The sequence below is a fragment of the Medicago truncatula genome, chromosome 7 (assembly GCF_003473485.1).
Source record: "Medicago truncatula cultivar Jemalong A17 chromosome 7, MtrunA17r5.0-ANR, whole genome shotgun sequence".
Lineage (NCBI taxonomy): Eukaryota > Viridiplantae > Streptophyta > Magnoliopsida > Fabales > Fabaceae > Medicago > Medicago truncatula.
The window spans coordinates 3,816,835-3,961,013 of record NC_053048.1 but is presented as its reverse complement, the minus strand read 5'-3'; the positions used below and the strand labels follow the sequence as shown (position 1 = coordinate 3,961,013).

The 144,179-nt window shown below is 32.9% G+C and overlaps 12 protein-coding genes, 1 long non-coding RNA gene and 5 other non-coding genes across 21 annotated transcripts; 9 read left to right on the top strand and 9 right to left on the bottom strand.

The window, feature by feature from the left end:
• Positions 1-4,806: 4,806 nt before the first annotated feature.
• LOC11420468 (uncharacterized) lies at positions 4,807-9,222 on the bottom strand. Its single transcript, XM_003621366.4, has 8 exons — positions 8,305-9,222; positions 6,591-6,627; positions 6,397-6,495; positions 6,155-6,274; positions 5,891-5,989; positions 5,463-5,522; positions 5,274-5,368; positions 4,807-5,163 (listed from the first exon to the last, which is right to left on the bottom strand). The coding sequence occupies exons 1-8, from the start codon at positions 9,045-9,047 to the stop codon at positions 5,046-5,048; spliced, it is 1,371 nt and encodes a 456-aa protein (XP_003621414.1). The 5' UTR covers positions 9,048-9,222; the 3' UTR covers positions 4,807-5,045.
• Positions 9,223-52,536: 43,314 nt separating this feature from the next.
• LOC11415271 (UDP-glucose 6-dehydrogenase 1) lies at positions 52,537-55,602 on the top strand. Its single transcript, XM_003621355.4, has 2 exons — positions 52,537-52,693; positions 53,881-55,602. Exon 2 carries the CDS (start codon positions 53,899-53,901, stop codon positions 55,339-55,341), a length of 1,443 nt encoding a protein of 480 aa, XP_003621403.1. The 5' UTR covers positions 52,537-52,693; positions 53,881-53,898; the 3' UTR covers positions 55,342-55,602.
• A 1,866-nt stretch (positions 55,603-57,468) lies between these two features.
• On the top strand, positions 57,469-66,062 carry LOC11424145 (BAG family molecular chaperone regulator 8, chloroplastic). Of its 2 annotated transcripts, XM_039827779.1 has the most exons (3): positions 57,469-58,144; positions 58,903-59,481; positions 65,731-66,062. In XM_039827779.1, exons 1-3 carry the CDS (start codon positions 57,563-57,565, stop codon positions 65,788-65,790), a joined length of 1,221 nt encoding a protein of 406 aa, XP_039683713.1. In that variant the 5' UTR covers positions 57,469-57,562; the 3' UTR covers positions 65,791-66,062. The 2 variants fall into 2 exon arrangements, with proteins under 2 accessions (XP_039683713.1, XP_003621402.1); XM_003621354.4 differs by lacking the exon at positions 65,731-66,062 and having other exon boundaries at positions 57,470-58,144; positions 58,903-59,999.
• On the bottom strand, positions 61,460-61,576 carry LOC112416899 (U5 spliceosomal RNA). The gene has a single exon (XR_003007410.1). It is a non-coding gene; the product is annotated as a U5 spliceosomal RNA (small nuclear RNA).
• A 3,512-nt stretch (positions 66,063-69,574) lies between the features above and the next one.
• LOC112416900 (U5 spliceosomal RNA) lies at positions 69,575-69,691 on the bottom strand. The gene has a single exon (XR_003007411.1). It is a non-coding gene; the product is annotated as a U5 spliceosomal RNA (small nuclear RNA).
• A 2,332-nt stretch (positions 69,692-72,023) lies between these two features.
• LOC112416898 (U5 spliceosomal RNA) lies at positions 72,024-72,140 on the bottom strand. Its single transcript, XR_003007409.1, has one exon. It is a non-coding gene; the product is annotated as a U5 spliceosomal RNA (small nuclear RNA).
• Positions 72,141-73,995: 1,855 nt separating this feature from the next.
• On the bottom strand, positions 73,996-74,108 carry LOC112416903 (U5 spliceosomal RNA). Its single transcript, XR_003007414.1, has one exon. It is a non-coding gene; the product is annotated as a U5 spliceosomal RNA (small nuclear RNA).
• Positions 74,109-75,632: 1,524 nt separating this feature from the next.
• LOC11409172 (pentatricopeptide repeat-containing protein At1g12300, mitochondrial) lies at positions 75,633-77,327 on the bottom strand. Its single transcript, XM_003621349.3, has one exon. The coding sequence runs from the start codon at positions 77,325-77,327 to the stop codon at positions 75,675-75,677; it is 1,653 nt and encodes a 550-aa protein (XP_003621397.3). The 3' UTR covers positions 75,633-75,674.
• Positions 77,328-77,839: 512 nt separating this feature from the next.
• On the bottom strand, positions 77,840-77,960 carry LOC112416902 (U5 spliceosomal RNA). The gene has a single exon (XR_003007413.1). It is a non-coding gene; the product is annotated as a U5 spliceosomal RNA (small nuclear RNA).
• Positions 77,961-81,325: 3,365 nt separating this feature from the next.
• LOC11425092 (LYR motif-containing protein 4) lies at positions 81,326-83,791 on the bottom strand. 2 transcript variants are annotated; one of them, XM_039828116.1, is made up of 2 exons: positions 83,371-83,791; positions 81,326-81,656 (listed from the first exon to the last, which is right to left on the bottom strand). In XM_039828116.1, exon 1 carries the CDS (start codon positions 83,655-83,657, stop codon positions 83,376-83,378), a length of 282 nt encoding a protein of 93 aa, XP_039684050.1. In that variant the 5' UTR covers positions 83,658-83,791; the 3' UTR covers positions 81,326-81,656; positions 83,371-83,375. The 2 variants fall into 2 exon arrangements, with proteins under 2 accessions (XP_039684050.1, XP_039684049.1); XM_039828115.1 differs by having other exon boundaries at positions 81,326-81,645; positions 83,371-83,790.
• A 3,246-nt stretch (positions 83,792-87,037) lies between these two features.
• LOC11415270 (cytochrome P450 83B1) lies at positions 87,038-89,452 on the top strand. Its single transcript, XM_003621346.4, has 2 exons — positions 87,038-87,998; positions 88,620-89,452. Exons 1-2 carry the CDS (start codon positions 87,099-87,101, stop codon positions 89,223-89,225), a joined length of 1,506 nt encoding a protein of 501 aa, XP_003621394.2. The 5' UTR covers positions 87,038-87,098; the 3' UTR covers positions 89,226-89,452.
• A 7,913-nt stretch (positions 89,453-97,365) lies between these two features.
• Positions 97,366-99,807, top strand: LOC11407011 (cytochrome P450 71A1). The gene is made up of 2 exons (XM_003621309.4): positions 97,366-98,388; positions 98,995-99,807. Exons 1-2 carry the CDS (start codon positions 97,486-97,488, stop codon positions 99,592-99,594), a joined length of 1,503 nt encoding a protein of 500 aa, XP_003621357.1. The 5' UTR covers positions 97,366-97,485; the 3' UTR covers positions 99,595-99,807.
• A 93-nt stretch (positions 99,808-99,900) lies between these two features.
• On the bottom strand, positions 99,901-100,467 carry LOC11408539 (kiwellin-1). Its single transcript, XM_003621310.1, has one exon. It carries the CDS (start codon positions 100,465-100,467, stop codon positions 99,901-99,903), a length of 567 nt encoding a protein of 188 aa, XP_003621358.1.
• A 675-nt stretch (positions 100,468-101,142) lies between these two features.
• Positions 101,143-101,906, top strand: LOC11407012 (kiwellin-1). The gene has a single exon (XM_003621311.4). The coding sequence runs from the start codon at positions 101,208-101,210 to the stop codon at positions 101,772-101,774; it is 567 nt and encodes a 188-aa protein (XP_003621359.2). The 5' UTR covers positions 101,143-101,207; the 3' UTR covers positions 101,775-101,906.
• A 3,541-nt stretch (positions 101,907-105,447) lies between these two features.
• Positions 105,448-113,478, top strand: LOC11421016 (probable galacturonosyltransferase 14). The gene is made up of 6 exons (XM_024770136.2): positions 105,448-106,095; positions 107,767-107,822; positions 107,915-108,070; positions 109,932-110,522; positions 111,510-111,812; positions 112,520-113,478. Exons 1-6 carry the CDS (start codon positions 105,870-105,872, stop codon positions 112,802-112,804), a joined length of 1,617 nt encoding a protein of 538 aa, XP_024625904.1. The 5' UTR covers positions 105,448-105,869; the 3' UTR covers positions 112,805-113,478.
• Positions 113,479-119,193: 5,715 nt separating this feature from the next.
• Positions 119,194-122,053, top strand: LOC11409161 (uncharacterized). The gene is made up of 9 exons (XR_003006635.2): positions 119,194-119,346; positions 119,433-119,469; positions 119,631-119,722; positions 119,868-119,945; positions 120,223-120,480; positions 120,565-120,659; positions 120,746-120,852; positions 121,148-121,321; positions 121,720-122,053. It is a non-coding gene; the product is annotated as an uncharacterized lncRNA (long non-coding RNA).
• Positions 122,054-124,042: 1,989 nt separating this feature from the next.
• Positions 124,043-128,520, top strand: LOC11409162 (serine/threonine-protein kinase RIO1). Of its 2 annotated transcripts, XM_024770348.2 has the most exons (12): positions 124,043-124,258; positions 124,347-124,475; positions 124,551-124,643; positions 124,742-124,821; positions 124,932-125,045; positions 125,141-125,214; positions 125,526-125,602; positions 126,354-126,437; positions 126,519-126,611; positions 126,723-126,833; positions 126,957-127,013; positions 127,893-128,520. In XM_024770348.2, exons 1-12 carry the CDS (start codon positions 124,091-124,093, stop codon positions 128,322-128,324), a joined length of 1,512 nt encoding a protein of 503 aa, XP_024626116.2. In that variant the 5' UTR covers positions 124,043-124,090; the 3' UTR covers positions 128,325-128,520. The 2 variants fall into 2 exon arrangements, with proteins under 2 accessions (XP_024626116.2, XP_039683309.1); XM_039827375.1 differs by having other exon boundaries at positions 124,347-124,643.
• A 532-nt stretch (positions 128,521-129,052) lies between these two features.
• LOC120576913 (uncharacterized) lies at positions 129,053-133,493 on the top strand. The gene is made up of 2 exons (XM_039827581.1): positions 129,053-131,900; positions 132,133-133,493. Exons 1-2 carry the CDS (start codon positions 129,053-129,055, stop codon positions 133,491-133,493), a joined length of 4,209 nt encoding a protein of 1,402 aa, XP_039683515.1.
• The last annotated feature ends 10,686 nt before the right edge of the window (positions 133,494-144,179 follow it).

The following is a 144,179-nucleotide window of genomic DNA, read 5'->3' as shown; positions in this document are numbered from 1 at the left end:
TGATCCAGAGCCATGTCTACTGCTACGTCTTCTCCTACTCCCTTTGATGTGCAACGCGTAACTGCTGCAGCATCCAAAACCTTCAAACAACTAGTTTCTGTCAAGCTTGATGATACAAACTACCTTTAATGGAAGCAACAAGTCGAAGGTGTTCTCGCGGAACGAAGATGGTGAAATTTGTGATTTCACCTGAGATTCCACCGGTTTATCTCACAGATGCAGCACGCGAAGCTGGAACGAAGAATCCTGCTTACACCGAATGGGAAGAACAAGATTCATTGCTCTGCACCTGGATTCTTTCAACGATTTTGCCTTCGCTACTTTCGCGATTCGTTCTCCTTCGCCACTCGTGGCAGGTTTGGGATGAGATCCACAGTTACTGCTTCACACAGATGAAGACGCGTTCGCGTCAACTTCGATCTGAACTTAGATCCATTACGAAAGGTTCACGCACTGTCGTTGAATTCATTGCTCGAATTCACGCAATTTCAGAGTCTCTTGCTTCAATTGGAGATCCAGTCTCTCACAGGGACCTAATTGAAGTTGTTCTTGAAGCACTTCCAGAAGAGTTTGACCCTATTGTTGCTAGTGTGAATGCGAAATCTGAGGTTGTTTCTTTAGATGAACTTGAATCTCAGCTTCTCACACAAGAATCTAGAAATGAGAAGTTCAAGAAAGCTGCTATCATTGAACCTGTTTCAGTTAATCTCACTGAAACTGCAAATTCAGAATCCCAATCTCATGGTCCTAATTCTCAAAACCACAATTATACTGATGGCACCAAAAACAATCAGTTTCCTAACTCTAACCCTAATTTTGGAGGAAGAAATGGTCAATTCAGAGGACGTGGTGGCCGTTTTGGTGGTAGATTCAAAGGACGTGGAGGCCGTTTTGGTGGAAGATCCAATGTTCAATGCCAAATATTTTCAAAAACGATCATGATGCAAGCTATTGTCACTACCGTTTCTCTGCCCCACGGTATGATTACTACAGTCCCTATGGCTCACTAGGAGGCTATGGTGCACCTCCAAATGTATGGATGCAGAACATGTCACGTCCTCAGCATTCTGGACAATTTCGTAGGCCTCCCACACAGGCTGGGAATCAGAGAGGTCAAGCTCCCCAGACCTTCTTAACTGGCTCAGATCCACACAATTCATTCAACAATGTCTGGTACCCTGACTCAGGTGCTACTCATCATGTCACCCCTGATGTATCCAACCTCATGGATTCCACGTCTCTTTCAGGTTCTGATCAAGTCCATGTTGGAAATGGACAAGGTTTGACTATTACCTCCGTTGGTTCCTTACAATTTACTTCTCCTTTACATCCTCAAACTACTCTAAAATTGAATAATCTCCTTCTTGTTCCCTCTATAACCAAAAATCTTGTTAGTGTGAGTCAGTTTGCTAAAGATAACAATGTTTACTTTGAGTTTCATCCTAATCATTGTTTTGTCAAATCTCGGGATTCTTCTAAGGTGTTTTTAAGAGGTATTCTAGGACACGATGGTCTCTATCAGTTTGAGCACACCAAATCATTCAAGACCACTGCTCCTGTCTCTCAAAATTCTAGTGTCAACACTGTTTGCAATAAAGTTCCAACACAAACTGATAATTCTGCCTCTTTTCATTTAGGTCTCTCAACTGGTTTCAATTTCAATAATTTTCAATGTAATAATGTTGAACATTTACCTAGTAGTTCAACATCTAATTCTACTCAGTCTTTTCCTTCCATGTATGGTATCTGGTATAACAGACTTGGACATCCTCATCATGAAGTGCTCTAAAGTATTATCAAACTTTGTAATATACAATTACCAATTAAAAGCTTGTCAGATTTTTGTACTGCTTGTTGTCATGGTAAGGCTCATAGACTGCCATCTTTTGCATCTCAAATGACATATACTAAACCTCTTGAATTAATTTTCTGTGATCTTTGAGGACCTGCACCAGTTGAATCCTCATGTGGATATACCTATTTTCTTACTTATGTAGATGCTTATTCTAGATACACATGGATATATCCTCTGAAACTCAAATCTCATACACTTTCTACATTTCAGAATTTTAAAACTATGATTGAATTGCAGTTAAATCACAAAATTACTTCTGTCCAAATTGATGGAGGTGGTGAGTTTTTACCTTTCACAAAATATCTCAATAGCCTTATTGTTGAAAGGAAACATAGACATATTGTTGAAACTGGTCTCACTCTTTTATCTCATGCACAAATGCCATTTTTAACTGCAACTTACCTTATCAACAGGTTACCTACACCGGTTTTAGCAAATAAATCACCCTTTTTCTTACTTCACCTTCAATTTCCATACTATAAATTCCTTAAAAGCTTTGGATGTGCATGTTTTCCCTTTTTGAGACCCTATAACTCTCATAAGTTTGATTTTCATTCAAAAGAGTGTGTTTTCTTGGGATATTCCAACAGTCACAAATGATATAAATGTTTAGATGCTTCAGGTAGAACTTTTATATCCAAAGATGTTGTGTTTAATGAGGTAAAATTCCCTTATCTTGACTTATTTCCATATCAGAAAGTGTGTTCTGTTTTACCAGTGTTTTACCAGATGGTCCCACTTTATCCACTTTTCTTCTCACTCCTGTCTCAACAACCTTTACTGTAAACTCACATACTCCCCAAAATTCTCATTCTGAGTCTGTTCCTCACATTGTTAACTCACCTACTCCCCAAACTTCTCATTCTGAGTCTGTTCCTACTACTCCCATATCAAACACCCCTCATACTCCATCTATTAGTTCTCATCACTCCGAGTCCTCACACAAAAATAATGTTGTTCTAAATCCCACACCCATCACCATTCTATCTCCCTCTGCATCTCAAAATTCCTCACCTGAGTCATCTGCTAGTGTTACTAGCTCTCAGTCTACAAATTCTGAGTCTCTGTTCCTCACAGAATTCATCCTCAAAACCGTCACACAATGAGAACCAGAGGTAAACATGGAATTGTGCAGCCTAGAATTAACCCTACACTCCTTTTGACTCATGTTGCGCCCACTACTTACAAAACTGCTCTTCAGGATCCTAAGTGGCATTTAGCAATGCAAGAAGAATATAATGCTTTTTTACTTCATAATCAGACATGGTCCCTAGTATCTCTTCCGGCAAACAGACTGGCCATTGGATGTAAATGGGTATTTAGGGTAAAAGAAAATCCAGATGGCACTGTAAACAAGTACAAGGCACGTTTAGTGGCTAAGGGTTTTCATCAACAAGCAGGTTTTGAGTACAATGAGACTTTTTCCCCTGTAGTCAAACCTGTTACAGTGACGACAGTTCTGACACTTGCAGTTACTTATAACTGGACTCTTCAACAGTTGGATGTGAACAATGCATTCCTAAATGAAGTGCTAACTGAGGAAGTCTACATGGTGCAACCTTCTGGTTTTGAATCTTCTGACAAGAACCTTGTATGCAAACTACACAAGGCTCTCTCTATGGGTTAAAACATGCTCCCAGAGCATGGTTTGAGAAATTGAAATCATCTTTACTGCATTTTTATATTGGTTTATGTTGATGATATTATCATCACTGGAAACTCAAAACTGGCTATTCAGAATCTAGTTCATCAGCTCAATTCTGAGTTCTCCCTTAAAGATTTGGGTATACTAGATTATTTTCTCGGCATAGAGGTGCATCACTCACCATCTGACTCTTTACTTCTCTCTCAAACCAAATATATCAAGGACCTTCTTCAGAAAGCTAACATGATTAATGCTAATAGCATGCCCTCACCAATGGCATCTAGTACAAAATTGTCTAAATTTGGTTCAAGTACAGTCTCAGATCCTACATTTTTCAAGTCAATTGTTGGTGCATTGCAGTATGCAACCATAACAAGACCTGAAATATCCTACTCTGTGAACAAAGTTTGCCAGTTCTTATCAAATCCCCTCGAAGATCACTAGAAGGCAGTCGTCAAGAGGATACTTAGATATCTGCAGGGTACTTTACACCATGGGTTAATGCTTACACCTGCCAGCTCTACTGAACCTATTGCAATCACCGGCTTTTGTGATGCTGACTGGGCTTCAGATCCTGATGACAGAAGAAGCACATCAGGAGCCTGCATATTTCTGGGCCCCAATCTAGTTTCCTGGTGGGCAAGGAAACAGACCCGTGTAGCTAGATCTAGTGCAGAGGCTGAATAAAGAAGCCTTGCACAAGCTTCTGCTGAGATTATTTGGATCCAGTCTCTTCTCAATGAATTGCAAATTAAGAGTAAAATTCCTCATGTCTATTGTGATAATCTCAGTGCAGTTTCTCTTGCTCACAACCCAGTCCTGCACTCAAGAACCAAGCACATGAAATTGGATATTTTCTGTGAGATAAAAGGTTATAAGGAAGGAACTGAATGTTTCGCATGTGCCTGCTCAAGACCAGTGGGCAGATGTCTTGACTAAGCCTTTGTCCACTACCAGATTCCTTTATCTTAGAGACAAACTGAGGGTTTGTGACACCCTCCGTTTGAAGGGGGACTGTTAGAATAATTAATCAAGTACTTAGTGGAGATATTGAAAAGTTGTGACTATTTAGTTTTAACTCCACTAGTCATTGTATTGATTAATCTTCCTTATTAATTAGGGGTTAACTAGGAGACTCCTACCTATATAAATGTACACTCTCACCACATAATATGATATAATAAACATATTTTCAGTTCTAATAGGTACCACCTTCTATAATTGAATCAAAAGAGATAAGACTATTATGTTTACAGATTAAAAGTTTTCAATTGTTTTGTAATACAAATATTAGAAGCAATACATGTCCTTTTAAATGGATACATATAAACAATTTAACTCCAGCAGTAACACAACATTTTATTGATAAGTCAAATGAATTGAGGATTCTCGGCGGGCCGATATTTTTAAACACTGTACACAAAAAGACCAAAGCCTGTGCAACTAAATTGGTTGCTATGTAGACAAATTCAACACTATTCAGAGAAGGGAATGAAAAGAACATTATTGACTACAGAATTAACAACAAAATGTATCTGGGGAAGCTTAGTTGAGGCAGGAAGAGTATTGGTTCATATCACTATATAATGATGAGCTACTGCTGCTGCACTTGACCTTCTTATGAAACTTGGGGGTTTTGGGTAGTGTAGGACACTTCATTGACCTTATTCATACAAAAATAATAATAATGTAAGAGACTTATTCTGAATAGAAGTCTAACAAGGCTCACAGATAAATGTAACTTTAAATCATTAATCATAGATCAATCCTCACCTTCTTGGGATAAAGGGTCTGTCGAAATATGGCATAGGTTGTGCTTTTGGAACAAGTTCCTTCCGCAATCTTTTGATTTCTTCTTCTTCTGCCAACTTTAGTAGATAAAAGAATTCATTAGCATTTAATGAAAGGAAACCTAGAAACATGGCGAATTAGTGAAGAGATGTTTGAATAGTAGGAGTATACCTTCTGCTGTCTCTCCTTTTCCAATTTATATTGCTCTATGAAGAGTAATTTTTCTGCAATCTGCACAATTCAACATTCATTAATTCTTGTTTCTATTTCCTACAGCTCACATATTTCATAAGTGATAAATGAAGAGAGCTCCATTATTCATGAGTCTATGAAGCCAGTACCTAAAATTATATATATAGTAGGAACTTAAAAATGCAAATGGCAGTGCCAAATCAAGAAAAAACAAAGACATACAAAAAGTATTGAAAAAGTACAACAGGGAGGAGAATTCAGTAGTCTATAATTTCAGTAGCTGAAATTATATCCATATTCCATAGGTCCTTAAAATGCAAATAGTTGTGCCAAATCAAGAAAAAACAAAGGCAATATGAAGTGTTGAAAAAAGTACAAGGAGGAGAAAATGAAGATAAAATAGGCACCTGTTCATCAAACCCAGCGCGATCCAATGCTCGCACATCAGTATGAAGCTTCAAGTCAACAGGTATCGTAATTTCTTTGACCGGAGGTTTTGCCAAACACTGTAACAATAGCACCAAAAGAATGTCAAATACCTTGTATCAATAGAGTAATATAGGAACATATAGATGCCACTTAATTATAGTGAACTTGTGTGTTTTGGACCACAACATAGTCATATAACCCTCAAACACAGTACTTTTCATTACATAGCAAAACGGCCTTACCTCAGGTTCATCTGTTGTCCAAGGAAGACCTTGTGCAACAGGAATCCTTTGTTTCTCTTCTTCCGTCTTCATCTGTTGTACCTTTTGTTCAAATACCTCCTCTTTAACCTTGCCTCTTTGCTACATTAATATTCCATAAAAAATGTCATAATCCAAACGAAGTCTTTGGCTAAACAACAACAATAATAATAATAACGTATAAAAATTTAAAATGATAAGTCAATCAATCGTGATGAAATTACATCAGTTCTAAGCTTGAAGGGTTCTGGCCGGGTGACTTTTGGCTGCTTCTTTCTCAACCTTCTCCTTCCCCCAAGAGTGGTGGTTGTTGATTCTAAGCTCTGCAATTCATTCAATTAAAACTTCAATACTCTCGGTTGATTATTAAGTATATCATTAATTACTCTCCATTGTTGTTGAAGAATAAGTGACTCACATTTCTCCTGCTACTTCTGCCCCCTTTAGATGTCAAGCTGCGATTTGAAGAAAGATAACAAAGATCAACAACATAACACTGAAATAGAACTTACTCACTAGTCATGACAATTGATAGACATAACTTATAACATTCATAGGTTAAATTAAAAAGTTAGCTTATTTGTGCTCAAATGCAATCAAATGACCCTTGAAAAATGTTGATTTTCTGTTAAAACTAATCAAAAAGTATTCAATTGCAACTGAATAGCCCTTGAAAAGAGTTGATTTGTCAAAACTTATCAAAATTCAATATGTATTCAATTACAATCAAAATAGCCCTCATCAAAACTAAACACTTGATTAAGAAAAAGTCAGACTGCAACTTGTACGAGGATAGTAACAAACATCAACAACACAACACTGAAAAGAGCACTCACTTATTCATGACAATTGATCGACATAACATAGAACATTCATATATTAAATAAAAAGTTAGCTTATCTGTATTCAATTGCAATCAAAATAGCCCTGATCAAAACTAGATGCTTGATTAAGAAAAGGTCAAACTGCAACTTGTACGAAGATAATAACAAACATCAAACGCAACACTGAAATTAGCACTCACTTATTCATGACAATTGATCGACATAACTTAGAACATTCATATATTAAATTAAAAAGTTAGCTTATCTGTATTCAATTGCAATCAAAATAGCCCTAATCAAAACTAAATGCTTTATTAAGAAAAGGTAAAACTGCAACTTGTACAAAGATAATAACAAACATCAACAACGCAACACCGAAATTAGCACTCACTTACTACTCATAACAATTGACAGACACAACTTTATAACATTCATATATTAAATTGAAAAGTAAGTTTATTTATATTCAAATTCAATCAAATGGCCCTTGAAAAAGTTGATTTTCTGTCAAAACTAAATTTCTATTCAATTGCAACCAAATAGACCTTTAAAAAAAGTTTCTTTTCAGTCAAAACTAAACAAAACTATATTTGTATTCAACTGCAACCAAAAATAGCCCTTGAAAAAAAGTTGATTTTCCATCAAAACTAATTCAAATTGAATTGGTATTCAATTGCAATCAAAACAGTCCTTATCAAAACTAAGCACTTGATTAAGTAGAAGTCAAACTGCAACTTGTACAAATATAATACATCACAAACATCAACAGCACCACACTGAAAATAGCACTCACTCGCCATTTATGACAATTTTTTTTTTTTTTTTGAGGAAACCATTTATGACAATTGATACACATAACTTATAACATACGTACACATAACTTATAACTAAATTTGTATCCAATTTCAATCAAATAGCTCTTGAAAAAAAGTTGATTTTCTGTCAAAACTAAGCAAAAAACATAACTGGTATTCAAATGCAATCATAACAGTCCTTGAAAATAGTTGATTTTCTCTCAAATCCAATCAGATCAATACCAAATACTTGGATCATTAAACACAATATGAAACCTTCTACGGTTGCTATCCCTATAAGAGAGACTGAGTCATGTGGATCCTAGCACTCATTCAATATTCATGACAATTAATAGACATCACTTACAATATTCATATATTTCATATAATAAAGTAAAAGTTAGCTTAATCAGTATTTATTTATATTGCAATCGAAATAGCCCTTTGAAAACAAAATGTTTTTTTTCACAAAACTAATCAAAACCAGAACACTAGAGATTAACCGGAATCAAACCTTCCACGAGATCCATCCCAAGAAGAAGAAACAGAAGCACGCGGATCCAACCCAAGATTCTGAGACGTCAAAATCAAATCCGAAGCACAAAACGACGAACCAGAAACATCATCATTCTCTCTAACTTCCTTCTCCTCTTTTCCATCTTCATCCTCATTCTTAGGTTCAAACAAAAGCTTCTCAAAAGCCTTAACCAAATTCTGAACCTTCCCTGACCCAATTTGTGTTACACTCTCTCTCACCTCTTCCCTCAATCTCTCTCTACTTCTCTTCACAATCAAACCCAAACCCACATCACCCTCTTTTTGTTTTTCAACAACTACATTATCAATTTCAGGAATTTCTTCTTCATGCTCTTCTTCTTCTTCATCTTCATCAACCCTATTCTTAAAAAACTCTTCTTGACTCTTTCTCAGATTCCGATAAGCTACACAAACACATTTCCTATTCTTCTCTTTACAATTACAATTCAAAACACCCGAATCACCATCATCACCCCCTTCCTTCACATCTTCCTTCTGTTTCTTCTTCCCCACAACGACGAATTTCCTTCGCCGGATTTTGGTTTGAGGAGAATTAGGGTTAGGGTTCGGATTAGGGTTTTTAGGTTTCTGTGATTTTTTGGCGGAACAAGAAGGAGGAGGAGTATTAGGGTTTACATTCTCAGTGTGTTTGGGTGTTTGTTGAATTCTGGATGATCTGCAAGCACGCGGTGTGGTTGTTCCGGCGATGATGGAAGACATGTTCGCCGGAGAAAACGGTGGCTATTGAATTGGCGGCGATGATGATTGATGAAAGATGAAAAAGAAAGGGATTTGAGAAATTTTTGAGAAAAGAGATAAAATTTCAGAGTGTTATAGTTGAATTGAAGGATACTCGTTTTTTTTTGTAACGGCTAGTTTCACTGGGACATGATTTTTATTTATTTTTGATTAAACATGATTTGGAGCTTATATTATAATATAATCATGTTTCCATATTTTGACCGTTGGATTCTGATTTTCGGCTCTCTATGGGGTATTAGCTTTTTTTGGTTTGAAGGTACACTTGTCCACAAGAATCTAAGATATTTAAACAATTATTTTATGATAATATTCTCTCTAATATTTAATATTATATTTTTATTTTTATTTATTGTTTTAGTTTTTGTGTCAAGATCTACATTTATTTATATATTTTAGTTGTCTCATAAGTTTTCATATAAAATGGTCATTTAAATAACATTCTTTTTTTTTTTAATATTATCTTTAACATTATTTTTATAAAAACAATACATGTCTTGCACAAAATGGTGGGATCTATGTAATTTTCATTCAATAATAGAGTTGGTGTTAGAATGAGTATTTGAAAAAAAAAAAGGTTATATATAATTTTAGTCACTATAAATATACTTAATTTACGTTTTAGTCCCTCTAAAGAATTTCTTCAACTTTTTATCCTGATAAAATTTTCAATCACTACTTTTGATCTCTATTTTTAAGTCAACTCATGAATTTTTTAATGAAATAGTGCAAAAATGTATAGAATATTGTAAAAATCTCTAAAAAAACATTAAAATTGTTTAGCAAAACATTAATTAAATATGAATTTTATATTTTTGGTGGTTAAAAATTTATATTTAATTCATTGTTAAAAAGTTCTAATTTTCTTTTGTGAGAGATTCTTATAATATTATAAATTTTTCTTGCAAAATTTTATTAAAATATATGATTTCTAAATAAGAATTTACTTTGAAAGAGGGACAAGAAGTGAATATTGAAAACTTTTGAAGGACTAAAAGTCAAAGAAAAATTTAATGGAACAAAAACAAAAAATTTGTATATTTATAGGAATCAAAAACATATTTAGCCTTTAAAAAAGAATGTTTTTAGTACTACTTGCAGGATAGAGTCATTGAACCTATGAACTATTACAAAGGTTTATTTGTAGATTCTTTAACTTCAACAAAATCACTGGCGGAGGAGCTAGAACAAAAATCTTACATGGGACATAAAGTTTTCGTTGTAATAAGCATTAAACACAAAGTTATCATTAAAAAATAAAACACAAAATGATAAAATTTTAAATAAATAATTCACAATGTGATTTTAGTAACTTAATATCATCAATAATAGGCTTAAAACTAATACTATTGAACCAAATGATATACTGAAAATTATTTGAGCATCTTATCAATAATCACAGATATAACTGGAATTATGAGAACCTGGTTCTTAAAAGATTGGTAGAAGGGAAACTAATCAATATAGGTAGAAGGGGGAAGTTGGAGGTTGTTTTGATAATTAGTAAGAGTTAGGAGAAAATCATTACCGATGTATATTGCTTCTAATACTGGTATTTTATCAACCTGAAGCCACATACGGTTTCTAATACTTGTATTTTATATACAAGAATAGAGAAAATGAACTTTAAGTTCAACCAATGGTTAGAATGAGTTCGTCTGCCGCAACTGCGAACTCAATGGAGTCAGTTATAGTGATCCTGCTACTGTGAAAACACATGCTCGACGTGCTCAATTGGCTGAAATTTTTGAATTAGATCGTAGCAGTCTAAGGGGTTGGTTACTTTTGGACATGCTTCGTTTGCTCTGCTCTTCTTTTTTGGGCAGCTCTCTGGCCGACGAGGGGCTTGCTATGGCAACCTTTTCTCCCCAGTGTATGTGAAAAAGAGTGACAACCCTTTTTTTTTCGGTCATAGGTTGGTGTCCAAAGAATGAGAGTCGGTTTCCTTAACTTAAGTCTGAGTCACAGGTAGCGCATCTCTATAGATCCCAAGGAATTCGCCTCTTCTGTTCAACCATCGAGAATCAGCAGTAATATATAGATAGGTTCTACCTATCCTAAACTAGTGCAAAGCACCACCCCACCTAATCACCTATCCCCTTCTAAATGTCGCATGAAATTACTCCTACATTACAGATCAATATGAAATGAAGATAACCAATATGGACAATATTGGTGAATCTCAATTCAGTTTTCTAGTAATATCTAAGCAATATTTTAATGATATGTTACTTATGAGGATTCTTGAGAAACATCGAATTGGAAAGGGAATAATCATCCAAGTATGGACAATAGTGTCTGAGTAAGAGGATGCACAATAATTTTGATTTAAGCTTTATGCCAAAAATAAAGTTAAAGCAGATATCAGAACTTTTAAAACAAGTCAACCGTTTAGTTCCAAAGTTAGAAAGAAAAAATGTAGTAGTAAATGAAAAAGTTGAATGAAGGAACTTAGGAAGATATTGAAGTCCAGATACGGATTTCAACTTATACAAGAAGGTATTAGTAAAAAACTAATAGTCAAAATATATAAGTCCATTTCAATATTTCTACAAGTCCAAGATAGACTAAGCACAGTAAAGTTATACCACGATCACATTAGAATATTTTCAATGCAAGATAACATACTCAATTACGATCTAGTGAAATCTTTTTGATGATCGACAAGGGAGGAAGCCAGAACAAGTTTAAATACTCAGGATCATCCGACATAAGCAGAAATGACTCATTAGCAGAACAAGTTTATTATTATCATCATTTCATGACATAGTAAAACTTCTTGTAATCATTTTCTTACACTGTGTTTGGAATAACCTTATCATATGTAACAATGCCCTAACAAGCAACAACAGACTAGTTATCATGGTGCACAATTTGTTTGTCATCTCTCTACAACTTGATCATATACACATTTTTGCAGAAAAGAGATTGAAACAGATTAAGTGGAGCTTGCTTTCCCTGTAACTTGATCTGCTAACCCTTGGAACGTGTAATGAAGCATTTTAAAATGATTAGAATTAGATCCATTTGCGTAGGACAGAACTCCTTATGAGAAAAAGCCTTAAACCTCAATGAGAAACTTAGACGAGTGTGTTATAGTCGATGGAGGCTTGTTTTTGTAACTTAGACTATGTACTACTACAAAGGTCCATTTCTTGATTTATTATTTTAATTTGAATTTGAAAAAGAATGTCACATTATTTGAGAATTGAGAATAAGAATTTTTTTTTGAAGAAGCAAAATATATTGATAGGTTCAACAGAAACCATACATATTACATGAGAGTAGCTACAAAAACTTTCAACAGAAACCAATCAAAATCTCCAATTTCAGCAAGCTGGCCGCAAACAACATGTACAACAGCTTCTGCTCGAAATAACATGGTTTCCACCGAATTACACCAGAAAAATCACCCTAATTGAGAATAAGACTAGTTTATAAACATTCAGACTCATGTTTCTGAAAATGACCTTAATGTTCCGACCTTAAACTTTTTGGTATACATGAAAATAGAATAATCTAATCTAAATAACATTCCAATAAACAGAAGTTGAGACATTATTAAAAGTTACATAAACTGTTGCTACAATTAATAATGATAAGAGGACCAAGAATGACTGAGTGAGAGGAGAAGAACAATGGAAGCAGTGGTTGAAATAGCTACTTCATAGATGGGAGTCCCACATCGAAGGTTGATGAACCATCACAACACATGATGCATTATATAAAGAGCAACGAGCTTGTTGTAGAGCATATATGCAATCTTTTTTCTCCTTTGAAAAAAGAGATTGGATTGGATTTTTGGTTAAATAATTTTAATTAACTTTTTCTTTGAATTTTATTTCTCTTCTTATTTTGGGTAAATTTTTGTTATTATAACCCAAAATTTAAATGAGAAACTAAAGTCTTGGAAAAAATTAACCAAAATCTAGTTAAAATTTGTTATATAAAAAATTGGTTGGCTATTATGATTATGATTACCATTCTTGTTGTCATAATCCCGATCCCAATCGTGAAAACACAATAATTTGTGATTTCACTCACCTCTACCGATCCAAATTTGTGAATAGAATTATGAGTTGAGTAAAATCACATGATTTTAAGGATTATGGTTATGAGTCGTATAGTTTAAGATTTTGAATATTTTTTGTTTAAGATTAGTGACTTGTTGTTCTACATTTGTAAGATTTAAAAATCTTGGTTCTTCCATCTTCTTCTTGTTCTTCCTCCATTTTCGATGGAGATGTGTAAAGAACATGTGCATATGATTACATTGGTTCATGAGGCAGTGATTAAGGACAAATCGCTGAATGCAGGGTAGAGGTCTTAAAATATGACATCTTATATTTTTGTTAGCAAAAAAAAAAGTTCATGGCTTACGCAAATAGCCATTCAGTTGTTGACACATGCACTATGAATTGACAAGGAACCAAAAGATGGTGGTTTTACTCTCAGATGTTTCTATAACTCAAATCATATCCAAGCACTGCAGAGGTGAAATCTGCTAAAAGTGCGGCAGTTGTGAGAAAAGTTGGTGCCAAACCTATTTATGTTAGTTATCACTCTATCATTGGTAGACTATACAAAGGTGCTTGAGAAAATAGGATATTGAGTGTATGGTTGAGATGTAATAATTGATGGTGCTGAAAGTCTATATGTTTCTTGTCTCAATCCTTCGAACCACTAGGATCAATGCTCTTGTTTGCGGATATCATGGGAAGATATGGGTAGAAGAAATGCTGAAGGTGTGCAACTAAGGGGGAAATGGAGGAAGAAAGACATGAAGAAGATGGAAGAGCCAATGTTTTTAAATTGTGAATTTTTTGTCTTCTCATTTTTTGGTTTTGGTCCCTCTACGAATTTTGTTTTTTGTTGTGGTCCCTCTAACTTTGTGACTCATCATTTAGAAAGACACATCAACATCGTGTGCCATGTCACACGCCACCACATCACCCTCTGTTTGCCACATACACATTTTTGTAGGCAAAAACCAAAACTAAAACGTTTATAACTTACAAGGTCTGTTTTAAAAATAAATAAAAAAAGATAAAGGGACGAAAACCAAAAACAAGCGAACTTACATGGACGATTTACCTATTTAAGCCTTTATATAATATATGTTTCGTATTATTTTTGTTTTGGTAGGATTCTTCGATCATGGTTGCGATATTATGTTTTACGATCTTGCTATCCACTTTTGATCCTACAAAATTAATTGAGTAGAATCATTCGATCTTGGTTGTGATCTTATGTTTTACAATCTTGCTATCCTCTTTCAATCTGATGCAATATTTCGATTTTGACTACCTTGATTAGCATATTTATGGTTATGATTTAACTATTATGTTTCTCAAGCTTCGGTGTTTGTGAATTACTTAACATCTAAGGATTTTGTTTCGTCTTATTATATGTAATGATGCCTATATAAAGGCATGTAGCAGACATTAGAAATTGGGTAAGGGTGCGTTTATTTTAGCTTAAAAAAGATTTTGGGCTAAAAAAATACATGGATACTTTTTTAAGAGATTTTGCAACTAGAACTTATAGAAATTTTGAAGTGGACTTATATATTGACTATGAGTTTTTTAACAAATAACTTGTAAAAGTTAAATTCAAACTAGGACATTCTACTTATAAGTAAGGGATTTGCAAGTGCAACATGAGATTTAATGCAAGGACTTCATTCTGCTATCTGTTATAAACATGATTTTTGGCATAAAGCTTATAACAAAATTACCGTTTACTTAAATTATCTCCTTCAATCCAATTGTTATTGGCTCAAGTTTAATATGATTCGACTATTGTAGAATACTCTTAGAAGTTAAAGTTCTGAGAAATACTTATCTATGACTTGATCTGTTTCTTTGTTTATTGTTTAATCAAATTAGGTTTTATGCTTCATTCTTTATCTGTATCTACTTGGATTGGAAGCTATGACTTATTACTCAATTCTTAGTTTTAGTGATATAATATCATTTTATCATTGAATTCTGGCAATAATATCCTTTTCGTTACTTGGTAATGAAAAACATGGTTGTCTTTCCTTTTTTTTTTCTTCATTATATCATCATTTGAAAGGGATCCAATGCTTCATGCCTTTTGTTCATTACATCTGTTTCATGCCTATCTTATTGTTATCATCATTTCATGTCTTAGTTACAAGCTACTTCAAATAAATTCCATATCTAGATGCCTTAGCAAAAATGGTCCACTGACTAACTAACTGCTCACAACCGAAAAAATATAGACAACATAACAGACAATAACATAAATGAGAATTCATAAAAACAAAATTGACTGAGTGAGTGGAGAAGAAGAATGGAAGCAGTGGTTGAAAGAGGTATCATATATAAGAATAGTTTATAAACATTCACACCAGTAACTACTACTCCAAAATATTATCTATAATTCAATTAAAATAAGAATAACCTTTTTGGTATGCATAAAAATAGAATAATCTAAATATCCCAATAAACAGAATTTGAGACATTATTAAAAGTTACATAAACTGTTGCCACAATTAATCATGATATGAGGACCAAGAGTGACTGAGTGAGACGAGAAGAACAATGGAAGCAATGGTTGAAAGAGTCTATGTCCCACATCGAAGGTTCAATGAAGCTCCACGGCAAATGGTGCATATAAAAAGAGCTACGAGCTTGTTAATAAACATTGTAGAGTATATGTCCTAACTTTGATCTTCATTGGGAAAAATGGGATGGAATTTTTGGTATTCAACAATTTAATCGAAATAGTTTTTTCTTTGAATTTTGGATTCTTTTATAGATTTGATTTAAATTTTATAATTTTGATCTAAATCTTACAAGAATTCAATATTTAGGAAAAAATTAACTAAAATATATTAAAAATTAAACCAAAGTTAAGGTAAAAATTACTGTTTGAAGTAATAAAGAAAGGTAAATGTTGAATTTTGAATAATGTCTAAAATCATTAAAAATAAATAATTGTGTTTGAAAATTCTATCAATTTAATAATTTTTCATAGTATTTTTAGATTTCATCAACATCAATTCTAACATAGAAAATTATGTTTTAAAATTAAATAATAATTATGTTTTGAAGTTGCGGCAGCAGCAACTCTACTGTCAAATATTCAGATCAGTACCCTTTTGCAAGTGCTGTTGATGAGGAGGGGTTTACTACCGTTGCGTCCAAGAGCAACCGGAAAAAGGATAAAGACTATAAACCCGTTCCAAGGGTCTGTTACCAACTTCGTCTCAATGAAGATTTCATGGTAAACTGTGGCAGCTATTTTTGCACATATCTTGATCGACATCTTTAGGTTGATCTAATCATGTTTACACTGTTCAAACACGGTTTGGTGGGAATTTATGTCTGATTTTGTTGGGGGATTTTTTTAGGGATCGTTATAGGTTACCTATCTTTCGTTTTCCGTATTTTTCACTTTTTTCTATATATATTTTATATGGGTGAGTGGCAAAGAATTTGAGTTCCCTCGGGGTGTCGACCTAGTCAGGATATCCATCGGCTTTTTGATGTCTTCCTCACTCTTGATTCAGTCAAAAAAAAATTATGTTTTGAAATTAAATAATTATGTTTGTTAACTTGCACCCACCCACTTTGCTAACTTAGACTGTTATAAACACATTTATATTTTGGAACAAACAATTATAAACATTAAATAAATCAAAATAAACACAAATGTATATAAATGCATTTCACTAATTCTTTTGGTTCATAAATAAAGTTGGTGTAAATTAGTAAAGTAAATGTAAATTAAGAAATATTATACTCAAATTTACATATTTGTCCCCTTTTATTTTATGATTTTTATATGTGAGAATGATAAGAATAATTATCGATCATTACATTAAAAATCAAGAGTTGTGATTTTAACACCAAATAAACTCACTAACACACCACAAGACACATTACCTCGCCTTCCTCTCTTCTTCAACGATAGCAAAGACAATATGTCCATTTCTTGATTGATTATTTTAACTTGAATTTGAAAAAGAATCTCACATTATTTGTGAGAATTGAGAATAAGAATTATTTTTGAAGAAGCAAAATATATTGATAGGTTCTACCCTAAGCACAGAAAGTGCAAAAAATAGATACAAAAATAATACAAAAGTACACAAGTCACATACAATTTTGTCTCCTTGTGTGCCAAACATGTAGCAAAGTAGCATACTCCTCCTTAAAATAACAAGATCAGTCCAAGCACCAACCACCCCACCTAATAATTCTTGTTAAAATGCAGCATAAACACACATTGCAGAGGCAACAACATGTACAACAGCTTCTGCTCGAAATAACATGGTTTGCGCCGAACAAAATGAAATCTTATACCGGATTAGACCAGTACCGATTACCCTAATTGAGAATAAGAATAGTTTACACACATTCTCACTCATATTTCTAAAAGTAACATCAATGCTTCGACCTCAAATTTGATACACCTTTTCAACGAGATATTGTTCGCTTGGCTTGAAATTGGAGCATGACTAGATGATTCTTAATTTCATCAAATTCGACTACATATAGGTTGAGTTTGAAAAAGAAAAAGGAAGATATATACCCCAGAGTTTTTTAAAAAAGAACAATCACATATATAGGTTGAGTGATTATTTTTCTCAGTGATTATGGGTAATACTAGTGATTAACTACTGATTAAAATCAAGCCTAGTTGATCACAACTCTAAATAACCATACTCAGAAATGAATCTATAATTCAATTAAAATAAGAATAACCTTATTGGTATACATAAAAATAGAATAGTTTAATCTAAATAAATATTCCAATAAACATAATTTGAGACATTAAAAAGTTACATAAACTGTTTCTGATACATTGACGGAAGCAGTGGTTGAAAGAGCTATTTGATAGTAGTCCCACATCGACAGTTCAATGAAGCATCACAACACATGCTGCGTATAAAAAGAGCGCGTTTTAACGTGAGATGTCTTCCAAACTGGGGATCACCTAGGGTTAAAAGATGACTCTGATATGAGAACTTCGTGAGGAAACAGTGGTTGAAAGAGGTATTTCGTATGAGTCCCACATCGAAGGTTCAATAAAGAACCACAACACGTGCTGCATATAAAGAGAGCTACCAGCTTTTTGAAGGGCATGTATTCAATCTTTGTACTCCATTGAAAAAATGGGATGGGATAGGATTTTTAGTATTCAATATTTTATTTAACATTTTTTTCTTTGAATTCTGGATTTGTTTTTTGGGTTTTGGATATTTTATTAAGATAATCCTGTACTCAAAATACGTGTCTAAAATTCAAGAAAAAATTAAACAGAATCTAATAAAATTTAGGGTTAATATATGTTTCACGAATTTTGGTTAAAAAAAAAACCCATATGTTTGATCCCAATCCACATGTGAAGTGTGAACAATGACAGTTGTGTTTCATAGTCCGTAGCTAGGTATGGATAAGGAGACATATCATAAATATGGTGAGCTACAGTAATTAGAGCTGTCAAAACGGGCTGGCCCTATTGGGCTTTCAGCTTTAGTGGGCCGGGCCAAAAAGCCCGGTTGATAAAATGGGTTTGAAATATACTACCCGAGCCTGGCCCTACACGGGCCGCGGGCTAAACGAGCCGGCTCGTATTAAAAATTATATATATTTTTTAGGCTTAATACATGTTTTGGTCCCTCAACTTATTTTTGAATTTCATTTTGGTCCCTTAACTTTAAACCGTCTCAATTGGGTCCCACAACTTAAAAAAACTAACCGAAGGGACCACTTAGGTAAACGGAGGTAAAGTTATGGGACCAAATTGAGATGGTTTAAAGTTAAGGGATCAAAATGAAATTCAAAAATAAGTTGAGGGACCAAAGCATGTATTAAGCCTAATAAAGATAATTTTAATATCTATACCTATAATTTTAATCGAAATCAAAATAATTTCAATTAAAAACAAAATTTAACATTAACAACAACAACAACAACAACAATAATGAAATTAACATATACAAAAGAAATATATTCCAAAATCTATATAACAAGAATCTAAATTTAATTATTGAGTAGAATAATTATTGATCAGACTTTCCTACCTATTAATCGAACTTCAAATTACCACTACTTCTTTCTCTCAAAATCGGATGATATATTATACTATAACACTTTTTTTCTAATGAGTCAAATGTAAAAAAATAAAATTATTGGAAGGTATATAAACTTATTTTTGAATTTCATTTTGGTCCCTTAACTTTAAACCGTCTCAATTCGGTCCCATAACTTTACATCCGTTTACCTAAGTGGTCCCTTCTGTTAGTTTTTTTAACATAAGGGACCACTTAGGTAAATTGAGGTAAAGTTATGGGACCAAATTGAGACAGTTTAAAGTTAAGGGACCAAAATGAAATTCAAAAATAAGTTAAGGGACCAAAACATGTATTAAGCCTATTTTTTATTTTAAAAAAGTACTATAAAACACTGCTATAATTTTTTTTATAAATAATATTTTTAATATGTTTAAATCATGTCTAGCACAAAAGTAAATTGTAAACATCTTCGTACAAACGTCGTAAACTAAAACGACGAGGAAAATGATTTTAAATAAATTAGATATGTTATGGTTATAGATATTTATATATTCGATCTTTAAAACTATAAATAACGAAATGAATAAATATAATTTTATATTACATTTATATTTGTGTTAATTCATTGAATTTTCACTTTTGTTTTTTACTTTGATAATCAACTAAGTAAATAATTATTTGAAAAATATATATAATTTATAGATTTTTTTTTTGTTGTGCGGGCTAACGGGCTACCCGCGGCCCATTCGGGCTAGCCCTAACGGGTACCGGGCTTTTAAGGACCGGGTTAAAAAGCCCTATTAAAATTCGGGCTCAATATTTTAGGCCCAAACCCTATATTTATTCGGGCTATACGGACCGGCCCATACGGAAGGTTGTTTTTTTTTTTAATGTTTTAAGTTATTAAAATTAAGTCTTTAATAAAAAAATTCATATGGAATAAAACTAATAGAAAAGAATTAAAAAAGATCCAACTCAGTATGCCACACACACTTTTACCTCATCAATGTGCCATGTAAGCACAATTACACAGTCAGACAAATTCAGGGGTGAAAACTAAAGAATATTAAAATGGCGAGGGGGAACCTCAAACTTTTTTTCACATGAGGGTAAACCAAAATTCGCCTAAATGGAAGGGGGGTAAACACCTAGTTTTTATAAGCCTTAAATAGGTAAATTGTCCCTGTAGGTTCGCGTGTTGTTGTTTTTGTCCCGGTATCTTTTTTTTTCTTCTTCTAAATCAAACATTGTAAGTCATCTCTATTTAGGTTTTGGTCTCTGTCATCACCATCTGTTACAAAAACGTGTATGTGGCAAACAAAGGATGATGTGACAAATATATAAGGTTGATTTGGCAAAGTGAATGATGAGTCACATAGTGAGAGGGACCAAAACCAAAAAGACAAAATTTGTAGAGGGACCAACCCAAAAAACAAAATTTGTAGAGGGACCAAAATCGAAAAATTAGAAGACAAAATATTTAAATTTAAAAATTTTGGTACTTCGATCTTCTTCTTGTGTTCTTCTTCCATTTTCAATTGAATGTGTAAAGAAAAGGTGCATATGATTACATTGGTTCTAGAGGCAATGACTAAGGATAAATCGCTGAATGCAAGATAGTGGGCTTAAAATACGACATCTTATATTTTTGTTAACAAAAAAGGAAGTTCACGGCTTAACGATTTTGTATTGAACTATCATAGTTATCTTATTCTAATTAATGAATTATGTAAGAGTGGAGAAACGTAAATAACCATTCAGTTGTTGACACATGCACTACAAATTGACAAGGAATCAAAAGATGGTGGTTTTACTCTCAGATGCTTCCATAACTCAGTCATATCCAAGCACTGCAGAGGTGAAATCTGCTAAAAATGTAGCAGCTATGACGATAAAAGGTTGTCTCAAACCTCATTCTACTAGTTATTACTCTATTATTGGTAGAGTATATAAAGGTGTTTGAGAAAAAAGGATATTGAGTGTGTGGTTGATATGTAACAATTGAAGTTGCTAAAAGTCTTTATGTTTCCCGACTTAATCCTCCTAGCTACTAGGATCAACACTCTTATTTGCAGACACCATAGAAATTGTAAAGTTTTATGATCTATCTGTGAATTTTTAGCAGAAATGGACGATATGGGTAGAATAAATAGTGAAGGTGTGCAGCTAATATGATCTATCTCGTTTTTTAGTTTTGGTCTCCCTACGAACTTTGTTTTTTAGTTTTGGTCCCTCTAACTTTGTGACTCAACATCTAAAACGACACATCAGTGTCGTGTGCCACGTCTAGGGGTGGCAAAACAGGTCTAACGGGCGGGCCCGTTTGGCCCGCTATTTTTGGCGGGTTGAGTCAAAGTTTTGAACTCGCTTTCTATAATTGACTCGGCTCGAGTCGTCTCGTTAAAATACGGGGCGGGGCGGGCCGGACCGCTTAACTTGTTGGAAACGGGACGGGCACCGAGCGTGGCGGGGCAGCCCGTTTAACTTGTGTTTCAATTTGTTATTTTGAGTCTTATTTTATGTTTTTGGATTTATTTTTGTTGTTGGATATATTTTGAGACTTATTTTATGCTTTTGAATTTATCTTGGCTGTTGAGTTTATTTATTTTGAGACTTATTTTATAATTTGGTTGTTGGATTTATTTTATTATTTGTTTTATGTTGCGCATTTGCCTTATTTTGCTATTAGTTATGATGTTGAATTCAACAATTTGATAATTATCTGGTTTTTCACAAATTTACTTGCTACCTATTCTTTTATATTTCATTACGATAAAAGCAACATAGTTTTTTTTTTTTTGTAACAATTAAGTTGTAAAAAAATTTAAAAAAATGAAAAGTTTTTGTTTGGCGGGCCGGCCCGCCAACTCGCAAGCCCGCCACTAAACGGGGCGGGGTGACATTTTGGACTCGGTCATAAAATTTAACTCGGCTCGTCTCGTCTCATTTTTAGCGGGCTTAGACAGACGGACCTAAATGGGACGGGACGGCCCGTTTTGCCATCCCTAGCCATGTCACACGCCGCCACATCACCCTTTGTTTGCCACATTAACATTTTTGTAGGTAGGGACCAAAACTAAAACGTTTATAACTTATAGGGCTTGTTTTAAAAAAAAAATTGAAGGACAAAAGGGGAAAACACGCGAACTCATAGGGACTGTTTACCTATTTAAGCTTTATATAATATATGTTTCGTACTATTTTTGTTTTGGTAGAATTCTTCGATCATGTTTGCGATGTTATGTTTTACGATCTTGCTATCCACTTTTAATTCTACAAAATTAATTGAGTAGAATCCTATAATTTTGGTTGTGATCTTATGTTTTACGATCTTGCTATCCTCTTTCGATCTAATTCAATATCTCTATTCTGACTACCTTGATTAGCCTATTTATAGTTATGATTTGGCTATTAAGTTTCTAAAGCTTTGGTGTTTGTGAATTACTTAACATCTAAGATTTTGTTTCACCTTATTATATGTAATGATGCCTATATAAAGGCACATATCAATCAGACATTAAAAATTGGGTAAATGGTGGGTTTTTTTTTTTTTTTGAGGGAGGGTAAATGGTGGGTTTGTTTTAACTTAAAAAACATTTTGGATTAAAAAAATACAGGGATACTTTTTTCAGCGATTTTAACTAAAATCTAAAGTTATTCTTGTTTGTTTATTACCAAAAAAATCATTGTGTAAAAAAAAAAGATTTTTTAACTAGTTTATTTGTTATACTCTTGTTTAAGAAAAAAAAAAATAGATTTTAAAAAATGTTAATCCTAATAGCATTTCATTCAAGAGTCAAAGATGATTATTTAAGAATCCTTAACAAACACTTCCAAAATGATAATGGTTATTTAAAAATCCTAAACAAATTACACTTCCAAAATTATAATAGTTGCACCAAAAATCAATTAAAGTGAATGAATGATAGTGTGAACAACAAATTCTCTCAGCTAGTAGTGTCATGTATGAAATTTGTAGTATTAAAATGTCCCACTGATGTCATATTTTATTGATTCCATCCGCAAAAAGATAAAATTCTTTGATTCCTTGCTTTTGGTGAATATTGAATAGAATAAGTTGTTTAGTCTTTTTGGTCCAAAGTAAAGAAGTTCTTTTTGTTTCTTGTTACCAGGCTTAAATTAAATACAAGGAAAATAAGAGAATTGGCAGCATACAACAGCAGCATTCATAGCAGAAGCAGACTGGTCTAAACTCCCAAAGGAACTTCTGAATTTGTTCTTTAAACTTAATGAGAAGAAGAAGAAGTGATCAAGTTGTAGAGTTTAGGGGATAGAGTTTTGTTCTTCGGTATCATATGTTCATTTTCTGCTATTGCTTCGGATTTGTCTGCTGCCAAAGGGAATTGTGTGATCTTTTGGATAATATTTTCGAACCATGTAGCGAAACTGCTCCTGTCGACAGTGTTTTGTACTTGGATGAAGGTAGGATTTCGCTTATGTCTAATGATCCTGAATATTCCAACTTGTTCTGGCCACCTTGCATTGTGTCGAAAGCTGAAATCGTCATTGAGTATGTTATCATGCATTGATTAAAAGATTTTAATGTGATCGTGGTATAGCTTTATTGTGCTTACCCTATGTTGTTACATTGGATCGTATTTAATTTGCAACTAGAACTTATAGATATTTTGAAATGGACTTATATATTAACTATGAGTTTTTTAACTAGTAAGTTGAAATCCGTATGTGGATATCTTCATAAGTTCCTTCATTTGACTTGTTGATTTATAACTACAATTTTTTCTTTCTTTCTAACTTTGGAATTAAAGAGTTGACTCATTTTAAAAGTTAAACTCAAACTTGGACATTCTAATTATAAGTAAGGGATTTGCAAGTGCACGCTATAGTATAATATAATCCTGTTTCCATCTTTTGACTGTTGGATTCTGATTTTCGTTTCTCTATAGGGTAATGGCTGAACCATGGAAACTATGTACTATTTACAAAGGTCCATTTCTTGATTGATCATTTTAAGTTGAGTTCTTAATATCCAATAAACAGATTTGAGACATTATTAAAAGTTACATAAACTGTTGCTACAATTAATCATGATATGAGGAGAAGAAGGATGGAAGCAGTGGTTGAAAGAGTTATTTCATATATAGAAGTCCCACATCGAAGGTTCAATGAAGCATCACAACACATGTTGCATATAAAATGAGCTGCGAGCTTTGGTGTATACTATCATTTATCCAAACTTTGGTCTCCATTGACAAAAATGGAAGGGGTGGTATTATTGGTATACAATAGTTTTATTTGACTTATTTTTCTTTCAATTTGGGGATTGCTTGTTTAATTTTGACTAAATTTTATTAATTTAGTCTTACTTGAGCTGTGATTCTGAAATTTAGGAAAACATAAGATAAAATTAGTAAATTTTATGTTTGGAAATTCTTTCAATTTATTTCTTGAAATTTTAAAATGATTTTTATAATAATTTTTTAATAGTGTTTTTAGGTCTGTCATATAGTTTATACTAACACACCACAAGACTTTCCATACACTCTTGTACACCCCATGCATTGGGAAGAGAGAAGAGGAGAGAAAAGAGAAAGTGTGCTTGTGCGGGATCCACATGACTACGTGTCAGATTTTTGTGTGGGTGTTAAAAGGTGTATTGTCACCTAAGGGTGTGTATATATCATTATTCATTTTTTAATAGTGTTTTTGTGGTTGAAAACTATTTTAGAATTTTTTTACTCGAATCAATAAATAAATAAATAAATAAATAGAAGACAAGTGAGTTATGGTGATTTAAACACCAAATAAACACACTAACACACCACAAGACACGCACTCTCTCGTCTTCCTCTTTTCTCCGACGATAGCAAAGGCAATCTATCACACACCGGTTGAACCCGCCTCCCATTCATGGGTTTTGTGGTTAAAAACTACTTTAGAATTTTTCACTGGAATCAATGAATAAAGAGAAGACAAGTGAGTTATTCTTCAAGATAAGAAAATATGTAGAGGATGTTATTGTGATTTAACATAAGCGGATGGATGTTGGTAGGTTGAAGAAGATGAATGAGTGAATTGTTTAATGAGAGAGAAGCATGTGGATGAAGGTCTGTTTCTTACCTATCTTAAGGTCATATTTTATTTCTAGTACTGTTGTTTATCAAAAACACACCTCATCATGATCTTCCCGAATCGATACGTGTTGTAATTATAAAGGAAGAAGCAGTGTATGGTTCAGGAATGAGCGGAAATCACAGTGTGTATGTGTTATAAGAAACCAATCACTTACTGCCAAATCAGTTCGTGATGCGTTATTGATCAATATTCTTCGTAGAAATATCATTATCCTTTAATTTCGGCCCTCGCGTCTTATATTGTTCTCTAATAAGAGGTCAAACCTATAAATCCTAAAGTAGCTGCAAGCCAGTAGATATATTGGAACTGTTCACATCTTTGGCCAAGAGGAGAGGCCAAGAACCCCTCACCTAATAACCTATCCACTTCTAAAGGTTACATGAAATTATTCCCACATTACAGAGCAATAATTCTTGTTAGCATAAACACACATTGCAGAGAAAACATGTACATCACCTCCTGCTCAAAATAATATGGTTTGCGTCGAACAAAATGAAATCCCATACCGAATTACACCAGAACCGATCACCCTAATTGAGAATAAGAATGGTTTATAAACATTCACACCAGTAACTACTACTTCAAGATATACTCTATAATTCAATTAAAATAAGAATAACCTTTTTGGTATGCGTAAAAATAGCATAATCTAAATAATATTCCAATAAACATAATTTAAGACATTATTAAAAGTTACATAAACTGTTGCTACAATTAATCAATGATATGAGGACGAAGTGTGACCGAGTGAGAGGAGAAGAAGAATGGAAGGAGTGGTTGAAAGAGGTATTTCATATATATGAATCCCACATCAAAGGTTCAATGAAGCATCACAACACATGGTGCATATAAAATGAGACGGGTGGTATTATTGGTATACAATAGTTTTATTTAACGTATGAGAAATGTTAACGAGTGTTTCCGGGGCACTCTTTAAGTATTTTAATTAGTAAGTTTTTTTATGAAAAATTGTGTATTGAGTGCATTGGAAATTGTAATAGTTGATTTTTTAAAAGAATAATTGCTAAATTTGGTATGTTTAGCCTTATAAATGATCCGAAATTGTAAGTAACTGCTCTGATACTTCTCGGTTTTGCTGGTAAAACCTACAGAAAATGAATGAAAAATATGCTATGAATAACGTAAGATGACCTGTCATTACAGCCTCTAGACGTGAATTTTCTTCTCCAAACATAAGTCATGCTTTTCCTGTGATGTTTGGATAGAATGAAGCGTGAGTCTGCAAATCGTACTTTAAGTGTCAAAACGCGAGTCTGATCCAAGCCACAATTTCAAGCTTTTGCGGCAAAGCAAACGAACGTACAAGCTTCAACTTTTCAATGACATGTATATTTAGCAAACTAACCATAAGTTCTTCTCCAATTTTTACTCATAAACATATTTCTTCATTGCTGCACATCATCACTTCTCTGCTGTACTTTTTTTTAAGAAACATCTTTGCTATATATTCTTTTCCTTCTTATGAGTTTCTTCTTTCACTTGCATTTAAAGCTTCAAGTAGCGGCAACGGAAAACTCGAAGATTTCTATTTAGGCTCTCTCCAACGCTCCGGATTTTGATCCAAGACATTACGCCTAACTCATTTTCTTTTTTCGAAAAACACTACTATGTTTTTTTTATCATCAATCATAAATTCTTAGCAAAACATATACAAAATTCTTAGCATAATTTAATTAAAATTCTTTAACTAAATATCCTTCAAAATTACTTCTATAATTACAATTCAATCAAAACCCAATTTCGTCCCCGTAAGCGCGCTTCAAGCAAAAAAAACACCAAATTGGTTCATACTCAAAGCACAAGAAAAAATTCCAAAAAAATAGATGGTATCAAAACTTCTCAATCAAAAAGAAATAAGAAAAATACATTCAAGTCATACGTTTTAAGAAAAGTTCAGACACATTTCCTTTGCAATATAATAGTTTAATCAATTATGAAATCACAGATAAATAACAAACTCAATGCAATTATATGTAAGATGCATGCTCTTATAACTATATGATCAAGATATAATCAGTTCGTCACTAAAGCACCACATAGAAATAATTATATATCTCACATAATCATGAACATGAACATGATCAAAAACAATCTTTTCAATAAAACTCACACTTTCATCTCTTTTCCCTTTCCTTAATTAATAAAAAAAGTAACATGTCTTTATCAGCATCACAAAAACATATAAAACATAATAAATTTGTTATCCTCTTGTTTTAAAAAAAAAAAAAAAATTAAAAAAAATGTTAATCCTAATAGCATTTCATTCAAGAGTCAAAGATGATTATTTAAGAATCCTTAACAGACACTTCCAAAATGATAATGATTATTTAAATATCCCAAACAAATTACACTTCCAAAATGATAATGATTTTGTGTTCGTATTCACCCTGGAGATGCAGAAACTGTAGGAAATGTTGTTGTAAATGTTGGACAGGTATGACTCTTAATTTTTAAGGATCTTTTTGGCAATCAGTATATTAATTGAAGGACTGATATGATTGATTATGTTATGATTTTAGGGAATGATTTGATTGAATTTGCAATTTCAGAGTGTTGCACCAAGGAGGTATGGCCTTAGAGGACCGATTCCTTTAGCTGATAGGCCTAAGCAGACACCAATGAGGGATTCTGCACCAGCTTATCCAACTCCTGCTGACATGATTATGGTTCCATATCCAACCTATGGTCCACCCGGTTCGACTCAACCTACTAAATTCATGGAGTTTATACCAATTCCCGAATTTCCAAAGAAGTGATGCTTCCTGGAGTTTAATAGATGTTTTGGATTTGTAATATTTAAGCTTATTTGAAGTATGCCCCGTAGTTGGGTTTCTTTTTGCTTAACTTGCCGTTTAAGACTTATGACTTGTTAATGCCCCATAGTTAGGTTGCTTTTGCCTATGTAATTTCTCAGACTTATGACTTATGACCTATGACTTTTGCCTATGTAATATTTCAGTTTCAATTTGTGTGTTCTGGCGTTTTTACTTAATTTTGTACCCATATGCTTCAAGGATCAATTTGATATCTGATTAAACAATTCAGAAACTTATTTGATGGTTTTTAATATAACGTAGGGATCTATTTGATAGATAGTGAAATAATTCAGAGACTAATATGATGGAAATATTATTACAGAAAGGTTACATTTCTGAATCATCTTCAACCTCTTTTCATCACCACTAAACTTGGAGCTTGAAGATGAAGCTTGACTTTCATAACAATTTTTTCCCATATTCCCACCCCATTTCATTTCAGATTCAATTTCAATAGTTTTGCTTCAAGAAATTTTGTGGATTTTGGCTTTCAGATTCAATACGAAAAAATTAGGGTTTCAAGTTTTTTGAATTGGGGAAGAACTGGACCACTTATTATTGGAGGAAATTTAGGTGATTTTAGAATGTAGATTGCAAATTGTGTAATTAGGGTTCCAATTTTATACAATTGGGGAAGACAGAGCCATTGGGGAAGAAAAGAGCCGTTTCGGAAGAAACCAAAAAAAATTCTGCAAATCAATCAATTTAGTCCTTCGAAATGTTTGTTATTATCAGCCAAATTAGTCCCTGCCTACGTGGCGCCTGACATGTGAGAGGTTAACGATCACGTCAGCCCCGTTAACGCTCCGTTTGAATAGAAGGACTAACTTGATTGACATTTAACAAATTCAAGGATTAAATTGATATTTCGCATAATTGAGGAACGAAGTTGGCCGAACTGTAAAAATTCAAGGACGAAGTTGATGATTCACTTTTATATATATATATATGAGTGGGGATATTTTAACTCCAAGAGTAAGTTTGGTTACTTACTCCAAATCTTAGCCTTTGGTTTTATTATCAATTGATGGCTTGGATTGAATAATAATAAGTGATATGGTAGACTTTAATTTTCTTCTATATTAGAGTTAACACTCATCCCCTCAAAATGGTAAAACAATTAATTACTTTTACTTGATTTTTTTTTTGGATAAACTTGATTGTTTTTTCTATTCTCCTCCCTTTGCTTTTTTATACGCGTTAGGGAAACTTTTTTGTAAAGATCTTGAACCAGGAAAGTTGAGGATTGTGCATCTAATACTCTCACTTACATCTTTACATAAAAAATAAAAATAAAAAAACATTTAGTCACAGGAATACGACGAAGATAAAAAAAAAAAAAAAAAAAAAACTCAAACCAAAACATGTGTAAGAATTGAATACTTAATTATTTCAAAGTTTAATTTAAAATGATCATGGAAAAATTACAATGATTGCTTTCTACCATGCCTTGTTTTAAAAAAAAAAAAAAAATAGTTATCTTTTCTGTTCACGGTACCCCTTGTCCTGTTTGTTGATAAGCCTTTACCAAAAAATTTTCTTATGTGTATGAAAAAAAACAAAGAGAGAAGAATAAAAAAAACAACCAATTAAAAAACTCATTAATTGTTTTACCATTTTGAAGTGATGAATATTAACTTCAATAGAGAAGAAAATTAAAGTCTATTATATCACTTATTATTATTCAATCCAAGCCATCAATTGATAATAGAACTAAAGGTTAAGATTTGGAGTAAGTAACCAAACTTACTCATAGAGAGACAGGATCCGTTGACACCTGATGTCAACAGATTCGTTGACACCAAATCCTGTTCGTCCTTTTTTACATCTTAATGGTTCATATTTATTTGCTTTAATTGTTCACGTGCACACTCTTTAGGAGATAAATGAAATCATGCTCTCTTCTTCTTCTTGAAATTACTCACGCCTGTGTATTTTTCTTTCTTTCAGAAATTGTTTGATCATAACTTTTCTTATTTCGATTTCATAGCCGTTAAAGAATACAATCAAATTTGTAATTACCTTTCTTATTGTTTTCATCTTAAAATATTCATATGATCCAATTTGTGATATGATAGGTATATGTATGCTTGTTTTTATTGATTTGTCCAGAAAAAGGGAACAGATTGTAAGTTGTAATTATGTTTCTCACAATTAAAACTTTACCAAACTTCACTTTATAGTTAACCTGATTATCAATTTTTATTGTTATTATCAATTTTCACTATCGATTAACACCTGATATAAAATTGATTTTATATCAGAAATTCATATGAAGTTGCTTATATTTATTCAATCATGAATTCATGACCAATACATTAAACTAATCGAAGAAAACTCATCAACACTCAAGTATTAAAATAATTTTTTCTTCCAAGACAATGTTTTACCAACTAATATTTCCAATTAGTAAAAAAAAATTAATATTTTCAATTAATTCTAAACGATAATATCTTGAAGTATCTTATTATTTAGTTATGGAGTATTTTAACTTTGGACAAGAGAAGAAGAGGATCATGATACGATCTTGTTTCCAGTTTGGGTTTTGTAATCATTAAAAACAATAATAGTGTGTGATTGAAAGAAAGGATACACAATAAATAAAAACGTGTCACTATAATTAACCTTTGATCAAATAAAATAAATGGATAAGATTTGGTGTCAACGAATCCGTTGATATCTGGTGTCAACGGATCCTGTCTCATATATATATATATAAGAATAGAGAAAATGATTGCCTCTGATTAAAGGGAGAAGCTTACGCTTTCATGCTTACGCTTTTTTAATCCAAGACATTAAAGACATACTCTCGTCAACAAACTTCTCCATCCATCATTGTCTTCGAGAAGGGAATCAATGTGCTGATTTCATGGCAAAGCTTGGTGCAAATTCGAACACAGAGTTTACAAGACATACATCTCCTCCTCATGAACTTCTTCCTTTGATAAGGCTCGACGCCATGGGAACTGCGTTCCCTCGAGCTTAGGCCTGTTTTTTTTTTCCTTCTGTTTTTCTGTTTTTGTTTCCTATTTTTAGCTCTGTAACCGAAAAAAAAGGGAGAAGCTGAGCTGAGCTTTTAAGCTCAGCACATAATTTCATATGCTTAAGGACAGAGTTACATCATTCATCAATCATCACTGATAAGTTATGCTTTTCTAATTAAACTGAACCTTCATGAGGTATATTTTTTTGGGTTAATAGTGTTTTGCATTCTTGTAATATATGCTATTTCCAGTTTTCGCCCCTATAAAATTTTCGGTTTGATTTGCACCCTCGTAAAATTTTATTTTTCCGGAAAACACCCCTAATGGGCCATTTTCAGAATTTTTGGTTTTTGAATGGCCTATTAAGGGTGTTTTTCGAAAAAAATATTGGCTTAATTGCACTTTTCCCCCCTATCTTTTGCCAATTGTGCGATTTTGCACCCCCTCTTTTTTTTGAGCGATTTTGCACCCCATCTTTTTGCCCCCTTTCTGATTTTGCACCCCATCTTTGTGTTCAATTGCACTTTTGTCCCTTATTTTTTTGCTAATTGTGCGATTTTACACCCTCACTTATATTTTTTGAGCGATTTTGCACCCCATCTTTTGCCCTTTTTCCCCTCTTTTAATGATGATTTTGAACAAAACACAGTTGGCAAAAGATAGGGTGCAAAATCGCTCAAAAAAAAAAGAGGGGGTGCAAAATCGCACAATTAACAAAAGATAGGGGGGGAAAAGTGCAATTAAGCCAAAAATATTTTACGAGGGTGCAAATCAAACCGAAAATTTTATAAGGGCGAAAACCAAAAAATAACATATATTACAGGAGTGAAAAATACTATTAACCATATTATTTTATATAAAATGACTTTATGCATCATTGTCTCTTCATTCATTCAGTAAAAAATATCAAGCCATGGAATTTGTTTGGAGTAGCTTATAACTAAGATATGAAATGCTGATAATAGTAGATAGGTAACAAACAACTGTGATAATATAACAATAAACCATATATACTAACATAGTAAGAACAATTTTAAAAAAGAAAAGCACATGATCCCTTTCAAATGATGATTCAGTGAAAAAAGAGTGAGAAATCATGTAAATAAAAAGAGAAGAAGATATTATAGCATGCACTGAGAATTCATGTAAATAAAAAGAGTGAGAATCAATAACCAATTAGAAATTAGAACTACTTTCAATACATCAAACATGCGCAGTACTTGAAGAAAATACTAAATCTTCTGGGAAATGTATAAAACACATTTGGCAATTTCACTGCATTATTGTCAGGATATAATGATAATAGATTAAATTTGCATACAGCCATGTTTTGCGCACGAATCCAATGTTGCTTCTTATGTCCACGATAGACTAAGCACGGTAAAGTTATACCACGAAAACATTAGAATCTTTTCAATGCAAGATAACAAACTCAATTATGAATTCAGTTTTTGACGATTGAATCAGGAGGTGGCCAAAACAAGTTTAAATACTCATGATCATCCGACATAGTGAAATCCGGACATGCCCTATTTTGCATTTGGATGAAGGTCGTATTTCTCCAAACAGCGAAGTGGAATTTGAAGGAATTGGATGAAGGGGGATAGCAAGATCGTAAAACAAAGTTGTTTTTCCTTTTTTTTCTTTTTTTCTTTTTCATTGTATCATCATTTGAAAGGGATCTTGTGCTTTTGTTTTCTAAATTGTTCTTACTATGTTAGTATTATATATGGTTTATGCCTTTTGTTCATTACATCTGTTTCATGTCTATCTTATTATTATCATCGTTTCATGTCTTAGTTAGAAGTTACTTCAAACAAATTCCATATCTTGATGCCTTGGCAGAAATGACGATATCTAGAGCTTGGTCCCTCCCTCACAAAACCACTCGGCAACTAGCAAGTAACCACTTTCTTTTTTCTTTTCTCCCTAACATAACTGTCATATTTTTTTTCTAGTACTGCTATTTATCAAGAACACACCTCATAACGATCTTCCCGAATCGATACGTGTGGTAATTATAAAGGAAGAAGTTGTGTATAGTTCATGAATGAGCGGAAATCACAGTGTGTATGTGTTAAAAGAACCAATCACTTACTGCCACATCAGTTCGCGATGCGTTCGTGATCTATATTCTTCGATGCAAATATCATTATCCTTTATTTTCGGCCCTCTCCTCTTATATTGTTCTCTAATAAGAGGTCCAACATATAAATCCTAAACTAGCTGCAAGCCAGTGGATATTTTGGAACTGTTCAAATCTTGGCCAAGAGGAGAGGCCACATGAAATTACTCCTACATTACTGAGCAATAATTCTTGTTAAAATGCAGAATAAACACACATTGCAGAGACAACAACATGTACAACACAACATCTCCTGCTCGAAATAACATGGTTTGCGCCGAATAAACTAAAATCTCATACCGAATTACACCAGAACCGATCACCCTAATTGAGAATAGGAACAGTTTATAAACATTTTGGTATGCATAAAAATAGAATAATCTAAATAATATTCCAATAAACAGAATTTGAGAGACATTATTAAAAGTTACATAAACTGTTGCTACAATTAATCATGATATGAGGACCAAGTGTAACCGAGTGAGAGGAGAAGAAGAATGCAGTGGTTGAAAGAGGTGTTCCATATATAGAAGTCCCACATCGAAGGTTCAATGAAGCATTACAACACATGGTGCATATAAAACGAGCTACGAGCTTGTTGTAAGTCATATATTTATGTTCTCCATTGAAAAATAAAAATGGTATACGATAGATTTACTTTATGTAACTCTCTTCCCCTTAAATTTTGTACTTGCATTTTTGAATTGTATTAAATTAAATTTTATTAATTTAATTCAATTCATAAGTTGTTAGTTCTAAATATTAGGAAAAAATAATCAAGATTTAGTAAAATTTTGTTAAAAGTAAAAGAAAAAAAGTGTTGTATTATTTTAATATTTATTCCAAAAGAGTTGTCTAGACAACTGAAATTCATAAAGTAAATCAGGTATTGGGCAGAGAAAATAAAAACATAAAGTAAAGTATTGGCATAAAAGTTGTCAAATTGTTTAAATATTATTTAAAAAAAAAAAAAGACAATTTGAGTGTAAAATAGTATCTAAAATCTAATATCCTTAAAAAAAGAGTACATAAAATCTACTAAAAAAATAATTATGCTAGGAAATTGTTTCAATTTATTTCTTAAAATTTTAAAATAATTTCAAAAATTTTAAAAATCAATTAAAGTGCATGAACTATAGTGTGAAAAACATATTCTCACTGCTAGTAGTGTCATGTGTGAATTTTGTAGTGTTAAAATGTCTCACTGATATCATGTTTTATGTTGATTCCATCCGCAAAAAGATAAAATTCTTTGATTCCTTGCTTTTGGTGAATATTGAATAGAATAAGTTGTTTAGTATTTTTGGTGCAAAGTAAAGAAGTTCTTTACTTGTGGAGAAGCACTTTATTCTAATAGTAAAGTTCTTTTTGTTTCTTGTTACCAGGCTTAAATTAAAAACAAGGAAAAGAAGAGAATTGGCAGCACACAGCAGCATTCATGGCAGAAGCAGACCGGTCTCAACTCCATGGACTTCACCACGGGAGAATAATGAACCCAACAATCGTGGCTACTATGACTATGGGTACATGTACCCTAAAAAGGTCGTTGCTATCACGTGCCATGGAAAAAAAACTTCATTCTCAGCAAGTTGTCCACCTCAGATTCGTCGTTACTTTTGAAAAATGGTGATGAGAATTGGAAGGCGTTCTCTGTCATGTCAGCGAAATGGGAAGACATGTGCCTTTTCAAAGGCTGGCTTTATGTTGTTAACAAAATTGGACAGACATTTATGATTGGACCGGACTCGAGTGTCCAGTTAGTGGCCAAAGCTTTGGTTGATGGTGGCAGGGGCATAAAGTTCTTAGGGGAGAGCGAGGGTGATTTGTTGTTAGAGGACGCTTCTGAGTGTTTATATCATGGTTCCTTGCTCGTACTCCTCAAAGGTTGACATATGGGGTAATGGCTGAACTATGGAAACTATGTACTATTACAATTTACAAATTAAAGATCCATTTCTTGATTGATTATTTTAAGTTGCGTTCGTAGAAGAATGGAAGCAGTGGTTGAAAGAGGTATTTCATATTAGCCCCACATCGAAGGTTCAATGAAGCATCACAGCTCATGGTGCATATAAAAACAGTCGAGAGCTTATTGTATGACATATAATAGTCTGGTTTAACTTTTTTTTTTTTTTTAAATTATAGAGTAGCTATTTCGATTAGGATTAATTAATTAATTAATTAATATAATTTTAATCGAGTATGCAACTTTAAAGTTTGAGAAAAAGTAGTAAAGTTTTGTTAAAAGTAAGAAAAATAGTTGTGTTATTTGAATGTTTTATTTAAATGACAACTTTTAAGATAATTAAATTCTATAAAGAAAATAAGTTATTGACACAAAAATTAAAACAATAGAGAGAGAAAATAAAAATATAATGTGAGTATGAGAATTTCAATGTTAAATATCTAAACGGAAATGTTAACTAGTGCCCCGATGCACTTTTTAAGGTCTTAAATAGTAACTTTTTATGAAAAGTTATGTATTCAATGCATGGAAATTGAACTATTTGAAATTTTCAAGAATATTTTCCTAATTTATTATGCTTAAAGAGTGTGCCGGGGGCACTCGTTAACAAAACCCATATTTAAAATCTAAAATCCTTCAAAAAAAGAAATATCTAAAATCTACTAAAAAAATAATTATGTTCGGAAATTGTTTCAATTTATTTCTTAACTGTTGGGTGGGGGAATTGCCTTTGAGATTAAAAAATTTCCGCCTTTTTGAGTTGGATGTCAGTAAGGAGTGTTCGGTGGAGGATATGTGGAGGTTGGGGTGGACGGAAGGGGGAATGGCGTGGGTGTGAAGACGCCGACTGTTAGCTTGGGATGAGGAAAGTGTTTGGGAGTGTTCTATTTTATTGCATAATGTTGTTCTGTAGGATAATGTTAATGACACTTGGAGATGGCTGTTGGATCCTGTTAATGGTTATTCATGGTTACTCAGTGCGGGAAACACACATATTTATTACTCATTTAGGCAATAATGTTGATAGGTTGCTCGTGGACGATGTATGGTATCAACAGATTCCTTTAAAAGTGTCTCTATTGGCTTGGCGTCTTTTACGCAATAGATTGCCGACGAAAGATAATTTGTTGAGGAGGAGGATTCTAAATTCAGATGATAACATGTGTGCGACAGCTGAATGTGGAATTACTGAATCAGTGCAACATTTATTTCTTCAATGTGACGCATCCAGAGAGCTTTGGTATAATGTCCTTAATTGGTTAGGTATTTCGTTCGTTATGCAATTTCATTTGCGCCATCAATTCATGCAATTTACTAAGATGACAGGATGGCCAAGATCTTCCTATTTATTCTTTAGGACAATTTGGTTTGCTATAGTTTGGATTTTATAGAAGGAAATGAATTACCGTATTTTCCAAAATATGGTGTCTACTTCTGATGTTCTTATTAAAACGATTAAGCTGAATACGTTCCTTTGGCTCAAATCGAAGCAAGCTTCCTTTTGTTACAATTTTACTGATTGGTGGAAACATCCGACTCTTTGTATGGGTGTTCATGTGTAATTTTATCTGTTTTTGTTGCTGCTGTTTTTTAGTGGCAGTTTGACTCTGTAAATACTTTCTGGTGGTTCTCCCTTTGTACACTTTGTGCAGGTTGAAGCACTGTGGTTTAATTGAAATCTCATTTTGATTTATTAAAAAAAAAATTATTTCTTAAAATTTATAATTAATTTCGGTAATAAGTTTTTATAGTTTTTTCTAGATTTTTTTTGTCACATGATCTAAGTTCTTCTCTCTATATGTTATAACCACCTAAGTCTATTTTTCACGAAGGTTTCAATGAAGCATCACAACACATGGTGCATAAAAAAAGAGTTGCGAGCTTGTTGTAAGGTATATATCCAAATTTTGTTGGAAGGTTTCATTGAACAAAGTGGTGTTATTATGATGATAGTTTTTTATTTAACTCTTTTTTTCTCTTTTAAATTTTGATTTTGTTTTTCCGATTTTGATTAATTTTATTAATTAATATAATCTTAATAGGAACAACCAACATCAAAGTTTAGGAAAAAATAACCAAATTCAAGTAAAATTTTGTGTTTAAAGTAAAAAAAAAAAAAACACAGTTTGAGTTTTAAATTGTATCTAAAATCTACCATCGTTGTATTGAAAATCTACTAAAAGAATAATGAGAATATTAACCATTGCTCTTGGATAAGGGGATAAAAATAAAAATACAACATTGGAAAATGGTGAAAAGTGATAAATTTAACTTTTTAAAAGTTAAAATGTTGTTGAAACCAATGCAACATGTCACGGTTGACTTCTTTAACCATTGGCCAAAGGGCAATGGTTAGCAAGACCCAAAAAATAATTATGGTCGTAAATTCTTTCAATTTATTTCTTTAAAAATTAAATAATTTAGTTTTTTTGTTAAATTGTGTCATAGGTCCCCTTTAAGTTATTTAATTGCAAGAAATTAGTCCTTTATAATTTTTCTATATCACTTTTTTTTTTATAGGTCAAGAGATAGGTGAGGCATCAAGGTGAGTCTCAAGGACAAATACCCCTATCATATGCCGCCTACTCATAAGTTAATTAATTGTAACAAGTTGATATTTAAGTAATGAGATCTCTTAAGTAATTTTCGTACCAATTAGATCCTTTAAGCTATTTAATTGTAACTTTTAGACCCTAGATAACTTAAATTTTTAAGATTTGAAATCCCAAAAATTGTTACGGTTAAATAACTTAAAGACCTAACTATTTTGGTTTATAAATAAAATTGGTGTAAATTAGCAAAGTTGGTGTAAATTAAGAAACATTATACACAAATTTACGTATTTGTCCTTTAGTCGTTGATCTAAGTTAGCAACCTCATATATTTACTCCCTCTGTTTTAAGAAGAGTGTTACTTTGGCAAAAAAAAATTGTTTTAAAATGAATGTCACTTTACATTTTCAATACAACTTTAATTTTGTTCTTCCAACTTTACCATTAATAAATACACTAACTTTTCTCTCACAGAATTTTAAATGCAACTTTAAATTTGTCTTTTTCTTATAAAGTAAGAGCAGTTTAGTAAAAGTTTTATGTCTAATGATTATTTCATTCCATTTTTTAATCTGTGTTTCATTTCTTAAACGACACTTATTGTAAAACGGAGGGAGTATATCATTTTCTTTTTGAGGGAGGAGGGAGTATATCATATAATTATTTCATCATCCTATCAAATAATCAGAGAAATAACTGAGATTCTGAGAACCTGGTTCTTAAAAGATTGGTAGAAGGGAAACTAATCAATAAGCAGGATGGGGAAGTTAGAGGTTGTTTAGATAATTAGTCAAATTTGGGAGAAAATCAATATTGGTATACATCACTCTGACATTGGTTCTAATACTGGTATTTTATACTCCCCCCATCTAATATTAAGTGACATAGTTGATTCTATCACACATATCAATGCATATGTTTTATCTTTAATTATCTATTAGAAAAAATTATGAAAATTTCATATTTTGAAAGTATTTATCGAAACGAATCCAACATCTTATATGATATTATTTATATTTGTATATTAGTATAAAAATAAGGTCAAAATATGTCAAGTCAATAATGCACAATTGCAGATTGTCAACTATGTCATCTACTGTAGGACGAGGGGAGTATACAAGAATAGAGAAAATGAAGTTGAAGTTCAACCAATGGTGATACATATTGCTTCAGATTAAAGGGAGAAGCTGAGCTGAGACATAATTTCATATGCTTAAGGAAAGAGTTACATCACACTCATCAATCAGCACTGATCCCAATAGCAAAATGTATATGCAAGAAATCACATACTGGTTATATGGCTATTACCTCACGTCCATTCCTTTTCTTGCCCATGTGTATATGGACAGCTTTCTGTTAGGAACTAAATGAGAAGATCCAAATCTTAGTAAATCATGCCAAAGGGAATTGTGTGATCTTTTGGATAATATCTTCGAACCATGTTAGGAAACTGCACCTTTGCCACATGTTTTGCACTTGGATGAAGGTCGGATTTCGCTTATGTCTGATGATGCTGAATATTTCAGCTTATTCTGGCCACCTCCTGTCGAAAGCTGAATTCGTCACTGAGTATGTTATCATGCATTGAAATTAAAAGATTTTAATGTGATCGTGATATAGCTTATGTTGTTACTTTGGATATTTTCAAAAGTTGAAATCCGTGTGTGGACTTCAATATCTTCAAAAGTTCCTTCATTTGACTTGTTGATTTATAACTTCATTCTGCTATCTGTTATAACATGATTCTTGGCATAAAGCTATAACAAAATTACTGTTTACTTAAATTATCTCCTTCAATCCAATTGTTGGCTCAAGTTTAATATGATTTGACTAGTGCAGAACACTTTTAGAAGTTAAAGTTCTGAGAAACACTTATCTATGACTTGATCTGTTTCTTTGTTTATTGTTTAATCAAATTAGATATTATGCTTCATCCTTTATCTGTATCTACTTGGATTGGAAGCTTTCTTTATCTGTATCTATGACTTATTACTCAATTCTCAGTTTTAGTGACATAAATGAGAATTCATAAAAACATAATTGACCATAACTGTCATATTTTCATTTCTAGTACTGCTATTTATCAAGAACATGCCTCATCACGATCTTCCCGAATCGATACACCGTACACGTTGTAATTATTAAGAAGAAGTAGTGTATAGTTCAGGAATGAGCGGAAATCACAGCGTGTATGTGTTATAAGAAACCAATCACTTGCTGCCAAATCAATTCGTGATGCGTTTTTTATGAATACTCTTCGTACAAATATCATTATCCTTTGATTTCGGCCCTCGCCTCTTATATTGTTCTCTAATAAGAGGTGAAACCTATAAATCCTAAAATAGCTGCAAGCCAGTAGATACATTGGAACTGTTCAAATCTTGGCCAAGAAGAGAGACCAAGAACTCCTCCCATTTTCTATATATAGAAGTAGAATGGAAGAAGTGGTTGAAAGAGGTATTTCATATATAGAAGTCCCACATCGAAGGTTCAGTGAAGCATTACAGCACATGGTGCATATAAAATGAGCTACGAGCAATTCTAAGGGCATACATCCAATCTTTGTTTACCATTGAAAAAATTGAAAAAATGGGATGGGATTTTTAGTATATAATAATTTTATTTAACTTTTATTTTTAAACGTTGGATCCCTTTTTTAAGTTTTGGATATTTTATTATGATAATCCTAACAGGAAAGTTGTCCAAAGTTTAAGAAAAAAATTAACTAAAATCTATTAAAATTTAATGTTCAATGTAAAAAATAATGCATGTTCAAAAATTATTTTTTGAATAATTATTTTTAGAACTTCATTTGTACCAAAATTAAAGGGGTTTGCTAGAACACACATTAGTTTTTATGTAGCAGGCTACACCGTGTATCCCAAAATTAAAATTATTTTTTTGTTTTTTCAGAACTTTATGTGCACCAATACTTAGATGTAATTATGTTTTGAAATTAAATGATTATGTTTGTTAACTTGCATCCACCCACTTTTATAACTTAGGTTAATATAAACACATTTATTATAAACACATTTATATTTTGGAATAAACAATTATAAATATGTAACAAGTCAACATAAACATAAATGTATACAAATATGTTTCATTCTTTTGGTTAATAAATAAAGGTGGTGCAACTTAACAAAGTGGATGTAAATTAAGAAATATTATTCTCACCATTCTATTTAATTAGCTGTATCTCTTGTTTTGTTAATTAGTAAGAGTTAGGAGAAAATCATTACCGATGTATATCACTTTGATATCACTTGTAATACTAGTATTTTATCAACCTGAAGCTACATATAGGTTCTTATACTGGTATTTTATATACAAGAATAGAGAAAATCAACCTAAAGTTCAACCCATACTGATATTGCTTGTAATAATTAGGTATTAGGAATATCAGGATGAAGTTTTGATGGCAATCCTCTCAACAGCAGCGATCTAAATCAGAGAGGAGAAACTGTGATTTGAAATACACGACATAGTTACCGGCAGTTGATTTGTTTCTTCCTCAACCGATACTTTTATGCCTCAATTTCTCTTCAGATGGAGAGAAGAGAATGTTTGTCGTGTGAAATCCAAGCAGAGATGCAAGGCCAAAATGCACCACGCCGTGTTGAACAACTTTGGACGAGAGATCAATGTGAGTGGTGAAGTCACTGATTCACATACGCAATGAGGTTCATAGAGATTATAATCTCACCGACATTCTAGTGGGTCAAATTTCATTTGCTCTATGTGCTAGTTCATAATCCAAAAGACACTAGTGTTTATGCATTGATCTTTCACACTCTTGGGAACCGTTATTGGGAACATCAAAAATTTAAAATCAATAACGGTTGAGGATTGTAGAAATTTTTAATTGATTAATTATTTATTATTAGTACTATTGTAATCAATTAGTCTTTCTTTTGACAAAGTGACATGCACGTTTCTATTTCTCTTTTTGATCAAGTAGCCACTACGTTAGAATTCAACTTTTTTTTAAAGTGAATACTCGACTCTATATAATAATGAATGTCATGCTCACGGGGAAAATTCATGTATTTTTGGTTGCAATTCACTTGGTCAATTGTATGCGCCGCTATTTACTTGCTATGTAACCGTTGAAAGCTTTGAATATCAGAACTTTGGTGTCAATTTCCATTAAACCCTTGTTTCAGCCCCTCTATCTCCAAGTTTACTCTGATTCAAGATCTATATTTATAGTAAAAACATAACTCATAAATTTGGAACGAATATCACACTGAAGATACGTTTTTTTTTTCTCTCCTTCAGTGAAAGAATATTTGCATCAAAAATATAATATTCCCTTTCAAAATATATTTGCATCAAATCGTTCTTCATACGGTACAAAAATATATTTTCAGCACAAAATATATTTGAAACAAATCTTTTATATTTTTAGCAACAATATTCTCCATCTATCAAATTTTGAGTCATACTACAACAACTTTGTTTGAGATGTACTTTTTGATATATTCAGACGGGCGGGAATATCAATGAAGAAGGAGGCACCTGTGAACTTCCTGACTGACCCAATAGATAGAAAATCAACACTCAGGCTTGTAGATGTTATGGTGTAGGGATGGGTAGGTGGAAAACATGCTTGTGTAGACTTGACTGGGGTTTCACCACTTGTGGGATTAGGTGTCGGTCCTTTTACCGTAGGACAGGCCAGCCCTAAAAGCTGCGTCAAGCAAAGTGGTCAAACATCAGAAAGCGTGTTCTTACTATCAATATGCTTTTATACCATTTGCTTTTGACACTTTTGACACTTATGTTGGATTAATGATCCAACAAAAAGTGTTTTTTTTATCCTTCTAGAAAAAACCTAAATAATTGCACCAAAAATCAATTCAAGTGAACGAAATATAGCATGAAAAACAAATTTTCTCCCCGTCATATGTAAATTTTGTAGTGTTAAAATGTGCCACTGATCATGTTTTATGTTCATTCCATCCGTGAAAAGATAAAATCCTTTAATTTGTTGCTTGTGGTGAATAATGAATAATAGAATAAGTTATTGAATAGTGCTAACAACACTCTCTTATCAACACTATTTACAAATGAGTTATAATTAAAATGGTGGGTCATGCATTGATTTCATCCGATAAGAAAATGAGTGTTGAATAAACAACCTAACAATGGTTGATACTATGGCTACATGTACCCTAAAAAGGTCGTTGTTGTCACATGCCATGGAAAAAACAACCTCATTCTCAGCAAGTTGTCCACCTCAGATTCGTCATTACTTTTGAAAAGTGGTCATGACTCATGAGAATTGGAAGGTGTTCTCTGACATGTCAGCAAAATGGGAAGATATGTGCCTTCAATATCTTCATAAGTTCCTTCATTTGACTTGTTGATTTATAACTACATTTCTTCCTTTCTTTCTTTCTTTCTTTCTAACTTTGGAACTAAAGGGCTGACTCATCTTAAAAGTTAAACTCAAACTTGGACATTCTACTTATTAATAAGGGAAAGGGACTATATAGGTGTTTGAGGTTATTTATTCACTCTGCTATCTGTTGTAGCATACATGCTTTTTGGCATAAAGCTTATATCAAAATTATTGTCATCATTTCATGTCTTAGTTAGAAGCTTACTTCAAATAAATTCCATATCAAGATGCCTTCCACTGACTATATGGTTTCCTCACCTCTATGTTTTGTCTAATTAACTGCACACAACAGAAAAAAATATAGACAACATAACTGACAATAACTGTCATTTTATTTCTAGTACTACTATTTATCAAGAACACATCTCACCATGATCTTCCCGAATCGATTCGTGTTGTAATTATAAAGGAAGAAGCAGTGTATAGTTCTGGAATGAGCGGAAATGACAGCACGTAAGTGTTATAACTTATAACCACATCAGTTTGTGATGCGTTCGTGATCTATATTCTTCGCTACAAATATCATTAACCTTTAACCAAGAGGAGAGGCCAAGAACTCCTCCCATTTTCCATGTCTCGCTTAAAGGGAGCCATTTCGACAACACAAGTGAAACTACCTAGTTTGTGTCTAACTCTCGAGTCCTCGATGTTAAAAGCCTTAAACCTCTATGAGAAACTTCAGTGTGTTATATATAGTTGAAGGAGGCTTGTTTTTCTAACTTAGACTATGTACTATTACAAAGGTCCATTTCTTGATTGATTATTTTAAGTTGTTAGGAAAAGAGTGTCACATTATTTGAGAATTGAGAATAAGAACTTTTTTAGAAGAAGCAAAAGATATTGATAGGTTCTACCCAAGCACAAGAAGTGAAAAAAATAGATCAAAAACTAATAAACAAATCACATACAATGCTATTTGCCAAACATGCATGTAGCAAAATAGCAAAAGACTCTTCCTAAAAATAACAAGATCAGTCCAAGCACCAACCACCCCACCTAATAATTCTTGTTAAAATGCAGCATAAACACACATTCCAGAGATAACAACGTGTACATCAGCATCTGCTCCAAATAACGGGTCGGTATAGTGATTCTTTTTAATAGTTAAGTAGTAATTAAAATGAAGCCTAGTTGATTACAGATCTAAATAACTATGTTCTGAAACGAATCAGGTTTAGTACTGAGTAACAGTAATACTAGTACTACTCCAAGAAGAAGAATGGAAGTAGTGGTTGAAAGAGGTATTTCATATATAGAAGTCCCACATCGAAGGTTGAATAAAGCATCACAACACATGGTGCATATAAAAAGAGCTACGAGCATAGTAGAAAGGGGTATGTTACAAAACTTAACTCTCCATGGAAGAGAAGAAATGATGAGATTTTTTGATTTGTATAGCTATTTTCTCTTGTCAATATTTGTTCTTCTTTTCGGTTATAGCTCAAATTTTATTATTTTAAGCCAAAACTGAAATGATGAATGAATATTCAGGAAAAAAGTTAACCAAAATCAAATAAAAAGTAAAAATTGTGTTTAAAGAATAGAGTTTTGGCTTAGATTTTAAACGTCATTAATTCTAAATAAAATCATCAGCCAAATTCATATTTTGTTAAATATTAATAAAATTTGTGATTAAAGAATAAAATTCATATTTTTTTTAAAAATTCTAATATTTTTTGGTAGAGATTCTTATAAAAATATGAACTCAACGTATGAATTTATATTAAAAGAGGGACCAAAAGTGAAGATGGAAAATTTTTTAGAGACTAAAAGTTGAAGAAATTTGTTAGAGGGACCTAAAATGAAAAATTGACCTATTTATATGAACCAAAAACATCTTTAACCCTAAATTTTATTAGGAGAATGTTAATGAGGGTCTATAAAGAATTAGTTAAAGTGTTAAAACTTGTATTTTTAAAACACCGTTTGTGTTAAAAGATTTCTTAACCAAGACACCGGTTAACAACACCCATTTTATTAAAATTTAAAATTATTTTTAATTTAAAATTTCTTAGAAAACTTGTATTTTTATTTTTAAAATTTTAAATTTCTTAAAATTTAAAACTATTTTTTAACCATAACTTTCTAGTTTTTTAGGTCTTTTTTTGCCACATAGTCAACGGTTCTAGTTCTTCTCTCAACATATCCTAACCACAAGTCTATTTTTCACCATTTGTTCTATTATCGATGCTACCTCAAATCTCTCTCTAATATATTCATATAGTTATGATATAATCCTAGCTCAAAGTTAATTGTCTATATGTGTGTGTGTGTGTGTATATATATATATATATATATATATATATATATAGATCATATCAAATAAGAATAGTTTTTAAATGTGAGAATGATAAGAAAAATTATCAGCCATTAGATTAAAAATCAAGAGCAGCTATTTAAACACCAAATAAATACACTAACAAACCACAATACACACTCTCCCGCCTTCCTCTTTTCTTCAACGATAGCAAAGACAATATGTTATCCACCGCCCACCAAGTTTATGCAATGTCTCTCACTCTCGGTCGACTCTCTCTCTCTGCCCTACGCCGTCATTGTCCCTCCCTCCCTCCCTCAAATTGTTAATTTGCACTCACTTTACTAGCTTAGACCAACTTTGTACAAATTTATGTTTTGAAACACACAATTATAAACATGAAACAAGTCAAACATAAATGCATACACATATATTTCGTTCGTTAAAACAAAAAATTGGTATATTTATAGAGTAAAGAAAAAATAATTGATAAAATGGGTGAAAAATATACATTTTTTAGACAAAATATATATACATGATATATAAAAAAGCACCCTACACTATATAATGGGACAGAGTAATTGTATATATTTTGTACATAAGCTCATTTTTTTGTTTGCACCAATAAACGAATATAAAATGAAAAAATATAGAGATTCGTCATTTATTGTCAAGTTATAGAGAACGAAATGAAAAAAAATAAAATAACTTTTCCTTTAAAAAAAAAAAGAAATATAATAATTTTTGTTTAATGTTTGTTTTTTGTTTTCTTTTTGGTTGCACTTGGATTTGCACATGTGAGACCTGTCATGATTTGCACATCATGACCATGCATCATTCAAGTTTTTTTTTTTTCCTTCTTTTCATTTGAAGTTATAGTTATTGAAATTGTTAAATGTTTCTTTTTGTGGCTTAAAATGCACTCAATATTTAGTATTCATTTTCTAACATCTCAAGCAAAGTTCATTCGTAGTTTTGAAGTTTACACATCTGCTTTCATTAGAAAGGTAGCTTAATCATGGTGCTTTGGTCAATACATAAAGGCATATGAAATCATGCTTCATTAATTACTGTCAATTAGTATATTGGAGTAGAATTCACTTACTTTTTGCTAGAAAAAAAAAAGAAAAAAAAAAAGAATTCACTTACTTTAAATTAGTATGCAATTGTCCTTGTGAGTTTAGCTCAGTTGATATGGACAATACATAATATATGCAAGATATGGGGTTCAAACCTCGGACACCACCAAAAATTAGTATGCAACTTACATAATATTACCAACAAAATAAAAGAAAAACTAACAACAACAATGTCTTGTCTTGTTTTTATCGTCGGCTTGTGTGGTGTAGTTTGAATTTTCCATTTTGTTAAGGTGTTTTTGTTCCGTTATGATTGACAAATTAAATTCAATTTGTGTTACAGATTTAATCAATGATGATTTGATTATTAACACTTTAGATTTAAAGACACGTATATACTTTGATTTGATCACTTTAATTTTATCAATTTTGTAGATATTTTGACGTTTTATGATTTTTTTTTCTTTATCATAGGCATTCTATGATCTTAACTTGGATGATGTGAGAGCTTGTGATCATTATTCAAAACAGTAAACTTCTCTTTAGGAATAATTATGAAAATTTCGGTGTAGAGTTTGTGCAGTAAATAAAGTTGTTTATAGTTTACCTAAGACGGCCACGTTAGCGGCTAGTTTCTGATATCGGTAGAAATATCAGATTGTATTAAACATATTTTGATTAATGAAATGATATAAGTCTTTTGCCTTAAAAAAAACTTGGATAGTAAGAATTTGTTCACAGATTATTCCTTTTCAGTTTTACTAACATTGAATTTGTGTTAGCTTTCTGTTTTGGTCTTCATTTTTTTTATTGGTGGTGGTCGGGGTTTGAACTCCAGACCTTGCATATATTATGCATTGTTCATACCGACTGAGCTAAGATCACGATGACGCTTTGCTCCTCATTTCTAACATTGAAAACAATCCTTGAATTATTTAAATTTTAGACATTTTTCTTATCATTGAATTTTTTTATTTAATTTTACTCATGCGTCTCGTTGAATAATGAGTTGAAAAGTCATGATGTTCTTTAAATATGTTCAAACTTTAGTGGTGATTATTTTCTTAAGTTTGTAAATGGGAGCCAAAAACCGTAAAACAACATAAATAAAGGGACACAAATTATATTAAATAGATTTAAGTTTTTTTTTTCCTAAAGCAAAAGATAATGACAAAATTCAATGATTAAAAACTAGAAAAAGAAATAGCAGATACAAGAATTAGACAATAGCTAGGAGCAATAAAATTATATTTAAGCAAACATTTTTCAACCTATTTACATTCCTTTTTCTAAAAAAATAAGAGTTAAATATGTTTTTAGTCCCTATAAATATACCAACTTTTCGTTTTAGTCCCTCTAAAATTTTCCTTTAACTTTTAGTCCTTATAAAATTTTCAATCACTACTTTTGGTCCCTATTTTTAAGTTAATTTTTGTATTTTTAAATGAAATTGTGCAGAAATGTTAAGAATATTGTAAAAAAAATTCTCAAAAAAAACTAGAATTTTTTAGCAAAACACAAATTAAATATGAATTTTTAACCTTCAAAAATATAAAAATTCATATTAAATTCATGTTTTGTTAAAAAATTCTAAATTTTTTTGGGAGAGATTCTTATAATAATTAGAATTTTTCTGGAAAATTTCATTAAAAAATATTAATTCTATATATGAGTTTACTTTAAAAGAGGGACCAAAAGTAAAGATGAAAAAATTTTAAGGGACTAAAAATTAAAGGAAAATTTTAGAGGGACTAAAACGAAAAGTTTGTATATTTATAGGGACTAAAAAGATATTTAACCCAAAAAATAATCATATTCATTATGTTAAATTAGACACCACAGAAAAAGAGCAAAAAGTGTGGTAGATCTTTTGATTTTGAAGCATGATTGGAAGTGAAAAGTACATATGACTACGATTTTTAATTCCCCCTCTTCCCACATCCCCGTCCAGTTCATGTGTGCCTAAAGTTTTAATGGTCCATTTATAATTAATCCAAATCTTTACTTGAAGTTGAAGCACACATTTTACATCAAATAATGCATATTGTTATTAGTACATTCCCTTAGCATAAAGTACAAATAATATAGAATATGGCCAGCACGAGAAATTTCTTAATTTACAGCTCATAGTAATTAATCATATTCTTTATTAGTATATAGTAGTAATATTAAAATAAATAATATGAACATCTAGGAAGGTGGTAGTGATGAGAATGTGGTGCTTCAAGTTGAAGTTTATAGTTTGACGCACCGGCAAAACGTGTGGAAGCTGTGAACTTAATTTTTTGACATGTGCCAGTTGCATATTAGAACAAAGAAAACTATGAAATCAAGAATTCGTTGATATTACATAAATTAACCAAAGTTTCCAATTTTGCCCATGTCACACTTTACGTACAAAATAAAATTGTGGAAGACTTTTTTATGACAAAATGTTTGGAATTGGCCTAACCGACATTTTTATATGGAAAATATTTGATGTAGAGTAGAGTATATCCACTTTGATAGAGAAACACATAAGAGAGAATGATGTCATATATGTAATAGATTGATGAAGTGATAGAAAAAGATGAGATGTAGTTATAAAATGAGGTGTTGAATAATGTATATTAATTTTTTTTTTATTTTTTATGTAGGATGCAGGAGAATATATATCCTTAAATAAATATAATGATTCGTTTTATATAATTGATATTGAATTTAGTAGATTAGTCCTCCACAATATTAAATCGATGTGTGAACTCTGATTGAAAGATGTATTTACATTAGAGAAATGAAAATCGTATTCGTACAACTATTTTAAAACAATTTTTTAGACAACTATTCTTTATATTTGCATCGTGTTCTTACTCTCCCCTGCTCTATATTGTTTTTTTGTCAAAAGAAGAAGAACGTTGACAAAAAAATTATCCCAAATTGATAATACAAATATCATTACTTCACTTCAGGTGGAAGAAATATGAGAGACAAAAAATACTTCTTATACAATTCTAAGATGTGATCATACTAGAACTAATACACCGTATCCAATCAAAACTTCGCAGTTAACTATTTCCATTGCGTGCTTGGACAACAGTAGTACTAGGATGAGTGACCTCCTGGAAGTCCTGGTATTGCACCTCTTAAAAATCCTCCTTAAAAAAAATAATTCAATAAAATTATTTTGGCTAACCATTATGTAATAACCATTGTTATTATATCTTGTAAAAAAAAAAAAACTATTGTTATTTTTGAAAGAAGGTAAAATGGAATTATATTAACAAAAACAACTTTATTTTTCCAGCATAAGAATTGCCGGAGAGAAGCAATGAAAAGGTAACGGTTACATCAAATAATGAGATAAATCATCAGAAAGAAAACCAAAAAATTGGTGTTACAAAACACCTTCCAAACATAAAAGAGGACTGAACCATCTCATGTGGTAGTTAAAAACAAAATTGATTTGTTTCGCCTTCAATCACCAATGATATTGAATCTTAATTTTATAAAATGAAATGATATTTAAGGGATCCTTGAAGAAGGAAATAAGATAAACTAAAATAGAGGACAATTAAGACTAGAGAAGAATCGACCGACCTCCCATCAAAATGTTTCTACTCTTCCATCCAAACAATCTACTCCAAATACGTTCCAGCAACATATACCAAAACTAAATCTTTCTAGGATCCCCTCCTATGGGCAAACCCCAAATACAACAAAGGAAGGTGCTTATGTTTACATACAATTCATAACCAACGATGCTTCATGCAACCACGATTCAACAACATTAACACCAAACAACATGTTTTTTTTTTTTTTTTTTTTTTTTTTTTGTAAAAATAGACTTTCAGGCCAAAAATCACCTCAAACAAAAGTAAAACAGCTTCAGGGACCTGATGTTGGCCTAACTTATATTCCTTACTAATAAAGTATCATATGTAAACTATAAATGGAATACAAACACCTCATTCTGCGTCCCTATGGACCTGGAAATGAATTATTCTAAAATCAAAAGAACATTAAGTGATATATTTTTTAGTCAAATGAGTTAAACTCAAATATTGAAATATCAATGTTAAATTCAATTGTAAACATTTATTTTTATATAAAAAAAACTATTGTAAGAAAGTTTACATTTTCAACCGTACTTGAATAAATAATTCTACCCAAAAAAAACTATACTTGAATATTTAATTTTAAATACTATGAGAAATAAAAAAATTTATATATAAGCTTTCTAAAATCACCTAAAAAAACAGAGTTTTCTAAAATAACGCATATATACTTAGATAAACTTGTATTTAAAATAATTTACCAACATCTGTTGAAATTTTCTATTTAGATAAAATAAAGTTGAAATATTTTACGGACATCTGTTGAAATTTTTTATTTAGGTAAAATAAAGTTGCATATATAGAGCCATTTCAATGATACACTGAACAAAACAAACCACTCATTAGTTGCCACCCTTACTTTTAATTAATCATATTAGGAGCTAACGTTTTCTATAATTAAGGGGAAACAATGTGAGATAGATGAATGAGTGTCATTTAAGCATGTGTCTAAAAGAATGTAAGAGTAGATCACAAAAAAAAGGAATGTAAGAGTAGGTTCTTCAAAAAATAATTATATTAAAATAATACTCCATCCGTTCCGTAATAACTGAGTCATTTGTAAAAAAATATTGTCCTAAAAAAATTGACCCATTTCACTTTTCAATACAACAATAATTACTTTTTTCCAAATATAATTCTAATTAATATTACTTTCATCACTCTCAATTCAATATATTCTACTTTACATTTATGATAAGAAATAATGCACTAATACTTGATAAGACACTCAAAATTATTTTTCTCTTTTTTTCACTTATACACTATTTCTTAATATGTGTGAAAATAAAAAAAAAAGGCTATGATAAAATGGGACTGAGGGAGTACAATTTTAAGTCTTAAGCATGTTTAAAGAAAAAGTACTTTACTTTTTGACTAGAAAACGTATTTTTTATTGAAAAAGTCAATTATGATTGTGTATATTTAACATAATTTATTTATTTCGGGGTACATAAATATTTTATGGTCTTTTTTTTTTACCAATTATTTTTTAAGGGAAAATGGATTAAATAGAAACAAAGAAATACATAGAGTCAGGAATAAGACCTGACATAATAAGTCTACACAAAAGTGTAGGTTGATCAAAACAGGTAATACATAGTGATAACTGACAGAATAACCAGACCTAATAAATTCTAACACACAAGAACTCATCACGAACACAATCCAATGAAGTCGTGTAAGAGTAAGAAATCAGGTTGGAAGAAAAATGAAGAGTGACCTCTTGCGACCATTAACTAGGGTTCAAAAGTTGGTAAATGAACTGACTTCTAACACGAAATCTAATTCACATACCATCAACTTCCCGCCAACAACAAGAAACAAAGAGCTTTCATGTGTGAATGCCTGAAATCAAACATATAGAATGAACTAGATATGCCAACATTGATGGCGTAAAACCACTAGTGTTGAATTATAATCTATAACAACGACGTGAGAATCACATTTAAGATAGACCCAATAGATTAGAGAACCCATACTGGTTTTCCAACCTAGGTAAGGTATCTATTCCACCGTCTACCTAAATGTCCTACTTCTAGCTAGGAGGATATCTGATAGCCAAGGGTGAAGAACGCAAAACAAACTCAAAATTTATCAATTATAGAAACAAGTGTTTATAGAAAACTCTGAATAAAGTTCATGTAAGCTTAAATCGATTGGTAGGAACATTGTATTTTTATATGCAGAGGGTGATGTTTGAATCAGATTTCATTCTTATTCATGATAGTTTAAATATTAATTTTTAGAAATTTCTTCTAGTTTTTTTTTTGGTGGTGAATTAGTTTTGTATTTATTAACCATAATAACAATATTTTTTGTAAGAAATCATTTTGTCAAAAAAATGGAGAATTGTTTTTATGAAAACTATTTCAAATATCTTCCAATTTAAAACAGTTTTTTTTTTTTTATTTCTAGATTTTCATAATTTTTTCTATTTAGAAAAAATAGAAAATAAATATCTTTGGACAATTACAACAAACGAGTACATTTTGGTAATAACAACTTTCGTAGCTAAATTTTCGTTGCGTATATATAACCATTCTCACGTTCTTCTCTTCTTCCAAATCACACAAAACCTTTCTCTCTTCATTCTCTTCTCCCTCAAGTCAAAAGCGTTTCATCACTCATCTCTCAAGGTGATTTTTTCACACTACAATTCCATTTTTCTTCAGTTTTTTTCTTTATGTCAGATTCATTTTTGTGTCAATTATAGTTGAATCATGCATTTTGTATTGCAAGTTTGCAAAATTTAACTTGATTTCAGTGTTTACATGTGTTTTTACTTGATGGGTCGTTTTTGTTTTTGTTATATATGAATTTTGATTGATGGGTTTCGTTTAAAATGAGATGGATCTGTTGCAATTTTCAGTTTTGTGTGTTGTTTTGTTGATTGAATTTGAGCTTGATTTGATGTTTTTGTTGGATTTTGTTGATGGGTTTTGGTTAAGAACTTGATCTGAATTGAATTTGTAATGGATCTAATGCAATAGTTACATTTTTGCATTGAAAATTTGAAATCACATGCATTTAGTTCATTGCTCTTCACTTGGTGATAGATCTGATTTTGTGAGATTGGTTTGAATGGTCAACTTATAGTCATACTGATTTTTTTTTATCAAATCATATACGTATGCATGTGTTCGTGTTAGATCTGTATTTTTGGAATCTGTTTAATGGTTTCGTGTGCCATACATGTTAGTTTCATGGTATAGATCTTCGATTGATTCATGATCTGGTTTCATATATATTTTTTCATGCAAAAGAATTCAACAAGGTGTTGATTCTGATTCTGAATGAGAGAATGGGATATGCACCATTAGTGTAAACTAGATTTACATCGATGTCCAATTGGAATCAAATTGAGTTTACGTGTCAACATCATGAATTCTCATTGGATGTCCGTGTAAAACTATTCTGCACTAACGGTGCATATTAATTAATCTCGTTGTGGATACATGATATTTTATTTTTTAAAAAATGTAGTTTAGGTGGCCAAGAAAGTCAAACTTTTAAGATTTTCAAATTACGGTTGACAATAGCCGATGTTTGTTATGATGTATCAAAATGATTTTGATCTACAATTTGAACTCATTGAGATTGAATTGCACCTTCATTATGTAAATTTTTTGGTCTATTCTGGATGTATTATTTCTCTAAGATGATAATAGATTAGTAGTTGGAAATTGTGATCATGGCTATATTATGTAGTGTTTGTGCTAATTGATTGAATACATGTTAGTTGTCATTAAGGATGTCATTGTCAAAGGGGCTTCTTTTTTATGCTTTTGTTCTTACTGATCTGTTTGAATCTTGATTTGGATAGGTTAATTAGAAAAGCAAAATGGTGAAGATTTGCTGCATTGGTGCCGGATATGTCGGTGGTCCAACAATGGCAGTCATTGCACTTAAGTGTCCATCCATTGAAGTGGCTGTTGTTGACATATCTAAACCCCGCATTGCAGCCTGGAACAGTGACACCCTTCCAATCTATGAACCTGGCCTTGACGATGTTGTAAAGCAATGCCGTGGCAAGAACCTCTTCTTCAGCACAGATGTTGAAAAGCATGTCTTTGAGGCCGACATAGTGTTTGTCTCTGTGAACACCCCGACTAAAACTCAGGGTCTCGGTGCCGGCAAAGCAGCAGATTTGACGTATTGGGAGAGCGCAGCTCGTATGATTGCCGATGTCTCAAAGTCTGACAAAATCGTTGTCGAGAAATCAACTGTCCCTGTCAAAACTGCTGAGGCAATTGAGAAAATTTTGACTCACAATAGCAAGGGAATCAAATTCCAGATTCTATCAAACCCGGAATTCCTTGCTGAGGGAACTGCAATCAGGGATCTTTTTAATCCGGATCGTGTTCTTATTGGAGGCAGGGAAACCCCTGAAGGCCTGAAAGCTGTTCAAACATTGAAGAGTGTTTATGCTCACTGGGTTCCCGAGGAGCAGATACTAACCACAAATCTTTGGTCTGCTGAGCTATCTAAGCTTGCTGCTAACGCCTTTTTGGCTCAGAGGATTTCGTCTGTTAATGCAATGTCAGCACTTTGCGAGGCAACCGGTGCAAACATTCAACAAGTGGCCTATGCTGTCGGCACTGACTCAAGGATTGGACCCAAGTTCCTTAACGCTAGTGTCGGTTTCGGTGGATCCTGCTTCCAGAAGGATATCTTGAACCTTGTCTACATCTGCGAGTGCAACGGCCTTCCTGAGGTTGCAGAGTACTGGAAACAAGTGATCAAGATCAACGATTATCAAAAGAGCCGTTTTGTGAACCGTGTAGTTGCGTCTATGTTCAACACGGTTTCAAACAAAAAGATCGCTATTCTTGGATTCGCATTCAAGAAAGATACCGGTGACACAAGGGAGACTCCCGCCATTGATGTGTGCCAAGGGCTACTCGGTGATAAAGCCAACATAAGCATATTCGACCCACAAGTTACCGAGGACCAAATCCAGAGGGATCTATCCATGAACAAGTTTGACTGGGACCATCCAATCCACTTGCAGCCAATGAGTCCAACAACTGTGAAGAAAGTGAGTGTGGTTTGGGATGCATATGAAGCAACAAAAGATGCACATGGTATCTGCATTCTGACTGAATGGGATGAGTTCAAGACACTTGATTACCAGAGGATTTACGAGAACATGCAAAAACCAGCATTTGTTTTTGATGGAAGGAACGTTGTCGATGCTGAGAAGCTACGTGAGATTGGTTTCATTGTTTACTCAATTGGAAAACCATTGGATGCATGGCTCAAGGATATGCCAGCTGTGGCATAAAATATATTTGATCATTTGATTCAACAATGAAAAGTCAAGTACTGAGACACTGAGTTTGATTCTTTAATATTTTTGTAAGATTTTTGTTTTTTTCTCTTTTGACTTTTTCATTTTCCCATAGTAGTTGATATAAATGAGTATACATCATGGGAATGTTGGAAGCTTTATGTTTTAATTACTCTGTTTTTGTACTCCCATCCATTTCTATATGGCTGTTATGAATGTACTTTTGTTTCATTAAATAATCTGCTCTTATTATTAGATTGGTGCAAGTTTTGAAATATTGTGAAAAATATTTTGGCCTAGTATTAACATGAAAGGAAATATGAGAAATGAATGTCATTCCTCACTAATAATAATCTCATTGAGGGGGAATTCTATTGTTTTAAATTAGTTTCAAATGAGGTCACAAATTCCTAAATAAAACAAGATTTTCCCTATGCTCATATCATATTGACCATAAAGAGCTTGACATGTAATTATTATTGTAAAAAATTCTTATACTAAAATTCTTATACCAAATTAATTTTCCCCATGAAATTGTTTGATTAGTAGAGGTGAAGTGGTAAAAAGCATCTCTGAAGGTTAGATCAACATCACTGGTTCTAGATCAAATGAGTCTATCAGAAGAGATTGATAGGCAAGATATCTCAATCAGAGCAAGATATACATCACAAATGAATGAGTATTAGGAGAGATATGAAGAATATCACCTATGAACAAGTCATGAAAGCCATTTATCAGTCCAAAAGTTAACCTGAGAACTATCTCCAATAAGACAGTAACTATGATCCATCACAACAACTGCAATATGATGTTTCATTCATACCTCTCCAAAGAGAGGATGATATATGATATGAATAAGCTATCACAAGTTGATCCCAATTAAAGCCAGAGTAAATAAAAATCCAACATAATCTTAACATTACAAATTTTTTAGTAAGCTTCAAAGGTCTAAGACTTAAGCCACCTTCATCAACAGGAGTACAAACAATTTTCCAAGCAGCAGTAACCGATTTAGTAATATTATTATCACCAAAACCACAGAAAATTCTTTATTCAAATATCTAGCCAATTTACTATTCTCCATTTTCAACACCTAGTAACAAAAAAAGTAAACTTCATCTTTCTCTTCAATAGCCCATAATCAATGTCCTGTCGTGGTTGCAATACTTTTTGACTCTGATCTCCTCGGCAGTATGGATCTTATGACCACTTGATAGATAAATTTGATAAGTTTTGTGATGTCAAAGGTGTACTTTGTTCTATCTTTGCATAAATCAAGAATACTTTTTTTTTTTAATATCAAAAATTTAGAATTTTGGTTAAAAGAAATTCATTTTTAAAATGCCTATATAAGCTTTTCGCAACCTATTTTTCTTGAGCATCGTTTCAATTTTATAGGCATATGAGAGTCAACCACCTTTAAAAGAAATAACCGGATGAGAGTTACCATTCTTAGTCGATACAATTGTCTTTTTCTGCTTGAGCATTGAAGATCAACTTCCATTAGAAAAATGATCGGGTGAGGGTCACCTTAAGTTTTTCTCCATTACAACCAACTAACTTAACCAAAATAAAACAAATCAACCAATAAAAAGTTGAGACCAAAATTTACAACTCTAATAAAAATAATTAATTAACTAGGAATAGACCTTCAAGGTTTGGTTTAACGGTAAAAATATAAATTATAGATTCAGTCTCAGATTTAAACTCGACCAATGTCTGAAGTATTTCTTGCTACGACCATGACACCATCCTATCTTCCAAAATTGTCTTTATAATAAAAAGAGACTTTTTCTCAAAAAAAATAAAATAAAAAGAGACTTGATTTTAACATTTTTGTGAACATATTTTTAGAGAAATTATATTTGTCTGACCATTTTATAATAATTATTTAACAACATTTTTTCAATCTCTCTATACTGTTTTTTATCAAGAAAAAAATAAAAAAAGATCGTCTTAAAAGTTATCATAAAATAATTTTACAATTATGATTATTCTATTGTTAAGAGGGTGTAAAATTTCACAAAACATTATTGAAAAGTGCAATTAATTGAAAGAGTCCTTGTCCTAACATTCTTTGTATTGACCAAGTAATAGTATCACACACAATCAAACTCAAAAACCCTCTCTCTCTCTCTCTCTCTCTCTCTCTTATACACACAGGAAACCAATAGTCCCTTGAGAGAACATCCGAGTAACACTCACACTCAGCCGAATGGCCTCTCACCACCATTACAACCACCATCACAGCCACCACCAACCTCCACCACCTCCTCCTCCTACCCATTGCTACTGCACCCCCTCTTACCCATGCTACACCCCCACACCACAACCACAACCACCCCATCTTTCTCCACAACACGACCACCTCATACAAACCATTTCCTCCGTCCTCCTTTCTCCACAACTCAACCACCTCGTACACCACAATCTCGTACACGACCACCTCGTACACGACAACCTCGTACACCACCCCAAATCACAAACCCTTCATCAAAATCATCAATCCACACTCTCTTCTCTCATTAACCGCATTGAATCTCTTGAATCTTCTCTCAATCAACATCAAACCCATCAATCTCAATCTCTCCGTCATTCTGCTGCACGTGTAATCCAAACCCATTTCCGTTCTTTCCTCGTTCGTAGATCAAGAACACTAAGGAACCTTAAACTACTTGCATCTATCAAATCCTCTTTTATTGCTATTAGATCTTCGTTTTCTACTCATACCCATTTCGATTTTCCAGCTCTTTCTCTCAAAGCTGTTAACTTGCTCATCAAACTTGATTCAATTCAGGTAAATCTAAGCTTGGCTATTTTTCATTTATGTTTAATTTGTGTTTTTTTTGAGGGAATTTCATATTTTAATTATACCCTGAAAATAAAAATTTGAAATTTGGTTTTAGGGTTGTTGTCATACAAATTACAATGATTATGAATGGGAACTGATTCTATATTATTTTTATTTTTTTGGGGGGAATTTGCTCTTTTATTTATGTCATGAAAATGAAAAATTGAAATTTAGCTTTAGGGTTGTGATACAATGATTATGGATTGCAAAAGAGATTAGTATCTCTGTGTTGACAGTGTAAAACTTTTTTACTCATGCATGTAATTATATCATGTCAAATAGATATTTTTAACTATGTTTTAGGAACTAACTTTAAAAAGTGGCATCATTGAGTGATTTGATTAGTTACATGTGTAAAATTGTTTTACACTATTGGTGTATACAAACTAAATTCATTGCTAAAGGTCGGTTGATAGATAATGAGATTGATTTGTATGCACCGAGAGTGTAAAATACTTGTACACATGCATCCTATCAAATCATGACAAATTGATATATGTAGAGATATTTTAGGAACTAACCTAAAAAGTGGCATCATTGAGTGATTTGATTGAATGCATGTGTATAGAAGTTTTACATTGTCAGTGTATATAAATTGAATCCGTAGATAATTGGTTGTATTTTTTTTTGTATTTTTTTTTTTTTTTGAGGAATTTCCTCTATTATTTATGTCATGAAGAGAAAGTTTTGAAATTTGGCTTTAGGACTGTGATACAATGATTGTGGATGGGAAAAGGTCGATTAGTAGAGATTTGGTTCAGTTTTTGGACTCAATTGAAGAGGTTGCTGCGAAAAAGCGTATGCATTATGTTAAAGCGGTAAAGAGTTCGAGATCTGGTCAGAAAGTTCAGAGACCAAGAAAACCAGAAGGTGATGATGATGAGAAGAAGAAGCTGTTGAAGAATTTGAGGGGGAGAGTTGAGAAGATTAGCAAATTGTGTAAGGTTTATGGAGATGATGAGGAAGGTTTAGAGAATGAGGAGAGCGTTCATGATGATGATGATGATTATGATGACGATGGAGTAACTGATGTTGTGGTCGCTAGAAGGGATGGGAACAAAAATGGTGTCTTTGTTCAAAGGCAAGTAATTCAACCTAGAGTGAAGAAGAGTGTGAGATTTGCAGAGAATGGTAATGTTTGTGAGGTTTATAGCACAAGAACTTGTGAATCGGATGGAAGTTCCTCAAATGATGACCAAGGCGAGGTTTTGGAGAATAGAAAGTTTGCAGTTGTAGATGTTGTGGACTCTTCTCAGGGTGTTGAAGATGACGAGGAAGTGCTGGTGGGGGACAGTGGAGGATCAACACGTAGTAGCGATGACGGAGATATAGTGGCACACCAAGAGAAGATTCTGTTCTCTGCTCCATTGCCACTTAAAATGGAAAGCAGAACTGATTTGAAGAGTAAAGGCGTGAAAATTTTGACGTGAAATGTCATTACATTATATTCATGTAAGGCTTTGTCTACCCTTTGATTTGTAATGTTTGATTGGATTCTAGGACAATTTGATTGGACTTAGATTGTTTGGTAATTGGTAGATCTCATCTGTGTGTCTAATTGGCATTTGGTTATAAATGGATTTGTTATGTTCCACTTCAATTGGAATTTAGATAAGTGTGGTTGGTGTCTATCTCATTTGTGTGGTTGCTCTTGTCTAATGCGGGTGGTCCCTCGGGATCCTCTCATGACACAACATAGTGAAACCACAAGAGACATTGAGTTGTGGAGCTATGATATGTAGTCATGACATGAACTAGAATATACTTGCATGATTCAGAAGCAATTCAAAATTGACAACATAACTTGGCATACTGTTTATGAAATTTTGGATGCTTTTTTTCTCATAAGGAGTTTTGTCCAATGAAAAAGGCTGTAATTCTAGTCATTTGTAAAATGCTTCATTGTACGTTCTAAGGTTTAACAGATCAAGTTATAGGGAAATCAAGCTCCACTTAATCTGTTTCAATCTCTTATGTGCAAACATGTGTGTATGGTCAAGTTATAGAGATGACAAAAAAATTGTGCACCATGATAACTAGTCTGTTGTTACTAGTTAGGGCACTGTTACGTATGATAATGTTATTAACTCAGTTCCAAACACAGCGTAAAAAATAATTATAAGAAGGTTTACCTATGTCAGAACTCAGAATGATCAGAAATTGATAAGTGAGCTTAACTATAAAATGCTTAAGTTGAAAATGTATCTACACTCGATTTGGAGGGAATTAAAGGAAACAGCTTGGTTAAATACTTAGGCTTTGTTTGGGAGTTTGGAGGGGAGGGGAGGGGAGGGTTTTGGAAAGAAGGAAGGAGCAAGTGGAAGAAATAGAAGACATTGGGAGGAGAGAGCTTTGGGGGTTAATTTTTTACTCATAATAAAAAATCCCCCTCATTTGGGGGAACTCAAAAATTGTATTGGGGGAGGGTTTTAGGGGGTTATGGAGGGATTATATGAATTTTTCAAATTCAATCTATGTTGTTATAACATTCTTAAAGTCAAAGGTATATTAATCATAAGTATTACTTTATTATTTTGTAAAAAAACTATTTTTTCAAAAAATGTGAATTTTTTGTCCATTTTTCTATATATTTTTAACCCCCAAAGCCCTCTCCTTCCTTCCCCTCCAAACTCCCAAACAAAGCCTTACCGAATCATATAAGCATTTATGTATAAATTGTTTCAGCAAAGAGCAGGGAACAAGGGAAAACTCTGAAATTATTTTTTTTACCAAAATACTTTGTATAACCTATTTTTATATTTTTCACAAGAAAAGTCTATTATCTTGCAAACAATTGCAATGTCATCCCTCCTAGCAGACTATAAACCAAAAAGTCTCGTATTATTTGAAAATCGAGACTAAGGTAGTTCATAAACATCTACTCTTCTAACCTACTACGGCACCTTTTAATTAATTAAGTCCAAAATCATGATTGACTTGCACTAGACGTAAATAGACAACACATACAAAGTACTACCAATACAAAAACAACAAGGTGCATCAATGAAATAACAATAATTAGGACTACCATTTAACAATGGAGTTCTTGAGATCAAAGAAAAAGTAAGATATTAATCTAACTACTAATATTTCCCATTCAAAAAAATTATATTATATTTTTTTGAGACAAAAATTAGATTTTTTATTTAATTTTAGACCCTTCAAAAGTTGAACTGAAAAAAAATTGATTTAATATCAAAGGCAATCACACCTTGAAAATTAAATTGCAAAAAAAAATAAAAAATTGAACTAATATTGCAGAGTCCTCGATAAAGATGATCCTTCCAAAAACTAGTGTATGCCGCTATTTGTGACGCTGACACGGTATTCTTTAGTAAAAGGCGAAAGAATAGTTCGCTATGTCATCATCACACAGCCCGTGAGTTTAAGAACTAGAGGTCCTTTCGATTTATATGTAAGCAGCTTAGTTTCACGTGCACTACCCGATGTGGGACTTTAGTCAGAACATAGACAGTTAGACACCCAATCACTTGACTCCCTCCCTTTCTTTCTACCCTCGAAGAAGTGCTGGTGGAGGACGGTGAAGGATCAACGCGTAGCAGTGGTTATGGAGATTGACTGAAAGAGCAGTTTCAGGTACATCATGAGAAGCTTCTGTTCTCAGCTGCATTGCCGCTTAAAATGGAGAGCAAGACTTGAAGAGTAATGGTGTGAACAATTTGTCGCGAAATGTCATAAAATTATCATTTAAGGCTTTGTTTGTTTACATTTGATTTGTAATGTTTGACTGTATTCTAGGAGAACTTGATTGGACTCTGTCTAATCGGTATTTGGTTCTGTAAATGGATTTGTAATGTTCAACTTAAATTGTTGTTTACTAGTTTCATATTATCAGCCATTCTCAAACTTAGTAATAGTTGTACATCACTTGGTGACATTTAATTAATAAAACGTATGATAATCTTGTATTAAAGAAATCACGAGCCTGTCTGCATTGACAATAGGGTCATCTTCATTGTCGAAAATATTATTACAGATTCATCCTTGTAGAGGAAGATATTATTACAAATCCATTATTTGAATGGTAGAAGAGGGAATGACGAAATGGATCGCCTACCTTCCCCGCGGGAAAGGTATGCCTTTCAGCGTTTCTGCTCCATCGACCAAGTGCCACATCACCCTTTTTTTTATTAACTTAAAGCACAAAACAGTGAAGTATTTTTAACAACAACAACATGAAAACGAGTAAGATGATCCTTAACAATGGCCTAGTCATGTTAAAGTTCCATGGTCTTCAGTCATCCTTTGCAACATAACTTCGGTCATAAACTGGGTCTCTAAGCCTTGTGTTTTCCACATAAGCCAGAAAAATGAATGATTGTGTCTTCCCTATGCTTTTCTACACTTCAAAGAATATCCTGCTCTCATTGTTTCCTCCAAATACCTTGTGGACCTTGGTGAATCTCTTGCATTCTACAAAAGAGCTTTTTAATAATTTCCAAGGTTCAGTCCTATAAGCATGATAATCAGACTCATCATAAACAGATAAGATTCTTTTAAAGTGAACTTAACTATAAAATGTATCTAACCTTAATTAATGGTAAACAACTTGGTAATTGTTTATTGTGTTGTTTCAACAAAAGAACAAGAAACAAGGGGAAACTTTGTGTGAACTCTGTATAAGCTATTATTATCATAAAATAAGACCATGAAAATGGAACTAATATCTTACCTTATAGCATAAGTGCTTATCCTATAAAAAATAAAAATTGAACGAACATTGAAGAGCCCTCAACAAAGAGGACTCTTCCAAAAACTAGCGTATGCCCCTAATTGCAACACCAGCACAAATATTATTTAGTAAAGGACAATGCCATGTGGTGATGAAATAATAATCACTCTTTTACTATTTACTAAAAGGCAAAAGAATAATCCTCATGTCATCTTCACATAGCCTGTCATTATTAGCAATGTCATCATTGCAGGGCTCCATGATTATTAGCAGTAAGGTGCTTTCTTTTTATATGTGAGCAGCTTAGTTTAACTCATGTGTTAGCTGATGTGGGACTTCAGTCAGACTTTGTAACATGTTGTTACGAACATGATGTAAGATTGTATGATCTCGACGGATATAATGCATTTGACGTTTCATTCTTAGCATGCTTTGTATGAAAATCATCACAAAAATGCTTATGAAGAATAACTACATCAGCCTTCTGACTCAAAAGATACATGTTCGTTCAAATTGAATGGAATGTGGAAACTTTCTGAGTTTCATTGCTTGTTAAAGACATCAAACTCTTCTCACTTCTTCATCTGTATCTAATTGGTATTTGGTTCTGTAAATTAAATGGATTTGCAATGCTCCCTTCTCAACAATTATTGAATTATTTCCATTTGTTTTCTGAATGTTAGTTGTAATCACTTATCACGTGAAAATCGCAACATTAAATAGGATTTTATTTGACTCAGACCAATGGTGTGACGAGCTAAGCTCTTAGAGATCAAAATGGTTGTTCGTCCAATGAATTCCTCGCTTCAAACAGAAAGTATGGTACATATTGGTACTTAATTAGAATTCCTAATTAGAATTCTGAAGAAAGTATATTAAGTATCTCTGTCCTTTCCAAACTCTGCGTGCCTTTCTTCTCATAACAAGTTCTGTCCTATAAAGATGGATCCAATTCTAATCATTTAAAGATGTTTGCATAAACTTTTCAAGGTTTATCAGACCAGAAAATCAGCCCCACTCAATCTATTTTCAATCACTCTAGTGCAAACTTTTGTGAATCATCAGGTTATAGAGATGATAAATGGGTGGTAGTAGAACTTGTTATACTAAAGATGCTACATGTATCACCACCTCCTCTCATCACTATCAATATATTTTGCTTCTTCCAAAAAAAACAATATTATTCTTGAATCTCAATTAATGTGTAATTTTTGGAGTATTGAAACAACTTAAAAGAATCAAAGAAATGGGAATAAAGTGTACTTTCAGATTCTATAATCCGAACAAAATGTATTTTTTTAGAAGAAAAAAAAAACTACGCATAAGGTGAAAAAAGGTAATAGCCTTTTAATGAAGATCACAAACCTATGGATTTGGTCCATGTATTTTTTCTTATGGGAATATATTAGTTAGCAAAGGTGTCCATTTTCGTTTGGACATAAAAATCTCTTCCACCGACTTGTTTCATGTTTATAATTGTTTATTCCAAAATATAAATAAGTGGGTGCAAGTTAACAAACACAATAATTTAATTTCAAAACATAATTACATCTAAGTTAGAATTGGTGCACTCTAAAAAAACTAAAAACTTCGTAACAAAATTAATTTTAAAATTTTATAGCTAAGTAAGAATTGGTTAAAATGAAGTTCTAAAAAATTGTTGAATTTTTGTTGTTCAATTGTTTAACACTATTCAATATATGCCATTTTGTTTTACTTGAGAATTAAATTTTATTAGATTTTGGTTAATTTTTTCTTAAACTTTGTACACTTTTATCCAATTAGGATTATCATAATGAAATTTAATCCAAAATTGAAAAAAAGAATCCAATGTTCAAAGAAAAAAAAGTTAAATAAAAATATTATTTATTAAAAATCCCATCCCATTTTTTCAATGGTAAACAAAGATTGGTAATATGCTCAACGCAATGTTCGTAACTTTTTTTATATGCACCATGTGTTGTGATGCTTCAATGAACCTTCGATGTGGGATTCATATATATGAAATACCTCTTTCAACCAACCACTCATTGCTTTCCATATTGTTCTTCTCCTCTCACTCAAATTCTGTTTATTTTGATTGGTTTCTGTCGAAAGTTTTTGTAGCTACTCTCATGTAATGTAATATGTATGATTAGGTGGGGTGGTTGGTGCTTGGACTGATCTTGTTATTTTAAGCAGGAGTCTGCTATTTTGTTACATGTTTGGGAGAAAACATTGTATGTGACTTGTGTATTAGTTTTTGATCTATTTTTTGCACTTTCTGTTCTTAGGGTAGAACCTATGTATATATTTTGATTCTTCAAAAATAAATTCTTATTCTCAATTCTCAAATAATGTGACATTCTTTTTCAAATTCAAATTAAAATAATCAATCAAGAAATGGACCTTTGTAATAGTACATGGTCTAAGTTACAAAAACAAGCTTCCATCAACTATAACACACTCCTCTAAGTTTTTCATTGAGGTTTAAGGCTTTTAATATTAACCTTAATATTGGACTCGAGAGTTAGACACAAACTAGGCAGTTTTACTTGTGTTGTCGAAACGGCTCCCATTAAGTGAGACACACAGAAAATGGGAGGAGTTCTTGGCCTCTCCTCTTGGCCAAGATTTGAACAGTTCCAAAATATCCACTGGCTTGCAGCTACTTAAGGATTTATATGTTTGATCTCTTATTAGAGAACAATATAAAAGGCGAGGGCCAAAATTAAAGGTTAATGATATGTCAGAACATAGACAGTTAGACACCCAATCACTTGACTCCTTCCTCTTCTTTCTACCCACGAATCACTTTAGTGATGTAGAACTATTTCTTTCTACGCTCGAAGAAGTTCTGGTGGAGGACAGTGGAGGATCAACACGTAGTAGCGATGACGGAGATATAGTGAAAGAGTAGTTTCAAGCACACCAAGAGAAGATTCTGTTCTCTGCTCCACTGCCGCTTAAAATGGAAAGCAGAACTGATTTGAAGAGTAAAGGCGTGAAACTTTTGACGTGAAATGTCGTTACATTATATTCATGTAAGGTTTTGTTTACCCTTTGATTTGTAATGTTTGATTATTCTAGGAGAATTTGACTGGACTTAGATTGTTTGGTAACTGGTAGATCTCATCTGCGTGTCTAATTGGCATTTGGTTCTATAAATGGATTTGTTATGTTCCACTTCAATTGTTGTTTATTAGATTTCATCCCTTCTCAACAATCATTGAGTTAATTTAACTTGTTTTTTAAAATGTTAGTAGTAATGAATTATCACATATAATCACAACTTTGGAATAGGCTTACTGTTTATAAAATTTTGGATGCTTTTCTTCTCATTAAGAAGTTCTGTCCTATGCAAGTGGCTCTAATTCTAATCATTTTAAAATGCTTTATTACACGTTCCAGGGGTTAATGGATCAAGTTATAGGGAAAGCAAGCTCCACTTAATCTGTTTCAATCTCTTTTCTGCAAAAATGTGTATAATCAAGTTATAGAGATGACAAACAAATTGTGCACCATGATAATTAGTCTGTTGTTAGTAGATAGGACATTGTTGGTTAGGACATAGTTACATGTGATAAGGCTATTAACTCAGTTACAAACATAAAACAAGCTTTTATTATCATAAAATAAGAATAAGATTGAGAGAATTGCCCTGTTTGGATTAATAGCTTCTCTTATAGCATAAACATTTATCATATAATGAAGGAAAACATTGAACATCATGAACAAAATCATGGAGGACGATATCAAGCATTAGTAGCACATTATTTGTAGTATCATGCAAGCCATAATGCCATAAAAAGCCACGAGGAAGTTCTAAACATGAAGCAACTACTAGGACCGTCTTCATAACCAACTACAGAATTTCACATAAGAAAACAAAGTTGAATGATTTAGATGCATCATATTGTCTTGCATAATTTGGCAGCAGAGGCCTTATGGGATGCATGACATAATTCAATGTAATCATGTGTCGGTGTCAGACACAATGCAAATCCGACACTTGGACACACCTAATCCGAGGGGTATATGTGCTTCATAGACTAATAGCAATTGGAAACTCATCGAAAACTAAAATCACTAAAATGAGCAATTAACTTTAAGATCAAACAACTCTAGAGCAATATATCACAAATCCAAACCAGCACACTTTTTTAATCTTTTCCCAAATACAACACTTCAAACATTTTAACAAACATAATCATTTAATTTCAAAACATAATTACATCTAAGTTAGAATTGGTGCACTCCAAAAAAATACTAAAAAAGATAATTTTTAAATTTTATAGCTAAGTTAGAATTGGTGAAAATGATGTTCTAAAAATAACTTAAAAATTAAGAAATTAAAAAATAATTTTTAAATTTTTTTGACACTATTCAGTAGATGCCTTTTTTTTTTTTTTTACTTAGCATTAAATTTTATTACATTTTGGTTAATTTTTTCTTGAACTTTAGAATCCTAATTCTGATTCAGGATTATCATAATAAAATTTAATCCAAGACCAAAATAAGTAAACCAAAATTCAAAAAAAAAAAAAGTCTCATCCCATTTTTTTCAATGGAGAACAAAGTTTGGATATATGCCATACAACAAGCTCACAACTTTTTTTATATGCAGCATGTGTTGTGGTGCTTCATTGAAACTTCAATATGGGACTCCTATATATGAAATAGTTCTTTCAACCCCTGCTTCCATTCTTCTTCTCCTCTTCGTCTTCATAACAGAGCCATCTTTCAACCCTAGGTGATCCCCAGTTTGGAAGACATCTAATGATTAATTGTAGCAACAGTTTATGTAACTTTTAATAATGTCCCAAATTCTGCTTATTTCGAGCCGAAGCTGCTGTACATGTTGTTTGCGGCCAGCTTGCTGAAATTGGAAGACGTCTAATGTAAAATGTATGATTAGGTGGGGTATGTGCTTGGACTGATCTTGCTATTTTAAGGAGTTTTTGCTATTTTGCAACATGTTTGGCAGACAACGTTGTATGTGACAAGTATAGGGTAGAACCTATCAATATATTTTGCTTCTTCAAAAAAAAAATCTTATTCTCAAATAATGTGACATTCTTTTTCAAATTCAAATTAAAATAATCTATCAAGAAATGGACCTTTGTAGTAGTACATAGTCTAAGTTACAAAAACAAGCCTCCATCGACTATAACACACTCGTCTAAGTTTCTCATTGAGGTTTAAGGCTTTTTCTCATAAGGAGTTCTGTCCTACGCAAATGGATCTAATTCTAATCATTTTAAAATGCTTCATTACACGTTCCAAGGGTTAGCAGATCAAGTTACAGGGAAAGCAAGCTCCACTTAATCTGTTTCAATCTCTTTTCTGCAAAAATGTGTATATGATCAAATTGTAGAGAGATGACAAACAAATTGTGCACCATGATAACTAGTCTGTTGTTGCTTGTTAGGGCATTGTTACATATGATAAGGTTATTCCAAACACAGTGTAAGAAAATGATTACAAGAAGTTTTACTATGTCATGAAATGATGATAATAATAAACTTGTTCTGCTAATTAGTCATTTCTGCTTATGTCGGATGATCCTGAGTATTTAAACTTGTTATGGCCTCCTCCTGAGTCGATCATCAAAAAGATTTCACTAGATCGTAATTGAGTATGTTATCTTGCATTGAAAATATTCTAATGTGATCGTGGTATAACTTTATTGTGCTTAGTCTATCTTGTTACATTGGATATTTTTTTGCAACCTAGGACTTATATAAATATTGAAATGGACTTATATATTGACTATTAGTTTTTAACTAATACCTTCTTGTATAAGTTGAAATCCGTATCTGGACTTCAATATCTTCCTAAGTTCCTTCATTCAACTTTTTCATTTTCCTACGCTGTGGTTACTAGTTAGAACTTAGAGCATTGTTACATATCATAATGTTATTCCAAACACAGCTTAAGAAAATGGTTATAAGAAGTTTTACTAATTGTGTCAGAATTATCAGAAATAGATAAGGCTCTTTTAAAGTGAGCTTAACTATAAAATGTGTAAGTTTAAAATGCATCTACAGACGATTTTGTGGGCATTAGGGTAAACAATTTGTGTATAAATTGTTTCAACAAAAAAGAGTAGGGAACAAGGCGGAACTCTGGACTCTGTACAAGTTTTTTTTTTTTTTTTTTTTTTACCAAAAAACTCTGCATAAGCTATTCTACCAAAATAAGCTTATGAAAATAAGCTGCCAGCTTATGAGTAAATCATAGACTAATTTCACAACCTGTTCCAAACACTTGCATAAGATAAATTTATGTCATAGTATAAATTTATTTATTTTTCACAAACAATTGTAATGCAATCCCACGTAGGAGACTATTCCGGTACACCAAAAAGTCTCGTATCATTTGAAAATCAAGACTCAAGGTAGTTCATAAACATCTTCTCTCTTAACCTACTAAGACACCTTTTAACTTAGGCCAAAATCACAATTGACTGGCACGATTAATTTCTTGAAGTTTCAAACCAAACAAAGAAGTAAAATAGTAATCTAACAAACTATCAACTAAAATTTGTTTGTTTATTAGATTGTTTGATCCGAGAGAAACTTAAACTTACAGACCCTTCAAAAGAAGAACAGAAAAAAGAAAATGAATTGAATTAATATTGAAGACCTCTCAATATCTTGAAAATTCAAATTTCAAAATAAAAAATTGAACTAATATTGCAGAGCCCTCAATTAAGAGGACCCTTCCAAAAACTAGCATATGCCGATAATTGTGATGCTAACACGGTATTCTTTAGTAAAAGGCGAAAGAATAGTTCGCTATGTCATCATCACACAACTCCGTGATTATAAATTGAAGAGATGTTTTCCTTTTATATATGAGCAGCTTAGTTTCACTTATGCGCTAGCCAATGTGGGACTTAAGTCAGAACATAGACAATTAGACATCAAATCACTTTATGTAGAACTATTTCAATCTACTCTCGAAGAAGTGCTGGTGGAGGATCAACGCGTAGTAGTGGTTATGGAGATTGAGTGAAAGATCAGTTTCAGGTACATCATGAGAAGCTTCTGCTCTCAGTTCTATTGCCACTTAAGATGGAAAGCAGAACTGATTTGAAGAGTAAAAGTGTGAAAATGTCATAACATTATCATGTAAGGCTTTGTTTGTTTACATTTGTTTACTAGTTTCATATTATCAGCCATTCTCAAACTTAGTAATAGTTCTTCATCACTTGGTAACATTTAATTAATCAAACGTATGACTAATTTTTGTATTAAAGAAATCATGAGCGTGTCTGCATTGACAATAGGGTCATCTTCATTGTCGAAAATATTATTACAGATTCATGGTTGCAAAGGAAAATATTGTTACAAATCCATTATATTTGGTTTAATATTTGAATGGTAGAAGAGGGATGACGAAATGGATCGTCTACCTTCCCCGTGGGAAAGGTATGCCTTATAGCGTTTCTGCTCCATCGATTAAGTCCCACAGTACTCTATTTTTTAAAACCTAAAGCACAACAGTAAGAGAAACTAACCCCCTACCCAATACTTTAATATCTGTGCCGTCAACCTCCTACCATCTCTCTAACACCGTCACCGCCCCACAAGGATCTCCTTCATTGCCGCGGATTTGAGTGTGTTACTTCAAATAGTCACTTCTTTTCCCATGTTTATTGTATCCGAAAAATGGGGTTGTGGTGGTTATTAACTCATTTCCAGACACAAATAACAACTATGTCGGACTCATCATAAATGGATAAGACTCAAAAAGTGAGCTTAATTATAAAATGTATCTACCCTTAATTAATGGTAGAACTGACTAAACAAACAACTTTGTAAGTTTTTATTGTATAAGCGTTTGTGCATAAGTTGTTTCAACAAAAGAACAGGAAACAAGGGGAAACTTTGTGTGAACTCTGTACAAGCTATTATTATGATAAATAATAAAGATCATGAAAATGGGCCTTTTTGGACTAATATCTTACCTTATAGCATAAGTGCTTATCATATAAAAAATAAAATTGAACTACTATTGAAGAGCCCTCAACAAAGAGGACCCTTCCAAAATTAGCGTATGCCGCTAATTGCGACACTGACACAGTATTGTTTAATAAAAGGCAAAGTCGTATAATGGATGAAATAGTGATCTACTCTCTTAGTAAAAGACGAAAGAGTAGATCGTTATATCATCATCATCACACGGCTCCGTGATTATTAACAATGTAATCATTGCACAGCTCTGTTATTATTTGAAGTAGAGGTGCTTTCATTTTATATGTGAGCAGCTTGTTTAACTCGTGTTAGCGATGTGGGACTTCAGTCAGACTTTGTGATATGTGGTTAGGAACTTGATGTAAGATTGTATGATCTCGATAGATATAATGCATTTGACGTTTCATTCTTAGCATGCTTAATTTGTATGAAAATCATCACAAAAATGCTTATGAAGAATAACTTTATCAGCCTTCTGACCCAAAAGATACATGTTCCTTCAAATTGAATGGAATGTGGAAACTTTCTGAGTTTCATTGCTTGTTAAAGACTTCAAACTCTTCTCACTTCTTCATCTGTATCTAATTGGTATTTGGTTTTGTAAATTAAATGGATTTGTAATGCTCCCTTCTCAACAATCATTGAATTATTTCCATTTGTTTTCTGGATGTTAGTTGTAATGTAATGAATGACTTATCACGTGAAAATCGCAACATTAAATAGGATTTACTAACCTTTTAATAAGTTAATATACACATGAAACCACCGGAAAACATGAAATTATGGAGCTATTATATGGCATATACTTGCATTTGGGACAAGCACTTGAAAGAATTGAGTTCCTTGCTTCAAAAAGAAATCTTGGAAAACTTTGCATGAATATACACCAAACAGAAAGGATAAAAAAAATGGATTGGCAATGCTGATTAGGCTATCAGCTTGTGCGCAATGATGATGAATGTTCATACATAGAAAAAACGCTCATTAATATTAAAAACAAGACTGAAAAATGGTATATGATAGCAATCAATGAAATAACAGAATAATACAACATTCTAAAACACAGAAACAAGAGAATGCAGAAATAAAGGTATACTATGGCAAGTCATTTATTTGCAAAACTGCAAAAATATAAACCCATTAAAGAAAAAACATTGCACTAACATTGCAGAGCCCTCAATAAAGAGGACCCTTTCAAAAACTAGTGTATGCCGCTAATAGTGACGCTGACACGGTATTCTTTAGTAAAAGGCGAAAGAATAGTTTGCTATGTCATCATCACACGGCTCCGTGATTATCAACAGTGGAGGTCCATTCCTTTTATATGAGAGCAGCTTAGTTTCTCTTATGAGTTAGCCGATGTGGGGTTTGATATCTTTCATTTCACTAGACATTTTTTTTCTCTTTCCAACAGTACCACAGGCAACTCTTTCTTACCATGGCATAAGCAAGTACCACTCACTTTCTCATTCATTTAATTTTTTTGACTAGTGTACCATAGAAATTGCCTCTGTCTATACCATTTATATATGCAGTGTGACATACATTAGTGGCTGCTAAGATACTCAACAAAGAGACCTGGAATTTGAGGATTCTTAGGATTTATAGAACATGTCCAAATGGGAGGAATGACAGCATCCTAATGAGACTAGACACCCACAACTATGTCCTTCTCGATAATGTCAAGGATTAAAGTGACTAACGGAAGAACAACTAGGGATTTAATTGTGTTTTTATTTGACTCAGACCAATGATGTGACGATGAGCACAAAGAAATCAAATATATGAAGGCATCGTCATATTATTATGGAGCAGTTGAGCATCATCATCACAATATCAAAAATCAAACAAAATAGTCGACTTAAAGATAAACTAACTAAAGTTATTGTAATTCTAACAACATAAAATTGGTTTTGAGTATATAATTAGGGAATGCCGCTCAAGTATGTTTAAATATGCATACACAGAGCATTTATTGCCTTCCCAAATAAAGCTGTGGCTTCAAGAATGTCACTTTGCAGCTGTTCCGCAATAGATGAATGCGAAGTAAGGAAACACACATTTCTCATTGTCCTGTCTTCAACAGAACATAACCTGCAACGATTCCAATCATGAAAGAGTGAAATTATATCAAGATCATGGGGTCAATGAATACAAAAAGGTACTAGAAAATTGAAAAAATATGCTGCAGAAACAATTTAACATGTACCTTTTCATAGTGTTCATGCTATAGCAACAGTATATTAGGTATCTCTGTCCTTTTAAAATTCTGCGTGCTTTTCTTATCATAACAAGTTCTGTCCTATAAAAATGGATCTAATCCTAATCAATTAAAGATGTTTGCTTAAATTTTCCAAGGTTTAGCAGACCAGAAAGTCAGCCCCACTTAGTTTGTTTTCAATCACTTTTGTTCAATATGATCAGGTTATAGAGATGATAAAAATCGTGCACCATGATAATTAGTCTTTGTTACTAGTTAAGACATAGTTACATATGATAAGGTTATTAACTCAGTTCTAAACACAAAGGCGAAAGAAAACGATAATATGAAGTTTTAACAACTATGTGAGAATCATCAGAAATAGATAAGGCTCTTTTAATTTGAGCTTGACTATAAAAAGAAAAAATTAAAATGTATCTACGCTCAATTTTGAGTACATTCAGGTAAACAAGTTGGTAAACACTTACTGAATAAGCGTTTATCATAAAGCATTTGTGCCAAAATTAAAAATTTGTTCAACAAAAGAACATGAAACAAGGGGAAACTAAGATTTTTTTATAAGCTTTTTTTACCACCATGTCTTTTTTTTTTTTTTTGTTGACTAAAAGAATGAAAAAATAATTTTGAAGATAATTTACATCATGTCTCCTTTTCATGAATCTAATCTACTCTACCTATGCTTTTTAAGTTAACTTACAACCTCATGTAGAAAAGACCCCTCCATGGAAGATATAAACATTGAGTTAATATTGAAAGACCAGGACCTTTCCAAAAACTAGCATATGCCGGCAATTGTGACACTGACATGGGCATTCTTTAATAAAATTGTGTATGCTTTTCTACAACAGTACTTCACATCCCTTCATATCACAATTTTAAAGCACACAATGGAGCATGCCACTAATTGTGATACGAAAAGCACGAAAAACTATTGTAATGTCCTCAATAACGAAAACCATTCCACTAATTGTAAGACTGACACGGTATTCTTTAATAAAAGGCAAAAGAATAATTCACTGTCATCATTACAAGGCTCCCTGGTTTTGAGAGGTAGAGGTCCTTTGCTTTTATATGTGAGCAGCTTAGTTTCTCTTACTAGCTTAGTCACTCATCCAACACCTATTTGGGGTAAGATATACGTATGGCATTGGCAATGATTTTGCTTGTCTTTCAAAATCTAGTGGATAAAAACTTGGAAGGTTATGTGTTCTTCAAGACCAAGTCTGGCATATTCAAAGCTTCTACATGTGTCACTTTCTACAAATGGAAGGTTATGGTTTCATCAAAAGATGAACTGGAACATGTTATTATAGGTTCATGTTGCTGTTTTTTAACACACTTTGTAATACGTGGTTAGGCATTTGATGTAAGACTGTATAATCTTGATGCATATTCATGCATTGTGTGTTTCAATCTTAGCAAGCCTTGTACTGAATTTGGAACTATATATATAAATTAAAAAAATCCTTTTCATAATTATATTACAAAAAAAATTATCGGTCGATCAGCTATAAAATTCTCCGCTTCGTAATAGTTCTACATCAGTTTTGTGGTTTTTAATTAGTAAAACGCATGTATTTCCAGATAAAAACTAGCTAGTTGAATCAAAATCAACTCATAATTTTGTATTATAGAAAGCATGAGCCTCTCTGCACTGACAAAAGGGTCATCTTCGGTATCACTTGAGGTTACGACAGTGCAATAGAACTTGCTATACTAAAGAAGCTACAGGTATGGAGTATCACCTCCTCTCATCACTGTTCATTGCCACAAAACAAAACTTAAGCTTCATGAGGCTAGCTTCCTCAGAGCAGAAAGTCACTATTTAAATAAGAGGGAAAATATATTATATCACAAATCAATTATGTTTGATTTAATATTTGAAATGTAGAATCCGTCCTTAGACCGGATACCGAATATCCAAGAAAAATAAAAATTGGAATAGTTCACTATGTCATCATCACACCAGCTGGTGCAATAAAGGTCTCAAACAAAAAATAGGAGCAAAGTCGAAATTTAAAACAATGAAAGAAAACAATATCTTTTGGCTTACAACTGTAAAACACTTTGAATCTATCTTGTACCTTTATGATAGAATTTGATCCACAGTTGGACCTCTCCAAATGGAAGGTAATGCAAATCACAATTATAGGACTGGTGAAGTACCAATTTTGCCAAGATACAAGACTTGTATAAACTTATTACTTCAATTAAACATTCAATAAATCATATAAAACACCACCATATACAAGAACATCAACTTTCAAAACTCCTACCTTCTCAGGTTGGTTTGTGATTTGACTCACTAAAAAAGAGCAATGAATGAAAATATCCTTAAAACTAAATGAAGTTGATCGACAGTACCTTGCAAAGAAAATGGATAACCATATGAAGATAAAAAAAATAAAAAATAATCAACCATAGACACCACTCTAATATTGAAATGAACATAACAACAACTCATGGCTATTGATTAAAATTAAAGTGATAGTTAGAACATTGAGTGGTCAACCTTATTTTGTATAGTTGTAAAAAAAAAACTCACAGAAGTTGCATAGTTGTCATCAAAATAACCAATTATATAATGAAAGATCATCTTACCTAGTGTTTGCATAATAGGAGGCCTCTAATGATCATTTCACGAAGAAGTTTCTCCGCCTTTTCGTTCTCATCTTTACGAAAGAGAGCCCGGATGATAGTTTCATACGTTACAGCATCAGGAATGATACCATTGTTCTCCATTTTGGACAACAAGACCTCTGCTTCATTAAACAAGCCTTCTTTACAAAGTCCATTGATCATAATATTATACGTCCAAGCATTTACACTATAACCCTTAATCAAAAGATCCTGGAAAACATCTTGTGCATTCTTAAGTCGTCCTCCTTTACAGAGTCCATCAATAAGTATATTGTATGTGTACATACTTGGTTGAATGCCCTGGTCTTTAATTTTCTTAACTAATGCAATAGCTTTGTCAATATGATGGTTTTTGCATAAAACATCTATCAAAGAATTGTAAGTTAATATGTCGGCTGGTATACCATTATTATGCATCTCATCAACAAGCTGCCAAGCATAGGATATTCTTCCTAATTTGCACAAACCATCAATGAGAGAATTGTAAGTTACCGTATCAGGAGCAATTCCTTTGCAACACATTTCCTTAAAGAGACTTAAGGCTTCATCGACCATTTTAATCTTACCCAATCCATTAATCATTATATTATAGCTATGAGCATGTGGAGCCACTCCTAGTCGAGACATAGTGCTAAACACATGTTTGGCCTTATTCACTTCATTAACTAGACAATATCCATCCATTAATGAACTGTAGGTAACAACATCCGGAATCACACCTTGTTTCATCATAACGGCTAACATATTCTTAGCTCTTGTGATATTTCCATCCTTACAAAGAGCATCAACCAATATACTGAAAGTATAAACATCTGGGTTGATATTTTTCAATACCATTTCATGGAACAAACCAAATGCTTCTTTCAATTGACCAACAACGCAAAATCCCAAGATTAGAGAATTGAAAGTGACAACATCGGGAGAAATTCTCTTTGTAATCATTTCAGAATATAACTGATAGGCATCACTTACAGCTTTATCTTTACACAAACTATTGATGATTATATTATACATTACCACATCGGTGTTAACCAATTTCCCTTCAATCTTTTTCAACATTTGCAAGGCGGCTCTTGTTTCACCGATTTTACACAACCCATTGATCAAGGTCCTGTAACTAACTTGATCCAAGTGAAATCCAAGTGCAATCACATGGTCATGAAAGTGCAAAGCTTCCTTGAGCTTACCGTTAAGACAAATACCATTGATAAGTGTATTGAAGGTTATGGTTGTGGGGTGATAACCTAATTTGAGAATCTTAGCAAATATAGAAAAGGCAAAAGTCATTTCCCCTAGGTGGCAGTAACAATTAACCAATATGTTGAAAGTAACAATAGTTGGAGTAATTCCTTTGAGTTCCAATTGATGAGAAAGGGAAATGGCAGTGGTGTAATGATTATTGTTAGCCTTAACAATGGAACCTAAAATCTTGTTAAATTCTACAATGGATGGGGTGGGACGCATACGAAGCATTCGATGGAATGAGGAAACATCATTGTTAACATCAAAATCATTTGATTTAGGAATGAAGGGATGTAGATAGTGACAGAAAGAAGCCCTAAACGGTGGAATAAGAAAATTGTTAGAGTAATAAATGAACCTGTTCTTCAACATTGCTGGAAGATTAATAACTGATTAGAAGGATTCAAACTGAGTTCTAAGATTTGCAGTTTCGTTGTCAATGGTGTCGTCGACGCTATCCTTGTCCGTCGTTACACAGGGAAATCACGTTGTTTGTTTGTAGTGAATCCCACGTTACATATCACTTATTTATAATATTTTAATAAAAATACATGACTTTAATGAGAGTACACTAATAAAGACTTCAATTAAAAGTACTTAAATAAACCCCACTAACATTATAGCATTAAACAAAAATAATTTATTTATTAACACTCCTATCATATTTTTTAGGGTTAACATGTGTTCACACAATAACATGAGCGACTTTTAATTTACTCATGTAATTTTACAAAACGTTGATTGGCATGCTAACTTTGTAATTTTGATTATGTGGCATGCTGACTTGACTTTAATAATTCTTTTTTATTTATTTATTTTTCAACTATTTTTTATTAATTAACAATTATTTAAATAAAAAACAATTACATTTCATATCTTCGATACTTTTTAATTTCTTCAACTATTCAAACACTTCATCTTCATATGCCACTATTTGTGACGCTGATACAGTATTCTTTAGTAAAAGGCGAAAGAATAGTTCGCTATGTCATCATCACACGGCTATGTGACTATCAACAGTGCAGGTCTTTTCTTTTTATATGAGAGCAGCTTAGTTTCTCTTGTGTGCTAGCCGATGTGAGACTTGAGTCAGAACATTGACAACTATCAAAGAGATTTGGAAGCAGTGGTTATATAAAGTTTTAAAAGGAAAAGCAATTCCTTTTACTCACTTCTTCACGTACATCAAACTCACTCTCACTTTTATTAGTAAAACGTATGTATTTGCAGATAAAAACTAGCTGGTTGAATCAAAATCACCTTATAATTTTGTATTACAGAAAGCACGAGCCGAGCCGAGCCTCTCTGCCTCTCTACATGTAGTGCAGTAGAACTTCAATACTAAAGAAAAGTTCTTTCGCTGCTTACTAATAAAAAATCTGAACTTTCTAAGTACAATACCATTTTTCGCTCTTGCGACGTGTAAACGGTATTTCCATGTTTCTACTTTCGTAGTAAAGCTTTAAATTGAAAAACAAAATTTTCAGAACACAAAAGTTATTCTCGTAACAGTTTAATAAACATGTAAGTTTTATGAATTCCATCGGTATGACGGTCCTCTCGTTTTGGACTCAATTAAACTACTGAGACATGGTAAAATAACATGAACAGCATACTTTTTATGAAGACATAATAGAAAGTACAGTAAAATAAAGAACCTGGAATTTAATTAAAAGCAATAAACTGGAACTAAGAGTACAGCAACTACAACTTAAAATTGCATAAACTAAGCTATTGAATTTAGTGCTATATGTAAGCTTAAATGAGATCCTTGTTCCAAGTGTTACAGTATATTTATAGGCCAATTCCGGTTCTGAAAGTGCCTCAGAACGTGCAGAAATCATGTGAAACAGGGTTGGGATCGTGGAGCAGATGGTTTAGAAAAAACACAGACTGGGCACCATGACGGGCGTCACGGCTCATGACGGTCTGTCCATCATGGTCTTCAAGCACGCGCTCTAGCCTTTGTTCTGGCTGGCTTACGCTCAGTTGCAGAGGAGGGTATGACAGGTGTGGCTGAACCTACTGACTAGAAATTCACCTTTGGAGTGTTCAGGGTTCGAGCCCCTACATGGACTTATGCATAAGAGGAGAGCAGCTTAGTTTCCATCTTTTGCTCTTCCAACAGTACCACAGGCAACTCTTTCTTACCATGCATTATAAGCTAGCATAAGCAAGTACCACTCACTTTCTCATTCATTTAAATTTCCTTACTAATTTTTTATATACATATATGGATTTGTATATACCATTTATATATGTAGTGTGGCCTACATTAAAGGCTAGTAAGTTACTCAACAAATAGACTTGGCAGTTGGAATTTAAGGATTCTTAGGATTTAGAACATTGTCAGAATGGGAGGAATGACAACATCCTAATGACACCCACAACTTTGAGAGGATGCCTATTGGTTTTCTGTCAATTTGGTCCATAAGATCACTCACCAGTCTACGTCCTTCTCAGTAATGTCAAGGCTTAAAGTGTCCAATGGAAGAACAACTTGGCTCAACAAAAGATGCTTGCTTAAACTTTCCAAGGTTTAGCAGACCAGAAAATCAGCCCCACTCAATCTGTTATCAATCACTTTTGTGCAATATGATCAGGTTATAGAGATGATAAACAAATCGTGCACCATGATAATTAGTCTTTGTTACTAGTTAAGACATAGTTACATATGATAGTTATTAACTCAGTTCTAAACGCAAAGCAAAAGAAAACGATTATAAGAAGTTTTCACAACTATTTCAGAATCATCAGAAATAGATAAGGCTCTTTTAATTTGAGCTTGACTATAAAAAGAAAAAATTAAAATGTATCTACGCTCAATTTGGAGTGCATTCGGGTAAACAACTTGGTAAACACTTACTGAATAAGTGTTTATCATAAAAGCATTTGTGCCAAAAATTTAAAATTTGTTCAACAAAAGAACATGGAACAAGGGGAAACTAAGATTTTTGTATAAGCTTTTTTTACCATAATGTCTTCTTTTTTTCTTGTTGACAAAAAGAATGATAAAATAATTTTGAAGATAATTATCTATGCTTTTTAAGTTAACTTACAACCTCATGTAAAAAAGACCCCTCCATGGCGAATGAAAAAATTGACTTATCTTTGAAGAACTCTTCCAAAAACTAGTACATGCCGCCAATTGTGACACTAACACGGTCATTCTTTAATAAAATTGTATGCCCCTAATTGTGATAAGAAGAACAACCAAGTTTATTGTAGAGTCCTCAATAAAGAGAACCCTTCCAAAAACTAACTATGCCGTTAATTGTGACATTGACAGAAATAAAAGGCAAAAAAATAGTTCCTTATGTCATCATCACACAGCTCCGTGGTTTGGAGCATTAGAGGTCCTTTGGTTTTATATGTGAGCAATTTTCTCTCACTGGCTAGCCGATGTGGGGCATTTGGCCTGAACCAACTCACTTTACCCTTTTCCTTATTCACTCATCTAAACACCTATTTTGGGTAAGATATACGTATGACATTGGCAATGATTTTGCTTGTCTTTGAAAATCTGGTGGATAAAAAATTGGAACGTAGGTTATGTGTTCTTCAAGACCAAGTCTGACATGTTCAAAGATTATATGTGTCAATTTCTGCAAATGGAAGGTTATGGTTTCATCAAAAGATGCAATTGGAACATGTTATTAGAAGTTCATGTTGCTGTTTTTAACAGACTGTATAATCTTGATGGATATTAATGCATTGTGTGTTTCATTCTTAGCAAGCCTTGTACTGAGTTTGGAACTATATAAATAAAGAAAAAGATTCCTTTTTCATAATTAAATCATAAAAAAAAAGTATTACATATAAAAACTAGCTAGTTGAATCAAAACCAACTCATAATTTTGTATTATAGAAAGCATAGGGTCGTCTCTGCATTGACAACAGGGTCGTCTTTGGTATCACTTGAGGTTACAATAGTGCAGTAGAACTTGCTATAGGTTATAGGTATATAGTATCACCTCTTCTCGTCACTGTTCATTGCAACAAAACAAAACTTTGGCTTCATGAGGGTAGCTTCTTCAGAGCAGAAAGTCACTATTTAAATAAGAGGGAAAACAATAATATATTACAAATAAATTATGTTTGATTTATTATTTGGAGTGTAGAGTACCGGATACCAAATATCTAAGAAAAACAAAAAATGGAATAGTTCGCTATGTCATCATCACACCAGCTTCCTGACCCAAAAGATACGTTATGCTAACATATATATCTGGCGGTGAAGCAAATGTGTACATGTTCATTCAAATTGAACGGAATGTGGAAAATCTTTCAAGAGTTTTATTGCTTGTTAAAGACAAGATCACTCCATCTTAATATAAGCACAAATAAATCAAATTTATGATGCATCTAAATTATAATGACAAAGTTGAACATCACCATATCAAAATTCAAATAAAATAGTCAACTTACAGGACCAACTAAAATTATTCTAATTCTAACAGAAAATTGTTTAAGTTTATTATTTGGGAATGCCACTCAAGTATGTTTAATATATGCTTACATAAATTTGTCCAATGAAAAAATACGAGTGATGGCTATTAAAGAGCAGTTATTGCCTTCCTAGAGAAAGTTGCGACTTCAAGAATTTCACTTCACAGCCTGTTCCATAATAGACGAGTGCCAAGTAAGGAAACACACATTTCTGATTACCCTATCCTCAACAGAACATAACCTGCAGCAATTCCAATCATGAAGGAGTGAATACAACCACATAATAGCAATTAAAAAAGAAGACATTATGCAGAAGCAATTTAAGAACATAACCTTTACTTACAACTCATGCTATAGCAACAGCACTTTACATATCATCATAAAGTTTTGAGTGCTTTTCTTCTCATAAGGAATTCAGCCCCATAAAAATGGATCTAATTCTAAATTCTAATCGCTTTAAAATGTATCCTTGCTGGTCCCAAGGTTTATCAGACTAGAAAAACAGCCTACTTAATCTGTTTTCAATCTCTTCTCTGCAAACTTGTGCACCATGATAATTAGCCTATTGTTACTAGTTAAGGCATTGTCACACATGATAAGGTTATTAACTCAGTTCCAAACACAAATAACAACTATGTCAGACTCACCAGAAATGGACAAGGCTCTTTTAAAGTGAACTTAACTATAAACTGCATAAGTTAAAATGTATATACTCAATTTAGCGTACATTTGGGTAAACAACTGTTAAACATTCACTGAGTAAGTATTAAATCATAAAGCATTCGTGAACAAATTGTTTCAAATAAGAAGATGAAACAAGGGGAAACTCTATGTGAACTATGTATAAGCTATTCTGACAATATAAGAAAATAAGCTTAAGAAACTAAGCTACCAGCTTATAAGTATATCATAAGATATTTTTGTAATTTGTTTCAAACACTTATGCAGGCATTATGTCATAAGATAAACCAAATATTTTTTTCACAAACACTTGCACTGTCTTCCCTCCTAGCATACTGTTCTTAATGTACACCAAAAAATTTCTTTAAAATCGAGACTAATCATAGTTTATATACATCAAACTACTCAACCTAAACCTTTTAACTAAGGACAAAACCATGACTCACAAAAGACCTAAAGCAGACGGAATATACAATTCAACGAACTTGAGGTCGCAACGCATACAACCAATACATAAACAACAAAATGGATCAACGAAATAACACATCCCCTTCAGATTGTTGTAATGTCAGACACACCCCCATTATTTAGTTTGTTCTAAACATCCCCTAAGCTTAATTCAATTTGGCAGCCGCTACCTAAAGAAGGAAACTAAGCCCCACATACGAATTTCCCTTCTGCGTTCATTGCATCTGATATGTGAAACATTGTCTTCATTGCTTGTTTTGCAATGGCTACGCTTACTGCCATTGACACAACCCTTGTATGCACCATGCATGTGTACGAATAGAAGTACATGGCTTCTTTGGTTTGTTTTCAATTAAACTAACAACACTCCATCTAGCTTCATTCGGAAATGGGTTGAATGTCATCGACAAACCCAATATTCTCACTCAAATTGCCCTCGAATTTAGTGGGAAATGGATCAAATGTGACTAGCTTCTTGAGGCTAAAGTGGAAGAACTCCAAGTCCAAGCCTTATAAGCCATTTGGTGCAACAATATCTCAGAAAAGCAATGATGCAACATACTAACAATACAGGAACAGCAGAATGCATAGATGAAGTCACCATTTGGTGTATTGTTCTTACCTTGATTTTTATACAACAGGTTGTTCCTAGCAACTTAAGAAAATAATTTGACTTTATTTTATCTTTTGTAATGCATATATCCTATAAGCTGGAAATTAAGCTGTTTATCCAAACAAAGCCTCAAATTCCCAATTATTATTAACAAAACAAAACAAAAACTTAATCTTTAGAAAAAGGGGTTAAGAAAAATCGAACCTTCACTAAAAGGGTTTATTAGGAAGATCCATAACACTGGGAAGAGAAGGAGCATAAATAGAGTAAACAACGGCTTGTCGTTTAGCAACATCAAGCTGAGATTTTCCAAACGAGAAAGCTTCGGAAATCGAAGAAGCTTCAGAAAGTGCTGCGTTTTGCCGAAACGCATCGATGGCGCGTCGTTTTGTGTATTCGCGTATGTTGTAATCTGGGAATTGACGAGAAACGCGGATGAAGGAGCGGAGAAGGGTTAGGGTTTGGGATTTTGAAGGTGTCGCCGCCGCCATAGTTGTCGCCGGGAGGAGTATCCAACAGTGACGGTAGGTCTGATGATGGTTGCAGAGAAAGTGAGGAAGGAAGGATTGATGGACGCGTTTTTTAGATTTAAGGGTTTGGTTTTTTGTTTGGGGTACCCGTGGCTAGGGGTTTAACCTTTAGATATTTGGAGAAATTACATTTGTCTCCCTGGGTCTTTTGAATAACATACATAAGGATCTTGTAAACACGTGCGCTCGAGACATTGGTTAAGGAATATATAAATAAAAATTTATCTTTGAAACAGAAAATGTTACTTTTAGGGGTGTATTGGATTAGGATTTTAAAAGACAATTTTTATATGAAAAAGTCTAGTGGATTTAAAAAGATTATGCAAGATTGTAATGACTTTTAGGATTTTAAAAGATTCTCAAGGATTTCAAGGGATTTATATCTTAAGATTTTATAAGATTTTAAAAGACTATCAATTATATCAAGAAGTTAATTGTGTTTTTCCTAGATATTTATGGATGTTTTTATATTTTCCAACACTGTACTACACTATTATTATTTTCTTTTCAACACTTTACTACACTATTATGTTACTAACAATTACTGCCAATTTTTTTTTTTTAAGAGGACTCTATATGTAGAACACCTCTGATCACAAAATTTAAGTCAAATCATTCTTTATCTCAATAGCTATTTCGAACCCTTCGTAAGTTCAGTATAATAAACTTTTGTTTGAAGTAGAACTAATAAATCCTTAACAAGAAAAGTAGAACTGATAAATTGAACAAATAGATTTTAGTTTAAAGTAGAACTAATAAATCCTTAAAAAGAAAAGTAGAATTGGTAGGGATTTTAATTTGTCGAGAATGAAATTACAGGAAGCCTCACAATCCACCAACATTATTTTGATGAAGGGAGTCTCACAATCCACCGTTGGTAACAAACGACCTTCCTCTTTGAACCTGAAATCTCCTTGGACAACCCGGAAAGAAAATTGTGAGAGTCTCACAAAGTCTTACACATTTTAGTGAGATTGTTGAATGAGGAATGTGTTCACATTTTTAACTAAAAAGTCTCTCAAAATCCATTCCATAAAAGAATCCATCAAAATCAATTAATTTTTGAATACCAAAATACATTTTATAAGTTGTGAGAAATCTTAATTGAATACCAACGGATTCCGTTGCATTGTAAAAAAAGTTTTGATTGAATACCATAAAATTTACTTATATTTTATAAAAGTCTTGATTGAATATCACAAGACTTTTTTATAATAAAAAAGTCTTTTAAAATCCCTAGAAATCCGAATCCAATACACCCAAGATTAATGATTTTACAATTTTTCATGAAATCACCATCAACCCACATTTTTGAACATCTTGTGTCACTATTTTACATTTTACGACTATATCACATTATTTTAACATATAAATGGGATGATTCGTATATACCTTGTGTCTTAAGGTTTTGTGTGAAAACATATTATCAATCTATCTTGTGTGGTTGATATTGGTCTAACATGATTATCCAACTTAATGTAGGCACCACTGGTGGTCCAAACATTATAATAAATTGATTTGTTAGTTTTTGAATGTCATTTGTTTATTTTTTTATCTTAAATTTTAGTTATGGGATGTCATTCGTTTTCATGCTATAGTTTCTATTTAAATTTTATTATTTCAAATTCATTTAGACAAATGTAAATGTATTATGCTGAATTGATAATACTCATGCTTATTAAAAAATATAAAATGATGTGTCATTTTTTTGATTTAGTCTAATTTTTTTCATGTTGATCGCTTTCATATCATTTTATCTTTAACTTGTATTATTTCAAATTCTTTCATTTTTGGTCTTTTGTAAGATTTAATCTTGAAAAAACACTTATGTGTTATGTCGAGTTGCCAAATATATGTTTATTAGACATTTTTAAATAATGTGGTGTTTTTAACTAAAGATCTAATTTTTTGGTAAATTAACTATCCATGAATTCTCAACTCCTTCAACAAACCCATAAAATTACCAGCAACTTTTAAAAAATGTGTTTGACCGAATGATTTTGTAACATCCAATACTACTTTAAGCATTACCAACTGACCCAACAATTTTATAATCAAAATGATTTATAGGCTTCTAGCTAGGTTAGCTGGTACAGGAAGTCATGAAAGCAATGTTGGTACTGCATCTGCATATACTCCTTCTGGTCCTTATTATAAGAAATATTTGACTTTTTAGGTTCATTGTTTAAGTGATGTATCTCGTTATAAATGTAGACTAGATACATCACTTAAATAATGAACCTAAAAAGTCAAATGTTTCTTATAATAAGGACCGGATAAAACACCTTCCAACTAGTCAATGTTTCAATGAGCAATTCACCTTAGCTAACTTTTGTCAAGCATGCATATTAATGCTCTACGGTACTTTCTAAATTGCGTTGACTTGCACCCCTGGTTTTTAAATGTAACTTCCCTTATGATGTGTTTGGTGTAGAAGAGAAGTTGTGAAGAGAGAAATAGGTAAGACAGAGAACAAGAAAAGAGAAAAAGATGAGAAATAGAGTAGATTGATATATTATTTGGTAGAAGAGAGATATAGAAGAAATAAAGAAGAAAAAAGTATTGATTCTTTTTAGAAGTACCAAAATGCCCCTAATTAATAAACCTTCAATCAAAATTAATTTATTAAATAACTTAATTCAATTTTTAATCTAAATCGTTGACGACGATAACTTTTTTACAAAAAAAATGAAGATTGCTATTAAAAATTAATTATTTCATTAATTTGTGACTTCATCCAAATAAATTAGAACTCATTTTTTTATTATTATTCTTATTGAGTAGATGACAATATTTTATTAGCTGTGCAAGTGGGAAGGAGTATAATATTTATTACAACCGACCTACATATAAAGCCTGTAATTAACATACTTCTCCTTTCTCAAAAGAATAAATAAAACATGTTGTCTGCAGGTTGTTTGGAATGAACGTAATAACCGTATGTTTAATCATGTTGTTACCCCATTCTTTGTTATTAGATAAGATTAAGCTGTTGTCTTTAGGTTAGTTGAAAGCTAAAAAAGTTATCTTTGTTTTTGGGACTCAGCAGTGGTGGTCACGCCCTCTTGTTTGTTTGGGTATTGACTAATATTTTTCTGGTGTGTTTTGTTTGTAATTGTTGTAACTCTTAGTTTTTGAGGTAGTCTCTAAGGCACACCTTGTACGTTTGGGACTACCCTATTTCGTATATAATTCCATTTTGGCTTAGTTAAAAAAAAAACATTTCTCTATAGATTAATAGAAGAAAGAAGATGAAAATCGATACATATATAATATATTTGGACGACTAAAACATTAATTTATCAAAGTCAACATAAATAGAAAAGGCATATAATTTGTTATGTCAGAGCACACTAGTGATATTTTTCATAGTGAGATTTGTTTGCAAAACTCTAATCAACAATGGTGTCATATCTTCAAATACTTCTAGCCTTACCTTTATTTGTATTTTTCCTTTTCTTGAAATACAAAACCAATATCAAGAACTCATCATCAACCTTTCCAAAAGGTCCAAAAGGCCTTCCTATAATTGGAAATCTCCATCAACTTGACACTTCAAATCTTCATTTACAATTTTGGAATCTCTCAAAAATCTATGGTCCTCTTTTCTCTCTTCAAATTGGTTTCAAGAAAGCCATTGTTGTTTGCTCACCTAAACTAGCTCAAGAAATTCTCAAAGATCATGACCATGATGTATCTAGTAGACCTCCATCATATGGTACACAAATATTGTCATACAATGGCATGGATATGATATTTTCACCATACAATGATCATTGGAGAGAGATAAGAAAAATTTGTATTGTCCATTTCTTTAGCTCCAAAAAAATTTCTAGCTTTTCTCATGTGAGAAAATCTGAGGTCAAGCAAATGATTGAAAAAATATCTAACCATGTTCATTCCTCTGAAATTTCAAACCTTAGTGAGATCCTAATGTCTGTCTTAAGCTCTATAGTATGTAGAATTGCTTTTGGAAAAAGTTATGAGCATGAAGGGGGTGAGAAAAGCAGGTTCCATAATTTACTTCATGAGACAGAAGCTATTTTCCTTTCCTTCTTTGTTTCAGATCATATTCCTTTTATGGGGTGGATTGATAAACTCACTGGGGCAAATGCTCGTGTTGACAAGACTTTCAAGGCTTTGGATGAGTTTCTTGAACAAGTCCTTCAAGAACATCTCAATCCTAATAATCGGAAGAAAGATGAAGAAGAGAAGGATATAGTTGACGTGTTACTTGAGTTAAAGAATCAGGGTCGTCTCTCAATTGATCTCACCAATGATCACATCAAATCCGTCCTTATGGTATGTTCCAAACACTATTTTTATTATATTGTTCGCTTTTGGTCTTATGTAATTTCCACTTATGTTTTGTGTAAAGACTCTCAGGTGTGCGGGAGAGTGAATATTTATAAACTACTCATAACCTCGATTTCTAATTTATGTGGAACTTTTTTGTTGTTTCAATCAATAGCCCCCCAATTGAGTTTAGGAAATTAAAAGCTTTGTTAATCCTTGTATAAGACATAGTCATCCTTCTAGCACCAATGTTTTGACCTCAAGTTCACCTTCTCGCATTTTTATCGATATTGGTCTTATCATAAGACTCTTATGTAAGTTTCAAAAAGTGTTACCCTTAGTTAAGAGACCTCTCAGTGAGTTGAGGTGGGAATGATTAATGTAATAACAAAGTATAATCTCTCTTTGGAATATCTTTTGCTGCTTGTTATTTTTCCACTTCAAAAATCATTCATGTTAGGAAATTAAGCTGAAATTGTAGCACAAGCATACATTGCAACTGACCATATTTATTAAGCAAGCTCTTAGGATAAATTGTTTCTTGACAAACATCCAATTAACTTCTAGATTATGACTACTACATTGATATTAAGCCCTAAGTAGTTTCTTGGTTTTTGATGATCACAGAACCTACTTGTCGCAGCTACCGACACAACTTCAGCCACATCGGTTTGGGCGATGACTGGATTAATGAAGAATCCAAGAGCAATGAAGAAAGCTCAAGAAGAAATTAGAAACATATGTGGCAAAAAAGAGTTCATAGATGAAGATGATATTCAAAAGCTTGTATATCTTAAGGCTGTGATAAAAGAAACATTAAGATTCTATGCACCAGCACCACTAGCCCCAAGAGAGACCAGTAAAAGTTTCATTCTAAATGGACATAAAATAGAACCAAAAACATCAGTGTTTGTGAATATTTGGGCCATTCATAGGGACCCCGAGGCATGGAAAGATCCCGACGAGTTTTATCCAGAGAGATTCTTAAACAATGATATAGATTTTAAAGGACGGGATTTTGAGTTGATACCATTTGGTGCAGGGCGTAGAATTTGCCCTGGCATGCCATTGGGAATCGCCACGGTGGAAATGATAATTGCAAACCTTCTTAATTCATTTGATTGGGAAACGCCTGAAGGGATGACAAAGGAAGATATTGACACTGAAGGGTTGCCAGGACTTTCTAGACACAAGAAGAATCACCTTTGCCTTGTTGCCAAGAATCACATGTAAATGTCACAAGGAAAAGAAAGAATGCTTGCTGGTAATTAGACTGTGGAGGAATGCTTGTTTTTTTTATGCATAAGGGTATATGTCATGTATCACAAATTCACTATGTCTGCTTGCTTGTGGTGCAAGTTTTTTTGCATAGCTTATGATTTATAGTTTGTGTTATGAGTATTAATGTAATTTTGTCTTTTAAAAATAAAAGCCTGTGAAAGAAAAGGTTCCATGGATCAGCAAAGATTTGTGATGTAATTAGCAAATATAAAAACACAAAAACAAGCATACCATTCAAAGTAAATCAAAGAAGCAAAAAATTAAATCTTTGAGGTTGGCTACATCGATCAAAAGATGCAATAATGCTCTATCATATACCATATTTCTATCTAACTAATTATTTTTTAAATATTTCTTAATAATTTTTAGTTTTTCTACCTATAGTGACCTAACTACTCTTCATTTATTTTACTTTTGTTAGTACATAATCTACACGCCTAAACCCCTAAGTCTAATTTCCATCCTCCTTTTTTATTGCACAATCATACAAAAGACAAAAAAAAAATAGGCACACCCCACAATCCAAAAGAAAGAAAAGAATGTAAAAAACATAAACATTGGATTCATGAGTGAACCCAAGTACGATTCTTGGGTGAAACAATATTTGATAGTCAGACTATACTTACCTCCTACCAAACTCCAGATAACCAGAGTTTCCTTCCCCGTAACACATCACATGCCTTTGATACACTAGAACTAGCAAAATTGACTAAAAACCAAGCTCAGCACATAACATCAAACCCAAAATGAAAATCCCCACCAGGAAGCCATCCTTTTGCTTCAAAGTTACAAACATATAAAAAACAAAAATAATCACACCACACCACACATTTATTATCCTCATAAACTAATCAATCACCAACAAACATCAAACATCAGAATAAGCACAAATGACTGCAAAAGTGAAAATCAGTCCAAACCAACCCTTACAATCATACGGAACACAAAAAAACAAGCACACCCCAACTCAAAGTAAATCAAAGAAGCTAAAAGGGTTAATATGTCTTTATCCTATAATTTAGGCGAGTTCCGGTTTATCCCCTGTAAAAAAAGTTTAGATTTCATCCATGTAATTTAAAATTGATTAAATAGTCAATTTTCCCCCTCAAATTGTAAGTTTCATCAATTACCCCCCTGAAATTAACAAAACTTCAATTACCCGCCTGAAATTTCACAACGTTAGTCAATTTACCCCCTCCGTCAAATTTTTCTGTTAGTGAACGTGACGTTTTGCAAGTACCCCCCCTGAAGTTTTGCACTTATGTGCAAAATGCCCCCAAAACTTAAAAATTTATATTATTTTTTTCTTAAAAACAAACAATTAATAGTTAAATATTAAAGCTAACTATTAATTTTGGAGTTTGGAAAAACTACATACATATATACATCAAAATAGGAAAAATGTGTATTTTTAAAGTGACAATAATGGTTATTTCTAATAGACAAATTATTATTTTTAGAGGTTTATAAACAAATTAATAATCAGATTTAAATTTATATTTTCTCCTTCACCATCTTAGTCTTTTAACTCCTCCAACTCCTTCAACAATTTGCTCAAACCATTTAAACTACACAATATTAATCCACAAATCATCTCATTATTGTCACTTTAAAAAATACATATTTTTCCTCATTTTGGAGCCTATTTTGATGTATATATGCATGTAGTTTTCCCAAATTCCAAAATTAATAGTTAGTTTTAATATTTAACTATTAATTGTTTGTTTTTAAGAAAAAAATAATATAAATTTTTAAGTTTGGGGGGCATTTTGCACATAAGTGCAAAACTTCAGGGGGTATTTGCAAAACGTCATGTGCACTAACAGAAAAATTTGACGGAGGGGGTAAATTGACTAACGTTGTGAAATTTCAGGGGGGTAATTGAAGTTTTGTTAATTTTAGGGGGGTAATTGATGAAACTTACAATTTCAGGGGGGAAATTGACTATTTACTCATTTAAAATTCTTTCGTTTTAGACCTTGAGGTCATCTGACTGGGCAAAATGCTTACGTGGCCTGCTGACTGTGAATATCTAATTATGTGGCACGCTGACCGTATAATTAATTTTCTTTTATTTTTTTAAAGGGCACACATGACATTTTGAAAAAAATATTAATTTAAAAATAAAAAATAATTTAAAAAATATGAAAATTAATTTTCGAAAATAAAAAAATCGTAAAAAACAATATATTTTTGAAGAAAACCGAATTTTCTAAAAAAATATTAAAACTTCTGAAATTTAATTTTTAAAATTAAAAAAAAGTTCAGATTTATTTCGAAATTAAAAAGTTTTTTAAAAAATTTTCTACCAAAAATAAAAATTCTGGAATTATATTTTAAATTCTGAATATATTTTTTTTTATAATTCAGATTAAAATTTTGAAAATTATATAATCTGAAAAAAAAACGATTTTATTTTAATTTTCAAAATCTTAATTTCAGATTATTTTTTTTTGAAAATAAATCTGAATTTGTTTTTGATTTTTCGAATTTTTTAAATTTTAAAAAAAATCTGATTTTTTTTCTATTTTTAAAATTAATTTTCAGTTTTTTTATTTATAAATGAAAATAAAAAAATTAAAAACAAAGTTAATTATACAGTCAACGTGCCACGTCATTATGTTTGCACAGTCATATGGCCTCAGGGTTTAAAATGAAAGAATCTTCAAATTACAGGATCTATTTCGAAGGAATCTTTACATTACAGGGTTGGAATCTAAACATTTTTTTTATAGGAGGTTAAATCGAAACTCGCCTAAATTACAGGGTAAAGACATATGCTAAAAAAACAAACCTTTGAAGTAAAACAATAGCCAAATCAAGCTTCCAGATATGATAATAAGGAAAAGAAAGAGAATAAGAGCAACCAAGGTGAAGACAAGCAGAAGAATGAGGGAGCCATGAGGCAGTGGTGGTGCCACATATAAGTGAGGGGATGCACTTGCATCCCCTGAGCTTTTAAAATTTGCACATGATTGCACTGTTTTATTAGTGCTTGAACCTCCTGATATTTTAAGGATGAACCTCCTCATATTTTAACATTGCAATTGAGCCAAACATTTTGCACCAATAACCCAAGTTTCTCTCACCCTATGAATGACACGAGTCTCACTTTTATGTTAGCACAATAGTATTTGCCTCAACTAGAGATAATTGACTTCCTTTTTGATATAACTCTATTTTTTAAAAGCCCAACTCTCTATTTGGTTTTTCCTATTACATTTGTTTTCTTTTATTTTCTTATTAATAATTGTAATTGTAATAATTGAATTCCTTCTAAAGAAAAAATGAAGTGTTTGAAGATAGAACACAAATCCTAAAAGTCTCTTAAGAAGCTTTTACCATTAAACAAAGTATGTCGCAGAGTTTAATTCTTGCAAATATAATATATATTACTAAATATTTTATATTCTTTCATAACTTAATACTCCAACCATCCTAAATTTTAACAGGAAAAGTTCACTTTCTTTGTCCCAAATTTATAAATAAAATTGACAAATGTTTACCCTATTTAATCAAGTTGGTTTCAAATGTCATCTTTTCTAAATAAAATAAAATAAATCTTACTTATTCTCAATTTTCATGAACTCAAATGCAAGGTGTACCCAAATTACTCTCCCTCACATTTTTTCCGTAACCAATAACTTATGTAAATTATTTTTACTTCTTTCCATGAAACATATTTCAACACAAAATGTTATACACCAAATTATTATGCTTTAGAATTATAAATTTATAATTTACACAAATTCTAACTTTGATTTGATAGATTTTGAAATTTATAATTTATACAAAATATGGAAAATATAAAAAAATAATAATTAAACATTTATGCAAAAAAAATAGATATTTGATTGGAAAAAAATGACGAAAATTATAAATTTAGTAGTATAAATAAATGATATGTAAAAGAAAAAATAATTGCACAAAACTTTCATAGCTCTGGTAAAGTTGAAAGGTCTGAACCCCCTACTCCAAGATCCTGGCTACGCCACTGCCATGAGGGGATACGTACCACCACGTCATTGAAGGATGAATGCTATTGTCTGTGACATTGAGGAGAGTAAGAATGAATCATGGAGGAGTCACATGTTTTACTTCTTTCATTTTCCTTTTTGGAAACAAGCATTTTGGACTAAAAATTACTTCATACATCCTTAATCATAGACCCGTTTTTTCTTGTTTTAATTAAGGTGACAACTACATCCCATCAACAAATGGTGAGTAGAGTTACCGATAAAAAATGAATTTTAGTATTCACTTGCACAATGATAAGTATCGTGCCGGACTGCCGGTTTATCAAAGAATTGTATCGAACCATAAAGACTACGTTTTTGTTCACTTTGTTCTTCAGTTTGTAGAAATTCTAAATCGGGTAGATTAAAAGTTGTTTGTTAATGAAATTGTGAATAAAAATTTGTTAATTTTCTATGATTCAAATAAAAATTCACCTATCCCTTATCGTATCAATCGACATTCGATGCAAAGCGAAATAGTCGATTAATTACATATGACCAGAGTATGAATATAAACTTAACCATAAGTCTAGGCATTAATGTTCATACATGGTTTAAAACATGTCCCTTAAATAATAAATCGATGTCTCGCATTTGCTAAATCAAAATATCGTTTGTTGATTGCACGTCGACAAAAGTGCAAATTCGTTGATTGAAATCTTGTTTACTTAGCAAATCGAGATTTTGTCACTCAGAAGGAACAGTCAGCTGGTCTTCGACTCAATCACTAAATCAACTTAATTCGTTGGTGAAGTGTTTCTTGTCCAACGAAGTTGCTATAGCTTTTTCTCCCTTTAACTCTCTTAGATTTCTCGCCTTCATCTCGTTTTGGTGGCCCAATGAATGTACTTATGTCCAACTTCTTTGCTTTGTTGTAATAATGTCAAAAACCTACAAAAAGTGAAAGGAAACAAATATTAACATCCAGGCTTTTTAGCGGTGTCGTGTTTAAATTTTAGTTAAAAAAAGTTAGACGGGTCATCCCGCATGTTTGCCTATTGGCGGGACGAGGTGTAAATTTGAGCCCACCACCTCAAGTTGGCCCGCCCCCATTCCATTTTTTGCAGGCTAATAGCGGGTCAGACATAAACAGGGCAGGTTAACCCGCATTGCCATCTCTAACGGTAGGTATGTCGGATTCACGACCCGCATTTCCATCTTTAACTAATGTTTATGTTATATGTGTTGATATATTTGTATTTTAATTATTGTTCCCTCTTAAAATAATAAATTGTCCCCACAAATTGAAAACTTATACCATAAAAAAAGTTTCTCTCATGAATTATACAGAACCAAATGTACAAATGCATTTCAGATGAAATTTTGAATGCTTTTTTTCACCTACATATAAGAGAGAATTTTTTATAGTGTTGAAAATTAGAAAATTCTACAATACTTTTTTTTCATTTAAAGATACAAAGAACAATTTCAATTCATAGAAGTTAATGAATCTTTCATTTTCTAAATATAACAGTGTAGTGTTTATAATCTTAAGTTTTTTTTCACGGAGAATGTTAAACGGTGCTCCAACGGTATTGGTTAAGCATTCAAAGGAAGTAAGATTTTATTAAAAAGTGGTGTAATAATTATTTGATAAAAAATAAAAGCTTATATTTCCAAAATATATTTTCTAAGGTTAATAGTGTTTTACCCCTGTAATATTGATCATTTCCGATTTTCCCACTGTAAAATTTTTGTTTTGATTTACCCTCCTGTAAAATATTTTTGTTTTGGAATACCCCACTAATAGGTCATTCAAAAACAATTTTTTATTTTTATTTTTGTAGAAATTTTCGTTTTTGAATGACCTATTAGAGGGGTATTCCAAAACAAAAATATTTTACAGAGGATAAATAAAAACAAAAATTTTACAGGAAAAAAATCGAAAATACCTATATTACAGGAGGTAAAACTTCGTTAACCCTATTTTCTATTTTTAAATTCCTTAACGGGTGTCCAAGGAACACCTGTAAATAAAATCGTTTTCAATAATAATGATGTTATTATTTTATCACTTACACTTTACTAAAAAATTGTATAAACATTTATTATATAAAATGTTGTCCTCATAATAGTTAATGCATATTTATCTATACTTGTATGTACTTTTGTTTTTACTCAAATTGTCATCTACTCAATAAAATAGTCACCGCCAATTCAGTCAAGGATGCCATTCATCTACTCAATAATAACGCATATTTATCTAGGGGCACCACAGCCAAACTTTGAAAATCAATTTTCTTGTGACATTCTTTGAACCAACTCTTAATGCAACGGGTAAAGACTAAATTGATTACGAAACTAAAATAAAGTTACTCATTGGTACATATATTTCTTAAGAATAGTTGTAAATCACTAAGTATATATTTGGTTGCACGTTTGCAAGCTCCAAACGTGTTTTTGCAGTCCCAAACGCGGTTTGAACTATGAAATAGATGTTTGGATAACTTGTAAAATCAATTTTAGAAAACGTGATTTTAGCCCCAAACGCGAGTTACTTCAAAACCAGGAATTGGAGCTTCTGCGGCAAAGAAAAATCGATTCCAAATAATTAATTTCTGCTGACATGTAAATTTACCTTATTAGCCACAATTTCTTGGATTTCCTATTCAATAACAACTTTCTTCTTCTTCACAACATCCATAATCACCACAACTTTCTTCCTCTTCTTCACATGTCTCATATCTACCACTTAAATCAGATGGATGTTGTCATTTCCTCTTAAACCCAAACCCATATAATTTCGTTTTTTTTTTTTCCTTATAAGCTTGAGAGAAATGGTAAAATAAGATAAGAATGTTGATATATGGGGAAGAGAAGTGGCAGAAGAGTGTTGAGAAATGGATTGAAGCTTCTCGAAAGTGAAAGACATGGGCACGTTGAAAACATAATTTTAATTCATGATTTTTTTTTTACTATTGGGTTGAGTTGGGGTGTTTTGTTTGATTCTGTAGATTTTTTTTTTCCGGCTATTAGTTAAAATTTATTTATATAATTAAACCCATTTAGGTCAATGTTGTTTTTTACATAAACTGCATTTATTTATTTTTGAATGAGCGCATATTGTATCTCTTTTAAGTTTTAATTGCATTATTTTTTGATGCTTATATTCTATTAAAAATCACCTAATTGATAAAAAAAAATTATTAAAAATAAGTCTTATAAATTAATATTATTTTAAATTGAATTTTTAAATCAATAAAATCAATTTATAATAAGCTGAAATAATTATCTAATGTGAATGAGATATTTACTTCTAAATACAATTAAAAGGATACTTTGATCGTTACACATTTAAAATCAATTTTGATTTATACTATCCAAACAACATCAACTCGTAAGAATCACTTTTAAGTAAGTGTATCCAAACATAAATCAATTCACATCCAACTCACTTTTAACCAAAATCAATTCTCTCAAACTCAATTCTATCAAAATCAATTCTCGCCACCGCCATAACAAACACACACTAAGAATAGAAGAGTCAAGAGGTGGCTGTAAATAATTAAAGTGTAGTATTAATTTGTGTCCTTAGAGCATATGTTAAGAAATTTAAAAGAAGAAATATTTTTTAAAATTTTGTGCATTCAATTCATTATTTCTATATTTAATTCATTAACTTGTGCCTTGAGGGCAAGACACAAGTTAACATTTTTTTTTTGGTGAAGCACAAGTTAACATTTAATATAGTTAGGGAGTGTTATAAGAATACTCTTTGAAGCATTTTAAATTAAAAAATTATTCAATTTTTTTTTGAAGAAAAAAAACTATTCATTTAAAAAATTAAATAATTCAATTTTCAATAAATTGAATATTTAATTTCCATAAAAAATTATTATTTAAGATAGAGTACCCTTAAAATACTCGTGGTGAGTCTTTCTCATCATTAAAATAAGGGAAATTTGCATAGAACACATCATAATCTTAAGTGCAACACTTTTTTTAAAATAAATACAAGGGAAGTTACATTTGAAAACTAGGTGTACAATTCAATGTATTTTCCCCCTAAATTAAATTAATATAAAAAAGTAGATAGTGACATAGATATATTATAGTATATTAGGAAGACACAAACATCATAATAGTTTCATATGTTTGTCAAACTCAGCATAAGTACAAAAAGCATATAATTTGTTATGAGAGCACACATGTGATATTTTTCATAGTGAGATTTGTTTGCAGAGCTCTGAACAACAATGGTGTCATATCTTCACACACTTCTAGCTTTACCTTTATTAGTATTTTTCCTTTTCATGAAATACAAAACCAATATCAAGAACTCATCATCATCAACCTTTCCAAAGGGTCCAAAAGGTCTTCCTATAATTGGAAATCTCCATCAACTTGACACTTCAAATCTCCATTTACAATTTTGGAATCTCTCAAAAATCTATGGTCCTCTTTTCTCTCTTCAAATTGGTTTCAAGAAAGCAATTGTTGTTTGCTCATCTAAACTAGCTCAAGAAATTCTCAAAGATCATGATCATGATGTATCTAGTAGACCTCCATCACATGGTCCAAAAACATTGTCATATAATGGTATAGATATGATATTTTCACCATACAATGATTGTTGGAGAGAGATAAGAAAAATTTGTGTTGTCCATTTCTTTAGCTCCAAAAAAATTTCTAGCTTTGCTCATGTGAGAAAATCTGAGGTCAAGCTAATGATTGAAAAGATATCTAACCATGTTTGTTCTTCCAAAATTTCAAACCTTAGTGAGGTCTTAATGTCTGTCTCAAGTTCTATTGTATGTAGAATTGCTTTTGGAAAAAGTTATGAGCATGAAGGGGGTGAGAAAAGCAGGTTCCATGGTTTACTTAATGAGACACAAGCTATTTTCCTTTCCTTTTTTGTTTCAGATTATATTCCTTTTATGGGGTGGGTTGATAAACTCACAGGGGCAATTGCTCGTGTTGACAACACTTTCAAGGCTTTGGATGAGTTCTTTGAACAAGTCCTCAAGGAACATCTCAATCCTAATAATAGGAAAAAAGATGATGAAGAGAAGGATATAGTTGACGTGTTACTTGAGTTAAAGAATCAGGGTCGTCTCTCAATTGATCTCACCAATAATCACATCAAAGCCGTCGTTATGGTATGTTCTCGTGACTTTTAATATATATATTTTTTTGTTTTATACCCTGTTATATAATGTTCCGAACACTCTTTTCAAGATATTGTTCGTTTTGGGTCTTATGTAATTCTTGCGTTATTCTTTGAGTAATGACTCTGAGGTGGATGAGGAGAGTGAAGGGTGAATATTTATAAACTATTCTTAACCTCGATTTCTATGTTATGTGGAACTTTTTTTTGGTGTTTCAATCAATAGCCCCCCCAACTGTATATGAGACTTAGTTGTCCGTCTAACAACGATGTTTTGACCTCAAGTTCACCTTCTCACATTTTTATCGATATTAGCCTTATTTAAGTTTCAAAAAGTGTTACATTTAGTTAAAAGACTTCTCAGGGAGTTGAGGTGGGAGTGATTGTAGTAACAACGTGTAATCATTCATGTCAAGAAATTAAGCTGAAATTGTAGCACAAACATATATGTAGAATGGCATAACTATGCAATTAGGTAGTGCTACATTGACATGTCTCAATGAAAGAAAAAAATGCAAAATGAAGTGCCAAGTAAACAGAAATGAACATAGATATAATGTCCTAATTATTTGCTTTGCTTTGCTTTTAATGATCACAGAATCTACTTGTAGCAGCTACTGACACAAGTGCAGCCACATCAGTTTGGGTGATGACCGGATTAATAAAGAATCCAAGAGCAATGAAGAAAGCTCAAGAAGAAATTAGAAACATCAAAAAAGAGTTCATAGATGAAGATGATATTCAAAAGTTTGTATATTTTAAGGCTGTGATAAAAGAGACATTAAGATTCTATTCACCAGCACCACTAGCCCCTAGAGAGACCAGTAAAAGTTTCACACTAAATGGATATAAAATAGAACCAAAAACATCAGTGTTTGTGAGTATTTGGTCTATTCATAGGGACCCCGAGACATGGAAAGACCCCGATGAGTTTTATCCAGAGAGATTCTTAAACAATGATATAGATTTTAAGGGACAAAATTTCGAGTTTATTCCATTCGGTGCAGGGCGTAGAATATGCCCTGGCATACCATTAGGAATCGCCACAGTAGAAATGATAACCGCAAACCTTCTTAACTCTTTTGATTGGGAAATGCCTGAAGGTATGACAAAGGAAGATATAGACACTGAAGGATTGCCAGGACTTGCTAGACACAAGAAGAATCACCTTTGCCTTGTTGCCAAGAATCACATGTAAATGTCGCAATCGACAGTTTTTAGTATACGCTGGTATGCAAGTTGCTTAATTAATCTAGATTCTATACATTGATGTTGTAGGTAATTACAGTGTGGAGGTATATGCTTGTTTTTCTTTATGTATAATGGTTTATGCAATATTTGTATCAGAGATTGATATAAACACCGTGTCTGCTTGCTTGTGATTTAAGTTTTTAGATGCATTACTGATAAATATATATGATACATAAAAGATGATATACAAATAAACTTACCAAAACAATAAGTATATTACATGAAACAAATAGTATTTCCATAACATATGATATCAAGCATCAGACCATGTAATATCCAATCCACCCCATTGATCATGAGGAACATCCAAGGCTTTCCACACAGCTTTAGAGGCATCAACTATGTTGTTGTTACAAGGAGGTTGGTAATCATGTTCTTTATCACATCCCATCGTAGAGTCGCACTCATCAACAACCGTGGCAACCACACTTCTTCCATTCGCGCTGATGGTAATTTTGTTCAGACATCTACTTTTGTTGTTGAACCATCCAGTGGAAAGTGCAACAACAGGAGTGTCATCAGAATGGTATTGGTTATCACATGCCGAAGGGCCGCCTCCATCTCCACCTTTTTGAAAACTGTTGAGCGTGAGATATGCTTTAGTGTGAGTAGACGCTGACGGTGAACATTGATAAGTTGTGTACATTTTTCCTTGTACACAACAATCAGAGTCATTCTCCTGGTTGCATTGTCCGGAAGGAGCTTTTTCTCCTTTAATTCTACCACTTGGACGACACTGTTGGGCTTCAGAGTACAACAGATTTGTGGTAATCAGAAAAACTAGAAAAAGAAAGGATGCTTTTGAGCAAAAACTCTTCATATTGCCTATTTAATTGTATTTTTTTCCGAATATTTGTGTGTTTGATATGCATGGATTGGAATTCTCAAAGAGTATATATAGAGAATTAGAGAGTTACCACAATGTAGGGTTGTAACATTTTTGAGGTCAAAGAGTTAGTTTTATTACTTTGTCTGCCAATTATTTGAACGAGTTCTACTTTATTATATTTCATGATCTAGGGTTTCAATAAAAAAAAAAAAAAATTGTTTATGGATATAAAAAAATATAGTTAAAAACAACATACAGATCAATTAGTTATTTATTTAATAGTTTGAGGGATCTATATTAAATTGATATCAAATGGTCAACATCAGAGGCAATGCCCTGAAACATTGGCAAGTAAAATTCCTATTAAAATCATACAATGTTTATGTTAAACATTAATAATTACTACAGGTAAGTATCTTGTATGCATCAATGCAAGACAAAATAAGGGCAAAATAAATATTGAATTGGCTAAACAAGGTAGTGTAAAAGTTGTTCTTTGACCTCAAAAGCAATCCTATATTGTGGTAGTTGTCATTTGAGCTAAACACGGCAGGATAAAACTCTTTGCCTTGACCAAAATACTAACTAACCCCCTGCTTGTTTTCAAAGCCAATCAACTAACATAATACACATTAAGTTTTCTATAAATACCATAATAAAAGCTCCATGATAGCATCAAACACTAAGAAGAAGAAGAACTAAAAGGAGAAATATAGAGTTGCATAGACAAAATGAAGAGTTTTTGCCCCAAAGTTTCTTTTCTTTTATTGATTACTCTTGTTTTAACAAGTTTTGTGTTTTCTGAAGCTCAAAAGTGTCGTCCGAACGGTAGAATCAGGGGAAAGAAAGCTCCATCTGGACAATGTAACAAAGAGAATGACTCTGATTGTTGTGTACAAGGAAAGATGTACACAACTTATGAATGTTCACCATCAGTATCTACTCATACTAAGGCATACCTCACACTTAATAGTTTTCAGAAAGGTGGAGATGGAGGTGGCCCTTCAGCATGTGATAATCAGTATCATTCTGATGATACACCAGTCGTTGCACTTTCCACAGGATGGTTCAACGACAAGAGCAGATGTCTGAACAAGATTACCATAAGTGCCAATGGAAAAAGTGTAGTGGCCACGGTGGTTGATGAGTGTGACTCTACAATGGGATGTGATGAAGAACATGATTACCAACCTCCTTGTCCAAACAACATTGTTGATGCTTCTAAGGCTGTGTGGAAAGCCTTGGGTGTGCCTCAAGATCAATGGGGTGGCCTAGATATTACATGGTCAGATGCTTGATTGTAGAAGATGAAATGTGTGTTTGTGCTGTAATCATTATGTGATAGTGTGTACTGTTATTTCTTATCTTATGCGTATTATGTAAATGTTATTACCAATGATCATTCTATTGTAAATTAAGAAAATTCAATACATATATCCCATGGTTTTAAAATGTGCATTGCATCGATGGTGGAGCTGGACTAAAAATATTCGGGTGAGCTACTACTAAAATCAATTATAATTAATAGATTAACAACACATATTCCTTAAAAAAACAACAATTATAGTGTACAATAAATTTTAAATTATAATAAACACAAATTTATCATTAAAAAATAAAACTATATATCTTAAAATAATGTTCTACACTCACAATGACGTGTCATGAAAGTTGATCTTAAAAATTATTATTAATGTCTGCGTGTCAATATCATATCTAATGTTTGTAAGGTGAGTGTTTTATAGTTCACTAGATGCTTAAAATAATGCATTGTTACTTGGACAAGGACCATGTTTCTCCCATTCATGTGACTAGAATCTAAAACAATTGCTGCTTGGACAGCTCAAAGATGGTCAATTCTTCTACATGTTCTTAATTAGGTCTAAGATCTATACCAAATTATTTCTCTTAAAAATAAATAATCTATACCAAATTAAATATGAGTAAGAGAATATGAGTCAAAAATAGAGGTTCATGGGAAGATGAATCGTACAAGGTTGAAATTTTTGTTGGTGTCATTGTTTGAATTCCTATTATCATTATTGTTTTGGGTTTATACATTGTTGTTATTTGTAAAAGGGTATTACACGGAGGCTCATTATGTTTCTTGTTACACATGAGAAATTGACACCCCTTATTTTCCTCAATTTCGTCTCATATTATAAGAAAAAAATCATTTTACATTTATTAAAAAATAAAAAATGATATTTGGACTATAATTCCTTTGGTTCTTCTAAAAATTAGTTTTACGAGAAGATTTAAAAACAACTTTTATTGGTTATTTATGAAAAAGTTAAGAGGGAGAGCAAATTATCATTCCAATTATTGCATGTTTTCCAAAGCAAATCTATGACACCATTTACTTATGATTTGACGTACTCACAACATTTTCAGCTTTATCTTTTTCTATGTTATAACTTTGTTAAAGTTTATACGCATTTGTAGTTGTAAAATGCTCTAAAACTAATTTTTTTTATCGCACTTGTTATCCTACAAAACAGGTGCAAATTCATGTTGAAACTTCTGTGAAGTCTTTTAGGTATGATATTATAAAGGTTGTGTATGATTGGGCAAAAGGTTCAAAGTTCTATGAGATCATGAAGATTACACATATTTTTGAAGGCAACTTGATTAAAGCAACTAGAAGACTCAGGAAGTTCTTCAACAATTTTTTTTTTTTTTTTGGAAGCAGCATATAACATTAAGAGCCCAGCACAAGAAGTGCTAAAGGCAAGAAAATACAGGGGGACCAATACACCAAATCTTAGGCGACAAAGGCAAGGAACAAAATTATAGGGAGCCAATACACCAAAACACAGACGACAAAGGCAAGGAAATAAAAACAACAGATGATCCTACAAAAGCAAAAGCCAATATACCAGAAAGCAAGTGACAAAGGCGCAAAAACAGAGATAAAAACCAACGACTGCTGGTTTTGCCGGGCATGACAGCGGAAGCTGCACACACCAGCATTAACAGCCGAGAAAACTGCCCAAAATATACCCCAGCTGCTGTCTAAAAATCCCCTATACAAGGAAGCAATCCCTTGGATTCCCACACCACTCATAGAATAGGTAAGATGCAATTCGAGACCTATTTAAGCCCAACACCAAGACAAAGTCTTAACCTCATCCACCAACTCATCAATACACTTGAATTGGTTTTTGAAAATCCTCACGTTTCTCTACCTCCAAATCGTCCATATAGTGGCATGCCAAATCAACCCAAAAGCTTTCTTTAGGGTTTAGGGTTTTTCAAAACTGAACGGCGCTAGGGTTTTTCTCTGGGAAAATTGCTTTTTTGACAATGAATACTTCCTATTGACACAAATAAAATACGTAAATGCCCCCAACGGTAGTTAACTATCGCTGAATACTTATTAGTCAAATGACTACAAAGTGCTTCCATCATAGGTCACAACAATACAAACAAAATTTTCAGAAGCATTCAACTCAATTCCTTCTCAAATCCTTTGTGTTTCTTCCTCTGATCTCCTCTTGAAACAAATAGGCCTACCCATAAAATCAATTGTTTAACCTTCTTCTTCACCATCACCATCAACAACTTCATCTTGTTCTTGTTTTATGAGATTAACATGAACATTTTTATCTGGTTTTTCATGAAGTAAATGCCATGAAAGAGAAGGGTTTGATTTTGAATTCAAATGGAATGAAAAGGAGTTACCAGTGAGTGACTCATTTGATGAATTTGTTGGAGATGGCATAGTAGTTTGATAAATCTGCTTGTGCATCCATGGATACAAAAAAATGATTTTTTTTTTTAGAAGGAACAACAAAAATTACCCAATTAAAAAAAATCTATTTTTTTTTTCAAAATTATAATGGGTAGTTTCAGAAACAACAATAAAAATACCCAATTCATCAAAATGGATTTTTTATTTTTTTTAAATTGAAGTTATGGGTATGTTAAAAAACAGCAGTAACAAGAACAAGTACAAACAATGGGTGGAGTGAGAATAATAAGGTAAGGATGAAGAAGATGATTTTTGTAGCATATTAGAAAGAGAATCGTTAGAAATAGAAGGTAAAGGAAAGAATATGAATGTGAATATGTGAATGTAGCAAGGGAAATTGAAGAAAAATTGAACGCAAGGAAATTGAAGATTGGGTTGGTTCTCTGCACCTAAAAAATTGAAGAAAAGTATTTAGCGGTAGTTAACTACCGTTGAGTGCCAACGGCTGTTAACTGCCGCCGGTTTGCAGAACGGTAGTTAACTACCGCTGGGGGCATTTACGTATTTTACTTGTGTTAATAGGAAGTATTCATTGTCTTTGTAAAATTTTGGTTGTTTCAAAAGTTGTCATATAAATGGATGTTCAAATAACATAACTCTAAAAAAAAAACCCACTAATCTTATCACAATGTGTCACTAAAAGGTAAAATGTGATTTTTTTTTTGTCAATAAAATGTGTTTTCATATAAGTGTATTATATAGTTTTCATCACACTACATTTATTAAGAGTTTATGAACCTTTTAGTTCAAAAATAGCACCACATCTTTTCATCAACCCAAAATTACAATATCACATAATTTATCTTTTTTTACCATTCTCTAACAATCACACTTTACACTTCCTCACACTAACTAACACCAAAATCAACAAAGCTTAACTAAAATTAACCACCACATTTAACATAATCCTCTCCACATAATTCTTTAACCATCTCCACAAACATAGGAAACATCTAAATTTAGCTCCAACATCTAATCTCAAGGTCAAACTTTCACCGCATTTATCTCCCTCCCATTTCCCCCCTCTCTCTCTCTCTAACCCCCCACACACGGTTTTGAGTTTTGACTCACACAAGCTTTCACATTCTCTCTCTCATCATAAATAATCTTTTTTCCTAGAAAATAGAAATTATAGATCGGACCAATAAAAGAGATCCGCACAAAACTAAAGAATAATTAAAAAAAAATAATTTAACAAACAAAAACAACCAACAAAACTAAAAAAACACACCAAAAGATTTTCTCTCTCTTCTTTCTTCTTTCCTTTCTTTCTTCCTTTGTTCCTTTCTCTCTCCTTCTTTGATCCATGAGAGAACTACATTGAACTTCTTCAAAAAAAACAAAAAACAAATCCAACCCAGAAGAAAAAAAACATTAATTTCTCCAAATAATCCCAGGATTCATCAAAATCCAAACAAAAAAACCCTTGAAATGTGGTGGTCTTGTTACAAGACCAAGATTAAAAAAAATGAAATTTTGATCAATCTGAGACCGACCCAGATTGAGATTTGATCTTAAAATTGGATCTGAATCTGAATATGTGCGTTTGGAAGAAATGGGTTATCTTGATTTTGTTGTTGAATTGGGTTGGTAGGGTTATAGTGGTGGATGTGAAGCTGCATATGCATCAAAGAAGAAGATGCAGCTTCACTTCTCGCCTAGTATGAGAAGTATCACAATTTCTTCAAGCACAAACAATCATCAAAATGGGTTTATTGACTTGATGAAGATCAAGGTCGCAGCTCGTCACATTTCCTATCGAACCCTTTTTCATACCATTCTTATCTTAGCTTTTTTGTTACCTTTTGTTTTCATTCTCACTGCTCTTGTTACCCTTGAAGGTGTCAACAAGTGCTCCTCCTTTGGTACTTACTACTTTTCTCATTTTCATCATTATGATATCATTGCTTTTTGTTTTATTGTTTTTTGTTTTGTTTATAGCTAGATCTTGAATTATGTTATCATGTCTTGTATGTTTGTTTAATTCTATGTTTGAAATTAATGTTTTGTTAATGGTGATGATAAATATTAAGGAATGGAACAACTTTAAGTGTATTAGTGAAAATGATATTAATTGTAATTTGATTAAGTTTAAGTTTGGAATTCCGATTTGTCTCGTAGCGATGCCTTTTAGTTGTGATTAAGTGTAACTTGATTTAAGTCAAACTTAAAATAGATTCATGTATTGTATGTGTTTGTTTAATCATTTGTGTTTAGATTTGTTGATGTTTTTTATTTTTTTTATTTTTATTTTTTATAATGATGTAAATGTTAAGGTATGTGATTTGAAGTGTTTTAGTGCAAATGTGATTAATCGTAACTTGTTTAAGTTTATGTTAGCTTCTAATTTTTCGTGTTGCGATGCCTTTATTAGGTACATGTATCGTATGTTCGGTTAACTGTTTGTGTTATGTTTGAAAATAATGTAAATATTGAGGCATTGAATTTGGACGTGTTTTATTTAAAATGCGATTAATTGTAACTTGTTTATGTGTGTGTTTAAATTCTGCCAGCTTCCAATTTGTCGCGTTGCGATGCCTTTATGTTTAGAATGAATGTTTTTTAATGATCTGAATATTAAGATGTTGAACTTGGAAGTGTTTTAGAGCAAATGCTATTAATTGTAAGTTGTTTAAGTGTGTGTTTGAAACTGCGTTAGCTTAGCTTCCGATTGTCTTGGTTAGGTGAGCTATGAATTGTGGACCGAGAATTAACGCGTGTTGACCGATTTTCTATGGTGTATGGTTACATGGAGGCTATAAATTGTAGATTGAGAGTTAGTTAATGTGCGTTTATCGATTTTCAATAGTGTGTGGTTATGTGGGAGCTATACATTGTAGGGTGAGAGTTGTTAGTCAACACGCGTTGGCTGATTTTCTACAGTGAAAGCAAACCGGTGCTAAGTGGTTTTCTTGAGGGAAGTTTTTTAGAAGCTTTGGGTATGTATTTATGCCCCTTTATTTTAGGATCTGAAGAGAGATTGGGTGATTTATAGTGTATTTCGTTATAAGCTTCAATTGGATTTGATTCCGCGTTTCAAGACGCTTTTACTTGAAGCTAGAACTTTGAGTTTTGTAGAAAGTAGAACGTGACAGTTAAGAGTTTATGGTGTAACGAATCTGATACAGACAGCTTCATTTGCATGGTTCAGACTACACTTGAACTCGAAATTTAGTGATCAAGATGTTTTGGTGATGTGTATTCAATTGATGTAACTTGTAAGCTGTTAAGTTTTTCATGTAAGGAATGAATATTTTGTGTGTTATTGACTGCAAAACAATTTCATAGTGTTATGATATATTAATAAACAATAACATTTCATGGGCTGATATGAGTTGTTCTTAAGGTTCCCGTCAGATAAAAGCTATTGATTTTAAGAATAACATTATTTTAACCTCAGCTGTCTGTAGCTTGCTTTTGTATGTTACTTTGATTAGATTCTGATAGTTGAATGTTTTGTGCCTTTTTTTTTTTCTTTGATGTTCAACCTATTCCTATTTTAGAGCATTAATCGATTCCTTTTATTTGTGTTCCAGATTGTTTAGGCAGGCGGTTAGGCCCGAGGCTTCTTGGCAGGGTTGACGATTCAGGGGTACATAATTTTATTATTAATATCATATTGAATAAATTTTATACCAATTAAAATTACCTGAACCCCTGTTTTTTACATTAATGGTACTGCAGAGACTGGTTAGAGATTTTTATAAGATTCTTCACGAAGTGAAGACAGGGGAAATTCCAGCTGATCTAAAGCTTCCAGATTCCTTTGACAAACTTGTTTCTGATATGAAGAACAATCAATATGATGCGAAAACTTTTGCATTCATGTTAAGGGGAATGGTAAGTTGCGCGTTACATTTAACATAAAAAATTACTTCTTTCTTGGGTTAATTGGTATTTTGTGCGAAAAGGGTTATTGTTGTGTTTGTCGTTATGAGATTTGAACATTAAAATTGAGGTTGGGATAAGCCATGCATTGTATAGGTATGAATGACAACTAATCTGTTGGGGTAAGCAGCTTAATCAAGCGATTGTACCATAAACACTTGTCATATAAGTGCTTATGTATAAGCTATTTCTACAACAAAAGATAAAATGAAGGCAAACTGTTTTGGTATAAGCTATAAGTTGTTTTCGTAAACTATCCTAGAGAGCTTATAGAAATAAGCTGAAAAAGGCTTATGGACATGTCATTAGCTGTTTCCATAAGGTTTCCCAAAAAGTATCACAAGTGGTTAGGCCAGTAGATAAGCTCAAATAAGCCAATTCAAACAGGCTCTAAGACAAATATAATGAGGCAGAGGACCCTATCTAAGACAACTTACATAGCAAAGACACAATATTCTGTCCTAGAGTTACAGTGATTCAGTTCATGGCATTTCTAGATGAATGTTTATTTCAGTTATACAATTCTATAGCTGCAAATTGGATGGATGGAATTCCTTACTAAATTTGATTCTGTGTTGTGCAGCGCTGTGCCATCTCTGATTTATTGTATGAGTTTTTGGTGGGTTCATTAGTAAACAATTTCATAAGCTCTATTCTTGATACTTGTTTATGAAGCCAACACCATATGTTTCATATATTTTTATTAAAGATTAGATTCATTAAGATGAAGTGAAGAAATTTCAATGAATTGTTGTAAGAATTATCCTTAATGCAAGAGCTAAACAAAAAGAAATAAAGCAAAAGAAATCTCCTTGGGGATAATATTTTGCTTCATCCATGTTCACCGAAGTGTATATAGATTGCACACTGCGTCATCCATGTCCAAGGACTTCGGCTACACCTGGGATTTGCCAAAATGCCAATCGAAAGAGTTCCAAAGAGAAACAGAAGTTGAAAAATGTAAGATTAGATGAGGAACAGTTTCTGAGCAAGCCCTATATATAACATGGATTTGGGGCTTTATTAGTATCAATCATTACCTTCCAAAGAAATAATTCTTTTGGATTGCAGAAATAATTATTTGGCACGGACGCACTACAGTGCCCCGTATGAAAGGAGAAAGGGCGCTGCTGCTGCAACCAAGCAATTGGTGGTGGCGCTCTACAATGCAATCAGGCAATGAGAGAACAGACCATATTCTCTAAGGGACCCTGTAGTTAGGAAGATAATCGATGCCTAAAGCATGTCTACTTGAGATCTCTATCCTTTTTGGTGATGACTCTTCATAAATTATGGATTCCTGATAGTGATTGGTTTATGCTACCCTCTTAAGACTTCCAGAAATTTTATAAGCATATACAAGACTGATATGTGAATTTAAGCATAAGGAGTTGTATTTGTTGTTACAAGGTCAGTTATTTAGGTATAGAGAGAGAGGAAAAGGAATACTCAATAATAATATTATATTGGTATGATGTGAATGACATTTTTGGTGTTAAGAGAAGACAAAACAATGAACCTATAAATTCCAATTCTAATTAAACAAGGAAAGAAATCTCGGTTTATTAGGAAATATGAAAACCATTCCTAGGAGATAATATATGATACTCTAAATCTAAATTATATTTTTTAGTATATATTAAAAGTAATATTTATTGTGCTTTAGACCTTACTTTATATATAAAACTGTATCATTTATCCTGCAATGGCTCAACCACATTTGTTTACATTAGATATTATAATTCTTATATTGAAAGTTGTAGTAAATGATTATACCAATCTTTGTTAAAATGTTGCGCTTCTTGTGATGCAGATGGAGAAATTTGAGAGAGAAATCAGGGAGTCTAAATTTGCAGAGCTGATGAATAAACACTTTGCGGCAAGTTCTATTCCAAAAGGGATTCATTGTCTGTCTTTGCGTTTGACTGATGAATATTCATCAAATGCTCATGCACGCAAACAATTGCCGCCTCCAGAATTACTTCCCTTACTCTCCGAAAACTCTTACCACCATTTTATACTATCAACCGACAACATATTAGCCGCTTCAGTAGTTGTTAATTCTGCCGTCCAGTCAGCTCTGAAACCTGAAAAGATAGTCTTCCATGTAATCACCGACAAAAAAACTTATGCGGGTATGCACTCGTGGTTTGCACTAAATTCAGCCTCCCCTGCTGTAGTTGAAATCAAAGGCATTCACCAGTTTGACTGGTTGACTAGAGAAAATGTTCCTGTACTTGAAGCTGTAGAAAATCAAAATGGGATCAGGGATTACTACCATGGAAATCATTTAGCCGGAACCAATCTTAGTGACACGAGTCCACGTAAATTTGCATCTAAATTGCAAGCCAGAAGCCCAAAGTACATATCTTTACTCAATCATCTGCGCATATACCTACCAGAGGTAGGTTGGATTCAACAATGATTACCCTTCCTGTTTTCTTTCTTCATATCTCTCATTATCGTAGATATTTTTCAAATCTTAATTTGTGAAATAAATGATGGTGCAATTTTTAAACTTTTGTCATCTTATGTTTGATGCAATTTTCCATTTTACAGAATATATTTTGTGTTGAATGTTACATAAGTTTGATGCAATTTTCCATTTTACAGAATATATTTTGTGTTGAATGTTACATAATGAAAGCGATGGTTGGGTGGACAGTTAATACTGTTAGGTGGTTAAACGGCTGAAAGCGATAGTAGCAGAAGCTTAGCTTAATGAACAGTATCGGCGACACACTCTTTGTGATTAGATTATTATTTTGAAAAATAAATTGCATTGTCTTGTAGATTCATCTCTTTTAAAAAATTGTGTTGACCATGTATGAAATGAAACCATTCATTGAATGCCAAATTGAGTGTCTTGCTTGTATTTCTCTGTTTCCAGCTTAAATAGAGGGGGAAGAACATAAAAGAGGTTATCTGATTTCTGAATTTGTTAATATTGGAAAATTTAATGTTAGCATAGTTGTTTAAGGGAAGGAAAACCATTGATAGGAGCATCCTCTCCTTTTTCTGCCTAAGGTTCAACAAATTTATATAGCTTTGGTGTCTGTATATCTGTTCTTTATTTTTCAGCTTCCTTGCTTGTGTGTTTTTGAAAAAAAAATGAATGAGTGATGTTCCCCTCTGACCCTCTCTCCTTTTGTTGTTTCGGCATGTAGATAAATAATTGTTAATTTTAAATTGCTTTTGCATTGCATTGCTTTCATTCATCAGTAAAGCAACATTCAGAAATTACATACCGAATATAGCTGATATTGTCAACTTTAACAATGGCATTTTATGATGGAGAAATTATTTTTCTTATTGTCATTTTCCAGAGATGTTAATTAAGTTCTGTTTCATATACTTATGCTAATTATACATGTCTTGTTTTGTCAAACAGCTTTTCCCAAACCTTGACAAGGTAGTCTTTTTGGACGATGATGTGGTGATTCAGCGCGACTTGTCTGCACTTTGGGAAATTGACCTTGAAGGAAAGGTAAATGGCGCCGTGGAAACTTGCAGAGGGGAAGATGATTGGGTAATGTCTAAACATTTTAGGAACTACTTCAATTTTTCTCATCCCCTCATATCAAATCATTTGGACCCTGATGAGTGTGCATGGGCGTATGGAATGAATATATTCGATCTTGGTGCATGGAGAAGAACTAATATAAGAGAAACTTATCATTCCTGGCTGAAAGAGGTAAAAGTCCGTATAAACTCAGGCTTATTTTGGTTACAGAAGTAAACATATCAACTCAGACTAATACAACTTCAGTGTATCAAAATTTTAAAATTATTGGTGTTCATCGATAAATTAATTATAAGGTAGTAGTTATGTGGGAACACAGGTGACCTTTTGCTTCATTTCTTAGCTTTTGTTTATTGGAATAGCTGTGTTATTTTGACACAAAATGAGAGAACAATTGGTTGGTTAACGCTGTTCAAGTACTTACGTTCAGTGGATGTTTCATGGACACAATTAATTATGATTTTGAACGTCATTGACCATGGCTTTCAGGTGTATATTTGAACACCAATCATGGTTAGTGGATATCATGTATATTTGAATCCCTTGAAAATCTTTGTTCATGAGGTTCAAAATCATGGTTAGCTATGTTCAGCGGATGGTTAGTGAGTTGCAACACCTTGTTATATTCACCTTTTTATATTCACTATGTATCTACTGAACGTAATTTTAACCACATATTTGAACTGCGATAACCATCCAAACTGTTGTCAAAATCTGTGCCAAAATATTATTTTTGTATTTGACAGGAAACCCTTCCTCTCCTTTTTTCTGAAATTGAGATAGGGTGATGGTGGTTGGAAAGTCTTGGTTGGTCATTTGTTCTTCAATTTTTCTGTTTACATAAGAGTATATTATTATTGACAACTTCTCTATGGCAGAATTTGAGGTCAAACCTAACAATGTGGAAGTTAGGAACCCTACCTCCTGCGTTGATTGCATTTAAAGGTCACGTTCATCCAATCGATCCCTCTTGGCACATGCTAGGCTTAGGCTATCAGAGCAATACGAATATTGAGAACGTGAAAAAGGCTGCTGTTATTCACTACAACGGCCAGTCAAAACCCTGGTTACCAATTGGCTTTGAACATCTTCGGCCATTTTGGACCAAGTATGTCAATTATTCAAATGATTTTGTGAAGAACTGTCATATCCAAGAATCATAGTCTGCTGCCGACTAGCTCTATGGTTTGATGTGTACAACAGTGAATATGAAAGGGAGCGGATTTCATCTAAATTTTTTGCGTCTTGATATTTTCTTCAGGACGATAGAAAAAATGGCTGAGAGGGCAAAGCGATTAAAAAACTTTGTTGGTGGATTTGCTACCATTCCCTACATTTTTGCAGAAAGAGTTATTACAGTCTCTAAATGGCATTGAGAATCATTTGAGTCCTTGAGTTGTGACATGAAAAACACATCCTCTATTTTTGGTTGGTGAAAGGATATACTATTATTGATCTTCTATGGAACAATATAACAACGATTCCATAGTTGAATATTGGAGAATAAACTGAATGGTAAAAAAAGTCACCAGGACCTGTTTCATCAATCTTGTTGGTGTTGAGAACATTACTACTAGGACAGTTAATTTGTGAGGTTCCCCCCTTCTAGAGAATCATTTTTTAGTTTCTTTAAATTTTGTTATTACCAATTTTTACCTTCACCAACTTTGAGTTGTTATTATCATATGATGATGGTGAATTCTAGGAGTAGTTCATGAGATTGCTTTGTTACAGGTCCATTCAATTGGGGAACTGTTTGTAGGATAAATATATATATTGTTATTCATTATGTAAGACTACCAGACATTGGAAATGTGCAGAAAATTCTTTTTTCCTATTTTCATTCTCTTCATTTATCTTTTCATATTGCTTTCACAATGTTGTTGCTTAAATATTGTTTCCTCATCACTCATAAAATGGGCAAAAGTAAATGTTTGGGGACCGGCATTGCTCAAAGGCTCACCAGATTTATCCGATCATACTCCATACCACATAAAATCTGGTGAGGGTTACGACCCGATCATTGTTTTTTTGGATTGGAGCGTAACTCTTGAGGTTGAGCAATCTGAGGGGCATATAAAGCAACCACCTTGCCTTACCATACATACACATGATAAAACCACATGAAATCAATCACAAACAAGACACTGAAATTTGGGTTGTTATTAATAGAGCATTGCCAAATGAAGACAAGTTGCTTAAAAGGAACAAGGTTGTGTCTTAGTTTGAGTTACAACCAGGAGATATTAACAAGATTGCATTCAGTGTTTTAAAAGTGAAAAAAAAAAAAAATCCTTAAGAAAGAGAATGAGCTAGATGTAGCTTGGGATTAACAGTAAACTGCTGTAATTTTTGTGTGCTTCTAGTCCTTTACTTTACTATGGTTATAATTATTCTTGCAACTAGCTAGATGAAATAGCAAGGACTACATCTGCAACTTCAAATGAAATGTCAGTTCTGAAGCTCGTTACATGTGACCAACCAGCCATAACTTCGCAGGAGGGGGACAATGTGTCACTCGCTAGCCAACATCCTTTTTTATGTTTTCAATAAGAATCGATGTTCGAATGTTAACAAGGACTTTGAAATCATTCAACAAGCTCTATCAGATACCAGCAGCAACACAGAAGCACCCTTCATTACGTATTTATCGAAGTCGCAAAAAAAGAAGTCAAGTCGTTAAGTAATTAAATCCCGGTTTCAAGGTCCTCCAACTCTGGGTTCTCAATGAAGATCTTCTTTTGGATCATTCGTGGAATGGGTTCCTCATTTATAATGGCATATTCTCTTCTAATTTGGGGGACATATATATTTTTGAGGCTGAATTGCTTGGATTCATTATTGCTAGGGAATTTCCTGCGCGTAATCACTAGGGGTCGCTTTGGATTGAGGGAGATTCTTCTTGCGTTTAAGAAACATGAACTGGTGTCTTGTATCTGGCGAAATAGATGACATAATTGTTTCACTTTGGGTCTTCAAGTTCTTTCATCTCATATTTTTGGTGGGATGATTTGTCTGATTTTATTAGGGAAGATTTCTTTAGGGGACATATATGACATGGCAAATGATCGTTTTCCATAATTAATTCTAAGAGTAAGTTAGTATATTGATTAACAAAAAATACCAATCAACATACTAACCAACTTCCCCTTTCCTCTTAGCAAAATCATAGCATGGTCTTACTAACAAGAAGCAACCACTATTCCAAATTCAAACTTCATTTTTACGGAATTTTTTAGTTTCCTTTCAAGAATATCTATCAATTTTAGTCTACAATCAATCAACCAAAATTCAAAAATCAAAATCTAATCTATAATATTACAATCAATTAATCATAAATCACATTGGACAACCAAGTATCAAAGTGTTCCATATGTGGACTTTACAAGATGACTGCACGAATATAGTTGCTATATTCATGTGAGCCTAGAATGGTATTAAAGTCTCCAATGGAGAACTGAGATATATTATGTTGAGTGTGTAGAGTTTGTAATTTGGTCCAAATTTGTCTTCTGATTATAACTCTGTAGCCAAACCAATAACAATTATTACTCTTGACAAAATGTTCAAAAGCTATATACCGTGTAGTGGAGAATTAATTAGTTTCAGGTTTTGTTTGATGGATTTGGCGCTGGAGCTGGAGGCGGACATTGTTCAAATGGGAGAAGGATCAATTGAAGACGTTCTGTAGGGACTTTCGTGCGTACAACCTGCTACAAAATTCTGCTATACGGGTTTCAGTCTTTGCTAAGATGGTTATCGCTTTTAAACAGTTATAGAGATGGCGTGTGTTGCAGGATAGAATTGCGACAAAGGATGCATTCAAAGTGAGGGGTATTCTACCTGACAATGCAAGACCGCTATGCGTGTTTTAATATAAAAATGTAATCACCCACATTCAAGCCCTTTTGCCTACAACGTTTGGAGATTGATTTATGGTGGCTGGGCTTTGCAAGAGCTAATGCAGATTCGTGTGTTATTCCTTTTAATCAACACAATGATTTGCTTAGAGGTAAAAAATTGAAGAAAACCAGACATCTTATTTCTTTTTTTACTTTCGCACCGATTTCCGACCCACCAAAAGTGAACGATTAATCCGGCTCGTGCGTAGAGGCATGCGCACTGACCGGCCAAACGTTGTTCCCCCAAAGAATCGAACCCGGTATTCCCCGGTTATACTTGAAGGGGGTATAACAAGTATTAGTGCAGTTGTCTCAAAAATTAAGTTTTGTACCTTTACTGGGTTTGGAGTACCCAAAAATTAAATTTTGAATATATTTGATAATTATGATATTCGTATTGACGAGTACATCTATCTATCTACCTTCAAAAATGGAATTTACAAATGGTTACTCTTGATTGTGATGTGAATCAAGTTTCAAATCGAAATTAGATGTCAATAGAACACAATTTTTGGTTTGATCGTACTACCACCAACCATTACTAGAAAAATGTGTTTCCGTGTAGATCAGAAAACCACTATAACCGGGTAAAAATGGACGCTAACATTGATTTAGCTTCGGATTAGCGTCGAGGTCGGGAAAGCTAAAAATTTGAAGCTTCTGGGTAGCATCGACTTTTTGACAGAGAAGGATAAATTTATTAATAAAGATGTGCGAGAGAAAAATATTACAACATGAATCCAAATGTTTTATGCAGTCTCATTGATTTTTTTGTTTTGAACAAGCTGCAGTCTCATTGATTAAGTCATGTCCATTACTCTTCATATAGTTATGCAGTTACTTATTTTTATATTTTATTTAGGAAATATATCGAGTTACATATTGTTTAGTAAAAAAACTAAAACAATTACTTGTACCAAAAAAAAAAAAAAAAAACTAAAACAATTATTATTAAGGAATTTCTACGGTACACTCACATACCGATACTCTTGCATCTTAATTTTATAAATTAACGATCATTTTTTATGTAGTAAATAGCTATTTGTCAATATTTATATTTTATAGAACAACATTTCATAAGAAAAAATATCATTTTACTATTTATAAGAATCATAGTAACTTTTTTTATATATTATCGTAAAAAATAATAAATGTTCTCAATTATGACTGATAAAAATTCAAAAAAAAATTATTTCGTTGACATTTTTGATGAATAAGATTTAGTTATTATAATTATAAATGATAAAAAAATAATATTTTTCTTCAAAAAACAACTCATTTAACTATTAATTTTTGCTTATAATAGTGACCTGAGGGTATGCAAAGTATAATCACCAACTTTAAAAAATAAATATATAAAGAAGTCAAACATTATTATTAACTAAAGTGACACCAACGACCTATTTTCAAGGAAATTTGAACTGTCTCCTTTACGTTTAGAAGGTCAAACTCTTATCGGTGTGGTTACGAGGAATGCTAGGGAAACTCTTTTAAACCCTCTCCCTAACACTTACTCTCTTGTTGGATGAAAGTAATGTAGGTCCCACCATTTTAAGAGGAAACCATTTCTAAAGTGTGAGACTCACCTTCATTTTTCTTTTACCCAAGCAAAGTTAACTATTATCATTAATCAACCAATGTTCAATGCAAGAAGGATAAGAATAAAAAATACGGTGACAAGCCCAACAACAGCCCGCCCTAGCTAAACTATGAGCAACCATGTTCGATTGTCTCCTAACAAACTTCACCTCGAATTTAGAATGTAAAGATAACTGATAAATAATACTAGAAACAATAGCATAAAATTCTGAATCACCATGGTCCAGAGACGATAAAGCTTGCACTAGAGTAGATGAGTCGGACTCGAAAACAACCCGATCTTATATGTTCAAGTGAAGGGCCTCGAGTAAGGCTACCACCTCCCCCTCCAAAACTGCCACCTTCATTTAAACTAATAAGGAAGTAAGTATTTGTAAGAGTGTTGAAAGATAGTGTTGCAAGCACTCCTCATATATTATACTCCTCATATATTATATAAGAATGCTAAAATTAATTAATCCAAAGATGCACTTGTTTTTAATACTTTATATGATTTTTATTTATCTAAATACTATAATATTTATAGTATTAATTAATATACCTTTAGAATTACGACGAAGTATGCATTGAAAGTGAGGGGTATTCTACCTGACATTTAGGACCCTAGTGTGTTTTTCTTGGAGGCAAAAGAAAAAAGTTTCGATATTGATTTATGGTGGATGGGCTTTGCAGGAGCTATAGAATCATGTTTTACTCATTTTAATCAATATGTGATTTGTTTAGGACTATTACTTTTTTCTACCGAACTGTAATTTTTAGTGTTTTATTTGATGACAAAGGTTTCTGTTGATCGTCGTATAATCTCCGCATAAGCTGCAAAGCAATTGCAAAGATTATATGAACGGTCATCAATGACCATGACACCATAAACACTCCTAAAAAACTAAAAAATGTTGAAGAAATAGTAAGAAAAGAGTTGAAGTGAAGAACGAAGAAATTTGTTGAAGATGCAAGTCTATTTATAGCCTAAAACAAATCCTTGATCATAATTACTGTCAAATAAAACATTTTCCACCGTCCAAAACTGTCCAAAAATTCATTAAACACACCACTAACCGTCCAAACCTTTTGAAAAACGCCACCGTCCAAAAAACTGAGAGTTTTCGGATTATATAATCTGAAACTGTCCAAACAAACTTCAGATTATATAATCCAAACAGCCACAGACTGTGTTTTGGGAGGGTTTTCATGGCGGATGACAGAAAAAAATTAAAAAAGACATAAAACATAATGAAAATCTTTAGCGTAAAGTAAAATATAATGAAAATTTAAAGAATATATCTATCTATTATTGAAAATTCTCATATATAGCGTAAGTTTAAGAGAAGAATTTTGGTCATATGACACGATTTTCATCGCCCAAAACCTAGTCTATATAAGTTGAAAACGTCTATTAAGAGAGGGTTATGAATTTTGGAGATTTGAAACACGATTTTAAAAGCATAAGACTGAAGAGGTGGCATTCAACAAAAATCATAGTCAGTTATGTGTACGTGACAATGCTTCTTTTGAATTTACTTTGTAATTTCTATTATCACCAACTTTTTTTGACACATTATTAAAAACAACCAAGAAATCTGTGCTATACGAGATATACATAGCAAATGACGCGAAAAGGGTATTGTGTCAATATTTGGGGCCTTTAAGTGCCTTGTGCACGCGAAATCATAACAATGATGTCAAATTGAAGTTAAGACAAACAAGTTATTTAAGGAAGATGAAGGTGTTTAAGCACCTAGCAAATCTTCTTATTCCTAAATAAAGCTTTGTTGTCCTAATTTTAACAACTTTTCCCTCCTTCAAAACCTAACGATATTTCCTAATTCCCCTCCTCCAAACCCTAACCATGATTTCCTAATTTCCCTCCTCCTAAAACCTATCTAATTGACCTAATATTTAACCTAAAATTGTAGCCACTTTTCCTTCCTTCAAAACCTAACCATATTTCCTAATTCCCCTCCTCCAAATCCTTTAAAAAAAAAATTGTTTCCGACTTAACGATAAACATAAAAATAAAAATAAAAATTGTTCCTATTTTATTGCAGAAATCTCCTATTCTTTTGACAGAAACAAATCCCTTCTATTCTTTTGAAGGAAACAAATTATTTCTCGCTGCTTTTGCTAATAGATTTTGTTACTCGCATCCTTGGAGGTTGATTGGTCTAAACTCCCATAGAATTTCTGAATCTGCTAATATCATTTGTGTAAGATGATGATATATGCAATGATTTTCAATGTTTTTTCTTTCTCCACCATGATTTGATCGGTAGCTTTATTTTACAAATTGCAGATTTTGTTGATGGAAATGTGGACTTGGGGATATGCAGGTATGTTTGTTTATTTCACTTTCATTATGTAATTGTTTCATTCTAATCATTATTTTTTTTTTCCCTTTTTTTTTGTGTTTGTATAGAAGTTTTTTTTTTGTTTATAAAATTGCCTCACTTTCTCTGATGGTTCCCACTATGTCGTTGGATTTATCACCAAGAAGCTGGAAGGGTTGGTTCTATCCAGAAAGTTGCAGACAGGCTTCGTTGTTACACTTGGTCACGACTTCTTCATCTCACTTCAAAATTGCAAGTGCGTTTTCTCTCTTACTGCGAAATTTATTAGCTTATCTTACAATGGAATTGATTTAATTAATTAATTCATTAAGTATGTAACAAACAGGGCTCCACAATGATTTAATTGTTTCATTCTAATTTAATTTTTTTTGTTTATATAGAAGCATAGTTATTGTGTTAACATTGAGAAGAAAAATCAAATGGATTTTTAGCTGTTCCTCCTCTTCTCTGTGACTAAGGTTAACCACACATCTTTCTTTCCATTCAATTCTTCTATTGTACAAAATAGCTTGCAATAGCTTTTTAGGCTTCTTACAAAATCAAAGTAATTGTTATATGATTGGTGTGGGGTTTGGTTTGTTGATTTTGTAGTTCAGGAATTTTCAAATTCGGGGTTGGAATAAGAGTGGGAGCATTTGTTTAGTTTGATTTTTGGTTATTTGTATTTCGATGACTTTTTGAATTGCATTGCTATCTAATTTATTATCATCTCTTTTTTTGTTTGTTATATTCTAGATCTAGAAGGAGGTTTATGCGGTGGTGGTTGTTGCAAGAAGGCCCTCGCGCTGATAATTTATACGGTGGTGGTTGATTAAACTGATGTGACTGTGTCTACCCTCTCTATATTGTGTGTTGATCGAGATTGCTGAAGAAAAAAAAAGGCTTGCTGCAGCTTTAGAAACACAAATTGCAGATGGCCTTAATAATTATTGTCCTAAATTATTAATCCTTTTCTAGAGATTTTAGGATGCTCTAAGGAGGATTGGATACTTGGTTACTCTTCTCTTTTGAATAGTTTATTTTCATGAGTTGTTAGTTCATTTCTCACATATACTTGGAAAAAATTCATATTTTTAGATGTTACTGGTTATGTTGAGAAAGACACTGTCACGGAAACTGAAAAAAATGAAAAAAATCAGCAAGGCTATGGATGCGACGCTAGAAGATTTAGAGTAAGTCTTAATCTATTAACATTACTCAATGCAGAATAATTGCTGATAATTACATGCTTTTTATTTGATTAATTTACACTTTGTAGGGGGAATAGAATTCATTGCACATTATCGGATGACTATGCCGTGAAAATGTAAAAGTTTTTGGATAATCATGATTATCACTTCCTGTGATTGTTTTGTAAAACTTCAGGTAAAGTTCCTAAATCTTTAGTCTTAAAACTTTTATGTCAACTATAGTGTTTTTATATAAAATTCATCATATGTTGATTTCAACCTCTGAAGTATCATTAACTTGATTCGAGATGTGACTATTTTTAGTAGTGAAATTGAGATTCACGTTTCTACTACTTTGTCTGTTATTTCTTATATTTCTTTCTTTATTTCCTCTATATTTCATGCTTTGCAATGTTTTTTTTTATATTCATATTCAATGTTTTTGCTTAACTATTTGGAGCTGGTTTGAAGTAATTTTCTGAATAATTCAGAGCAAGTTCCTGGTGGTTTTCTGCATAATTCAGAGCTGGTTTTCAGTTGGTGGACTGATATTGTGCAACAGAGGTGTTTCGGTACTGCAGTTGTTTCTTCCGCCCCTTGACACCCTCTACGCATAAAGTATTTAAAAGCAACAATGTCCATCTTCTTTGGTACTACCCATGGAGGTATCCTTCATTCATGTTTCTTGCTTAATTTTTCTGCCGAGGCTTATCGTTCCTTAATTTTTCTTCATATATGTTTCTTGCTCATGATAAAGATTCAAATAAGTCATTAGCGAGAAAATTGTGCACACTCTTACAATTAAAATAGAAGATATATTTTTATGAATTAACTCATTTAACTACTTTGGACATAATTTTATGATGGGCTGGAAACTCGGGTTTTGTTCTAATGCAAGCCACTCTATTGGGTGTATATATATCATTTATTTTGTTTCCTTCATTCATTATATATAAAAAAATAAAATAAAAAACTATATTATCACCTTACGAAGTCTAAGATGAACTTAATTTGCTGTTTTGGATGATGATTTGTTGTTTGCTTATAGTATACGAATTTGTAGGGGTACTTCCTCACTCCCTCTGGATAGTTACAAGTTAACCAATGTGTGATTTTCGGATAAGCGCAAGATCAAGTACTATATCAGTGAGGTATGTGTTTTAGAGATGGCTATTTTGGTTTGTAATGCCTGAACTTTGATTTTGTTATTAATGGTCATAGCATGTTCAACTGGTTTTGTGTTGCTATCTTTGGAATGTAAATCATATAATATAATGTTTTTAAAAATCAATTTTGCATGAATGTATCTAAAGACAAATCACTTATAGTGAAAATCACTTTTAACCAAAATTAATTCTTCCCACCGTACAACCAAACACGCACGCAAATAGGTTCTGGTACATTGACTGTGATATTACTTTTATTGAGATCATAAAAGAAAGTCCAGATCAGAAAGCTACAACAATGCTATATCCCTATGCAAGTCTCAACTGATCTTGGAAAAAAATCAATTTTACCTTTCTATGATCACTTTTACTTCACAAAAGTCAAACATGTTTGGTTGTGACTTGTGATTATTTCAGTCCCCCAAAGTTAAGATTATTTTATTATTTATTCCTCTTCTTAGATATTCACATTTTGATCTCAACAACTGATGTTATTATAATCGTAAGAAGATTTTTTTTATGTGTTCCCAGTTAATTAAGGAAAAACAAAATGTCTGATCTTGAAGTTGTTTGCATTCATCTTTTGTTGTAATCTTTCTCATCAGTTTAGATAGTCTGCATGGTTAATATTTGATTAAAGGTACAATTTCTATAGTAAGTATTACTTATATGTATTAGTTAATTGGTTTAGCAAATTTATATCGTAGCGCTTCTAATATTTTTTCTCATCTGAAATTCTGATTTTAATTTTCATTCTAAATGCAGCAATTTATGATACTGATTATGAGTACAAGAAGTCTATGAGCCAGCCGTGTTGAAGATGTGAACTTATGAGCTTGAACTTGATGTTTCCAAAGTGCACGCTATTGTATTGCTATTTTTGCATGTACACTTTTTTGTTAATAATCTGAGTTTTTTTATGATAAATTCATTATTGGCCAAGAGGGAGGTTGCCTAGCCTTTTTTATAAATTCCAAAATAGCAGCACTTTCATTGATAGCTCATGTTTTGAGCCTTTCAAATTGTACAAAATGGTTGCTAATAATGTTATGGAAGTACTCTTGAATAAGTAAAAAAATGTCCATAATGATCATTGTCACTATCTCTTCCAAAGGTATGCTCATAACTTAAATATTTTGGGAGTACTTTATAACCCCTGCAACTAATACTAATGTTGGGTTCATATTAATAGTTTGTGTCCTCAAGGTACTTTATGTCATATTCAAATTACGTGATTATTTGATTACTTTTTTGAAGATCATATCAGAAAGGTGTATATTATAGCATCATCTAATTGACAATTGCAGTGAACTATACAAGCTCATAACTCTATACATATCACGCCGATTGATTTCGTTGTTTTTCATTTACAATAAGTTTGTCTTAAGTTTCATATCTTATGTTGTGTCTTAGATGTCCTCTGAGCTATGCAAACTACAAATTAAGTTGTAAACCATGATTCATATCATTGTTTCAATAAGGATTGGCCCAATGCTTCAGGTGATATTCTATTGGCTGAATAAGGATCTATCTAAGCATATGATTGTGTCTTCAAAATATGCTTAACTTACCATTAACTATAAGCATGATCATTGCAAAACATTAATTGTAAATCATATCTTACCTACATAATATAGCTATATATTTCATGTTATTTTAATTTACGGTTTTTAGTTAGCAAATTATGAGGTTTTTCTTGACATCAAGGCAATTTCCGTTATCTGTCTCATTTGCAATGACTATTAACAAGAGTCAGGGTCAGTCGTTGAAACATGTTGGTATCTATCTACTGTCTCCTGTTTTTTCACATGGACAATTGTACATCGCAATATCAAGGGTTACTTCAAGGGATGGTTTAAAGTATATTGATCAATGATGAGGACGGCGAAGATACTTATGTGACATCAAATGTGGTCTTTTTTTTTTTTTTTTTTTGTCAGGTAGCCTAGAGCCTAGAATTCACCTTATAAGGTGAATAATTGGGGTGTTCGGGGTTCGAATTAATATTAAGAATTGAATATTATGAATTGAATTATACTATTATTTCCATTCAACTAAACTATTTTGATACATATTAGCACTTGATATATTTATCGATATCGCACGGGTCAATGGTCTAGTAAACATAATGTAATGGAATTGAAAAGTTATGAAATTGGGTTTGGGGGTATTTTGGTTAATTTGAAATTGTTGGGAGTATATATATATATATATATATTCTTATAACCTTGAGTTGATACAATACAGATCAAGGGTAACGCCGCAACAATGGGCAACAAAGAAGATGATGATGAGTTGGATTATGAATATGAATCTTGCCTTGGTTCCCGGCGCCCTAATGCTCATGGTGGCCGTGGTTCTCATTCTTCCACCCTCCAACCTCTCTCCAATCGCAACCAGAGGTTCTCTAACCGCATTCGTGCTTCTCCATTGGAGGTTGGTGAGGGTATTCAGTTTGAGCTGTTTTCGTGTGTGTGTGTATGGTCTTGAAATGTGACTTGGAATTTATTGTTTGTTGTTACAGGAGTGGGAAGGAAGAACAAATATTGGCATGTCTAACACTGTTACCACAGAAATTCGTGGAAGTCTGATGCATATGTCTATCGGTAAAACTAAAACTACTGGGAAAGTCGACCGAGCCACTGTTGAGAACGTACGTAACCAATCATTTTCTTCTTACAATTCATTTTCAATAATTTGTATACAACTAACACAAAAATTCCCTCAGGCAATTGATCTCAGAACGCGCATGGCTATATTTAAGATGATCAACAATAATCTGTTTCAGCATATTAATGGATGCATTTCAACTGGAAAAGAAGTATGCTTTTATTTTATTCACACGTTTCAGTTTTCTGTCATCTTGTCATTACAGTTTTATAACATGGACTTGATGTGATGCATGTCCATAATTATCAGGCAAATGTTTATCATGCTACCGATTCCGATGGTCAAGAATATGCAATTAAAATACACAAAACATCTGTTCTGGGATTTAAGTAAGTACCTTGCGTAATTGATCGTTCTAACTTCTCAACGCTGAAAGTTACACAGGCTACTATTATCTTTTCTTTTTTTACCTCACTTTTATGATCTCATTGGATTTCAGGGATAGAAATAAATATGTCAAAGGAGATCGCCGCTTTGAACGTGCCTACTGTAGTCGTAATCCCAGAGAAATGGGAAAAACATGGGCAGAAAAGGAACTCAAGAATCTTTATAGGTTTGCATATGCTATTTTTTCATTCTTTCATATTTTTCCAATATACAAGGGTTCAATTACTCATTTTGCCTAAGCTTTTCTATATCCGAGTGCAGGATAGCTGCAAAAGGAATTAGGTGCCCTAAACCGCGTCATCAAAAGCTACATATGGTGGTGATGGATTTTATTGGTACTGCTTTTATTCTTCATTTTGATACAATCTGATTGTCCCAATTCTAATCAAAATGCTCTCAGTTGTGTTTGTTACATTGAACACCACCGGTGCTATATGTCTTCATTTCATTAAAAAAAGAAATAAAGATGGAAAGTTAAGCAAAGGATGCATGGTTCGGTATTTGATAGAATGAATTATTGGACCAAGAAATTTCCAATTTCTCGCTGTACCATATCATGATATCATTCTGCTAATACACACTGCAGTTTAGACAAGAATTCAAGTACGTGTTTAACCTAAGTTCTCTGGTTATTTGATTCATGCAGGAAAGGATGGTTGGGCCGCTCCACGTCTCAAAGACGCAGATTTATCTTTAGGCAAGTTACTGGAAGGCTATGTTGAGGTGTGTCATACAATGTCATCGGTTCGATTCCAATAGCCGGCTTTTTTTCTCTATTTGTTTTCATTTTTGACACGAGGGATAATCTCTTAGAACAAATCAAGAAAATAACCTACTTTTTTTCATTTTCTATTTATTTATTTAGATAGATACACAGTAGAATAAATTTGGATACTGATTGAATCTTTCCAGTTCTTTTCTGTAGTATAATATTTGTAGTACAATACTTTAGTATAGTAAATTTAACATGGCTTAGAAAAAGTTAGAAATTAGCCCTTTCGAAGGTTTCTTTGATGCTTTAATATACGGTTCCTGTTTTGGTGTTCAGAAGCCATGATATTTAGGATGGTTACTAGAAGCTAGATTCGTCAAACAGCGGCTGTAGCGCTACCGCGTAGCGGATGTTCAATAAATTGCTAAATAGCATGTTGTTATATACGCTATTTTCTACAACGTGTTGCTAAATAGCGGATATAGTTGCGCTGTAACACTGTAGCATAGCGGAATTTGAACTGACCGCTATTTTATGCTATCCGTGATTGACAACAGTGCTAAAAGCTCACTCTTGTGATTAAAGCGCTGTTGCGTAGCGGAGTTTGAACTGATTTTCTTCTGGGTTATCATTTTAGGATTCTTTATGAAGTACTTTTCACACATTTCTTATACATTTATAAATTCTAATGGTGCCAAGGTTTATTCTCTTATGACAATATTTGGCAATTTTCTGTTATGACATTATTAGCATGTATTCTAGATAATTGTTGCAATGCGGGATTTATATCAGAAGTGCAGATTGGTGCATGGTGACCTCAGTGAATATAATATACTTTATTATGAGGTGAATACTCCTTTGGGTGTTATATTTTTAGTGACTAAATGTCTCTGTAAATTGTTTGCTTACATATTCTTTACTTACCAGGGTCACTTGTATATTATTGATGTTTCTCAAGCGGTTGACATTGACCATCCTTGCGCTCATTGTTTACTGTTTGAAGACTGTAAACATGTATCCGTAAGTTCTCCTAGGAATTGGCTGTTGATTACACATCTCTTGTCTTCTTTCTCATGTATTGCGGGGTTGATAAGGACAAATGTGTGATTAAAAGTACTTGCTTTCGTGCAGGATTTCTTTAAGAAACACGGTGTAGGTGTCATGACAAAAACAGAGCTGTTTAAGTTTATAGTTAATGCGTTCATTGCTGATGATGATGTTGTGGATAGTTACTTGGAAAAGGTATCTGTCATTGTTTATTTACATTCTCTGAACAACTTCTAACATATTTTTTTTTTTGTCATTGTTTACTTGCATTCTCTGAACAACTTCAAACATATTTTTCTAATCCTTCAAAATTTGCAGGTGCAACAAAAAACTTTGACCGGAGGTGCATCCGAAGAGGATGAGATTTCAAATTGGGTATCTGCGCTAGTAACTTGCCTTAAGTTACTTTTTGCTTGAATTTTAGAAAATGCAATGCAAGAAAATTCTCCTAGCATTAAATAAACTTACCAATAAACTTAAACATGGGAGCTTATTTATACTGCTAGAATGCTTTTAAAAGTTATACTAGATGCTATATAAATTTCTCCAAGCAAACCCTGACGAAGGAGAAAAACTAATTTATGGAGATCAAGTCCCCTTAGGCTTTGTTTGGGAGTTTGGAGGAAGGGAGAGATTGCTTTGAGGGGATGGGAAATATATAGAAAAATGGAGAAATCTTTCACATTTTTTGAAAGAGCAGTCCTTAGTGTACAGGAACTGGAACACATACCATACAGGAAAAACAATTCTTACATTTTTTTTTTTATAATTAGAAAAAAAGCATAAGCAATATCGTGAAGGCTGAGATTCTACCTAGGATGGGGGAGGTGAAGGTTTTGTGAAATACTGACCCGGATATCAGATCAAGTCAATGTTCGAGGCTTTCCTCCTTCGATCCAATGATCATGCTGGAAAAGACCACGATCCCTCCTGCTGGCAATCCCATGTGTGACACAGTTGCTCCTCACATAGTGAGGGTCTCGAGTCGTGAAATTGTGGGGCAATCCCACTTTCAAGATTGCGATTTTAATTACATTGACTCGTTGAGTATAAGCATGACAACTATTTTACTTTATATGATAAAAATGTAAAATTCATACTTTATTTAACACTCCAGTATCGTTGATTTTAAGAATGTATTTTGAAGAATCAAAAGCACCAGTCGTATTGGGACATTTACTATTTATTTAGCACATTGAGTTTTATTTTTCTCTCCATTCTGACATTGTTTATCTTCTTGAACTCTTGTTACAGTCTGACATTGCGAATACACTAGTTAATGTTAAGAATGCTGAGGAGGCTGTACAACTTATAAAGAGCACCATTGACCATCAAAAGCAGAAATTAGATATCAGAGATTATTCACATGTCGTCTCTGATGATAAGTCTAACCTCTTAGAAGGTGATGTTGCCGGTGAGGACGAAGATAACAACAGTGATTCCAAAGAGATTTCATCTTCCGAAAGTGATCCTGAAGAGATTTCATCTTTTGAAAGTTTTCCGAGGACTCCTATTGAGAAAAGTGTTTCGAGGACTCCTATTGAGAAGAAAGATGATAGGAAGAAAGCTAGGAAAGAAAGTGAAAAGAAGATGAAAGAGAAGAAAAGAGAAAAAAGGAAAACTAAAATCTCCAAGGCTGCAAAGAAAAGAAGGATAAAATTGACTAAAGCCCCCAAGACAAGATAGACGGCAGTAACTTTCAATGGCTGTATGTATGAGTGTAGGTTTTGAATTTTCGGATAAAAGGTATAGTGCTGCCAAAGATATGAAATTTATTTCTACTTTTGTTTTCTGGTTATGCATACTTTTTGATCAATGTGGGAAAAACTTAATATTTTGGAGAATGCTATTTTAGATAGTGATAAACATTGTCGTAAAAAAAAGGATTGTGGTAGGGCCAATTAGAGAAATCTGTTTGTGTTATGAATGAATAATATTAATATGATGTGGATGTCCATTTGTCTAGGACCTTTTTTTGAAGAATTTCTGTTAGCCAAAGCCCAAATCCAACTGCAGCCCAACTGAACACTAAGCCCAAAAGACTCATCAAGAAGCCAGCTCACCTCAAGGACTATGTGTGAGTGGCGGTTCAAATGTAAAGGATGGGAGAAGTCACCGCTAGCTGACAAATAATGTGTCTGATTCCATCTGTTTGTACTCTATCTTATATTTAATTGCTGGCACTAGGCCGTTAGTTGTCTCCCTAAAGCAAGGGCAGCCTTATGATCAATTGTATGACAGCCATTAGATCAATACTCTGTGGCTATAAGAACCAAATTGAATCATGAAATAAAGGAGCAGAAAATTATTCCAGTCTCTTTCTCTAAATTCTTAAAGGAGGATTCCCTTGTCCTATCCCAACAAGGAACCAAACCCTAACAAATTGGTGCTTTCATTGCCTCTACTCTATTTCCATGGCACCCACAAACTCAGAACGCCTTGATGAACTATCAGAAAAGGTCGATACCATCCTCAACCAACTCGCCATACTCACCACCACCCCATCTCCACCATCACCACCACCTCCACCACCACCAAATCCACCCCCTCCTCATATGAAACTAGATGTACCCAGATTTGATGGCTCTGATGCAATGGGCTGGATATTCAAAATAAACCAGTTTTTTGACTACCATCAGACCTCTGAGGAAGATAGACTCACCGTTGCTTCCTTCTACATGGAAGGTCAAGCACTGAGCTGGTACCAATGGATGCATAGGAACCAACAAATCACTTCTTGGTATGGTTTGTTGCAAGCCCTTGAAACCCGTTTTGCCCCATCCTACTATGACGACCCATCCAGTGCTCTGTTCAAACTCACTCAACGTTCTTCTGTCAACCAATCTCTCCATGAGGTTGAACGCCTTGCAAATCGCATCGTCGGACTCCCACAACCGTTCCTCTTGAGCTGTTTTATCTCCGGTCTCACGCCGGATATCCGCCGTGAAGTTCAGGCTCTCCGACCGATGAACCTTTCTCAGGCCACCGCCCTTGCAAAACTCCAGGAAGACAAACTCACAGACCGCCGGCACCACTTTAAGGGTAAGCTCCACAACCCCTCACCTCTTTCTGTGGTTCCTTCCTCTTCAACCTTACCACCGCTACTCCCTGCTCCAACCCCTTCACGTGTCAATTTTCGCAAACTCTCGACGGAGGAGATGGCCTCTCGTCGTGAAAAGGGACTATGTTATAACTGTGATGAAACCTTCACCCCACAACACAAGTGCAAAGGCCGATTCTTCCTCCTCATTTCCGATGACGGTTTCGACACCGACCCACCTACACAAACTGACACTACTACCAATGACCAAGATATTAACCCAACCACCATTATCCCTGAACCACCAGACCAAGAGGCTCACATAAGCTTTCACGCCCTTTCTGGCGGTACCGACCCAGCCACCATTCGAATACGAGGCCACATCTCAAACCACCCAGTTACAGTCCTTATCGATGGCGGTAGTACTCACAATTTTGTGCAAACTCGTATAGCAAAATTTTTAGAGTTGCCTTCACATCCAACAAATACCCTTAAAGTCATGGTTGGTAATGGTAGCATACTGGAATGTCATAGTTTATGTTCATCCATTCCCATCTCATTACAAACACAGACCTTCAATATTGATTTTTACTCCTTACCACTTTGTGGAGCTGACGTGGTGTTAGGAGCCCCTTGGCTGAGATCTATCAGTCCAGTCCTCATGGATTATACCTCCCTCACACTTTCCTACACCTCAAATAACCAAACAGTTACCCTCACAGGAATCAAACCAACTGTGCCCAACGCAATCTCAGCCCAACAACTCAAAAGATGTGTCCAAACCCATTCAGCTTCTGAACTATTCCATATCCAAGCTGTAACCCGACCTGCGACCCAAAACTCACCCGACCCACACCCAATCTCACCAATCCAAAACCTACTCCATCGTTTCCAGACAGTTTTCACTGAACCCACCAACTTACCTCCATCACGACCCTCAGACCACCGCATCACCACACTCCCCAACTCAAAACCAATCAATGTCCGCCCATACCGCTACCCATATTTCCAGAAAAACGAAATAGAACGACAAATTCAAACCATGTTGGCCGCCCACATCATCCGACCAAGCCATAGTTCCTTCTCCTCACCGGTGCTGCTCGTAAAAAAGAAAGACGGTACATGGCGTTTCTGCGTCGATTACCGTGCACTCAACAACATCACCATCCGCGACAGATTCCCCATGCCCACCATCGACGAGTTACTCGACGAACTTGGCGGAGCTTCATGGTTCTCCAAACTAGACCTCAGACAAGGCTTTCACCAGATCCGGATGCATGAGGAAGACATCCCAAATACAGCATTCCGCACCCACCAAGGGCACTATGAATTTCGAGTCATGCCTTTCGGCCTCAGCAACGCACCATCCACTTTCCAAGGCACCATGAATGACCTGTTCCGTCCCTTCCTCCGCCGCTTTGTCATCGTCTTCTTCGACGATATACTAGTCTACAGCACATCCTTAAAGGAGCATCTTCAGCATTTGGAACAAGTATTCCAGACCTTAGTAAATGGCAATTTCTTCTTGAAACTTTCTAAATGCCTATTTGCTCAGAGACAACTTGAATACTTGGGTCACATGGTCTCCACTGATGGCGTTTTCCCAGAACCTTCCAAAATCCAATCAATACTCAACTGGCCCCTCCCCAAGTCAGTCACTGAATTAAGAGGATTCCTTGGGTTAACTGGATTCTACAGAAAATTCGTCAAAGGTTACGCATCCATAGCACTACCCTTAACCAATCTACTTCGTAAGGACTCATTTATCTGGTCCGACGAAGCTACTGCTGCTTTCCAAGCCCTCCAGAAAGCGATGACCCAGACTCCGACCTTAGCCTTACCAAACTTCTCCAAACCATTTGTCTTGGAAACAGACGCATCCGGCCTGGCCATGGGCGCCGTACTGATGCAAGATTCTCACCCTATCGCCTTCTTCAGCAAACCCTTTTGCCCTCGCTTACGACGGTCTTCCACTTACATCAGAGAACTCCATGCCATCACCACCGCCGTAAAGAAATGGCGCCAATACTTACTTGGCCACCCCTTTGTGATTTTTACCGATCACCAAAGCCTCAAAGAGTTATTAACCCAAGTCATCCAAACACCAGAGCAGCAACTCTACTTGTCAAAACTGATGGGATATGATTACTCAATTCAATACAAGTCCGGTAAAACTAACGTCGTAGCCGATGCACTCTCCCGCCATCCAGAGACAACCTCAGGTATGAATCTCTCTCTCTCTCTCTCTCTCTCTCTCTCTCTCTATGCCAAACTTCACCTTCTTAGAGCATCTTAAACTAGCATTGGCTGCTAGCCAACCATTCAACACCTTGCTCACTCAAATTCAACAAAGACCCCAATCTTTTCCACACCACAAAATTCAAAATGGCCTCATTTTTTACAAAAACAGAATCTGGTTGGACCCTGACCTGCCGTTCCGTTTAACCATCTTAGAGGAATACCATGCTTCCCCCTTGGGCGGCCATATGGGTATCACTAAGACGCTTGCGAGAGTACAAACCAATTTCTGGTGGGAGGACATGCGTAATGATGTCAAGACATTCATTACTGAGTGCTTAATTTGCCAACAGATGAAATATGAAACTAGAAAAACCCCTGGCCTTCTCCAACCCCTACCCATCCCAAATGCCATTTGGGAAGACTTATCACTAGATTTCATCACCGGCTTACCACCGTCCAATACCCACACTGCCATCTTAGTTGTCGTTGATCGCTTCTCCAAGGGCGTCCACTTAGCCCCCCTTGCACCCAACTTTACTGCTCACCGGGTTGCCACTATCTTTTTTAACAACATTTGCAAATTACATGGCATTCCCCGCAGTCTTGTCTCCGACAGGGACCCAATTTTTCTCAGCAAATTCTGGCGTGACCTGTTCTCTCTATGCGGTACTAAGCTACGCATGAGCACCTCCTATCATCCCGAATCTGATGGTCAAACAGAGGTGTACAACCGCGTCTTGGAACAATACTTACGCTCATTTGTCCACTCCAAACCATCCCAATGGTCGAAATTTCTCTCCTTGGCAGAATGGTCCTATAATACTTCAGTGCATTCCTCAACTGGGTTCTCTCCCTTCCAAATTACCTTTGGCAGAGAACCACCTTCTATTCCTAGGTACCTTCAGGGATCATCTACAATTGAAGCTGTAGATTCCATGCTGGACAACCGACAACAACTCATTGAGAAACTGCGCCGCAATCTGCTGAAGGCACAAGATAAGATGAAACACTTTGCTGACAAGAAACGCAGGGAAGTTGAATTTATTCCAGAACAGTGGGTTTATGTCCGCCTCCGCCCTTATCGTCAGAAGAGTCTCTCAGATGCTGCCTACACAAAGTTATCCAAACGCTTTTATGGACCCTTCCGCATCACGGAACGCATTGGAAAGGTTGCCTACCGTCTTGAATTACCACCACAATCCAGAATTCACCCCGTCTTCCATTGTTCTCTCCTCAAACCACATCATGGACCTGTCACATACTCCAATGACCTGCCACCTTCTGCTATTGAGAACCACCCCTTGGTTGAACCGCTTGCACTAATTAATCAAAAGCTGGACACTACTACCGATCCACCTACTCCTATGGTCTTGGTTCAATGGAAAGGGCTCGCCCCTGAGGATACTAGCTGGGAGGATTGGAACATGCTTCAACAGAAATATCACCTTGAGGACAAGGTGATTTTTCCAGACCCAGGTGATGTTAGCCAAAGCCCAACTCCAACTGCAGCCCAACTGAACACTAAGCCCAAAAGACTCATCAAGAAGCCAGCTCACCTCAAGGACTATGTGTGAGTGGCGGTTCAAATGCAAAGGATGGGAGAAGTCACCGCTAGCTGACAAATAATGTGTCTGATTCCATCTGTTTGTACTCTATCTTATATTTAATTGCTGGCACTAGGCCGTTAGTTGTCTCCCTAAAGCAAGGGCAGCCTTATGATCAATTGTATGACAGCCATTAGATCAATACTCTGTGGCTATAAGAACCAAATTGAATCATGAAATAAAGGAGCAGAAAATTATTCCAGTCTCTTTCTCTAAATTCTTAAAGGAGGATTCCCTTGTCCTATCCCAACAAGGAACCAAACCCTAACAATTTCTCTATGACTTTCTACATACCTTAACTCCTTTGAAGAACTATTATTTTTTTTTTTACGGATACTTGAAGGATCACTCATACAAAGAATTTTCTTGATTGTTTATGAAGATTTTAGATATAGTTCATGAAGAACTAAGATTTACTATTAAAGAATCCTTGAAGGATTTCCAAAATTGTGATTTTATAAATTTAAATATACAATAAAAAATTTAATATACTTGATGTTTTGTTTCAGCAAAGTTCACCTCATCTTCCTCATGGTTTACATAAAACATGGATATGTTACTTCATTTTTTGATTAATCGGATGAGTTTATGTCTTTGTCATCCCAGGCGATATAAGCCCTTCTTTTTGTATGAGAACTTAATATTTCCTTTTCTTTGCATTTATGCCTCATCTATTTTTCGAACTTGCGAACCATTTTTCTCATACCTTCCTCATTTTCATCAAGGTTATCATTGTATTCTTATTTGCTTTCGTTGATATTTGCTTTCAAGACAAGACCTTTCCTCTACTTTTCACCTTTTTTACTTTCAAGTCATCTTGAACCATTTCCTATAGCATTCTAAATATCACAATCTACTCTCTCGATGAAAAATTTTCATTCTCTTTTTTCAATAACCATACCTTTCGCCGTTGAAAGATAGGGGACTGTTTATTGAACCGTTGTTTGAAGTCATCTTTGCTCTCGAGACGATTAGTCCTTAACAAGAATTCAGGGTATGATAACACTTGTTCAACAAGTGACTTCAAACACGCAAGGGAGATGTGTGTCAACATAATCTTCCTTTTAATTGAGTATCAACACAAATATGCCATTTAAAATCTTTAGTGTATGAAAGTTCAGCCTACAAATAAAGCACTTTGAAGCTATTAGGCATAAAGGTTGAACACAAAACACATGTAAAGCTATATACATAAAAAATAAAAAAAAACATGTTCAACTATTATTCTTAGTAATGAAACCATATATAATAAAATAATTGATTTGACCCAATTCTAATCAAAATGCTCTCAGTTGTGTTTCTTATATTGGACCAAGAAATTTCCAATTTCGCGCTGTACCATATCATGATATCATTCTGCTAATACACACTGCAGTTTAGACAAGAATTCAAGTACGTGTTTAACCTAAGTTCTCTGGTTATTTGATTCATGCAGGAAATGATGGTTGGGCCGCTCCACGTCTCAAAGACGCAGATTTATCTTTAGGCAAGTTACTGGAAGGCTATGTTGAGGTGTGTCATACAATGTCATCGGTTCGATTCCAATAGCCGGCTTTTTTTCTCTATTTGTTTTCATTTTTGACACGAGGGATAATCTCTTAGAACAAATCAAGAAAATAACCTACTTTTTTTCATTTTCTATTTATTTATTTAGATAGATACACAGTAGAATAAAATTCGGATACTGATCGAATCTTTCTAGTTCTTTTATGTAGTATAATAATTTATGAAGAAACAAATGTGGGGGGTGGGGGGATGGCAAGGCAGTATCAAGAGGAAAGAGAGTGTGTAAACATTAACTTTCATCCGTGAATTATATATTTTTGTCTCTTAGTTTTAATTTTATGATGAGTTTTTTGTCCGGCCAAAAAGGATGCTAGTTGCTAAAATAGACCTTTTAAAGTGCAATGGTTTTATGGTTGCTGATTATTTTTTGTTTTTAGGGTGTGCACTAAAAGAATTTCCCAAATTATCAACAAATTCAAAATTGCATTATTGAGAAGTTTAAACCTTTGGTAATTACTACAGTGTAAACCCTCAGTAATGTAGAAAAAAAATGCTCAATAACATTATTGACGGAATAATCATTCAATAATTCAGAAAATTACAATATTAACAAATAAATCCGTTAGTATTGTTAATGACCAATACTATTATGATAGATCTAAAAATCAGCCAGTAACCTTTATTTCCCTCAGTACCCATTCTTACAATCTTTTCTCTCTTCGAACACTTTCTTACGGTTTTTTTCTCTTCCAAATCACACACCATACACTCTTCCTCATCTAGGCATCATAGTGGTTTCAGGTCTAAGAGTGTATACATCACTATCATTGTGAGAATATCTTTTGAAACTTTCATAACATACTATATATGTAGTATTCTCACGTTGGGTCAATCCAGTATCAATATTACCCCTAACATTTATACCTATATATAGACTTAATATCTCATATTCATGACTTATTAGATCTGGTCATCGGTCTATATACATAATAGTCTCTACGCTTTATTATTATCCCAATTTATATTAAAGCTTGACTATAGATTCATTTAAGAATAACGTTTTTTATGTTAAAGTAATCTCATGATTAAGTCACAGTTAATATTTCATCACATAAACTACCTATTCTATGGACTTTATTAATCTTACAACAATTATAATAAAGAATTGCATATGTTATTTAATAATAAAAGTCATGATACATAGCATAAGTTTCACATAAACTATTGACATTTAGGGCTTACACCAACATTAATAGCATCTACAATTTCCTCCTCCACCAATATCTTAGTTGAGAAAATAATTCCATATCTAGCCTCCCAAATCATCCGAACAATTATGTGTCAAAAAGAAGTTACATCTTTACAATGATTATTGTTGCAAGAAGAGAAAGAGAAATAATACAGTTTTGTAATAACAAAATCGACAGATCTAGCCATGCAGCGGATATAGAATTAATCAGGTAATGATTATTGGTGTAGTTAGTATAACTTAGTTTCAAAGAGAGTTGGTTTGAATTAATCAGGTAATGTGGCTGATTGTGGAAGAGGTCAGGGCAATGTAGGTATTTGCCTAGACAAAGGGGTGCAGACAAATCTGCAACACCTAAATAAACTATAAAAAAGCAAAGGTAAAGAGTAGGGTGACATAAGGCCTTACCCAAAAGGAAAAAAAAACATCCATAAGGTAATACAACGATACATAGCAACCCTTGAGGGTATAAGAACCACAAATCCTAATCCAGAGTAAAAATCCACATACCCGTGCACAATTCAGCGAGCTCACGTACGAACTTAATTAAAAAAATGTATTTAAACTTTTAGCAACCGAATACAGGTTCTTTATAAGGCTAAGGATAAGACTGCTAACACGAATTAATTGAACCTTATACCTATAACCCACCGCACATCAATGAAACAATAAGCATTCCACGACCATTTTAGCCCAGAGATTGTAGCGAACGACTTAGATAAAATACAAATCATACCGTAACGGTTTGAGAACACCCAAACCTGAACTAGTTTTAAAGGGAAGTCAATTTTTGAGGACCATCGACAACTGAAGCAAACACATATACCCCTAGTGATGAGCTTATCGAAAGCATATATGAAGAGCACAACAACACAATCAAGCAAAATGCACGGAACCAACCCAAACCACTTGCTCCTTGTAAACGACAGCGATCCAAGGGAATGATGACGAAATAGGATTAAACAAAAGGAGCATTGGCAGCCAGAAGGACACAGAGAACTCTGATGACCCCGTAGCCCCCCTCATCACCCATTTGTTCTTCAATATAACACAAACCAGAAAATGGCAATGTCTACAAACGAGCAGCCCTATCAGCGTCTACCTTACCAAAGGTTTAAGAGAATGAGTCTACTAGGCTACGACTTATTTCCTTCAAACAGACTATTGTTTCCTTAATTATAACTAGTTACCTCCTAGCTAGGTTCAACAGATTTTACTTAATATTGGTAATGTCATCTCTTAAATACTTACTACTAGAATCAACTCGCTTCTGGTATCTTTCGCTAGCTATAACTAATTACTTCCTAGATAGATATATATTAATAGCAAGATATTAATATTAATATTAGGCCCTGTACCAACCTATGTACCTAAATAGAGGTTCATCTTAGAACTCTAACCTAAAAAGATTTAGTTACACATGGTAACTAAAAACAAATACTAAAGATAAAAACATATCCTAGAAAATCAAGGAGAAAATATAAACTCTCCTGAAGCTCCAAAGATGCCTTCCTCTAGAACTGATTCAGTTTTGAATGAGAATTTCCGAATGAGGAAGGCTAGTATTTATAGTGAGAGTTTCTAACTGGGTTTGGGCTAAAAACGCGAGATTTACCTACTAAAAAAGTAGGAAAATACACTGACGCCCTGAGTTTATGCATGAGTGTGCACCCAAAGCCATGCTCTAGGCGCATGGAAATTTTTAACATGCTCTAGGGTCATGGAATGTGCTCTAGGGGCACGGTGCAGCCTTCCAGGCCGAAATTCTCTAATTTTCCGTCGGTTTAAGTCTTCGTCTTCAAATAACTTGCCCCGGAACATGGGAACATAATTCCTCCCATTGTAAAGTCTTCTGAGACCTCTTGAATCTTCATTCTTATTCTTCCCAAAGTCTTCACAAATTTTCGAATATTCTTGATTTTCCGATTTGCATGATTTCTTCGTGAAATACTTAAAAAAAACCCCTAAAATTGCTATGTTTCGGAAAAACTAGAATTACAGACTCAAATATAGAAAACATTATAAAAGTCACGAAATCATAGGCAATCATTTTAATACTCCTCCATTTTGCTGCTAAAACCTACTGAAAATGATTGAAAAACATGCTAAGAATAATGTAAGATGACTTGTCATCAGAAGTCTTCGTGATGCTTTATCAGTGGAGCGCTTAGAATTGAAAATCATGAATGAGCCTGAGGATGTGAAGATCAAATGAGAGACAAGGTAATGTTGAAAGCTCAAAACATGTTATATCGACAATCTAAGTACAAGAAAATGTGACACTGGTCTTCAATATGCAACAACGTATTTGCAAATGAAATTACATCAAATCTGGGATGACGCATTGGGATTAACCAAGGTCAGGAAGTCCAAATTAAAGATACTGGGAGAGCATGAATAAGACCCTGTGGAGAAGAGGCTCAAGGGAACAACATAGACATCATCTATCAAGATCTTGACATTAAAGATCGATTGAATGGGAGACAACCCATTGGTTTTATTTTTCACTCAATTTTTAAATTCTTGTTGAGTCTTAGACAAATGTCATATATGATCACTTTTTTTTTTTTTTTTTGCTACTATTAACAAAGCTTGTTGAATTTGCATGCATTTCATAACCCTTCCATTTCAAAAAATTTAAAATTCTTTTGATCTCAAAGACTTGTTCTTACCACCAAGGCAGAGGAAGCTAGCATACTTTCAAAGTTCAAGAGCATAATGACTATGGGACATGTTGTAGAAGATACTCATCATAATCACCATTTATTTTCTTTGTAACATAACCGGTGAGAATTTGATTCAAATATTTCCCCTTTTTACTATATTTTTTTTGCTTCATATGTGAGTATCATTGTTTGAGCAATACTATGTAGCTTGCATTGGTTCTCTATAGACTATTGGTCATACTTTCATACACACGAGACACATTTTTTGGTACTCTAAGCATTTCCAAGCCACCATTATTATTATTATTATGTTATCCTTTGCTAACCCACTTTAACCAACCATGCAATTTGTTTAGTTGTTTTAGTGATGAATGAAAAAGATCATTGAAGATCTTAATTGTAAGATTTAAATATTAAGGATAATTTCAATATCTTTCAAAATAAATTTATGTATACATTAAACAACTTTAATATGGACCAAAATCTTCTTATAAAGAAAAAAATTATATACAAATATTTAAAGTAAAATTAAGCGAAAATTATATATTGAATTTAATTTTGATACACTGTCACCATAAAAAGTTTAACACCATAAATAAATCATATGTATTTTTTAGTAGAGTAAAACTTTTGAAATAAATGAGTCGATGAATATGATTGATTGACAATAATAATATAACAAATATAATAAAAGTTGTTATCTTTTTTACTTTTGGTGGTGGTCGGGGTTTGAATCTCGTACCTTGCATATATTATGCATTGTCCTTACCAACTAAGTTAAGCTCGCGAGGACAAAAGTTGTTATCTTTTTTAATAACACCAACAATATAATATTATTATAAGAAAATTTGCTTAAGCGTATAATTGGAATAACAAAAAAGGCAACCCAAAATCCTCCCGAAAGGGGCTATTTTCTTTATATATATAGATTATTATTAGTAGTAGTGGTAGTATTAAATTTCATTATTTTATTTGGTAAAAAAAAAATCATTATTTTACGAACAAAGATAAGAATAGTCCTTATTAGGAGGTTAGACAAATCCATAAAAAATATTAAACATTCTAACTTTTATGAGAACCAGCCACATTTATTTTTTACAATCATATATGGTAGTGACGAAAAAGTTTTTTTTTTTTTGAAAGGGTGATGAAAAAGGTTGAATAGCCATTTGAAACAATATTTTAATGTCCAAAGTAAAATAATTTTACTACCAAATAGGTGTGTATATTATTCTAGTAATTAAGGATAGAAAATAAATCAAATATTTTTTGCATTTATGTGGTATAATGATCATTTCAAGGTCTTTGACTATATATTTCAAAGTAGTCTTGATTTCATTCCTCACTCCGTTCACCCCCTTATATCTAAGAGAGTGACATTGCTAGGTCCTTTCAACGTTCTTTAGTAGGTTTTTGATTAATTCTGATCTTTGTAAGGAGCTTAGGAGACGAGGTATGCTTAAATCAATCCATTTCCTATGTGATATTTTATTGAATTATTTGAAAACATTCAATATGCTCCCTTCTAAGAAATTTTTCTCTCTAATAAGTTGAATTTTTAGGAAATGGATTGCCCTTATACAATCACACTGTTATGGATCTAGATCATTCAATTAAGATTTGATGGTGTATAATTTTCGCTTCATATTTTAGATCCATTTTTTAAAATGAAATCCAAGATTTTGGTTAAGATTTAGCATATATGGTTGAATATGTCTGCATGAAATCATGATTATCTTGCATCTGGGTGATCTTTGTCTGATTATTCTTGCATCTGGTTGAATATTTATGGTTTCATAGGTTTCATAAAAAATCATCAAAAATTGATTGTTTGCAGTTACACAATTACACTGTGGATTTAGATCATTTGACTGAGATCTGATAGTGTATGATTTTTGCATGTTGTATTGATCCAATTTTAAAACGAAATACAAGATTTTCTGGATCCATTATTATGGATCTAGATCGTTCGATTAAGATCTGGTGTATAATTTCCGCTTCGTTTTTTAGATCCATTTTTAAAAACTGAAAAAGGTTTTGAATAAGATTTAGCATATATGATTGTATATGTCTGCATGAAATCATGGTTATCTTGCATCTAGGTTATCTTTGTTTTACTTTTCATAAGGTTGAACAAATAAAAATATTTATTGTTTCTTGTGTTTCATCAAAAATTTATTGCCTACAGTTACACCATTACATTGTAGATCTAGATCTTTTGATTCAGATCTAACAGTGTATAATTTCCGTTGTTTTTTAGATCCATTTTTTAGATGCGTTATTACAGATTTGAATCGTTCAATTAAGATCTGGTCAATAATTTCCGCTTCCATTTTAGATTCATTTTTTAAAATGAAATCCAAGATTTTAGTTAAGATTTAGCATATATGATTGTATATGTTTGCATGAAATCATTGTTAACTTGCATCTGGGTAATCAAACAAATTAATATTTATTGTTTTATAGATTTCATCAAAAATTTATTGTCTGCAGTCACATCATTACACATTGTGGATCTAAGTCTACAATAGTGTGAATTTACACTATTGTGGACTTAGATCGTTAGGTTAAGATCAGATAGTGTCTTATTCATCATTTAGATCCATTTTTGAACCAATGAATTTGTGGTTAGTTTGATCAAAGAAAATCAATGTATTATTTGTCTTTTGGTAGAAAAAAAATATTTATTTTTAAATAAAACAATTTTTTTAATTTTTTCTTAGGTTTATCGAAAATGTATTGTCTGTGGTATCATGTGTTTAGGTGGTTGGGGTAGGAGTTTTTTACCTTCAGATATAATGATTCTTCATAGTTTTATATTCGATTTAGGTGGATGGAAAATGGATAGGTTAGATTTTTTATTAATCTGGCAATCTATTGTGTGGTCCTTGTGGATATCCTGAAACTCTCGCATCTTTTTCAGGAAGGAGACGTTTGTGCTCGAGTTGGTGGATATGGTTAAATTCACCTCTTGAAAGTGGTTTTTAGGAAAACATTATGGTCACAAATGTTCCTTCTATGAGTGGGATCTTAAATCATTATGTATTGGCACCGTTAATGTCTTGTGGCGGATTTGTCTACGGGTTGGTTGATTGAGGGGCTATGCTCATAGTCTTCTTTTGTTCGGCTGCCGTTGGATGTTCTTGTTAAGAGGTTTGTGTTTTAGTTGTGGTTTTAGTTTTTGCTCTTGTTTCCTGGGGAGGAATTCTTGAATTTTGTTATCGCTTGACCTAAGTACTTCTTGTCCTCATATTTGTATATATGTTTGAAATCTTGTTCATCTTGTTTATACATAATCATTGAGGTCCAAAGGTTAATGGTTCTTTGATTTTTCTGTTAGATTGATAGCACTTGAAAGAGAAAATTAGATCCACTACAACGAGGTTTATGGTGCATCCAGGTTAAGACACCCTAAATTCGACTGTGGATGATCCGAAAGAGGCTGCTAATAGTTATTATTTATTTTATTTGAGTTTATCATATGCTATGAACATATTATTGTACAACTTTTGATTGCATATGCTATTAATATTTTATTGTACAATTTTGATTGATTATGTAAATAAAATTACTTCAACCTACTTTTATTATTTTTCATAAATCCTAACAGTTTGATACAAAGTTTGCTTACGATATTATTCTCGTATCTTATTGGTATATATTTTCAAATTATTTTTGCACTCATAATAATTTGATTAATATATTTATTTGATTATTAGAACCTTTATTTTCTTTTAAATATTATTATTTAATTTCTTTGTATATATAGAGATTATGTTTGTATTTATATATATACATTAATTGATTGTTTTGTCCATGAAGAAAGACAATGATTTGTGTTGAAAATAATTTTCATGTTTACTCTATTTGTAGTCATCAAGTTTATGGCATCATTTATCAAAATTGGTTCGATCTGGATAGATTTTTCGCAATATGACCTCACGGATCTGCATGAGGCATCAACTATATTGTAAGTTTTATTTCAATTTATCTTTTAATCTTATTATATTACATAAAAATCTGTGAATTCATAAACTCAATAAGATTTAATCCGAAATTTTGTTCCTCCAATAAGAGATATGAATATTAATAATGTTATTGGATTGACTAGCAACAAAGTTACTGATTTGATTAATTATATGCTAATTAGTGCTAATGTGAGTGAAGATAATACTCAAGTTGTTAGAAAAACATGCAACCTCCAAGATGATTAGCTATTCATATTTTTTACTATTTTATATTATATTGCTTGATTTTCGTGTGTACTTAATATACATCAGAAAAAATAGGTCTAACGGTGGACGTCTAAAATGTTAACATAATTTTTTACTTTAAAGTTTATTGTATAAATGTGTTTATTTTAAAAAGAAATTTATGTTAACTTGTTATAACAGATATAATTAAAGATGTCCATCATTAAACCTCTTTTTTTTTAATCATATTTATGTGTTTCTTTGATATAACAATGTCATTGTGATTTTGTTCACCCACCTTAAAATAAACTTAGCACATAATTGTTTTCACCGCATATATTGTTCCATCACAAGAAGGTTATATCCAAGTTTCTTTAAGAATATCCATTTCATATAATGGGTGTACTATTTTACAATATTTGTATATGGTTTGTAATTTAATATTTTTTTCTAGACAAGGAAGTCATCTTGAAAAATATTTGCAATAATCAAATATCAAGTGTTCCATCACAAAACATTACTCAAGGTAAAAACTTCAAGATCACATGAATACATTGTTTACTATGTATCTTTCAATTTGTTGCTTGCTTTTTATGTTTTCAACCAATGAAAAAGATGAACCTAAAAAGTTGTGCTTGCTAGATGACATAATTAATTAATTAGGTCCAAAAGAGACAACATGTCATCCCAAAGAAAAATACATGATAATGAAAAAATAAGGATCAAAGGTAGAAAATCTAAATCGTCTGTGGAAGAAGGGTGCAAACATATAGAAAATAGATTTCCTAAAACAAAGAAGGGTCCAAAAGCAAATGTGATGAGCATAAAAAAGACTAATTTAGTGGGTAGTATTGTTATTTGTGAACCAAAGGAAAGTGAAATAGAGGGTATCAATAATGTTTAAATCAATAATAATGATGATGAAGCTAGCGTTGTTGATAAAGAAAAAGGGAATATGATTCAAACAAATGAGGAGTTAGAATCTTCATCCTATTTGGAAGATGAAGTCATAGATTTTGCATCACATTTCCTACCCTTTTCA

What these genes read in the sequence shown, in the direction of transcription:
- LOC11424145 (XM_003621354.4), top strand. Translation starts at nt 57,563, where the DNA reads ATGGCCTCTCACCACCATTACAACCACCATCACAGCCACCACCAACCT. An exon ending in TCAAACTTGATTCAATTCAG is followed by an intron (nt 58,145 to 58,902) that starts GTAAATCTAAGC and finishes ATTTGGCTTTAG; the next exon opens with GACTGTGATACAATGATTGT.
- LOC11421016 (XM_024770136.2), top strand. Translation starts at nt 105,870, where the DNA reads ATGCAGCTTCACTTCTCGCCTAGTATGAGAAGTATCACAATTTCTTCA. An exon ending in CAACAAGTGCTCCTCCTTTG is followed by an intron (nt 106,096 to 107,766) that starts GTACTTACTACT and finishes TTTGTGTTCCAG; the next exon opens with ATTGTTTAGGCAGGCGGTTA. An exon ending in ATCATTCCTGGCTGAAAGAG is followed by an intron (nt 111,813 to 112,519) that starts GTAAAAGTCCGT and finishes TCTCTATGGCAG; the next exon opens with AATTTGAGGTCAAACCTAAC.
- LOC11415271 (XM_003621355.4), top strand. Translation starts at nt 53,899, where the DNA reads ATGGTGAAGATTTGCTGCATTGGTGCCGGATATGTCGGTGGTCCAACA.
- LOC11420468 (XM_003621366.4), bottom strand. Translation starts at nt 9,047, where the DNA reads ATGTCTTCCATCATCGCCGGAACAACCACACCGCGTGCTTGCAGATCA. An exon ending in GCAGAAGTAGCAGGAGAAAT is followed by an intron (nt 6,496 to 6,590) that starts GTGAGTCACTTA and finishes AATGAATTGCAG; the next exon opens with AGCTTAGAATCAACAACCAC. An exon ending in GGACAACAGATGAACCTGAG is followed by an intron (nt 5,990 to 6,154) that starts GTAAGGCCGTTT and finishes CTATTGTTACAG; the next exon opens with TGTTTGGCAAAACCTCCGGT.
- LOC11409172 (XM_003621349.3), bottom strand. Translation starts at nt 77,327, where the DNA reads ATGTTGAAGAACAGGTTCATTTATTACTCTAACAATTTTCTTATTCCA.
- LOC11407011 (XM_003621309.4), top strand. Translation starts at nt 97,486, where the DNA reads ATGGTGTCATATCTTCACACACTTCTAGCTTTACCTTTATTAGTATTT. An exon ending in ACATCAAAGCCGTCGTTATG is followed by an intron (nt 98,389 to 98,994) that starts GTATGTTCTCGT and finishes TAATGATCACAG; the next exon opens with AATCTACTTGTAGCAGCTAC.
- LOC11408539 (XM_003621310.1), bottom strand. Translation starts at nt 100,467, where the DNA reads ATGAAGAGTTTTTGCTCAAAAGCATCCTTTCTTTTTCTAGTTTTTCTG.
- LOC11415270 (XM_003621346.4), top strand. Translation starts at nt 87,099, where the DNA reads ATGGTGTCATATCTTCAAATACTTCTAGCCTTACCTTTATTTGTATTT. An exon ending in ACATCAAATCCGTCCTTATG is followed by an intron (nt 87,999 to 88,619) that starts GTATGTTCCAAA and finishes TGATGATCACAG; the next exon opens with AACCTACTTGTCGCAGCTAC.
- LOC11407012 (XM_003621311.4), top strand. Translation starts at nt 101,208, where the DNA reads ATGAAGAGTTTTTGCCCCAAAGTTTCTTTTCTTTTATTGATTACTCTT.
- LOC120576913 (XM_039827581.1), top strand. Translation starts at nt 129,053, where the DNA reads ATGGCACCCACAAACTCAGAACGCCTTGATGAACTATCAGAAAAGGTC. An exon ending in CCATCCAGAGACAACCTCAG is followed by an intron (nt 131,901 to 132,132) that starts GTATGAATCTCT and finishes TAACCATCTTAG; the next exon opens with AGGAATACCATGCTTCCCCC.
- LOC11409162 (XM_039827375.1), top strand. Translation starts at nt 124,091, where the DNA reads ATGGGCAACAAAGAAGATGATGATGAGTTGGATTATGAATATGAATCT. An exon ending in GCATTTCAACTGGAAAAGAA is followed by an intron (nt 124,644 to 124,741) that starts GTATGCTTTTAT and finishes CATAATTATCAG; the next exon opens with GCAAATGTTTATCATGCTAC. An exon ending in ATAATATACTTTATTATGAG is followed by an intron (nt 126,438 to 126,518) that starts GTGAATACTCCT and finishes TTTACTTACCAG; the next exon opens with GGTCACTTGTATATTATTGA.
- LOC11425092 (XM_039828116.1), bottom strand. Translation starts at nt 83,657, where the DNA reads ATGGCGGCGGCGACACCTTCAAAATCCCAAACCCTAACCCTTCTCCGC.